The sequence below is a fragment of the Brugia malayi genome (genome assembly GCF_000002995.4).
Source record: "Brugia malayi strain FR3 genome assembly, contig: Bm_v4_ChrX_scaffold_001, whole genome shotgun sequence".
NCBI lineage: Eukaryota > Metazoa > Nematoda > Chromadorea > Rhabditida > Onchocercidae > Brugia > Brugia malayi.
In genome coordinates, this window is record NW_025062479.1 from 21,093,373 (window position 1) to 21,208,766 (window position 115,394).

Consider the following 115,394-nt stretch of genomic DNA (forward strand, 5'->3'; position numbering starts at 1 on the left):
CTTTTTAGAATGAGATCCAAGAAGGTACTGATAATTGCACTGATTCTTCAGGCTAAAACGATTAGAAGTCTGGACTTACTATAGAAATTTTCTTAAGAAAAATTTTCCAAAGATGCTTGAAATTAGTGTGAAATTTTCATACATGTTTTTTTTTTTTCAATCTTAGAGAGTGATTTCAGCAAAACTTTAAATTATCTTTAGTTCCACTCGTCATTTTCAATCCACATAGATCAAGGGTAATTTTAAATAGTTCTGGTTTAATTCGTCATTTTAATCTAAATTCATAAAACTTCAAAAAATTTTTTTCGACAGTGAATATTTATAAACTTTTCAAGAAAAAATATTTTTGTTTTTTTTTTTTTTGTTTTAAAATATGAAATACTTTTTAGCAATAGATGCATATATAATAACAATATGTACAACCAGTCAATTCAGAAAAAAAAAATTGACGCAATTCGATCTCATTCAGTTCGACTAAAATTACATCAACTTGAAGAAAAAAAAAAAAGATATCTTTCATTTATTTTTCGTTACATACAGTTTTATTTGCTAGCATTTCTTTTTTTTTTTTTTTTTTTTTTAATAGAGATGATATATTCAAAGAATAATTTTCATACTTCAATGTTAGCTATTTCCTAAAATTTTTCTCATAAAAAAGAATATTTGAATATTTATTTTTATTTTTTCAGTTCCTTTCCCAGAATTCCTTCAGGTTAATTTATTATTGAATCATAGTAGCATATAATAAGATTGCAAATTACCTTGTACATTTTGTTGACTATATTAAATTGCCGTTAGCTTAGTCAGGTGATGATATCTAGGTATGACATTAAATGAGCTTTGAATAGGAATGTTGTCATTATAACATTCTTGACATCAACTCATCGTACAAATATTCACTTATTGCAAATTTAGCTTTTATTAAATTAATTTACATCTAAGAAAATGCTGAAAAAAACAAAATAAATTAGTGTAAATTATGCCTGCTTTGGACGAACTTTGTAATTATAATAAGTTAGTACATAATTTTCACGTACGTATCACAATGCTTTACACGTCAATTTCAATATTTCATAGCAATGTTACTTCTCAATGAATACTTTGCTCAAAGTGTTAACTTTCTAATGCAAAAATTTTTTTTTGTTCTTGAATAGTAGATAAAAATGATTTATAGAGTTATAAAAATTTCATTTAATGATTACTTTTTTTCTTTCATCCATTTTTTTTTTTTCTTTCTTTAAAAAGGAATTATTCGCTGATTGAAACGATAATTTTAAAGTGTAATTTTTTTTTTGCTTCTAAACAGTGCATTGTTTTACGCATTACTGCCATTATTTGTTATTATTTGATGTAAATTAAAAATTTCCGTTGTAAATTATCAAATTGATAGATTTTTATAATAAATTTATGGGTTTATTAAGTAAATTAATAATCCTTTTTTTTTTCTTTTAAATCAAATGATTTTATCTTTTCTTTCTACTTTTAACCAATAATTCTTTAATCAATATTTTTTTACTCTTCCCCTATCTTTAACTTCAAAATAATATTTGTACTGCAAACAAACAATAGTAATTACTTTAATTTAATTAGAAATCTTTTTTTTTTGTTTCTAACAAAGCATCGAACAAATAAGTTCAAAGTGTAATATTCCGCTTACGAATCAACCCTGATAACTTTTGCTTTTGTATGTCTTTTAATTTTTTTCTTTGTTTTTTTTTTTTTTTTTTTTTTTGCTTTCTTTCTTGCTTTTTATGATCTACAGTAGATTTGATTAATAAGTGATATCAGTTGATTGTTATCACCTCTTTGTTCAATCATGTTATCACTTCTACATCAATCATTTTTCGCATTTTTTTTTTGTTACCATTTTCTTTACTTCGCTTATAAATTTGATTTGATACATTATGTATTGAACTGAATTTAGAGAATTCATTATGGGAAATATTTTATAAAATTTCAACTTTTCTTTTCCTTCTGCATGCATCATTCATATTCTGGCCATTGAAATGTGCTTATATGATTATATTTACATTAGATATTTTTATGAATTGCGGTATTTCAGATTATCATATGTAAATGTAAGTTATATTTAACAAATATTTTGTACATTTTATAAATATTTGCGCTTCATTTCATTATATTATAATTTATTTTTTAAAAAAAAGACAGCAAGGCATATATTGTAAAAAAGGAAAAAAATAAAAATATGAAATAAACGAACTAGTCTAAGATTATTTAGCCCAAATATGCTTAAAATTTAATTTCTGCTTCTTTTCTGAATTTAAGAGCAAAAAAAAAAAAGTAATAGCATGAATTTTGAAGATTTAAAAATGGAAGTCTATGTTTGATAAATGCAAAGAAACTAGTTGGAGAGTAAAATGACGAATCTCGATAAAATTTAGAATCGATAAATAGATGGCTAGTTATAAGTTTACTTATGTGTCACTTATAATATCGAAAAAAGATTGAAGAGGATCGATTAACAAAAGATTGTTTTGATAACAATCTTCTCGGAGACATCTTTGTGGTCTTCAATGATAGATTTTGAAATGAAAGAAGAGTTACTGATGTGTTATGATCCATAATTGTTGATTACTACGTTTTACTTAACACAAACAATATTAAAAGAAAAAATATTTAAAGAAAAAAACAAGCTAAGTGTTTGCTTCGCGTTGCTATGGATTATGTTTTTCAACCAATTCCTCATTTTCTCCACCTCATCAATTCCTTAATTTCTTAACTATTTGTTTATTTGATCCCTAAAAAAAAAAAAAAAAAAAAAAAAAAAAAAAAATTAGTGGTAATTGTCAAGATTGTCCAATTATTATCATGATTAATGTCATTTTTTATTCTAATACCTCTTTGTAATTGAAAAGACATTTAGAATTAATTTCAGCTTACTTTATAGTACCATTTAATAAGTTTTACTATTGAGTTATTAATGCTATTAAATATTTTCTCTTACAAACTTTTGAAAAACTTTCCAAATTAAAGGGGAAAAAAACAGAAAAAAGAAAATTTATCAATGTATGAATCAAAAACAAAATGTTATTTTGCATCTATTAGTCGCCATAGTATAATTATATATATAAATATGGAAAATAATTTATGAGCGATATTCAAAAAAATGAGGTCTTTTTTTAAATCCATTAATTTCAAAAATAATACTTATTTGAAACTTCTCGAATAATGCAAAAGAGAATAAAAGGCGCCTTTAATTCCTTCTCGAAAATTTCCGATCTTTTGCTTGAAAAAAAAAAAAAAAAACAGGAAGATTTTTTTAATTTTTTCATGAACTTAACTAATAGTAACAAAGCAAATTGTACGATTCAAATTGAAAATTATTGAATTTGGATAAAAAAATCCGAGTTTTTTTTTTGGTCAGTGGTCAGTGAAATGTGTTTTTTCATGTCATTAACAGGAAAAAGTTATCGAGGAGAAGAAAAAGTTGCAAAATGACAGAATTGGTGTAGATTACTACAACTTAAAAATATCATATATACTCTAACTTTTACGTCAATGAAGTCATTGTCTCATTGTCGAATGGTAGATAAATAAAGTGTTATGATGCAATTCAATAAACAAAGCTTAGCAAATGATTTTTTATTAACGCAAATTCTTTATATTAAAAGCTTTTGTTCACTGACTGAAATATAAAATATTTTCCATTTATTTCTAACATTTTCTATGCATTATGAAAATTGTTAGCGTATTGCAGCTTTACGTTTTACTTAAAATTATGGCTCATTTCATTCTTTCAAATTAATCCTAAGTGACATTTACCTTCAGTTGTGAAGCACAAATTTGTAAAAGCAAATCATTTTGCTATGCTTATATAATAAAAATATGTTTTAGGAAACAAAAAAAAATTTCATGGAGTATTTGCAAATGATGTGCTACTTTTGCGCTCATTTGTCACTAATTAATTAAATTTGATTCCTATCAGCGGAATGCAAATATAATGCCGCATTTATTAGCATAATGTCAACGATCGATTTTAATTTAAAACGTTATGCTCGTCTTTTTCACTTTGACATTTGCGCCACAGTGTATGTTCCATGACACTGATGACCTTTTTAGTTTGTATTTACAAGAAATGAATAAGTTATCATGCAAAAAATCCTTTGAGACATACTTCAAAATGCTATTTTTAAATGCTGTATTATGTTAGTCATTGTGTTAGCCACTGATTTTTTTGGTGATATCAGTTGATATAATTTTAGAATTTAAGCAGTTAGATTATCGTATAGTACCACATCTTGATTTGAAATCATTCTTGTTAAATATATTAACAAAACTTTTTCTAATCTTTGATCGGTGAACCGTATAATCTTTGGTCTTTCTGATCATTTCAAATTTTTTAAAATTTAATTAATTAAATGTTGCGATTAGCAACTTCTTATTCACACGACTATAAAACATCGAAAATTGCTCAACTGATTATCAATATATCCCATATCATAGAATTATACTCATACGAATATCACTTCACTTTGTGCTTTCTTAAAATTTATTTTTAAATTAGTAATATCAGTTGACATAATTTTAGGATTTGAAGAATTATTTTGATCTGAAGTTGGTTACATGTCTATCTCAAATTACATTCCAGAAGAACAAATGTAATTTGTAGAGAATATGCAATTAATTTTCTATCAAGATTAAATTCAGGTCAGCACGCCATTCTTATATTTTGCATTTTATAAATTTATAAGATATCATAAGATTATGTGTTCAGTAGAGAGATTAAAATATCGCATGTTGAATTTGTTTTATTTCGATAAAATGTTTGCAAAACATGGAGATGTGAAGAGGTGAGGAAGAGAAAACTTGGTAATTTAAATAAATTGTGATAAGCCTATTTCTGTTCATCATTTCGGCCAATAATCTTGTTAAAGTTTTTTTCCCTCTTATCTACTCTTTTCCTTTTAGATCCCTTAAACTCTTCGCTTCTTTGAATATAACAAAATTTTGATAAATAGTGAAGTTGCTTATTGCTACTAATAATGCTTCTTCTTTCTTCTCTCTTCTCTTTTCTTATTTACATTTTTGCGTCTAATTTTCATCTTTTTTCAATAATCTATCAAAAATCTTGAGAAAGTAGATAGTGAAAACAAGAGAGAAAGGAAGAGAGAAAAACATATAAAGGAGAGAGAGAGAGAGAGTAGATTGAATTAGTAAGAATCTTAAATTTACTCACATTTGGTTCTAATGGTTGACATGAAAGATTATTCAGTTTTAGTTCAGTGAAAAAGAATGGTAAAAACGAAATATTTTTCAGTTTCGCTTTTTGTTTAGAAAGTGAAATTGTCCTAAAAGGAAAAAAAAAGTCAAAGTTTATTGTTGTTAAAATGAATGGTTTATAATTTGTAAATGTTTAATGAAATAAATAGTCAGGTAGAAGAATTAAAACGAGAAATATTAATTCATGCTTACGTTGATTTTTGAAATGCGCAGTAGTTATTGCTTGAATTAAGTTAAAATTATGGCGCAATTGACGGAGTTACTATTTTATTTATGCTATTCTCAGATCGTTCCCCATTTACATTCTTGGATGCATTAGCACCAAGTGCACTAGCCTCTGAAGAAGGATTTTGTCCTTTTTTTTTTTTTTTTTTTTTGCTATAAAAGGATGAATAAGTTATATTTCTTTCTAAAAACCCAAAATACAAAAAAAAAAGTCTTTTTCATAATTTTGAATTTCAATTTTATCTATTGATTATTTTATATATGATTATGATGCTTAATTCTTTTTACCTGTTTAATTAATCGTATATCAATTTACTGACAAACATGCAAATTAATGGAGTAATTAAACAACCGCATAATCGTTAGTTGTATTCTGTCCCGAATTTCGAAGCATCTTCCATTTTTTAATCTCTTGATTAGCACTATTTTATTATTGTAGTTTAGAAGGTTTAAATAAGATTTTTTTGCATATTTCTTAAACTTCAATTTTGATAAAGTTGTCTCCCTCTCTTTTAGTAATTCTTTTTTAAATTAAATTTCTTATATGCCCAATATAAGCGAACTCAAGTAGCGTGAAAAGAATTGAGTTGTTCTATCAATTTAAAGGTATAAACTTAATTTTCTTCTCAAAATATGACCGTTAAATTCTTGACTATTAAATTATGCTAATTAACTAATATATATAATACATGAACTAGATTTAGTAAATATTGTTTTGTAAAAGTATTAACAATTAATTTAACATTTTCAGAAATTCACAACATGAATATGAAACTTCTAAGATTGATGATAAAGAAAGCTCCATTCTTGAATGGAGAAGAAAGAGAGAGAGAGAGACAAAGAAAGGGAATGAATGAATGAATGATGATATGATATGATATGATATCATATATGTTTGTTTAATATAGGTCATCGATTGTACATTTATCGATTTGTTTTATTAGTTCTGATGAATTTTCTCACAACAATAATTTATCGTAAATTAGTTAGGAAAATTGTTAATTTTAGCTTGTTATCAAATTAACTTGTTGATTATTATCATATCAGGTACTACTTATGGTTAATTTGTTGCATCGGAATTTTGAAATGGAAGAAAAAAAAGGGATTGTGATGAAGTGCTAGTATAAGTTAATAATCAGTGCTATTTATTATCATTTTAAATATATCGTTGTCCATCACTGATTTTTTTTCTAATTTATATAAGTTTCGAAACTATCGCATTCTTATTTATGGGCATAGAAACGGTATCAATCATTCAATTAGCATTCAGTTTTGATCCAATTTTGCACTTTGAATAACTAATATGGTTTTTTAATTTCTCATCAGAATACATAGTTTTTTTTTTTTTTTTTTTTTTTTTTCCATTTATCTCTAATTTTTAATTAATATCTAAATTACTTATGTGAATATAACCGGTTGCAATCACGCCACTATTTAATAATAATCAACAAATGCTTAATTATATTAGTAATATTTTTTCGTACAGCTTTAAATTTCTTATTGAAATTCAATTCCAGATGGTATCTTTAAAGCAAGAATTCGAGTTTTACGATTATTTTGGACCGGTAGCTGTAATATCACTATTCGCTATCACTATACTGCTAATTTCATTCTTCATCCTCAATTTCTTCTTTATTTCCAAACACGATGAACCAACCGTCTTCGAACGAGTAAGTTAATCATATGTCAATGAGTAAGCTAATCAGATTTCAATTAAATCAATGATAAGGAACACATAGCATCGGCTTATTATGCCTTTTGGGGCTGATTTTGATTTGATCCTATGCATTTTATGAGTTATTAAGAGTATCATATAAATTAGTAATTAAAAAAAAAAAATTATTTTATATTCTAGTTGAAATTTAGTCATAAAAAAAAACGACTGAAAATTATTGCAATTTATTTTTATATTAGTAATATATGTAAATTGAAGTATCTTTCATCATTCATGATTTGACTAATTTAATTTTAATGCCTATTTGTAGTATTTCCTCTCTCGGTTTTATATTTTAGATTGCCTCAAAACACAATCTAAGGCTTGGACCGCACAGTGTAAAAACCGTAATAAGTCGTAAGCAACGATATATGAAGGATAATAATAGCGGTGATCCGGATGGATCAGTTCATGAGTCTCGAAAGGTTGTATTCACAAAAGAACCGGAACCGGAAGTGCACATCAATTCTGCTTAATGCTCTAAATAACTATTAATAACTTGAGCGTATTATCAATACTTACTTACGGTTAATCAGTTATGGTATTGTTTGCATGTTTAAACAGACGTCTACTAATCTTTGTAGTATGAAGTACTTATCTTTCTGCAGATTTAATTTTTTGTTATCACTGATAACTTTTAAAAAATAAGAGAAAAAACTTCAAATCCTTTAATGTAAGAGTTGTCACAATTTTAAGATTTTATTCTAAATCTTAATTTTATTTCTTAGTTTAATTTTCCCAAATGATCAATTTGGATTTTTGTTTTCTCTAAAACATTGCCATCATTCCGTCAAGAACGAAGTTATCGAATTCCTCTAAATTTTACTTTTAAAAATATTTCTGTATTCCTGAGAAAACAATTTTAAACTGTTTTAATTTTTTAAAAAAAATTGTAAATTGTTAAAATTAGAAAAATTAAAAGGATGTATAGCAAAATTATTGTTTACTTTTTTAAAATATATTTTATTTGAAGTTCTTTTTCTTTTATTTTTTGGTGAAATGTTGGAATTTGTTCATAACTTTCTTCTTATGTTTTCGTTACAAAAATAATACTTCCAGTTTTAGTTTTTACTACTTTTTTTCTTTTTTTTTTTTGTTTGAAACTTTTATAAATTTTTATTTGTAGATGGTATATTTTTCTGTTTACAAGACGATATCAACGTACAGATTTAATTAGAAGTTTTTAAGTATGAATAGTGCGAAATTTCTAAAGCATTTTTTTTTACGTAACAAAGAGGATTAATCTATTATCGCAATTATCTGCATTGCATGCATGGACATGCGCAACATACGATTGCAAAAAAATCTTGCAGACATTTTGCAGTCTGAGTAAGCCTTTCCTAGTTACACACTATTACACATTTTTCACATTCCGTACTGTCTCACTATTTTACCATATTTATACTTTACTTTTAATATCCATCCTTAAATCTAATTATATATTGTGTCATCTCAATAACAATTTTAAAATATTATTGGCCAAAGTTGATAATTTTGATAATTAAACTTTTTTTTGCAAACATTCATAGTTACGCGCAGCACATCCAATAATTGCGGTTCATATTCTTCATATCTTCCAGTTTCATGTTTACATTTTCCACACCTCATTCATTATTATTATTATTATTATTATTGTTATTGTCATTATTATGATTACCATTATCCATAATTATTAGCTATTATTACTTTCCAACATACAATTGATGCAAACTCCTATAAATTATGAATGTTTTCAAAAACTTTCAAAGATTCGCAAAAACGAAAATTTTAATACCACTATTCATATTGGAATTTAAAGATGGATGTAATTGTATTAAAAATTATTTACTGTTACTACTATTACCATTAATATATCACTATTACAACTATTAGTGTTATTCATAGTAAGTGGGAAAATTCATTAATTATATTATTTAAAGATTAAACTATACTTTTTAAAGAATTTTAGAAAAGAATTTCATCGAGCTTCTATTTCAAAGATTTTATTCCTTGTATAATTGTCATTTTGTAGACTATAATACATAATACATATTAGTGATGCTCATGTAGGTATTAGTTAACTTATCTTTTTTTTTCAATATTGACACGCTGTTTTGAACTTTGCTTTTTGAAGTAAATAAAAATTCATTTACATTATTATCGATCATTTGATTTTTATAGCAATTCTTTAAAATAACTCAACAACTTATCACGAGTTCACTTTGTGACAAGCGATAATGTCTAGCAAATATTTATTCTTTACAATATTTTATGTATTTTTTCTTTTTTTTTTTACAATTTCAGATTTACCTTTCCTTCTTTCCTTTCCACTAAAACAAATCTAAATTTGTAGTGTTCTGCATGATAGAATTAGCTGAACATATAATTTCATACAAGGCAAATTATTTTAGGTATTTCCTTTAATAAAATAATTATATTTAATCATATAGAGTAGCTCCATTTAATCATAGGTAGTATTACGATACCGCAAAACTAAATTTGATTAAACACAACATTCTATAGATTAAATTTATCGCTAGGCTTGACAAAAAAAGATAAAATAATTTAGCTGATAAAATAATGAAATTTCATTGCTGTTTACTTGGCTCTGAAAAATCAATCATTGTCCTCATTCATAAACAAATATCAAAAATTATGTACAACAAAGGCAAATAAATTCTAATTTGGCCTATAAAATCATTTGGTGAAAATAGCGAAATTATTTACCAAAAATAAAAAATTCGGAATATCCCTGAAAATGGAAAAAATCTGAAAAAATTGTCGTAAGAAATTAGATATTCTTTTTTTTTTTTTTTTTTTCACGTATTTGATGATAAAAATGATTAATGTTAACGTAGTAGCATAGTTAAACTGAAAATTCTACTAACAATTAATAATTATATAATCAATTAACGTTCATCCTTAGTAATAATTTATCTGCATTTCTCCCAGTTCTTATCAATCTTTGCAACCTCTTCACCCAACAACACTATTTCCTTTCAGTTCATCTTTTCATTCGTTCAGTCTTGATTTAAACAATCAAACTGTACATCACAGCGATCACGTTACATGCATAAAATAAAGAGATAGTTAACTATAAGAAATATGTAAAAATCAATATAGACTTTTAATATTTTCCTAAATTATTTGAAACTTTTTTAAGATATATTCGTTTATCAATTTATCATTTTTAAAATGATTTTGACCAATAAATGTATATTAAAAATATATCGCACTTACACTCCAACATATATCATTATCAATAATTTACCAACGGATAATCAATTCTTTAATGTTGCGAATATAATGACTGGAAATGAAATAGCAAATGGAGAAATTTCCTTGTGATAATAAATTGATTGATTTCATTCCATGATACCGCGGGAATAAAATTCTTCCATCTGAAGCATTATCTCATTTTATGATGAAACCTTCAGTTGTAATGAAATTTTGTAATCGGGATGGAACTCAGCTCAATGACGTACGTTACGCTACATTTTCTTACAGTTAACTATCTCTTTATTTGGTGCATGTAGCGTGATTGTGGTGGCGTACAGTTTGATTGTTTAAATCAATATTCAACGAGTAGGATGAAAAAAGGAAATAGTGTTGTTGGCGAAGAGACAGCAAAGATTGATAAGAATTGGAAGAAAAGCGGAGATAGCTTGGGGAGGGGATAGTGTTGTGGCGAAGAGACAACAAACATTGATAATAATTGAAAAAGACGCAAAGGCAGCTGGACAGGGAATATTGTTTTGCGCAATTTCTGATATTTTGAGCTATGATAATGGTAGTGGTAATGGTGGTGGTTGATGTTGTCATTCGAGAATGTCATCAGATCAACTGAGCCATGAATCAATCATTTGTAACATTCATATTTTTTCCATTTGAGAACCAGTTTCTTCTCTTGTTTTTTCATGTTATGTATTTTCCTTATTTTGTGACATTTTGCTGGAACTCACAGGTTGCTGAAAAATAGTTTTTAGAAGTTATGTAATATCTAAAATCGCTAATTTCTGTTGTTAAATTGAAAATGATTATTTATTACCATAATTTTAAATCTAGCTATTTGCCATCATTAACTTTTTCTTCATGGAACTTTTTCATTCATCTATCAGTAGTTTTGTTTCTCATTTCATAATTCTTCAGGATTAGTATGAAATTTAGCGTACTACTGCATTGAAATTTAGGAAATAAGCATAGTTTTGAGTCAAAAAGTGAAATTTCTAATATTTTATAGTTTATAAGAAACTTCTCGATTAAAATGTTCCGGTCATCAATGACATTAATGGATGTTCGATTATGCCAGAAATGTTGCAAGCGATCTCTTTCATCAAAACAGTTAATATATGAAAAATATGGGCATCCACCAGATGTAAGGATTCTTTTGCGTTATATTTCTTTGTTTTTCAATTATTTAAGTTTAAACTAATGAAATTATTTGTCCCTTCAAACACTGAATTTGATTATGTTATTATATTACTGAGAAATTTGTAGTACCATTACACACGTCATGTTTGATTCACAATGAATATGAGCTTAGCAGAGAGATTATTTCTGAAAAAAGTATTTGGTTATTTTAAATGAAATTCATGAAAGCAAAACTTATGTCATTATAGAAGAGAATTTTTACTTCCAAAAATGAAATCATGAGTTTGTTTTTGCAGGTATTGAACTTAGTAACGAAAGAAATAGGGAAAGTTGGTGCTGATGAGGTACGAGTACGTTGGATGGGTGCACCGATCAATCCAGCGGATATAAATCAACTGCAAGGAGTTTATCCACGAAAGCCACCATTACCTGCTGTTGGTGGAATGGAAGGTTTTGGTGAAGTTGAAGAGGTGATTTCATTATCCTTCTTCTTGGATTTTAAATTTGTAACAAGATGCATTTTTTCTGATTTTTGTTCACACTAGATTGGAAGTGGGGTGACGACTTTGCGTGTCGGCGATTGGGTTCTACCAGGTATTTCGAGTGCTGGTAGTTGGAGGACACTCGGAAATCACTACGAAAAGGATGTTTTTAAAATTGCTAAAGATTTGCCGTTTGATTCAGCGGCTACACTTCAGGTTGTTTTTTTTTTTCCCTTGTGATATTTGTGAGATATTTTGGATTTTAATTCAATTGATGTGTCGTATTTTTTCTTTTTCGGTTTATTATTAATGATTTTTATAGATTCTTCTTGTGGATGAGCATCTATGGTAGATATTAATACGTCTTCAGATGTTATACTTGAATTCAGTAGTTGTCGATTTAAAAAAAGGTTATAATTGATTTTTAGGTTAATCCGCCGACAGCCTACAGAATGCTGAAGGACTTTGTTAATTTAAAAGCCGGTGATTTGGTTGTACAAAATGGTGCAAATTCGAGTGTCGGTCGTTGTGTTATAGAGGTGAAATTCTTATTCTAACAGTTTGGTTTATGTATCGAAGACGGTATCTTATGATTTATATTTGCAAGAAAAAATATTTGCTGATAAACCTTGTGTTCTTTTTATGCTTTTATGAGTCCTTTTTATTTGTATTGAATCTAGTTGTGCAAATTATGGAATATCCGAACTGTAAATATTGTACGTAATCGTGAAAATCTTGATGTACTTGTCCGAGAATTGAAAGAAATTGGTGCCGATGAAGTGTTCACGGAAGAGGAAATGAAAAAAGAATCGATGAATAAAGTGAGTATTATTTCATCCTATTTTAGTCACTGGAATTCCTACAAGAATTTAGAATCATATTTACAATAAAATGTTTTAAGTTATAAAAGTGTAAAAGGTTTTTTTGTAGAATAAATATTTCTCTGTTATATTTAGCTAGAATTAAAAAATTATTTCTCTAAAAGCTAATTCCACTTCCAACTCAGTGAGGTTTAATTGCATCCAGCATTTTAATTAGCTTATATGCCGCTTGTGATGAATACGGATTTGAGATACTGCCAAACTTAATATTAGTTTTTAAAAAATTTTTTGGTATAATTACAAATTATCAAATTTTTTCTAATTATCAGCAGCTAAGCTTTAAATCCTTTTTAGATTTACTAAAGTACTCAGTGCTATGACAGATTCCTCGTACTTTCTTGCTCCTATAACTCAGCTGCACTTTCATGAACTAGATATAGGACTTCGCAGGTCTTATTTTGTTCATCCACACTTCTAGTTCCTAAACAATCCGCCTTATCGAAATTTTGTTAGGAAGTTTTATGGCTTCTAAATTTGATTTAGTTATAATTTAATTTAATCTATATTTGTTATATTTTCATATTTGTTAGCTTTCAGGCTAAAAACGCTCAGTTGGCGCTGAATTGTGTCGGTGGTCGTAGTGCGATGTTGTTATCAACTTGCCTTTCCAATAAGGGAGTAATGATTACTTATGGTGGAATGAGCAAGAAACCAGTTGAGGCATGAGATTTTCTACAGTTTCCATTAATTTAATTAATGATTAAAATAAAATTGTTGATAATTTCTTGTTTCTTCTGCGAAAAATTAATATTGATTTTAGGTCCCAACTGGATCATTAATATTTAAAGATATCAAATTGGTGGGTTTTTGGATTTCTCAGTGGTACACAACTCAAGGCAACAAAAAGGTTCGTTTTTTTTTTTCATATCCTAATTTCCATATTTATTTTTTCCTTTACATATTTTCAATTCTACGAATCTTTTTTCCTTATATCATTGCCTAGACTTATACTGTCGGAATTATCATTAGTTTAAAAATGCTAATTCATTTCTCACTATGCATTACTTCATCTGCAAATTCCGTAATAGGACTTTGACTTTTTATAACCTCTATTTGATACAAATGCATTTGGTAAGAGAATATCACTTTTTGTTTTTTAAAACTTAATTGAAATGTTTTTTTTTTTTTTTTTTAACTTTTATTTTGCTGATCAGATGCATAATGTTGGAGCTTATTAGAAAATGCATTTGGAATTCATTCAGAAAGTTAACTTTGTTCGAATGAAATTTGAATGGAACTGTGGATTTGATTTTCATTTATTCATCAACTAAATAAAAATTGAAATGCATGTATTACTGATTAGAACCTCGAATTACTGATAGACATTACTAATATTATAACTCCTTTTGTTGTTCACTTGTAAGGATATCCTTCAAGATTCAAGGGGTAAACTTATGGTCTTAGTGTTTTAGCAAAAAATTTGCAATGATATTCTGCAAAGCTATATGCATTTCTATCATAAATTACATAAAATTTAGAAATTTCTATTTTCTCAATATTACTGGTAATTTTCTGTAATTCTGAGATTAAATCTTACATTGAATCAAGCTTGCTGAGTGATTATTTTCTAATTTGTGTTTCACTGATTTTCAGGATCGTGAAGCAATGTTTGAAGAACTACAGGATTTAATAAAGCATGGAAAACTCCATCCACCGAAAATCAATAAATTAAAGCTTGAAGAGTGGAAAACAGCGATCACTAATGCGATGAATTCATCGGGAACAAAACAGCTTCTTATTATGCAATAGGTTGTTACCTCACCAATCTTTCGTTGTTTACGCTACAAGTTCTTTTTCCTCTTAATTTTTTTTTTTTGACTCTGTTCATGCCTTACATTTTTTTGAATTCAAATATTTTTATATATCATTTAATAGTATGTGCATCGATAGATTCGTCTCTGATATTTCTATCACTGTCCTCTTTTGCAATTATCATATCAGCTTACATGAGGTGAATGTTAGATCACATCGATCGAAATTACAACATTCTCACTTTAGAATCTATCATTCTTAAATACATATCAGGAAATAAACATTGATGATGAATAATAAAAGGAGGAAAAGATGGGAACAAATATGTTCAGAATAAGTTTAGTCCAGTATTTGGCAGTAAGTCTTAAATTGACTGGTTGTGATTTGCTGATAAATAGAAACTTAGAATAGCTTGAAATAGCTGAGAAAAATATACTATAAATCTTTTGAAAATTTTCGTTGATTTGTTCAGGAAATCGTTATGAATGAAATTTAAAGAATTCTGAAATATTTCTGGATTTTATTTGTTCGAGAAATTGAAAATTAGTTTTAAAACAGAAAAAAAAAAAAAAAAAAACACAAATATGTACAGCGTCCGTAATTTTTATAATTCCATTCTTATACCAGACAACAAAGTTATGCTTTGAATGATTTTATAAATAAAAATTTCATAGCACTTTAATTGTACCACACACTGCACGATTTTGCTTCGTTAATACGGAAATTTCAGGATAGCTGCGAAGTGTTTATTTACATCTACTTGTTTAGTTGGGATTTCAAAATATGTTTTGAAATTTTTGTAAAATTTCGAAAGTTTCTTATCTGATAAGGGCATTTCCAATGTTGGAAAGACACTTATAGTTAAAATAATTGAATTATTTTTGATTTTATGACAACGATAAGCTTGAAGGAAAATATTATTCAAAAAAAAAAAGGACTACTAAGCAGCAACGGAACTTTGATAAATACTAACTTGATCATAAATTAGAAGCTGTTATTTAAGGCTTCATTGGCATTCTTTCCTCCGAATATTTCTAAAAGATTTTTAATAGCATTATCACCTCTATCAATCCAACTTTACAGGAAAGTCACTGTGAAACGAAAGAATTCTTCGTTTGTTGTAATTTAGACAAGAGATGAAGTGGAACTTAACCATTGCTGCTAATGATAAATGAAGAATACATTTGGTATGAAATGGTGAAAGCACATGAAGCAGGTAATGGAATGCATTGGTTTCTTATTGCAAGGGAAAGAAAAGAAAAAAAAAAAACAAATTAATCTTTGGCCTAAAATATGTAAAATTAAAGACAGAAAATATATCACAGATTTCTTTGCACGGATAAATTTTGGCGTTGAATTAATACTCTAATAAGATCCTGAAATATAGTAAATAATGAATTCAATCCTATTACAAATGAATGATAATATTTTACTAGAACTTGTTATCCATTTCAGTTGAAGAGAAACATTTGCTAACACTTTTAAACTTGCGCTTGCTTACAATATATATGAAGTTTGAATTTTTGCTTAAATTCAAATATAATCGTTAGAAATCACTAAATTAAATACTTCATTTTGACGACTAATAATTTGTCGATTAAAAAAGATCTAAATCTTTTCGAAATATATTCAAAACAATAATTGGCATATTTCAGTTGGTGTTGCTCGACTAATATTAATTCTTCTATCTACATGGAAATATATATGCATGTATGTATACAGTTATTATAGACCTGGTCAGGTAGATTGATATTTTGAAGAAATTACCTGGATAGTAGGTGCAGCAATAATAAAACTATCATTTTCAGCACAATGCAAGCTAAGAGATCGTAATGCTGGCATGCGTAATAATAACTTAGCAAAGCGTTGAGTTTGTGTTGGATGATGTTGTCGACAGTAATCCTCCAAACATACCATCACTTTGTCGCGTAATGATTCTATCACTGAGACATTTTGCAATCCACTAACACCTATTTAAAAAAGATTCAAATTTTGCTAACTTCATATAACACAAATTTTTTTTTTAACATTCATTATTTAGTAGTGTTTTGTTAATTTATGTCCGTTAAAATTCAAAAAAAAAAAAATTGAACTGTTTGATTACTTTTGTAATATTTTACTCTTGTTTTTCGCAATAACTTACTTGGATTATAAAGAATAGCGCAGCGTAATGCGGCAATTTCCATTCGATCCACATTTAAATCTTTCATGCGAATTGTAAGCTCATTGATGATTCGATCGAAAATGATCCGGCAGCCAAGAATCTCCGCATCATTTCGTTCCATTACACGTTCCGGCCACAGTAATAATTTATTTATTGTAGAACGATAAGCTATATCGGCAAGAATTAATTCATGCCATCCTGAAAAAATCATTAAATCAATGGCTAAATTTTAAAGTGTTAAAAATTTTGTTAGTAACATTAAGATCATTCTGGTAATTGCTGAACAGCATTGACCACATACATCAATGGTAGTAACTCTATTTGTCACACTTCCATTTCATTATTAATTGTGCAAAGCAGGAAATTTGATTCAAAAAATTGATTCATTTCATATAACAAAACAGAGGCATATATTAACATATATCCAGCAGGTGGTCATTTTCAAGAGATTAATATCTATTCATATCCTGCACAAAATGATAAGATTGTTTATATTAGCATTATGTTGTCAGATTTCACACTGTTTCTAAAATTTACTGTGAATGAGAAGAAGGATCAAAAAAAGCTTTTTATATGCAATCACTCATTGACATATCGAAATATACGTATCAGAGTATTGCTAATCTATTGAAATATATCATATGTGTCACTAACCTATCAATATTTATGTGTCACGATGTATGCCTTCTGAAAATTCGACAATAACTTATTTGAAAAAAAACAAACCAAATCTTATTAATCGAGCTTGATCTTCTACTAAAATTTCATTAAATGATGGTAGCATTAGAGCCCATTCAACCATTCGTATCATTTGCCATTCCAATGATTCACAACTATTAACATCACTTGATTCGATCTATAATTATAATACCTTTTGATAGATTGTTAATGATATCAGAAAATATTATCGCTGTTAAAAAGTTCTAGTTATACAGTAAATTAAAAATATAATTTAGTTAAATTAGATAACTAAAACTTTTTTCACACTTGTGATTTTCTTAAATCGTCTGAAAAGAAGAAAGGAAGAAGAAAAAAAAAAGGTTAAAAATCAAGATTTCAGTTTATTTTCTGTAATATGCCATCTCTTTGAAATAAGAATTTAAAAGATCCATTATTGTAAAACATTAATTGGTTGTCTATTTGTTGACCAAAACTAAATGCAAATGAAGACAGGCTATTATTACTATTATTGTGTCGCTCCAAAATGATGCTAAAATTTTGTCATATATAATGATGACTTAAGGCAAGGCAAGGTCAAATTCATTACTGTTTTCATTCAATTTTTTTTTTTTAAGAGACTACAATTATACTGATTTAATTTGTAACGAATTTTCTAAAAAATAGTCCTACTGTCTCAGAAACTGTATACTAACAAATGATGAAACAAACAACTGCGCTTTGACAGTTTTAATAAAGCACACAATTAATTTGCATCGTTAATTTATTTGAAAAAAGTTAAATTAGATAGTCGAATGCAAAAAAAAAAAAAAATTTTTTTTGTATTCAAATAACTTTTAATTAAATTTAGATTAGTTGAAAGAAATAGAAAGAAAAAGAAGGCAGGATCAAAAATCAAGAGTTCAGTCAACTTGCGCAATTGTTTAAGGCATTTATTTAAAAAGAAAGTATTGAAAAGGATTGAGCGCTACCAGACAATGATGGATCATCCGTATCTATTTTATCAGTAAAATATATAAATGATGAATTATTAGTGCTACAGTACTATTTATTTTGAGATTTGAATTTCAAAGAATTATTAAGTACTTAACTGAAATTAAATAACTAATTAAAAGTAAGATGAGAACATAATAAAAAATTATTAGATGAAACTTGTTTTTTCACTCAAATATTACTTGAATTTAAAAAAAAGAAATGGAAGAAGTAATGAAAATACCTTAATGTTACTGAAAAGTACTTCTGAAGCTTCTTCAGCTGCAGCAATCCTTTCAAGTTGAATCTCAAGACCGCCATAAGTACTCGTACTTTCCGCTTCCATTTGACTTGTGGTAATATGCCGTTGTCCACCACTGGTTAGTACTTTTGTTAGATCTGTTCTTGAACTTTGTCTTTCCTCTTGAACAGCTATAAACAAACATTTATTTGTTTATTTATTTATTTATTTATTCCACCCTTTGTATTCTAATCAATTTAAAATATGCATATAGCTGTTTCAGTAAATGAATCTAATAACTGATACATTGCTTCCATTTAAATTTACATTAATTAAGGACGCATTGTTTTTATTTGTTTTTATTCATTAAAATAAATTAATTCATTAACTATATTAAAATTTAATAAAATTTAAAAGTGTTACACAAAAAAAGAGAAAAGATGGCTAAAATTAATAACACTAACATTAAATAGTTGTAAATTATTATTTAATTCTATTTAGAAATAAAGAATTTAAAAATTAAATCTTCAATCTAAGTGCTAATAGTTAGGAATAGTAAAATGAACTTAAAGCTGTATTTTCTTATTTTTAAATTGGTCAACTTGCTCATTTCACTAAACCATATGATGGGAACGATGAATGAGTGAAACGATTAAATTGAATTAAATATTATCAATAAATATATATGCTAAATCTCAAATATTAAAATAATTTAATTTCACTATATCACTGATAATAAGTTAGACATTAAGTTAAGATGGATATTATAAATAATCTTTTCCACCTTGTAATATTTAATTCATCCTTCAAATTTTTCTTTTTTTAGAGTGAGGAAAATGAAATTTAAAATGGCCAATTGAAACAATGGAGATATATTTCTTTTCCTTTTAACCATAAACAATTATTGGATTTTAATCCAAAATGAAATGAAAAGATTGAATGACGAAGTATGCTATAGAAAATGACCTTCTCTTTTCATTCCCATACTTTGACATTTGCGGTAACGACAATATTGACATCGGTTCCTTTGTCGTTTATCGATGATACAGTTACGATTTTCTCGGCACAAATAGATAAGATCCTTACGTACTGTCCTCTTGAAAAATCCTTTACAACCTTCACAACTGCAATTTACAAAAGGATTTTGAAATTTGAACAAATTATAAAAGAAATGATAATTGTAAAAGAAGAAAAGAAATTTTTGTAAAAAAAAAGAAACTTTGTGCAAATATTGGTGAAAAATTTAATTTTACTTGTTAAATTTAATATACATCACTATCATGTCATTCCATTTTTAATGTCATAATACATTAATCAAATTGATATGTCATTGAAATAAATCAAATTTAGTTTCGAAATTGCAAAGGCCATTTTTGCAAATTTTTAAAAACTAAAGTAAAATTTTGATTTCAATTAATTACAGTGACTTTTAATAAAAAGTGATACTGTTGTAATTTAAAACAAAATGAGAAAAGTATTTTAATTTTTAAACTTAGAAGATCCTTTTTATAAAAATTTTAGATTGAGTAGATAGGTGCATCCACCTGTACACCCCATAGTGTTTCCCGGATGCTCGATCACCGCATATTGCGCAAATGTGCTTTGTGGTGATTCCTAGATTGATTGATGTCGATGATTTTTGTATGGCATACAGTGTCATATTTGGTGTTGTGCTAGAAAATATTTGAAATAAAATTTTATGTGAAATTGCTTCATTACAATTTCTATTTTAATCACAGAAAAACATACTAATGCCTTTCATCTTATAATAATTAATCGAAAACTCTTAGAGTAAATTAATTTTCAAATATTCAGAAAAATTCAAACTGTGTGGTAAAATAGAGATATTAGAAAAATTCAGAAAAAAAAAATTATAACTAAATTCAACTATTTGGATAGTTAAAATTAATTAGAACAAAAAATATTGCCAAAATATTAACGAAAAGATTTGTAAAAAAACAAAAATCATTTATAAAATATCTTTACCTGCTAACTTCATCATTTGAAACTGTAAACTCCTGTGAGCGATCGGTAGTTGGTCGCAAAAGTTGTGCAGTTGTTGGTAGCATTTGCTGTTCTGAACTAATTTGAACTTATGAATAAAATCTTAAAAATTTTCAACAAACAAGAAAAGCAATGATAAATTGATGTGGAATGAATAGTAAATCCTTTATTTAACACATAATTTTGCTATCTTTTTTAAAATGAGAAGTTGAAATTATTTATTTCATGCAGAAGGTCGTCACAAAGAGTGTGTTATTGACAGATGATAATGTAAAATGATAATAATGTTGCATCATAGTCACAAAGACTTGCGACAACATTTATTACTGCATACGATCGTTAATCATGTTTTATAAATATAAGCTATTAAAATTTCAAAGAGAAAAAAGTTGGATTAAATGAATAACAGTTAATGGACAACGGTCAGTATTTTAATTGTCAATAATTTCAATAAATGCAGTAATCTTTAATAAAATAGCAAACAAAAAAGATAAAAGATTAGTAAAAAGATCGCATAAAATGTCAACGAAAAAGATGAAAGAAAAAGTATTAATTGATATCTATTCATTACCTTTTCAAATTTTTACATCAAAGAAATAAGTTAAAAAGTTGAAAGTGGGTAAAAAAATCTAAAACAATTTGAAGTGAATCAAATTAGCAGCTTTGGTTTCAAATGAAAATTTCCATTCTTCATGCTACTTCATTTAAAATTAAAAATTTTTTGCTTTCAAAAATGTTATGACACCGATCAATAAAGAACCAAAAAATAAACAAAATAATACTACTACCATCATTTAAATTTTATCATGCGGGAAATATTTGACTAATTTTTACTAATATTTTATTAATTTGTATTCCCTTTTTTCTCTCATAATTAAAAAATTTATTTTTCCAAAAAATAAAAAATTTTTGAAAATTAGCAAAATAAACATTAAATTGTAGATGATTGATAAGATTGAGTTTTTTTTGCTTTTCACAAAAGGAAGGAAGTCATACGTCACGCTATTGAATTTTCAACATTCTATCGTTCCTCTTGCGTACATCAGAAAATTGTTAGAGGTCAATGATTCAAATTAAATATTTGAGAAGAATTCAATTTAAATTAAAAATCCAGTTTCGAAATTTAATAAAGAATTACTTTTTAATTGCAAAAAAAAAAGTTGCATTTAGTTTTAGAGTATTTTTGTAATTTATATAGACTTTCAAGTTATATTTTGATAAGATATCATTTTGTCAAAAGATTCCTCTTCCAATGAGAATACAACAATTGCGCTTTACTAAAAAGTACAATTGAAAATGTTTTGGGATAAGATTGAATGAATATTCTTTAGCGTAATGTATTATTTAGAAATCTTAGTGAAGGAAATTCTTGCTGTTTTTTTAAAAAAAAAATGCTTCATGCATTTACTTATTTTTTAAACTTATTGAAAAATTATTTTAATTTTGATCAATGGTTTAAGGAAGTCAGTTATTATTGAATTAAAAAAAGAAATCATGTGGAAATTTTTTGATTATTACTGATAATGTAATGAGTGATTTGAGTAAATTCAAAATAATTTGTATAATCGGTTTATATTCAAAACAATTTGTATATGATATGTCTTTGTGATATCATTAGGAAATGTGATCCAATAATTAATTCACTTTGTGATTAATCGGTGATTTAAAAGGAAAGAAAGCTTGCTGTGTTAATTTTGTGAAAATTTTGCTTCTGTTTTTATTTCAAATCAAATTTATCTCATATAATGGAAAAATGATTGGTGTTTTTAAATAATTAATGATTTTTTTCAAAGCTTTTCGATTCAATTAGAAAATAGATGATAAAAAAAAGTAAACAATAATAGAAGTGCATAATTTGGACATTAGTACTGTTTGATTATTAGTTATGCAAGTAATTATTTTGTGTTAAAATTGGAATTTCAGATGTTGATATTGTGAAATATTTAAATATTTACTATGAATAATTCATCCATAATAAAACTATTTATTGATCATAGCAATTCTAGCAAATATAATAAAAATTTGTGATATGAAAAACAAAAAACGATTCAGATGCAAACCTTGCTGAAACCATGTGGTACTGGTCGGATTTGAAAAATGGAAGTAATTGTTTAACACCTGATTGAATTGTTCCTCTGGTTGTTCCAAATTATCAATGCCATCAATACGACTTGTCGTTTCACGTTTTCGCTTATTTCGACTTCCATTTGGAGTTAAATCGATTGTTGTTGGTGTTGTTATTAATAGATTGGAATCAAACCAATCTGATGGGCATAGATCCATTTGCCCAACAAAAATAGATAAATTTACCCCCTATTAAATTGGTATTACCCTAGAAAAAAGAAAAATACAAAAAAAAAAGTGAATTTACTTCTGCGATATTTTTTCATTTGCTCAAATAATTTTCAAACAAATATTATAAACGATTTATTACAATCATATTAAGGATGATAAATGAAAAAAAAAAAAAAAGGTTAAATGACTTTTGATGAATAAACGTATACAATAAACGTATGCAACTTAACTTTTTCACGTCAATAAAACGTTAAAAAATGAGAAAAAAGATAGAAGAAAGAGATTAATATTGAGAAATGAAATATAATATTAATGTAGCACAAAAAAAAAAGGAAAAAAATATCATAACTGTTGCAAGATTATTTTTTTTCCTACCCATTTCTCCCTAATTTTCAACTCTAACTAAATTTTGAGATTGACTAAAAATAACATCAAATTTACAAAACTAAATTAATTATAAATTTAGCAATAAATATTAACATATCGGGTAAATAAGCATGATTTAAATTAGATGATATTTCTTAACTTAATCTCTTCTCATTAGATGAAAGCTTTTAATTTATAAATATTAAAATCCCAGTGATATATGATTATCCGATGCATTGATATCTATTTATTTAATATTATTACTTGTACTGATGTCTTTTCAGTGATAAGCTTGGAATAATTTAACAAAATTCTCAAAAAAGAGAGGAAGGTAAACAAATTAGAGCAGAAGAAGAATTAGCTGAGAAATTTTTTTCTCTTTTTTTTTGCATACCGAATTTTAATTATGTTTATCTGGTAGGATTAATAAACATTGGGACAATAACGGTAAAACAATAATGAGACAATAAAGCTTATTAAATGTAGCAATTATTTACTGTCTATTATTTGGCATAAATTAATGATTAATAATTAATAAAAATTGATATAAATGGGAAGAATGTAAAGTAATCGTGTATCATGTAGACGTTGTTTAAAGGCAAAGCCGAAAAGACGGAATGTGTTGGAGGAGGAAGAGTGAAGGAAAAGAGAGAAATGAAATGCGCTAAGGTCAAGCGGAATGGGAGACCTACCAGGTGACAACGACTGGTACGAAACAGCCAAAATGACGGGGACAGTCTGCACCAACACTACTTCAAATGAACCACTCTAATAATAAATGTTAATGTATGTGTATGTGTGTGTGTGTACGTGCACATATATATAATACATATATATATGGTGGTGCACTCTAGCTCAACTCTTTCTCGACAATACCTTACTATTATCAATACTGTCATCAATTTATATCAATAAACTAAGGTCACCAATGTCCTTGTGTCATTATTATTGTCATTGTTTACAAAGTCTAAACATTTGTTTACGTAAACAACATTCGGAAGCATACATATGTTAAAATTCATATATATGTACATAAACATATAAAAGGAAAAAAAAAGAAGCAAAAAGATGCGGAAAACAAGGTCATCATGATCATTATTACTACTGCATCATCATTAGTTACGCCGAATAAAATTGATTATTCCGTGATTTTTTTTTTTTTTTTTTATTTAAAGGATAAATCAATTTAAAAGTTTCATTTATTTGAAGTAATCATTTTAAAATTTCATTTATTTTACTTAATTTCATTAATCTTATTTGAATTAATGAATGGCATAAATGAGAGATCATTTGAACAAATGATTATGTGATTTCTTTAGAAATAATATATACAACATGAAATAAAGATAGTTCTAATAAAATTCATTGAATAAACTGTCATTTTAGACCTAGATTAAATATTTGTTAATTGATAGAATTAGAAGGACTCTACCTACATTTGCAATTGAAAAAAAATTCATTTAAAATGAGACAAATTCATCTAATCATAATAATAAGTAAGCATAGATACTAAATTCTCATACACGTACATACACATACACATAATACATACACACACACACACAGATGCACATATGCATACATGCACCACCAACATTCAGTAAACTGATCAGTTTATCAAGAGAGCTTTTTTTTTTTTTAATAGACTTGCAAATTTAAAAGTTTTGATTTTTTCTTTTCCTACAGATGTCTATGAATGTCATCACCATACATACCATAGCACAGTCATAGAAAATTTCTTAGAAAAATACAAATCCACCATCTTCTGTCGTAATCATTTAATCAAGATTAAACAATTTGTCACTTGTAATAACTTTTTGGTTTAATCTAATCAGTTGCAGTATATTGTACACTTCCCTGATATGAGACAGATGATAAGGAAATGCAACAGGATGAAAGAGATGACCTAATTTGTCCTTCCCAAAAATGGATCGTGGCAATGAAATCTGTTTATTCTGCTTGAATACATCGTCCGCTCCATACGATTTATCATTTTTCCCAGAAACAAAAAAAGACAAAAAAAATCAGCATTTAGAATCGAAGACATACATGTTCCAAAGAGCAAGATATGATATTTCGGATGATACAAAAATTATTGAATTCATTAAATTCACAGAAACCTATAATATATATTTCCGTGTCAAGTATTTATTTGAAGAAATAAATAAGTGGAAGGATCTTTTCAATAATTCCGGAATCAGTTATTTCAGTTTTGTCTGTAAAAAGTGTAGTTATTGCTGAGTAAATAGCATTCTTGCAAGCAATAATCATTTTCTAAAGTAATTCATCATTTTTATCATTGCTAGGTTGCTAGGTGTAATAGCAAAGCATTTAGTACCGACAAACAACTTCCGCTAGATTTGAGTCTTACCTGTCCTTATTACTTACAAAAGGAGCTACATTAAGAGAACAATAGAACAAATCAATTATGATTTAGCTATTGTTCGGACTAATCCATCCTTTTCATCAAAAAATGATATGAAAGAGCAAAAGAAATAAGTTTCGATTGATGAAAAACAACAATATTTCAAATGTTTTCAAAATTGTTCTACTTAGTAGCTACTCATTGAAAACTTAACTTTTTACCACACCTATTTCATTATTAATGTAAAGCATCATGAACAGCCTTAATTAAACTAATATATTATTAGGTCAAAAATCATTCACGAAAAAATAAAAGTGAAATTAAAAATATTGAATTTTCAAGATTCATATATTACATAATAATAGTAGTGATCTTAAGACGATGAAAAACTGTTAAAATTAGATAGATTTTCGTAAAACAATCTAGAGTTATTAGATAACATATATTATTAATAATTGAAATAAACGAAACTGCAGGATTAAAATAACTGTTATGGTGATTAAAAAACAAATTATTTTAACAGATAAGTTTAAATAACTATAAATCTGCAGTAAGAAAAAGAATGGAAACAATATTCATCACAAATAAAATTTCGATATTTTTCAAATTTAAAGTTCGAACAAGATCAAAACAATAACTTTCACTGAACATATATTCAAACTTTTTGGAATGTCATCTTATCTTTTTAATATACGACGACGCATTCATTAAGCAAAAGGATCATCCTCACCATACGATACTTGCATCCTTATTTCCGTTTTATGTTGTACCACAGTTGTTTCTTTTTTTGTTATTACTGCTGCCACCTCTTCGGAGCTCTTTTTTGCTGAAAAAAAAAAAAAAAAAAAAGAAAAAATTATTTACTGATTTGTCGATGTAACTTAATCTGCCAAAATATCTCCATCAGTCAGTAAAATATCTCTATCAATCAGTCCTATGTCATAAAAAAAAAAATACTGAGATTGAACAGACTGCAAGTTATAACAAGAGACACATAAGTCACATACATTATCAATCATTCTTGTCAGACATTAGGAAGATGATTCAATCTACTCCTTAACTTTATTATCAATATGCTAATGGAAAGCTCGCCATTCATTTGAAACATAAAGCATTATTTGAAGAAATACTTCGTAAATAAAACTAGATAATGAATTAAAAGTTCACAATTTAATAAAGATGTAAGCTATAAAATTGATGGTCAATATTTATCATTTTTCTTTCTGATTTAGATGGCAGGACAAAGTAGTACAAAGGGCCTTTGACCTTGTATAGAAGACCTTGCACAAGGAAAATATCCTGCCGAGCGGAATGTTTCCTGTATGATGAAATGACACCATCTGAACTTTGTCTCAAACTCAAACAATCGTCTGACCAATAGTTTTGATGAATGAACTGACCACTTGTAATGATATCACGACTTTACAAAGAAAAAAAAAATATTCAAATGGGTCATTTGCTTGGTTGTTGTAAGTAGAAATGAATGGACATTGTGCGGTGACATCGTAGATGCAAACAAAGTGGAACCAGTGACCAAAATAATAAAAGTATTTAAAAAAAGAAGAGATTCATTAGCCTTTTGATAATGGATGATTTAATCTGAATGTTAAGTATTGTTCATAATTCAACAACATTTCATTTTGTAACATATATTTTGAGATGAAAGTGTGAATTTTTGCATTCACAACCAAAAATAAGCTAACACATATGGTAAAAGTCTCTGTGTTACTTGAAGACAAAATCTCCAGAGTTTAAAAGAATGAAAACTCAAACTTCCAAATAACAACGATCAGAATCAAATAATGTATCAATTACTGATAAAAAAATTTACTAGCTTCACTCCATGCTACTTGAACTTTAGACATCGGTGGAGGAAGTGGCAGAAAACTGGGTGTCTTACCGTCAGATGATACAGGCCATGAGTCCGTTAGTGGTTTATTATCAGCATTAGGCCATTCACTAGGCCAACAAGATGATTTTCCTTCTTCATCATCAGGCCGCGCATTCTTTTTGTCAAAACCGCGACGTTGACGTCGAAATCCTGCGTTTCCATCTGCACCTCTTCCTCCATTTCTATAATCTCCTTGTGTACCTCTTCGAAATGGTTCATCTTCACCTAATCTTTCTACAGGAATATGCGAAGATTCGTCATTTCTGTCGCTAGATTGATGATAAGATGAAGGCCAGAAATCATCCTTAACATTATCCTTTTCTTGTGATTCACTTTCTTTATTATCATTAGCATTTTTACTATGTGCACTCGAATGATGATCACCGGATGTCCACAAATCATTCTTGTCTCCACTTTCATTTTTTGTTAGCCATGAGTTCTTTTGGCTAACATCTGAGTTAGCATTTGAACAATACTTGCCACCTCTTAACTCATTGTTCTGCCGTTTCGAGTGCCATAATGGATCCCCACGAATTTGGCTACCTCGTCGAGGCATTCTACCACCTCGTTCATCACATCGGAAACTACGACATCTATCGTTGTCGAAACCACCTCGTCTTTCACAACTCCTGTGCTCATAACCACCATGTCTTTTTACAACAGTCTCTTGATAATTACCATCAGATGTTTCTCGAGACTTTGTACTAGTACTATCACCTCTTCCATCATCACTAAATGGTTTATACCTGTCAAAATAATCATCTTTCACATTAACAAAATCATCCTTTTCGTTAACAGCTATTGTTGATTTATACGTATTAAAATTATCCTCTTGATTATTATTATCCTTTTCAACGTTTGATCCCTCATTCGTCCTTCCGCGTGATTGAGTTCCCGATGGCCAGAAATCATCTTTTGCATAAGATGCTTCCGCTGCTGACCCCTCATCACTTGACACTTTGTTCGGACCAGACAAGAAATCATCATTATTTTCAGTGGAACTTGCTGGTAATAACGAACTTTCGCCTTCATACGTATGTCCCCGACTACGACTTCGTCTGCTTTTCTCACCACGGTAACGAACACGTTCGTTACCTCGAAAGAAATTTCCTTGGCTCCGAGAACGATTGGAACGATCACTTCCACCTCTGTCATTATTATCGTTATTCCTGTCGAATGATTTACTACTCCGAAAGCGTCCAGAATCACTACATTGATTTTGACGGCGTGCAAATGAAACACGCAATGTTATTCCATTAACCATATTTCCATCCATCTGAAAAAAAAAAAACTTTCCGGATTTGGGTTGTATGTTATGATCAGCTGTTTTTTATTTTTATCGAACTACTTTAATTGGTATTGCGTTTATAAATGGATTTGAGTATATTTTTATAATGAATTTGACTTGATTTTTTGGAAAAAATGCTACTTTTCATATTTCAAGTATGAAAATACTGCTTTTCAGCCATTCTTATCCAAGTATCTTAGTTATTGTATCCCACGTTAAAATTACCGAATATATACTTACTTCTTTTATTGCAGTTTCCGCTTCCGCCGTTGTGGCATATGTAATAAATGCACTCCTGAAGATTTATGAATTTTGAAGACGAAAGAAAAGATTGTTTCACACTGTCTGCATAAATATTCAAAACAATAAACTGCCCCTCTTATTTTATTAAAAGATAATAAGTTACAGACGTACTTCTGACGTTCCTCCACAAAAACTCTATTAATCACACCGTATTTACTGAACACATTCCGTAAAGAATCTGCTATCAAGTCGTATCCACGAATGTATAAACAAGGACCCTAAAACTGAGGAAATAGTACAACTGTCTTTCTTTTTTTGAATTTCAAAACTCTTTTTTCTTTTTTTGGAAGTAACAAAACAAGTGGAAATCATCTAAGGTTGAAACATCAAAATTCGATTTTCCCTATTTCCAAAATTTTAAGTAGAAGCAACTTGAGCGAATTTTATAAAAACTCAAAAGTATTTACCCTGCACGGCTTGGGTTGCTCAAAACCAATAAAAGACGATGATCCACTGTTTGCGTCAAAGGAAAACGATTGCGTTGAATATGGTTTATAATTGTCAAAGCCATCATCGTTAGATGCAGGTTTGTAGATATCAAAAGACGAAGATTGTGAATTGGTATCGGAAACACCGTTGTCATGAACTCCTGCTGATTTGCAGTTGTAAGATGCGTTTGCTTCTTCTCCGGTCTTGTAAGTATCAAACTCATCTGATTCTGAAGAAATCGTCTGTGCAGCGGAATTCGGGCTTGGTTTACGTACATCAGAAGTGTCTGATGTAGCACTCTGGCAATTATCAGAATCATAAGGCGATTTATTAATGTCGGAAGATTCTCCGGTCTTTTTTGTCGTTCCAGAATCATCCGAGGGAAGTGATTTATATGTATCATCATCAGCATTCGGTGGTAACAACTCCGTGTTACTGATATTTACCTGTAAGAGAAATATATAACGATTAGAAATTAATGATTAAAAAAGAGAACATTGTTAGTGTAGAGATTTCGTTTTAATTTTAGAATGACAATCAAATCATAATTTGCATAATTTCAGAAAAAAAAAAAAAAAAAACTTCAAAACTAAAATGAAACGGAAAATTTTAAATATATTTGAAGTCTAGACTTAAGGATACAATAGTCCTCCCTTTTCTTAGTCCTCATGTATACATCTACAAATTCATAGAAAAGTGTGCAGTGCCTTCATATTTTTATAATAATTAAAAATAAGCCGAGTTATAGCTAAAGTGCAAAACTATTTCTTACACTGAAACACTGAGACATTATAACTGAAATTCCCAACATACTGTATATTTCCAGCAAAAGTCAGTAAGTTTTGGAATGAATAAAGATTCTTTGAAATCTTGCAAACTTGATAAACATCCAAGTAAAACAAAATCATGCAATAAAAGCAAAAGATATGCAATGTCCTAATACAACCCACCATATCACTGTCGGATTTTGTTTTGCCACTATCCTATCACAAATCCGACCGTACCATCAATATAAAAAAACTTTTGAATCAAAATCTCAAAAATATTGATCATATGTATGATCATTATGAAAAAAAAAATTTGACATCCGATTAAAGGGAAATAGAAAAATAATTGCAGATTTTTTCTCTATTTTGTGACCACTGTAGACGACAACAGTTAAACTGAATTCAGTAATAAAGGATAAAGAAAGAATATGCACCAAATCCAGAACAAGTAACATTCCAATAATTTCAAACTAATCATCACCAAAATCTTACTCGACGTCTGCCAATTAAACTTGGTCGTTTGAATGAATCTTTCTTTTCATCAGCTTTCTTAAAACTGACAGCACCAATTAAAACCTTCCGTTTCACTTCTTCGGTAGCCTCCTGCGCCTGCTGTAGATCTAAAACAAAGAAAAATGTAATAATTTCAATACAAAATACAGCTTCTAAATTATAACGCATGACTTCAGTTCCTGAGCAGCCTTTAGTTACATTACTGATTAGCATGGAAAAAATATCAAAACTACTAATCAAAATGAAATTTTTTTTACAGAATTCGAGATAAAAGAATTTCACACGTCTTTTGGTTGTTTTTCGCTCGGTCTTGAGGTTGTCACCAACTGTTCCGCTAACATTTACTTTGTTTGTTGCAGCTATCGCTTTTCGCTGCAAATTTTTACTTCACTAACTGAAGTATTTTTTCACTGACAATAATACTAAGTTAAGCAGCAATATATAAATGTATTTTCATATATCAATATCCTGACAAAATATTCCAACTCTTTCAAGAACCACTAAACTCATAATTATTTCTGAGCATCAACTACAGAATTTGAAAAAGGTTACATTAATTCCATCAATAAATTCTGCAAGTTTATTTGGCACTCTACCCATCAACATCTCTTGCTCTTTCTTATATCAAACTAGGTGAGTGGAAACCTACAATAGCCCGCAATTTCTCGTATGCTTCTTTCAGACGTTTTTCATCGCTAGTTAATGTACTTGGAAACTGCACACCTGTATCTCGTATGCTCCTCATCTGAAATTAAAGCAATTATCTTAAACCTATTTTTTCCCCCGTATTGCAACTGCCTTCTTCATCACTTTTCTATATCACGAAATTCAATCAAAATTTTCGACTTCCATAATGCATACGAATCTATTAAAAAGTAGTCTACAAGTGAATACTTTCCTTGATTTCAAAGAACTATAACACAGTATTTGAGCAGAATCATCACACCAAATGCAGACAAAAATTAGAAAAACTACAATGATTTATTAAATAAACATGTTTCAACAATTCATTTCCAATTTAGATGAAATAAGAGAACCAAGAGGAATCATAAATAAATCCCTGCAATGATTTAAAAGGACCAAAAACCACTTCAACAAGTTATAACTAGACATTGGAGAGATAACAAAAAGCAACACTAGAACCATTACTTGTTAAACTTCTCATTTTATTAACTTTTTTGAGAGGTGTGTTTAAATTTAAAACTCCCTTTATTTGAGACAAGTAACTCATTACCAAATAGCTCTCCATCTTAATTTTATAATTTTAAACCCGAAAAACCCTATTTTCAAGCATGAAATGTACTTCAATCAACCGAATTCAATTACAATCAAAAAAAAAAAAAAAGGATAAAAATTCTTCGAGGATTTATACCATCATGTAATTTTTGCATTGTTAATTCTTAAATTTTTAAAATCATCAAAAGCTGGCGATATCACAAAACAACAACGGTAGTGGCAATTAAGAACTTTGAGTCATAAACCGTTAATTTATTAATGACACTGTTATCATCAATAAATATGTAAGGTTTACTTTTTAGATAAGAGAGAAGCAGGTCTATCTCCCTAGTCAAAAAGAATTCCTGGAAAAAGCTACAGCAGAAATTATCAAATTTTTTGTTAAATTTTTTTTTAGACCAAAAACTTCACGCTAATGATCGAAGTGGTAGATAGACTGAAGAAAATTTAGTAGCGTCATTATTATGAGGTATATCATGCTCAATGGTCAGATAATCAGACAAAAATGAAGGAGCACATTTTTAAAGATGTAAGGAAAGTATAAAGAAAGGAAGCAATAAAGGAATGCTCTTATAGAAAAAAAGAAATACAAATGTAATGCGACCTGTTTTAATGTTAACAATAGAAGTTTCAACAATTCATTTCCAGTGATTTAAAATTTCCCATAAAAAAACACGATGAAAAAGTATGCAAATGTAAAATACATATATATTAACATATCATCACATCATCGGAGCACCCAAACCTGTGCGCACATATTCATAAACATAATAACTTATGGCAACTGCTGGCACAGCTTTCACTAAATTAGCAGTAAGTCCCCGATAAAATCCATACAGCCCATCATTTTTCCAAATGTATTGCATTTGTCCATTCATAGTATCTGGTTGAGTCAAATTATCTGATATCGCTGAAATATGCATTATAAAACAGAAATGTCACGGTGTGACATAGGAATGTTAGAATTGCATTACATCATTTCTATTACTCTACGTATAAAAAAAATTTGACAAGACCATACCACTTCAAAATTAGGTAAAATTAACTAAATATAGAGCCTAATTCTATCAATGAAATAAAGCATACCTAGAGCTTGCAATCGCGTCCTCACGAGAGCAAACGGATAACTTGCTAACATACCACAAATAGAACTGCACGCACCACATACTGGAAGAGCGACGATATCACGAACTGGATGAGCATTGTAATTGTTCACATAATAACTTTTAAGTGTTTCATAAATAGCCAGATCAATACCCGCATAAGGAATGATGCCGATAAGATTGGGAACAATTCCCTAAAAATAGACATCGACTAAACCTGTAAGATTTATCTAGTGAATTTAAGAACAATTGTAAACCAATATTTTACCCTATAAAAACAAAGAAAGCCTTCATTTCTATACATTTTGACGGCAAGATCGACTAAACCGCTTTCCAATTGATTACTGCGCCGCAGCGCTAAGCGTGTTTTTAATACCTGAAAGTCGGAAATCAACGAAATTTTGAATTTATAGAAGAGACCTCGAAACTAAACTAGTGCAAATGATATGCAATTTGGGTGTTGAAAAGACTAAAACGAATAGAAGAAACAAAGAAAAACAAAAAAAAACGTACTTCCAAAGGATAGACAATTGTTTGAGACACTAAACCTGCAGCAGAACCCGCAGCAAGCCGTTCTGATATTTGAAGCTTGTGACCTTCGTCTCTATGTTTAATAATCAGTCGCTTAACCTGAAATATGATGTTATGCAGGATAATAATTGGTCGTGGTGCTTACTAAAGTATTCGATATGAGAGGACACGTACAACGTCATAAGAAAGAAATTTGATAGCTGATTCGGGTGCAATTTTCGCGACATTAACACCATTTCCTCGCCAGAAAGATTTCAGTCCACCTTCTTCATATAAAAGTTTCGCAGCCTTTGGAAACCGTAATCGGTTGAGTAGAGTCGCATGAACCTAAACCAAGCAATATTTTAAGGAATAATAATGGGCATAAAGATATAAAATTTTATTTTAATACAACATAACAATAAAAAAAAAAACGCAAAAAACTCACTTGAAGATAAATTTTTACTCGATCTAACGGTGCCGTACACGTTCGACTCACACATCCTGCAATTCCACCAGCCACCAAATGTTTCCACCAAAATCCTGAAGCGATTTCTTGCTGCGAAAAATCTTCTGGAATCTGGCTATCTTCACCGATATCAATTACCTATGATACAGCTGAGATAAATCAGCAGAAGATAATAAATTATTGTCGTTAAAACTTATTTTTCCTGAATTTTTGAAAAATATGGAGTATTCGAATGTAAAAATTCGCAGCAAAATTTAACCAAATCATGCTTCCAAAATTTCGCAACTTCTTCTGGTTTGGATCGAGGATAGAACAACATAAAATCTTTGAATTCTGAGAAATTCACAGAAGCTGAGTTTGTGCGTGCCATCCTGAATGAGAACACATTGAACTTTGTTCTCTGATTCCAAGATGCATCTTCACTTGTTTCTTTTTTTTTTTTTAAAGGTAAATACAAAGCGCCGGAATATACATGGCAACAGATTTGTTTCAGCCGGCTAACTAATTTCAAAACAATGCTTCCCTATATTCAGCTACGTCTTCCTAAGAAAATACAAAAGAATTTCTTTATAAATAATTTCGGAATTGACTCAAACATTCCATTTGCCTTCATTTTATAACTTCAAAAATGGACGATAATTTCTACTGCTACAAAAAAGAACAGACAATTTACCAATCAACAATTCCTTGTGCTTTTGCTTCGGTTATTGGGAGACCGAGATTTTCGCAATATTTCTTGATCTCCTGCACACCGACATAGCCTGAAAAAAAGAGAAAGCTTTTTTTCTGACGAATGCCCAGAAAATGAAATTATATCTGCAATAAGTCCGATAAAAATTCAGCAGAAGTCCTGGAAAAGCGAAATAACAGGAATCAATTATTTCGATTTTCTAAACCATAAAAAAATCCTTACAAAACTAGAAAGTAACAAAGAGAGGAAAAACTAACCCGTGTTATTCTTATCTAAATCTCGGAATATGATTTCCAATTTCTTCTCATGTTCAACAGCATACTGTACAAACTCCGCAAACGTTATTATATCGTCATTTAAATGGTCAATTTGAGCAAACAATTCCTGGAAATTTATTAAAGAATTTTGAAAGAACAATTTGAAAACTGTAAAACACAACTGAGCAAAAAGTCCGGTAAATTAAAAACAACTGACAAAAATATACGTCTTAAATTTGATTCACACAATTAATTGACCAATGAATTCAAGTGCCAAAAATCTTACAGGTATAACACCACTCGGTATATAAGGAGCCCTCTGCTTGAGAGCATTTCTCAAATCTTGCATATCGATGGATCCATCCTCATTCATATCTAGTCGTTTATACAACTCTCGTAATCGTTCTTCTTTTTCCTCCGAAATGCCATGCGTATTCAAATGCAACACAAACAACTGATCCTATAATGGTATTGTCCAGGTAAAAGCATATTCACAGTCGATCATGAAAGAAACAACTGTATTTTATGATGGAAATTTTACGATGAAAAGTTATCCAACTGAAGTTAAAAAGTGCCGTTTAAATTCTTTGCAACAGAAAAGAACAAAAGTCATTGGAAAACCTCAAACTATATCAAATTCGAAATAAAACTGGTAAAGTTTTATGATAACCTCGTTCAGATGTGACGCTGAAGTTTCTACTGTAACGCCACATGATGGTGCGACAACTTCCGATATGCGCGACAAACTTTCTAAATGATAATTTCAGCTTGTTTTTTTTTTTCCAAACATTTCACGGAGGTCATTTTATTAAACCTAGATTTAAATTTTCTAATTCAACTTTAAATAAATTTCCGAAAAACGAAAATTTGATACTTCATAAATAAAGTAACTCATCGTACCAAATCTGACTCTATATTACCTCCGTAAACTCAGATATACCACTTGAAAGTTACGCACACTTTGTTAATCCTAACACTGTTTTATTTTACTTCCACCATTCTTAATGCATCACATCATGTATATGAAGTAAAGAAATCCTGCACTTACAGTTCGCAAAAGAAAACATAAAAACAAAAAATAAGTTACGCGAAAATTGTAACATAAATGACTCTCTAGTTTAATAAAAATTTTAACAAAAAAAAAAAAAAAAAAAAACTTTGCAGTTTGGTGACATGTTGCACAGAGTCCACACTCATCGTGAACTTCCACTGCTTCAAAATTTATAATATTCGAAGCGTCTTCAACTCTGACCAGTACTTTTCTCTCGATGTCAACTTATCCAGTCTCATTAAAATGAAATTAAATTAAAATTCACTAGTCACTGAATATGACCATACCAATATTCATCTGAAATTCAGTGATTAAAAAAAAAAAAAAGACGAAAAGTAAATATTGCTGAGGAAACTGAACAACAGCAGACTAAATGCTAGAGATTTTTGTCCATCACTATGCCAATATCCCATCTGAAATTCAGTGATTAAAAAAGAGAAAAAAATACTTTTTTCTAAACTATCGTTTCACCTCATTACATAAGTATTTGTATCTTCTAACAAACCACTTAAATAGTCTAACTTCTTCTGTATGGAAATCAGAACTGCTCGTTATAAATCATAAAGTGAACAAAAATGCCTATAATAGAAATTAGAAAAGACTTTACCAAAAAAAAGAACTTTCCCAAAGTTATGGTTAATTATAGTTACAGCACAAGAATCGGTTAAGAAAGATAAACTGCATAACCGATGAAATCCTCTGCCACGGTCAATTAACGCAGGTAAAAAGAGACATTCTCCCATAACTGCCCCTTCATACGGAGTTCTCTCTTCGAATGTAATGAGATGACAGACAGCTATACGAATTGCAGAGAGTATTGATTATGAAAGATCCAGGAAAAGATGTGTAGCGTTCGTTAACGTTGTGGATGAGCTGAGTGCGTGAAAGAGAGAGAGGCGAAGGTAGGGGTGACGTCCGTGTGGTACAGCGACGTGTGGAGCGTGGGGATCATCTTGCACGCTTTTATCATATTTTTATGCGTGGAAACGTTGTATTTTTTTACCGCTTAAAAATAACTTGAAATGAAGCAGAAAACTATGTCATTTAATTAGACTGAAATGCTGCATGCGTTCCGGTAAAAGTACGACGTAAAAATTAGATACGTGTTTGGTAATATAACCAAATTGTATTTGATATGATGTATCTGGATGTACTTTTGTTAAGATATACACAAGTTTGCTTAAATTTCATAAGTTGAAAATTATCGATTTCAGTTCAGAGTGCTCTTTGTGAAGTCAAAAATGGCGCAAGTATCAGCTGCAACAGTGAGGAAGAGTGGCCGAAATATAGCAACAAAAGCGCTGATTGTGCAGGAATATAAACGACGGTTAAAGGATAACATCAAATCGTTGAATGATAACTTTATTAATATTATTTCTGTCGCAAAGGTTATCATATTCTTCCTTCTTGATCATTTTTTTCAATATTAATTGCTTTTTATCTTCTGGAATTACTTGTATTGGTAAAGAACACATTTTTCGCCTCAAGTCAGTAATTACTCCATTCTAAGTTTAATTCATTAACAGTGAAGTCACGAAATTGATTAAATACAACGACTGAATGACTTATTCATGAAATCATAGTCATTCAGTCACTGTTACATCAGGAGATTGCCTTATGCCCAAGTTTTCCACTAAATCTTTTGTTTGGTAAGATTAACTTGCAGATTAATATTGATGATGCAGCTCACAAAAATCCAGTAGGTCGAATGAGTGATTATTATACAATGAGGAACGAAACTGCTGCACGGGCTGCTCTGATGGTTGGTGAGAATTTTTGAGAGACAGATATAATCGAGACAGATATTTTTAATATGCTTATTTAAAGGCTTTATTTATTTACATTGTAAAAACTTGCTTACTATGGTAGGCAAAGGAAACTTTTTCAAGATTAAAAATTAAAAATGACAGAGAATTTAATGTTGTTCATTCTTTGGGAAGCAAAAGCAGATTACGAAAGCATTTTTCTTATTTTACTAAATTATCATGGGATTCGCCTTATATCTGATCATAGTACCACAAATTACATGAAATTTTCCGGTAACTAAGTGTTTTCAATAAATTATTAACAACAAACTATCAGGCAATCATTTCAACATATAATTGTTAGAAGTACCAATATTTTTTTTAATCTAAGGCTAATTTTCAGATACGAGCTGCAGATGAGTTGTTGAAGTTAACTCACGACCTTAAGGAATTCCTAATTTTGCATGATTTCAATTTTTTGAGTTATGCTATCCAGAAGTATGCTTTCTCATAGCTTTAAGATCCGATAACAGTCTGGTTTGACTTAGGAAACAAAAAATCACTTGTTTAAGATTTAAGAAAAAAATTCTTGATATGCATTTCTTTTATTATTGGTAACTTTTCGTTGACTGCCATACCCATGGTTGCAGTGGGGACATGAAAAACTTTCTCTTATTCCAAAAAAATACATTGCGCATTTTGCTGAATTATAAGGGTTGCCTGATTAAGTAAATTATTCTGTAAACGTAGGGAATACTACTAATATTGTGGGATGTTTTTTCATTCTCTATGTTAAGGATGTTTTAATTTGTCCTTTTGATAGAATACGTGAGTTTTCAAAAGAAAAAAAAAAGACATGCTTTTTCCCAAATTGAAAGTTGATTAAAATATTTTTTAACTTAACTTTTTCTTCAAGGTTCGCAGTTACAACTTGTTTTCAACATAAACTTCCATTTTCAGTGCAGAAGATCGAGCTGAAAAAAAAATGGACGACTGTATATTGCGGTATGACGCAATGCGTTTGGATATATCATCCATGGTGACAGATATAGATAGGGAGTTGATGGATCATTTTTCAATTAGGCATTAAAATTCATTTCTATTATGTCGATATATATTTGTATATATGCATACATTAATAAATTATTGATCTCATACTCTTGATTTGCCAACATAAAAGAGTTGTTTCCTTTATACGTGTTTATGTACAAATATGTATGCATATACATTTGTACTTGTTTCTGTTCCAACTGAATGATCGGAAAGCTTTGCTGTCTGACTGCATAAGGTTGTGGCCTTCCATTTGAAATTTGTGTAAGGAGTCAAAATTAACTCCTTCCGGGATTACGACATGATGTTACTATTGTAAGGGATGTAAAGTTCGTCGTTTAATATTGAATGCTGTTGGGATTTAAATGCAGATAGTTCAGTTCAGTTAACGTTAAATAATTCATGCAAATAGACGAGATACGGGATAGTTCTATGTGGAAAGTTGCAATTGTTTTGACCACATTGTCGATATCATTGTTAAGAGGTCAGGAATAATTGTGATAAAGTCACATTTTCTCAAAGAGCAAGCTTCTTTTTTTTTTTTTTTTTTTCCTTTTTTATGCTGGAGCTAGCTAGTTTCACCGGTTGGAATGTGTTTTCTCTGCTTTCAGCATCACTGGATGATTAATATATGTTATGGTTGAGCCTTATAAAGATCCATGGAAAGAATACAAATCAGCATTGGATTCATTAAAGAAGAAATTTCTGAAGAAACCAAATAATCACCAAGTTTTGGCGGAGCTTGCAGATTTAGCACTACGTTTTGAGTTTGACTTTTTAATCTTTTATAGAATTATTAGAATATGTTAATTATTTGACTTCACACTTCATTGAATTCTTGCTTCGAGTTTGTGAATATAGAAAATGGAATCCTTTGCACTTTGTTGTAAAGTAAATAGATTTTTCCTCCTACTTATGGCAATCCGGTTGAACAATTCATTTCAATATTTCTTAATCAAGAAAATTTTATTGATGTGAAACAATGTTTCTATATTAAATAACTAAGAAAAAGTTAGAACAAAAGAAAGAGAAAAACAAGGAGAGGCGACGATTTTTGAAAAATGTATTAATGAAAGTGTTCTCACTTGAGCTATTAGAGAATTCTTATTTCGCTTTTGGAAATTATTTAGGGATGAAGAATGTGAACAGTATGCTGGTATGTGTCATATACAAATGGCAAAAATTAATGAGAAAATGGGTGACTGGAGTATGCAGTATAGCCATTACTTAAAAGCCGCCCGGTGCTTCAAAAATGCAGAAATGAGGAATTACGAAATGAACATATTTGGTAATCTTTTTATTGTCCACAAATTTTTAGAGTGTTGCTTTATTAGGAAGCTGTCTGTCGACTTATTATCTTATAACAAAAACCAAACTTGGTTGGTTTCCAGTGCAAAAGTGTGTGTTCTTTCAAGGAAATGAAGCTATTCACTCAAGAAGTTTAGGAAAAATTTTGTCCATTTATTCTTCAGTTGCTATCACTGTATAGACTGTTATAAAAAAGAAAATATTTGATCTCAGATGAAGGGAGCGCTACCTAACGAAGATAAATGCATGGTAAAGGATAATTATTTTATTTAATATGCTGATTCAATTTTAATGTTTTTATGCCCAAATAACTATGTTGATTGATTTGATTTAATTCAACAATATGACATTAACTTATTAGTCAGTTATAGCTTACATGATTGCAGCTTGTTCTGATCATTTGAATTATATGCAAGATTGTTATAATCGCGCAATTGAGTTAATTCTCAACCATCAGGGATTTTGGCTGGGTGGCTTACACTGCACCGAGCTTGGTTCTGCACTGTGCAGTATTGATGAATATCAGCTAGCGTTACCGTTTTTGTTACGAGGTTTTGTATACTTCATATTTGCAAATTATGAAAGTCTTATCTTACATTTGAAAATGTATGAGAAGTAGCTTGCTTTTTCAATATATTTATATCACGGTGAATGATAGAGCAACAAGGAAGGAGGCATTTCTGAAACTTTTCCTTTCAGTACATTTGATTGTTAGGTATAAAAAAATTCAGATTATTTTATCTATTAACAATATTATTACTTTATATTTGTTCATTTTTATTAACAATATTATTACCTTATATTTGCTTATTTTTAAGGAGCGGAATTATTGAAAGTGGAATTTCGTAGTCAGTTAGCAGCCTTAGAGAAATTAGCGGCCTGCCAGGTTGAATTGGAGATGTATGCAGACGCACTTGCAACTGTTGATGATCTGTGGGCACTTCATATGAAGAATACAGATAATCCAAAGTGAATTGCTGTTTTATACTTTTTTCATTCCAAACAAATCATTTTAAGGTCTGAACGTCCTGTAATATGTTTTTTGCTTTAAAGTCCTAGTAACGATTCTTTGATATAAATAAAAAATTTTTCGTTTTTTAGATTTGGTTATGGTGAAGAACTTTTAAAGGACTGTGAAATTGCGTCAGTACTTTTGCTGTTACGAAAAGTAAGCAATTTTCTAATTTATGTGAATAGCTTAGCTTATTCAATTTAGCATAATCAATGTAATTTATCTATGAGAACTTGATTTCGACTTAGTACCATTTATGACTTCAGTTTCAATTTCAGTGCTGCATAATTTGGGCCCAGACTAATGGGAAAATAATTTTTTAGACTAATGTAGATCGGCACGAGGCTTAAAAGAGATGCTATCTTGAAAAATGATACCCATATAGGTTGTGTGTTAGAATTAAATCGTAAAGAATGCTATAAAGAGGCCAAAAGTTCGACTGTGAGATATACTATGCCGAAAGCTAAGTTTTGAACATTTATTGGGTAATAAGATTTTGTATTGATTGCAAAGTTTGTGAGTATAATGTACTGATGCATTTTCCAAATCGAATTTGCAGAATGATGATATATCTGCGCGACATCGTCTTCTATTATCAATGTATGATGAGTCATCATTGTTACTTGATGAGAAAACAAAAAAAGAACGGAAAATACCATGGAAAAAACTGCCACCAAAAGATTCTTCATTATCAAAGGATTTGTATTTCTATTTTTACGAGTTTGTAATGGCGCTTCGGCATGGTGATGTTGAAATGGCTAAGAAAAGTTTCGATTTTCTCGAGAAACATTTTAACTTGATGAACAGTAAGCTAGCTATGAAGTTGCTGGATGATGTTATGGATAGAGGTGGATTGGATAAAAGAGGTTTTGCTGATAAATTTATTTCTTGTTAGAAATTTTATAGTAGTAATAGGTGCTCAGATGGCAAAATGATGGTAGATTTTGAGATAGTACACTAAATTTGATATTTTTATTTCAAATTTTGGAGAATCTATTCTGTTTTGCTTAAAAACGGGTGACTTTTTCAAGTTTTCTGCAGTCACGTTTTTTATTGGTATAATTATACATCCTCGGTCTTTTATCTATATATTCGTTCTTTTTTTGTGTTCTTTCGTATAATGTCATGCTGTTTTAAACAGGTTAAATTATATTCGAAATGTAATTTTGCCACAAAAATCACCAAAGATAGAGAAGAGAAGAATTAGTTAGTGAAGTAACATTATCTCGAATATTTCAAACATCGGGATATTCCCCCTTCCTCTTTGGGATTTATTTTTTTTTAATTAAACACTGAAGTAAAACTAAAAATAAGTGGGAAGCTTTCACTATTAAATTTTTGTCTAATGTTAAATATAAGGTGCTAGTCTATCCAGATCGGGGAAAAACATTGTCATTGTTCAGCTCATCAGTCAAAGTTTTGTGTATTTTTTATAACGTTTTGTAATAGTTTTGGCTATTGGGACTTTTCAGGGCAGAAAATGGTAAAAACTACCAAATAATTTACAAAAGTTTATTTAACATTCCGCTTAATATATTGTAAGAGAGTAAAGAAATGAACAGTGTAAATAAATTATTTTTAATCAGTAATATTGACAATCCATGGAATTTATCCGAAATATGGTTAATACTGTTACTCAGTATCTTACTCATTCAGAGTAAGTTCTGTTAAAGTATTCCAAAAACTTAAGTTGACCAGATGAAATGTGCTATATACTAGCACTACGAATGTACTAACAGGCAGTGAATGTTCGGAGACATTTCGGAGATGTACTTTAGTCACGCAATTGATAAATTAATGGTAAGTGCAGAACATTTTATATAGGAATAATGTTATGTAAACTAGCTTAGTCAAAAATTTCCGGTTCTGGATTTTAAAAGTTTTTCAAAATGTCTTGAAACTAAAAGATTAACATCAAACAATTCGAGACAGACTTGAGATTTGAATTGAGTTATGCTGTTAGTTACAATTCGATGAATAAAGACATATCGTTTAGAGCGGTAAACTCTAGTGCGGTATGTAATAAGTGCAACAATAATTATTTTTCCATTTGATATATTACGACGCTTTCATCGTAATAAATATCAATTATGTCAGAAATAAAGCAATTTTTCAAAATTTATTATTTAAATTATCAGTTTGGAATTTGCAAATAAAAAAAAAAAAAATAGCCTACCTACCTATTTACAGCGGAGTGTTGTATATGCTCGCATTCCACACTGCCATTACATGTGATGACAATGGTGACATGATGCTACCATGAGCGCACGACGATCGCGCACACTGATCTGAGCGATCCCATTGCTACATCGTCGTACATTTTCTTCTCTTTCTTTGTTATTAATTTGAGACATAGAATTTATTTATATTTTAGATTTTTATAAAATCTTATACCTTTTTTTTTCGTCATTTTTTATTAAATATTAGCAACATTATCATGAAATTTGTATTTAATTAAAAAATTAGGACTTATTCACGCAGAAGAAAATATGTAAGAAGTTTTAATTTGTTGCTAATTTATTGTCAGTCTAATGACATGTTAATATAAATATTTAAGGAACATTCAAAATTCCTCTATTTTTTGTAAATTTGTAGATCAGTGCAAGTCAAGAATTCCTGGACTTTTCACATTTTACTATCATTAAAATTCTCTCTGTTTCCTATTTCATGTCAGTTCTGCGATTACAGGCAAAATCTCTAATAAGTTATCCTTTAGAATATTGAATGAATTTTCAATTTTTTATATAACATACTATTTTCCACTGCAAAATAAACTTGTTTCTGCAAAATATGTATATATCATAATTTAAAGGGAGCGAATAGCAGATGTCGACGAATGATTTATCAACAAGATATGGAAAATTGGATGCATTTGAAATTGAAAAGAAAATTGGTAAAGGACAGTTTTCGGAAGTGTATAAGGCACGATGCAAGGAAGATGGTAGTTATGTTGCTTTGAAGAAAGTTCAGGTTATTATTTGCTAAAAATTTTATTGCAGTTAATCTAATGTTATTGTCTATTCATCAAATATGCTCATATAATTTGATGAAAATAGTTTATTTGGAGATGCTGAGTTTCATCCTACGTTTGATTACCGTGTGTTTTGCTTTTTCTAAGATAATGAAAAGTTTCGTTTATTTCTTTGGTGATAGTCAGTGCTGTAGAAAAAATTGAGGCTTTTTAAAGTAAGTAAGTTACAAGTCTTTCTTATTCATTTTTATTTTTTTCCAAAGAAAAAAGGATCCAGCATTGCCTGAATTTCCTTGTATTTATTGTTTATATTCCTGCCTAAGGTTTATGATATGGTAGATGCGAAGGCTCGACAGGATTGTATCAAGGAAATTGATCTTTTGAAGCAACTGAATCATGTTAACGTTATTCGATATTACGCTTCATTTATTGAAAACAATCAATTGAACATTGTTCTCGAACTAGCGGATGCAGGCGATCTAAGTCGCATGATACGGGTTAGTCTATAAAGTTTTCTCTTCTTTTTTTTTTTCTTTATGATCAAAACAAATTAGTATACCTAAATGTTTAGCACTGCACTGCCATGAAGATATGTGCTAAATACTTGTCGCTGTTATATTTTTTCATTAACAACATAATCTCTTAAATTAAGAGCAACTCTCCTAAATTTGTATTATATTTGCTATTTCTTATTCAGTACGAATCAAAACTTATCAGCTGTAAATTTTTTTTATAACTTTTCGAATTTTTTTGGCACACTTAATTTTTATAGCATTTCAAGAAAAGTAGACGCCTTATTCCCGAACGCATCATTTGGAAGTATTTTGTGCAATTAGTGCGTGCACTGGAGCACATGCATTCAAAACGAATCATGCATAGAGGTAGGTTTAACTTATACTTAATGGTAAACTAGTTATAAATTAATTGTAACAAAATAGTCTTCTATTTTTTACCCGTTTTCATTACATCTTTTCAATGCATCTCGTTATATCCAATGTTCTTCTGTACGCTCTTTGTTATCATACAAGACCAATATTTCTTATATTAATTTGATGTACTGTGTAGATATCAAACCAGCAAACGTATTTATTACTGCGGATGGTGCCGTCAAACTTGGTGATCTCGGACTTGGTAGATTTTTCAGCTCAAAAACTACAGCGGCACATTCTTTAGTTGGCACACCATACTATATGAGCCCCGAAAGAATACAAGAGAATGGGTATAATTTCAAATCAGATTTGTGGAGTATTGGTTGCTTACTGTATGAGGTAGGTTGTTGTATATCGCCATTTCTGCTAAAATTTGAATGCATGATTGTTTTCTTTTCTACTTATCCTTTCTTGAAGTTTGATCTAGATATCATTTCTTGAAGCTGGAATAGTTGAATAATAGCGAACTTAAGCAAAGATAACGATCAAATGTTGATCATAAAATGGAAATGTGAACTGAATGATCAAAACCTGACGAATGGATGAAGTAGTGAATAATTTAGAAATTGTCATATGTGATAGGCTGCTGATCATTTAGTTCATTATCTTACATTGAATGAATATTTTGTGTTCATGTTTCTCCATATTTAATGTTTTTTTTTTTTTTTTTTTTTTGCAGATGGCTGCATTACAGTCACCATTTTATGGTGATAAATTGAATTTATATTCACTGTGCAAAAAGATTGAAAATTGTGAATATCCGCCTTTACCAGCTGATATTTATTCGCAGCAGGTTTTATTCTGATTATTCTGAATATATTATGACAATTTATTTTTCGGAACATCTGTACTTATCGTTTGCAATTATCAAATAGCATAATAACCTTAATTTTATCGGTCTGTTACAAAAGCAAGATTTGTTTTCAGTTGCGTGACCTAATATCTCGATGCATTTGTTCGAATCCGAGTAAGCGTCCTGATGTTGCCGAAGTACTTAATATTTCAGAGCAGATGAATGCACACTTTCAAGTAAATATTGTTCATTATCTTATGATTTTCCTAACTTTTTATTTCCCATGTCTGGAAGTCCTATCTTTTTTTTTTCTTGACTTATGATACAACATTATCTTTGTTGCTGAGACTATAATGAATGTTTTATTTCCATATGTAATTTACTAATTTCAGTCAGAAGGAGCAAAAACCGTTATAAGATCACATCATCGGAATCGAGGTGATACTGATTCAAGTACAGGAACTGTCGTTACACTTACTTCTTAGTATATGCATTTGAAAAACAAATCATAATACAAATCAAGCTACATTGATGCTTCGTTATATGTATTGATTGCACGTTTTTTTTTTTTTTTTTTTTTTTTCGTGAACTATATATTCTTTCAACTACTTTGTTTAAAACTCTATGCTTAACATTCTTATTAAAGATATGGACGAGAAGTTTCCACTGTCATTCTTATATGCTATTAAGATATCTACGTAGTTGTTTACTAAAACATGATTATGTATAAACTTTAGGTTTTAACTAACCAGGAAAGCATTTCTGCTTGTAAAATGAATTATTTAATGCTTCAAATATATTCATTTATATTTGAAGTCTAACAGTATTAGTTTAAGATACTAACAGTATCTTAAATTCATATTCTTTATCTAATCTATTTCTGTATACTTATCTGTTATATTGAATGATACAACAATCCCAAAAAAAATTATTATTTTTCATATCGGTTTTGTCCGTTCAAACTTTCAGAAGAGGGAATTGCACATGCTCATTAAAATTTACTGTCCAATTTGCATCACTCATCTTGTACACGAATATGTATGAAGGAATAAGTCTTTGTTTATGTAGCTGTGAAATTTCATTTTTACTTTTATAAATTCATTTATCTTGTATTATTTTATCGACTTCAACAGTTAGCGGATTTGCTGGTTTTGGAAAGTAGAAATAAAAGATGGTGAATTCCACGTCATCGATGGATTCTTTTTATGTTTCATTGCACATTCGAAATTGAAACTTTTCGTTAATGCTTTAAATATTTGCATGGTGGAAGATATTTTTAAATTAAAACACCAAAAATTGCTATGTTTTACAGCTTAATGGATGTAGTCTCTGATTTAATATGATTATTCATATTTTTCTTTCTTTTGCTGTATTTGACCTGGTTTTTTGTCAGCATTGCAGTTGGGTTGATGCGATAACGATACGTAAAGCTGATATAAAGGTTTTACTTTGTAAACTTTAAATGTATAGCATAGCACTTTGTTTTTGATGTCATTTCTAGAGAGTTTTTTTCATTTCAAAAGAATATTTCAATTATTGGCTATGGTCTTGTTTAATCTATAGTATCTGATTTCATGGGAGTGGTAGCGGTCTCCATCGGCACATTAGGATGGATGTCAGCATTGGCAGTTCAAATCGGTTTATGGATTGTTTAATTGCCTATAAGTTTATGATTCCTGCAGGTGCATATGTCGATCATGATAGGTATTCAATTCATTTGTTTCATTAATAATATAAAAGAATTTTTCAAAACGATTCATGATTATATTAATGTCTCGTTGACTTTTCATGCTGATTTTTCACATTATCACATTTAATAATCTTTTGTTAACATATAGTATACTCTTCTCATGCTAACAGACGATTCTATTTTCTAAACTTTCTTAAAACCTTAAAGAGACATAAAGAGAAATAGCAAATTAGTTATCGTTATATCACGATAACTAATTTGCTATTTCTATACAATCGTTTTGAGTAAATTTATAGTAGTGGGAATAAGTTTGCCATATTTTAGTATTTTTGAAATATCGCCGAATACTGTAATGTTACAAACATTAAAGCATTTAATACCATATTTTTACTGATGCATAAAAAAGAACAAAACTCTTCCACTTCCATTTTCTGTAAGAATGTCCAGAAGTAGTATTGCAGTATGAAAGAATACCCAACTCATGCATGTGCAGAGGCATCATTTGACGTTGAAGCTCCAAGAGAAAAATCGGAAAATACGCCACTTTATATTTGTTCAAAACGAGGATTAAGAAAAAATTTTGTTCACAGAGAGCATTTTGAATTACCAATACATTTACGTTATCATGCTGCCACCGGAGAAGGTTTATATTATTATTATTATTTTTTTGAACCATTGAAACAGTTTGCTAACATTAAATATTATGTTTATTATATTCATACTTGATTTTATCTTTTACGTTGCCAGTTATCGAACTGTCCTATTTCATTCATGATGTTCTTCGAATAAGAAAGAAATATATTTGCTTATACTCTTAATAAACTTTAATTTCAGATGCTGTAGTTACAGTGCAAGCCCCACAGCTACTTCTGAGATGCATGGAAAATTCCACTTTTCTGACCAGTCACTGCAAAAAATATTCAGTTAAAGTATGAATCAGAGCTAGTTGTGTGATATATTAAAGTTTTTTAATTAAATTATTCTCATCATTGATGTGACTTATTGTCTCTTTTTTGACCATCACCTATAATGATTACCTATAAGTGATAAGTAAATGTTGACAATTACTTATCATTGTTAGCAGTAGGAAAATTATTTGAACCACTATTTATCTGCAAATTCAAATTGTAAACATTTCAAACAATTTGTTCTTTTTTTATTTCTTGCAGGCGCCTTGTGATTGTTTAAACGAATCATACTGCGAATGGTTGATGATACCGTTATTAGAGTATAACACAGTACAATTCAAAGTACCAACTGGAAATGCATCTTCATTAAAATTTGTTTTATTCATTACTATTTTCGTTGTTATTTGCTGTGCTATAACAATAGTTATTGCTACAATGAAAAATGTTGTCAAAGTAAAAGTCAAGTAATATATCCTTTTCAGATCTCATCTAATCGATACATTCCAAATAAAGAGCTGTTCTAGGCCTCTTTTTCTGAGCTTATAGTCCATTACCATGTGACAATTTATAATATCATTTATCATTAATTAATGCATTTTGAGATTATGAGTAGAATCTTTGAACTGTACATGTGTTCCCTTTATATTAGTATCTTCTCAAATTATTTTTGTTGCAAAACCAAAATAAACCATTGTTTATTAGCATGAGAGATTTTCCTTTCCAGAGGAAACGGCAATTTTTGATCAGATACAATTAGGCTCAGTAAAGTAGTGATCATTGCTAAATAATAGATTAAGCAATCGGAAAGCAATTTATCATATGATTTTTCATAAAAATAAGCAGATATACACACGAGATTAAATCTCAAAAAAAAAAAGAAAGACGAGACTTATTGTACATAGCTAGTTCAAAGATGCTGAAAAAGGAAATAAGTAAGTTGATAATTCACTCAAACCTTGAACGAATGTTTAGTAAACGAATGGATCGAAATGTCGGTCGGTAAATATATTGCATCAATTAATCATATAGTTTGCCGGATAATTATGTATTTCAAATAAACATCAGAAATAGAGGATTTTATCTTATATATATAAGATATGGCAGTGCAGTTGTATTACTATTATCGGACAATATTACTTATTTAATTGTTAAAATATTTCTTACGAGAATAAAATGGTGACAAGCTGTAGGTGTTACAAAAATTGTGATGCTATTTGGACAGATAACTTGCAATAAAATTCAGTGGGCTACTGTTAATGGTCGATTCACGAATGCATTCGTACCATCTGGAATTTGAATAATTTGTATTTTCATATTTAATTTATAATTTTATTCTTTTTTTTTTTCGACATAGAATTGCAAACTTTTATTTTTCTCCAAAAATAACAAATTGCACTCCTTAAAGAATGCCTTTCAAATTTAACATTTATACGTTTTTATTTGGAACATTATATAAAATTTCATAATCCAATTTAAAGTTTTATTTTAAGATTTTAGAATTGCTAGTTTAATATGTAGAAGGAATTTAATAGAAGATAAAAAGTGAAGAATTTTATTATCATATAACTCCAATAGCTAAAAGAAAGTTAGAATCGAAGTAATGACATATCTGAACTATGAAATAAGCAATTAAATTCTGATAGAAACAAAAATTCGTTAATAAACTTACTTTGAAAAAGCATACAAACTATCTGCTCGAAAAAAATAACAATGTGTATTATACGACAGTTTGAAAACATTATCATAATCAATTTTATCATTAAGCTGTGGTAACGATATGTGATAATTGATAATTGGCAATACCGCTACAGCTTCTTTCTCCTGAAATTCATTCTATTAATAAGTAATTTTAAGGTCAACTATTTAATGATTTATTTCGCTCCACTGATTGATTGATTGATTAGATTATCTGATCTAATTTGAAAGTTTGTTTCATGCTAAGTTTACATCACTGTTAAACATATTTTTCTTATAAATAATATTTTAAATTGCCATATTCAATTATCGTAAATTTGTCACTTAGTATACTGTTGCATTGATATTATTACCTGATGTGATCGAAAGAATGTAAGTGCAAAATTTGCATGCACAACCCAAAATTTTTGCCATCCTGCAGAATTACGGAATTTACGTAATAAATATCCAGACATTTGATTAGCTGGAGCCTAAAAAAAGGGGTAGTTAAATAAGGTGATTTAAAGAATAAGATAAATTAAAAGTTAACTTCCTCAAACTTGAAAAAATGGAGAATAATAATGTTAAATCAATTTCTAGAAATTAAAATGTAATCCTTTTAAAATAAAATTTTTGAAAGATCAGTTAGAATAATATATTAATTAACCGTAATAATTGCATTAATTCCTAAAGTAGCATGACGATGCCAACATACATCCAATGTACTATATGGCATATTTGTAATTATTTTTGTGCCTATAAAATTAAACAAACTGTAACAATTGTACTTTTCTTTTAAAATAAAAAGATGATTTAAAGTATTAAATTTTATAGAAAAAAAATTTCATACTTTTATTAGAATTTGAATATTCGAAAAAATTTTTCAACTTCCTAAATTTACAGCTATTACTTAATAACATAACATATAATTTATTTTTTTATGATATAATTTTAAATTGTGATATAATTTAAAAAGGTTTTACAGTAAGTATTAAACTGTAAAAATGAAAAAAGATCAAATATTAAATTATAAAAATGAAAAATAACAACAAACCAAACGCATTAGTTGGTTCATACTTTTCCCACATATTATGACTGTGCGTAAATTTATCATTTAAACTTCCTTCCGTTATTACTGCAATTAACAAATAAGTAAATACGTAAGAAAGTAGAAATTTTATGCATTATGCTGAAAGTGAAATATGTGTTTCTTTTTGAACAATAAAATAAATAAATAAGAAAAACTGAAATCAAATTTAATAATAATAATTTAAAACAAATTTGAGAAATGATGCAAATGACTGTAGCAATTTTTCGATATTCCTATCATTGTAAAGTTTGGTTTATATGAATTGGATGATTCTTTTTGAAAATTAGTAATCATCCAATCGTTTTAATTTAATCCATTTACTAATGGAATTTCATTGTTGATAATTTTTAAATTACGAAAATACTGAATTATTTTACTTTTTACTTTTTGTACCCAAAAAAATTGAGTAAAAATTAAAAGTAACCAAAAGTTTCAGTTTGAGGTAATTCTTCAATATTGGAATGTTTAGCATTTCGAATAGCTTTCGTTAGTTCTTCAAGCCAAAGATCTCTCATTCTTGTACAATCACTAGATAACAAGAATGTACGATTAACCGCTTTTATGGTAAGACAAATAGTTGAATCAGTGACAACATGCAATGCATCACCTTCTTCTACCTATAAATATGCTAATAAAAAAAAAAAAAGTAACAAAACTAAATTTTAATCATGCGTAGGAGCCAAATATGACTTAAAAAAAAAAAAAAAAAAAACGTTTACCGTCATTGCACGTAACGGTAGAAAAGCATTACGTATAAAACCATCCGTTTGTGATCGGTAAGCAAATAATAATGCATCATTAAAAAGTATAATAGCATGAGGTATAAAACCACGTTTCGTCCATTTACATAACCAACCTTGGCGTATGAAACGCTGAAAATGAAATTTTAACTTTACATGGCGAAGTATACTTGCAAAAACAAATCAAACAAAAATTAAAAAAAAAAAGAACTTAATCGTAGACAAATATTTAACTTTTAACTGTGTTTTGGAAATTCTGTTAAAAGTGCCATAAATTGCAGTGTTTTCAATTACAAATGATATTAATGACGTGAAAATATAAATCTTTAGACCATTGTCAGATTTAATTAATTAATGTTTGTTTCAGTTTTGTAATTTAATCAAAAAAAAAAATGGTTGTTTTACTTCAGTTAGAATACTACAATAAATTATTTGCAATGATTCAATTAATTAATATAAAATTTAAGCATATCAATTCATGAAAGTAAAATGTGTGAAATGGACGAAATTAATTAAAATACAATGTATATGAAAATAATTGAATGAAAAAATGCAAAAGATATAATTTATATGTGAGATTTATGATGATTACTCGATTTGGATCGGTTAATCCATCAACAATATTTAAATCATTTCCAAGTTCAACGAATTTTGTAAAATGGACCAATCCTTCCAGCGTTAATTTTTTCTCAGTGTTAAATGATGCAACCTAAATAAATGTTTGTTGAAAAAAAAAAAAAGAATATTAAAGAAACACTGAAATCATATTCGAATGGCTAATCATTTTAGAAAGTTCATCTAAAAAATTATGTCAAAAGTTTACTCTAATAAATAATTAAATTTAATTTAATTTCATTATGAACCTTTTCCACAGCAACTCGACAACTACTCAGCTGTGATGCTATCTTATCTTCATCACTCTCTTCCAGAAGTGCAGCAATCATTCTTCCAAGCAACTAAATTGTACCATTAAATTATATGCAAAATTTCCTCAAAATTTAAAATGAATGATTAAACCTCTTAACTTTTATTTTGTATTATTATATAATTATAAGTTTACATTATTTTCTTTTTAAGCATAATAAATTTTAGTTAAAAAAAAAACTTACATTTTGCCATACAACCATACGATGCACTACTTTTAGCATTAAAAAATTAATGCTACAACTGTAAGAATTTCTCATTTGAAGTTTAATGAGAGAATCAGCAAAAGTGCTATTAATACGAGTTAATTCATCAATAGCTGCCAAATAAATTGGAGAACTTTGTACAAATTTTCTGTAAACAGGAAAAGATATGAAAACATAATTATTGATTAATTGATAATTTTATTTAATTTAAATTTGCCATTTTTGTTTAACATTCTATTCGAATATGTGTGCATGTTTGCAGTAGAAGACTAAATAATACGCCTAAAATTTAAGAAATTTACTATTTTATTTCAAATTGGTTATCAATTTATTGCAAACTGCAAAAAATTAATTGAAATTTATTTGATAGAACACTATTGATAATAAGTAAACAGAAGACGATGGTTAAATAAATAAAAGTAGGTAAAACAGTTAAAATGTTTGAAATGCTGGGATAAACAAAAAAAGAAAAATCACCCTATTATTTCAAAGAAACAATGATTTGTAATGATTCAACAATATACATAGTTTTATCAATTGAAAGTAGACGAAAGCATAAGGACAAAAGCGCTTGGTTGCATGGTGATATTAAAAATGCGTTTTTGGGATTGTTAAATTACTAACATATCTATTGAATAAATTTTAATATATTTTCTCAGTCAAAAATTAATATAGCTATGAAGGCAAGAAGAGAAATAATGTTGTTGAGAAGCTCAATGGAATTGTGATAAATGAAATGAAACTAACCGATAATATTGCAAAGCATTATGTACCGAACATAACAGGAGATCTCCGACTAAAGGTCGTTCCGGATTAGCATTTCTTAAGCAATCTGCCCTAAAATTCTATTATACACTAAACAAATTGCAAAATCACTTTAGCATGGATGAATTATTCATGTTAATTCTTTCAATTAAATTGTAAATTTCTAAAAAAACTTTAAATTCGAAGTTTTTTGTTAACATTTGAAGCATTGCCTAAAAAGAAGAAAAGAAAAAAGGATACGTATACCAATTCTTGATGACAACTTCCAACGTATCAAGATGATCATTGTGAAATCGTTGAAGAGAATTCAAATCAAGAAACAAATCTACTAGTGCTCTTCCGCATGATAATGCTCTTTCCGGTAATATTTCATAAAAATCCTTTAAACAGAAATTTTCGGTGCTAATTCATAGATGCCAAAAGCAAAAGCTAATGAATGATTCATTTAATAGTTCATAAGTGAGTATAAATGAGTTTTTAATGCTTATCAAGCAATGATAAATATTAGTAAATAAAAATATATAATAAGTTAGTACTTGGTTGCATCATTCTAATTTCAATTAATTAAATTCCACTACATGTAATTTAAAAGGTTAAACATTATTTTTATAATAGATTATATGTTCTCCAAGTATAAAGCAACAGATGTTACACTACCATCAAATCATCAAGTAAATTTATGAAAACTAAAAAATAAATGTAGTAAATAACCTCTGTAAGAATTTTTAGATCGAAGACAGTTGTCCTTTCTAGCATAACAATATCTTTAAGTACATCAAAACACTTCGGATTCATCTGCTAAAAATAAATTTCAAAAATTTGAAAAAATTTTCAATAAATTCTATTTTAGGAATTTACATAAACAATAAAGATTTATGACCGATCTAAAAAATTTTCTATGACTGATCCGAAGATCCGGAAAATTGACAAAGAAGCTACAAATATAATATTAAGTGTATTGATTAAAGCTATTTGGTCCTACTTTTGGCATAAAAATGTGCTCAAAATCTTGGCTCGAATATGACTCTAACATTGATTGCTGATCATTGATAACGTCTTCACTACTTACTGATCGATAAAATGGATAATTCTTCTCATCATTCTCTAAAAAATTTTAAACAAATTATATGATATGCAATATAGTATGATAATGATATGATATGATAATAATATAACATGATATGATATGATACGATTTTAGATGATATGGCATGAAATGATGCCTTATAGTGATATAATAATGAATGGATAAACGATTTATCAGAAGACCTATGACACTGTAAATAGTTATCTTGCATCTGCCAGTTTCGTTCATTCAACTCGATGAAGTTTTAAAATTCTTTTAAAGATGAATTATTTATTATTTTAAAACTGCAAAAAAAAAAATCGAATATCAATTTAAAATTTAAATGCAGCACTTGAATACTTATTTTTGTCTTTCTCTCATTTTTATTCTGTTTGATTTCAAAAAGATTACCTATATGTGATCGTTTTGAATCGCTGTCGGAGATTGTTATTGCACCACTATCACTTGATTCATTTAATAATGTTGCACTGATCAGCTTGGAATTCGGATTTAATATGGATCCAGTTATAAAATAAATTTGATTTTAATAGCTTATTTTAAGTATTTAAACAAAATCAATAGTATAATAAATAAAACAAAATTTTCATTATTGATGGTACCATTTGGTACCATTTTAAAAGATACCAAATTTTTATAATGATACCATATATTATTGTATTTTTTTTATTCTGATAGAAATGAAAATATTCAATTAAAAATGTGATAATAATAAAAGACAAATTTATTCATACTGTTTTTGCTCCATTGAGTTGATAATAAAATCATCAGCAGTGGTTGAATTGATACTTTGCTTGATAACTTTTGACAGACGAACTGGTGAACAATCCGATTCCGAATCATCGTCATCATTACGATCATTCGATACTGAAATAGTCCATTTTTAAATATCGCCAGAAATATTTATGGATGAGATAAACATTTGAAATGAAATTTCAGAAATTTGATTTTTGACAAAAAAAAGAAAAGAAAACACCCATCAGAATAAAACATTTAATAAAAGTAGCTAAAAATTAATAATTTCTAAATTCTGAAAGCAGAAAATAGTAACTGTATCTTGTTTCAAACTCTTGAACAAATTAAATTCAAATTTTATGCATTTTCTCGAGTTATTATTTGCAATATTTTTTTTTTTTTTTTAATATCACAAATCATTTCAAAAGCCTATTAAAACGCATTATTATATTACCACTGGTCTGCATCTATCCTTTCAATTAAAAGAAAAACAAATTTTGAAATTAATTGCTACAAAGAAACATTCGTCGACAAATTTTTTCTTTTGTTGTTCTAGAAAGAACGAACTTTCCACAACTCAAATATAGCTAATAAAATTAATCAAATTTCACTGCTCAATTTTAATTTCCATTCATCCAACATTGAAACTATTCATTTTTAATTAAGTATCCATGCAGATATTTCTGATGAAGGAAACATTTGACACAAAATTTCAAAATTTTGATTTTTAAGAACGAAAAAAAAACATGCATTAGTATAAAACATACAATGGAAAAATTATAAGTTAGTAATTTTCAAATTTTTTGAATGCAGAAAATGATAAACAGCACTTTGTTTCAGACTTGTAAATAAATGTTACATTTCATTCATAACATTTATATATTTCTCTTTCTTTTCTTTTGTCCTCTTTTATGAGTAACAAAACGAAAAATAAAAGTTCAAATCAAAGAGCAATCTAATTTTATTACTTTGGACTAAAAGTACTGTATAAAAGAAGGAAAAAAATAGCAATAAATAAATTAAAAAAAAAAAAAAAAGAATATAGCGGCGCTTTGTGAAATCAATAAAATTTATTTTAATGGGATAATTTGAAATAAAAATAAATGGATTAGATGGACCGTCCATTTTACAGTTTTTACTTGCTTTAAAATTGTCACTCAATACCAACATTTTGAGGTGAATGAATAAATAAATAAATAAAATTGACAGGAAAATTCTTGATTTGTCTTTGATTTTGTTGAAGAGGAAAAGGAGAATAGAAATATGCAAAAATGAAGTGAAATGAGAGTAGATTTACTGGACATATATTCTGCATGTATACTGAATGATCAGCTAATACACAGATGGATTTGAATCACATAAGGATGCATGCATGCATGCAAGGATGTCAATAAAACCTTACAAAGATTTAGAAACAAGTAATAGTGTAATTTTTATGAAAATTGGTACAGTTGTAAAATCTATTCTCAGAATTATATCATTAAATAATTGATATTTCAGGATCATAAATGCAAGTGTAACACTTAATACAATAGCATAGAGTATATTAAATCAGTTGTTCAATCAAAAAAATTCAAAAAAAACTTTGTAAAATTATTTTATCTTAATTTCCAACCATTTTCTTTTTTACAGCATAATGAATTTTAATTTTGAAAAAGTGCTAATGAAATAAAAGCATCATTAGAGCATTTTGTTTACGGTAAAAATTAAATTTTGCTTAAAATTCGGACACAAAAATGATTAAAATTATTTTAGTATAGTTAAAATAGTGACAATATGAATTAAATTGAGCAAATAAGACTAGAAATTAGCATAAAAATATATCATAAAGAAAGACCTGCATGAACTGAATGAAGAATACATTACCAAATAGCATTACATACAATAAAATCAATGCAAAAAATTGAAATTTCTCAAAAAGAAAAGCAGAAAATAAAATACAGCGCAAACACTAATTGAAATTTGAACTTTGAACTCAATAAGTGTTATATATTTTCTCGTTTTTTTTTTTTAGTTAAATAAGATGGATTGTAGTAGAATATTACTATTAAATTCATTTAATACATAACTTTGGTAAAAGAAAAAAATCAATAAGTATTTATAGTTTCACAATTTTAATTTTGACTTTATTTCACTAAAATCTATTGAATTCAACTTTATAATGATGATCGAATATGCAATCGATTTAATTGAATATTTGGAAAAAAGTCAAACGAACCTTCGTCCCAATTATATCACAAAAAATTAACATTTCATATTACGTCTTTCCTCCTCAAATAATGATTGCAGCAAAATTAGCAATTAATTCAAAATAAACTTTCAAATGAAATCATGAAATAAAAAGTAATCAAAATTTTTTGCACAAAAACTGCTTCATTAATCTTTTTTACTTCAACTTTAAAGATTTAAGAAAATTTTATTTTTTCACTTTTTACGAATTTCATTCTTTTGATATTATCTATTCCTTTTTATTTCAAATTGACAGCGCAAAATTTTAATGATTGAAGGAAAAAGTGAGCAAATTTATATGAAACACACCTATTCCAGGGAATTTCTTTTTGCTTTTTTTTTTTCTTTTTTTTTTGTTAGCTTTAAGAATATCATTAATATGGCCTCGAAGAGGAGATTAAAATTGTTTGTTTTTCTTTTTTGATCTCTTTCAATTATATTTTTACTCAAATCATTTTAAAATTTTTAAGTATTATAAATACAATAGAATGTTCTAACAATGGATGATATGAACAATTACATTGATAAGTTATGCAAATTTTTTAATCAGTTTAATAAGTAATAACATATATATTATTTATACATAGCAATGTAATTGGCAAAGTCTAATTATTAAAGGATACCATCGTCATCTACCGGTGAATATTTTGAATTCGTATCATTTCTTTCCTTTATTCCTCTATTACTCTTTTCTTTTCTTTCTTTTTTTTTTCTTTCAAATTATTTTCCATTCTTCTATACAACAATAAATAGCAGAAGCAATAGCATTTTTGAGCAGTTTTAATAAAAAAAAAATCGAATTAAAAATTAACTTAAAAGAATAAGATTAATTAAAAAAAAAATGAAACAAAATGATTATATACATACAGTTTACTTACAAATCGTCACATTCGTTCTAAATTTATTTTATTTCAAAAAAATAAATTAAAAAAATGTTAAATACGAAAACTTGTTAATTCCATGATCGGATTCATCCATCTGTACCATAATTCTTTCTTGTATTGAAGAAATTTACAAATTATTTAAGACGAAAGTTAATAGTTAACTTATGGATAGCATCAAACTTTTCATTTCAAATTTCAAAAAAATTTTAAACATAAAATATGTGCGTTAAATCGTACTTTGAAAACAAAAGCATACAGTAGCAGTGGTAGTAGTAGTAGTAGTAGTAACACAAAAGCAGTAGCACCAGCACGGAAAGTTAAACGAATTGTCTCCAACTATCATCAGTGATGTCAATCAAAATATAACAACAACAGCAACAACGATGACAACAACAACAACGATGACAACAACAACAACAACAACGATGACAACAACAACAACAATACCAATACCAATAATGATGAATAGCAAAGATATGTGTCTGTTCAAAATGGTGGAAAAGAAGCCAAGCGACAAGCTTTCAATCATTTCCATTGTCCAGAGAAAATGTCAATGAGAATCGATGACAATATTAGCAGCAGAGAAACAATAACAACAACAACAACGAAAGCAAAGACAACAACAATAGAGGTAGCAATAATAAAAGAAGCAAACAATAAACTACAAGCAATAATAATATTGATATTACTTTACAAATTAACTTACCAAATCTGTTTAATTTCCAGTGTTTTGCGTATTTATTGGACAATTATTTCAAATTTTATTTAATTTTAAGAGATTTCTCTTAGCAAAAACAATTTTTATCCTTTCTTTTTTTTTACAAAACAACGATAATAACAATAAAAATTCAGCAAAATATTTTTTTTTCTTGTACATATTAATGAAAAAATTCATTAAGTATTATCATCCAATCTTATAAGAAGCAACAATGAGCATTTATACGTTTTATGATTATAATTTTGGAATTTAAGTAAAAATTTGTCAATTTAAAAAGTTGTTCATATTCGTTTAATTCGTTTGGTTTCATTTAGAATTTTCTTCTTTTATTCAAAGTTTGAATTTTGAAATTCTTCATCAAATTAATTTTCAACTTTGTAAAATGATTTCCTTGGCAAGTTTATATGAAGTGAAATTTGCTCAATGTTGATTCTCTACCAATAAAAATGATTAATTATATGCATAGGAAAAGCTCGTTAATGAAAATAAAAGGAGAAGAAAAATGCCAGAAAAAAGCAGCGTAACTTTTAATTATATAATAAAAATTCATTTTGCTAAATATTTCATTTTATGAATTTTCCAAAGTAACAATAATTCACTCATTGATCAAATCATATTAGCAGCTAACTTCTTGTAGCTTAATACTTTTTTCTCGATTCAAGCAAAATTATGCTGCGCCACCAGTTCAATGCACAAACATTGGCTTATAAACAGAATTAATAAATAAGCAATCTAAAAATCAGTCCACAAGACACCGGTAGGCGTTCTAAGTGTTGATGATGTTGCTGATGAAATTTTATTATCCACAGTTTCATCTTTAGAAGCACAAGATGCTCGAGAAGAGGTTGATTCATCTGCGTAGGGTAATGTTTCTACACTTTCTTGCATGCATGCTTCGGTAATTGGTTCTGATGGCACTGACTGCTTCAAAACAATCGGTAATGATGGCGGAGGAGGAGGTGGCGGTGGTGGTGGTGGGAAATCATCAGTATTAGCTGAATCTGTGAATTCATTTCCGATGATAGTTGTTATCTCGTTACTTCCTGATTGTTCTTTTTTTTCCTTTTGAGTTTCTGAAGATCGTTCCATTTCTCTTTTAAAATCAGAATTAACATTTAGATTTGTATAGATTCGTTCATTTTCTTTCAAATCTTTCGTCATTCTTTCAACATTCTCCATCACACATTTTACCTCATCATCGTTATCATTTAAATTTGGCTGTGATATTGCACCAATTTGTTGTCTTTCAGTTTTCTCATTTGATGGAATATTAAAACGAACAGGTTGAGTTTGTCGACGTGGATCACCGCGACGACCACGTTTTGCAATTGCGGACTTCTCAACATTTCGTCTTCGTAGCAAATATTCCAACACATCTCCAGATTCGGGTGTAGAAGGTGATAAAGAATGATCTTGCGAAGAGAAATTACCTGGTGAAGGCAGTCGTTTTTTGGGTACCAAATCTAATGATTTTCTTCTCCTCAAGCTATCTGGACTACGTGAACCTGACAGTGACCTATGTTGACTACTGCTCTCAACAGTATTAGCTAAAACCTCTGAAACCGTACTTTTGGTACTAATATCTTTGAAAGTTGAAAATGAACCTTCAGCTTCAGTGGATATATTACGCATTGTAAGTACGTACGGAATATCGCTGTTAAAGAGATGACATTTCTGAATTTCTGGATAATCCTCACTTTGCACCGAAATCAACGTTGGACGATTCAGTTCACGTATGCCTGATGATGTCGTACAAGATGGAAAAGTTTCTTTTTGAAGATTTACTACCGGATGATTTGGTTTTATTTCCGGTACACGTGAAACTGAAGTCGATTCAATTAAACCAGCTTCTGAAGTGCAGACAAAATTTTTTGGCTTCGGAGGTACCACCGGTTTCGGTTTTCGTTCTCGATAACCTTCTGGAGTGATTACTAGATTATCCTTAGTTATAACTTTACCCGATAAAGGTCCAATTGCACCGTAAGTTTTGGGAGCTTGTTGTGGTTGAGCTATTGTCATATAGCTTTGACCGCTATCCGATGCATGGATGAAGCTAACATTACTATAAATGTTCTCACTGGTACTTAAATCATCCTCATCTGGAATTATTTTTGGCTTTTGCAAAATGGTACCTTTCGATGTATATACAATTTTCGAATGCTTTGGTTGCAATTCTTTGGTACGTGAAACAGATGGTTGAGGTTCATTGGTTATGTGCCAACAATCTGATTCAATTTTCGTGATAGGTGCACGAACTGGAATTTGTGGTGGAGTGCTACCATGCACCTTTGAAACTCTATTAATTTCTTTCCTACCACTTAGCTTTCTATGTTCATCCAAATTAACATTTGGCCCATCAATCTCGATAGGTATTAATTTTTGATGCAACGGATATTCCGCATATGAGGCTGGTGCGGATGATGAATGCTTTCTTTCAGCATAGAATCGTCGCTGTGAATCTGCATCATCAATCTCAACCTGATTACTTTTAGATGATTCCTGACGATAAACCTGTCCTGAAATATTTTGTTGATTACGTCCTGCTTCTATTTTTCTTCCACCACTACCTAATCGTCTTTCGCTATGCGGATCTTCATCATCGGTGGTATTCGGTGTTGAACGAGTATTTGAAACAACCTTCTTGACAATGACATTACCAACACGTTTTGCTGTAAAAGTGGTAGCATAAACAGGATTCACTGGAACAGCTTGAATATCGGAATGTGCTGATCGTAACTCATTATCGGATAATTTATAAGAGCCTTCACTGATATTATCATAATCACGAGGTGGTTGATGTAGTTCCAGAAAATTATCACCAGATGCTGATTTAGGTGGACATTCACATTTAAGTTCAAATTCACGACAAACAATTTGTACATCATCACCGAGCACATTTGGCAATGATACCGATGTGATAGCATCATTATCTGATGCATTAGCAATATTATTAGTCTTACTCGTCACTGCTACTGCTCCTGCTTTTACAGATTTAACAGTGGATTGTTTCAAAGGTTTAAATTCAGAATGTTGTTGCTGTCTGTAGCGTGAATTTGTGATACTACCACCAGCTAATGAGCATAAATCATTACTTTCCATATCACTCAAACACATTCGTTCACTGTTTACAGCCGCAGCACTACTATTACTTGGATAGTTTTGCGAATTTCGATGGCGATGATTACGAGTACCAATAGTGGTACTATAGTTTTTCAGAGTTATCTCACCGGGAAAGTAACTCATCGTACCTGTTGTCATTAGTTGCTGACCTGTACCACGGCTATGACTCTGGTTACTTACACATGAACCACGATTCATTGATCGTTCTCCATTCATGCAATATACTGGTGCATTTCTGGAAGGCAATGTTCCAGAACCAATCAAATTCACCGAACGTTCGCTAACTGTTGCATAAGCAGGATGAGTCATATCAAAGAAAGCTGGTCGTGAAAATCGACCATTTGATGAGGATGAAAGACCTGATTTAATTGGCCTAAAAGAAAAAAAAAAAAATGAGACCTCTCTTTAATCCTTCTTATTTGTTATTAATGAAAATTTTAAAAAAAAAAACACAGCAAACATTTTCTTCTCTTTTACATTTGACAAACCTTGTGAATGGTTCACGTCGTTTCCTATGTTCTCGAGTATAATCAATTAATTGCTTTTGAGTCCTACCTTGATACCTGTAAAAAAGAGTCTTATCTTATTGGCTGATTTGTGAATTTCAAAGTGCCCAATATTTGTAAAAATATTGAATGGAAAGAATAACTCAAATTTTTAATAACAACCATATATCATCTCTACGTAAAACGAACAAGCATAATCACGTATCTTTCACTTCATACGTTAATTTCACATATCCAATAACTTTAATAAAATAATGTGATTAGAGAAATTCAAAATGCATACCTAAAAGCGGAACCTTTACTGAAGAAACGACCTTCACGTGTTTTTTTCACTGGCAATACTTCGATACAACGGAAAAATGTATGATGCTCCACGCATTTCTTCCAGAAATTTTTGCACTCATTTCTAGTTTCAAATAAAAATTCAATCGTTTCTTTATAGTACTGCTGCAAAAATAAAATGAAGTCAAGTAAAATCTCGTAAAATAACTTTCTTGGATTGTATGAATTTCTATTCGAGTATAATCAGTGAAGTCATCATATTATCTTTATTAAATCTTTGCCTCTAACTCGTAACTACGATTATTTCCTACTTTCTAATGTTCTGTGTTCTGGAATATGCTGATGTTACGGAGTGTTAAAATATGAAATGAAATTTTAATAACTTACAGTAATCAAATGGATACATTATTGATCTAACTTAAAACTGCTTCTCACATTACGAAAGAATTAAATTAAAGCTCAGAACTTGACTATAGAATGTATTTCAGTTTTGAAGAGGTAATCAAGATTTTTTCCAACAATATTATCTTACATAATTTTCCGGATGCAACTTTATTAGCAGTTTACGACGTTTAAATGATAATTTCCGGATTTTAGCCCAAGAGAATGTCGAAACACATTGAAACTGATGAAACACCCGAATACCCATATGAGCAATTGTTAGGTTCACTTCAGTACCTTCCACATCCTGAAAACTTGATTGTCCCACGGTAACTGAATACACGAAATGCAAAATTATCAGTTATACACTGTTTTCGAATTAATTTTTCATATTTTATCACAAGTGTGATTGTGTACATGATAAAATATTATGAAAATTTGTTTACCAACAAATCTTATCATTTTCTTCATATTAAATTTCAATTAAAATTTTTATGAACAAAAAAAAAAAGTTCAAACATACCTTAGCAGCATGCAACTTCACGCCATAGTAGTCACAACGTCGTGCTGTTTCAAGAAGAGTCAAGTCACTTTCACCGGGACTCATGCCACTAAAATTTTCATAGCTTCAAAAAATCCATAATTATATGAATAATTTATGCTAAAAAAACAGTAACAATTTAAATCATACTTAAAAAATTAAAAAAATCGTTTAAATTTTCAGTCTTTTTTCTCTCCTAGAATTTTTATTTAACAAATTTTTATTTTAAAACATTTGAACATACATACATCAATTTCATATGATTCTCCATAACTTTTCTCTGGAATTCGGTATTTTGATTAGGTATAAAGCGCGCACTTGACAAATAACTATCGTCGGGATAGTCTTCGGCTGCGAAATCACCACAATCCGACTGGACAATATATGAAACCAAAAGCGCAGCTGTATTTTCATTACATAATAGTTCACCCATTGCAAGATCACGTTTAATTTGTAGGGCAAATAAATACCTGAAAGTAAGATGAAAATTATATCCAATTTTTCCTTGAAAAGTTTTTGTATGAACTAACATTACATGAATAAAAGGTTACATTTATAACTGTGAAAGTAAAAAAAAAAAAGTAGAAATTTAGGCGTTTATGAGCTTTTGTAGAATAAATAATAAACGGTAATCTGAAGCAACCAGTATATAATGTATAATGCAACAATACGAGAAGAAAGCAAAAATGAAAAAGGAAGATGAAGAGTTGAAATAGTAAAAAGTGTAAAAAGTGAAGAACGCATTATCATATCAGTTTATCAATAAACAAAAAAAAAAAATGGTTTTGGTGAAATGAACTTCAGTAATATATTCAATAAAACCTGAATGTAAAAAAAATAAATTGGCACTTTTTTAACACTGAAAAATTTTCATAAAAATCATCAATGAAATTAAAAAAAGAAACCTCGTATATTCTTCAACAAGATCAGCTGGATTTGGTGTGTAAAATTTGACGATAAAATAGAAACGAGCATCGCTATGAGTTGTTGTGATTTGTCGTAAGATAGGTTTATCTTTATCTAACCAACACTAAAAGTTCAATCACAAATACCATGGATAATTTAATAATAATAGATAGGAGAAGGAAAACGAAAAGAAATAGTTTAATTTAAAATCTCAACTTAGCTTAAGTAAACTTTGTTTTAAATTTAATTCAAATAACTCGAAGAAATGAAAGCAAATGAAATCAAACATACACGATTGCCATAGCAGTCGGTAAATTCAAGACCGAAATAATCACATTCGAGTAGATTCAAATGACGACATACTTCATCGAATAATGCCTGTCCAAGTGCTTTATGCTGCAGCATTAGTTTATTTCAGTGTATTTCGTTTCAAATTAATTTTATTTAGTATAATGCAGTTTAAATCTAAACGGAGACATTATCATTTTGCTGATTAAATGAAACTAACTAACCTTACTTTCGCTTTCATAACAAATTTCCGTAATTTATTTAATTTAATTTTTTTTCGGCAACATAATTTCATTCAGTTTAAATTTAAAAACCAATAAATAACGATGCTATCTTATGTTTACACAAGTTAATTTAAATGGGAAGCAGTATCCTTACCCCTAAATGAAATACACCAACAGAATCATCAAGCATTCGAACTTTGATACACATCAATTTTCCACGACGATGATCCATTCCAGGTGGCGGGGGAGCACCAACTCCTTTTGGTATCATTCCACTTCCCGGTCCACCCATATTTGATCTGCAACGTCTAGACTTAAACTGAATTCAAATTCAAATTTATTAAATTTATTTATCCCTAATTAAATATTTTCTTAGTTTAAACACACTACTCACCTGAAATACATTGTAATTGAATTTTATGAAAAAAACAGAAATTCAATAATATTTCAAAATGCAATTTAAAGAAAGACAGGATATGGAGAAAGTAAGTTAAGGGTGAACGAGAAAGCACTACTATTCAATTATATTCAGGTCACGAGGTCAAGATAAATTCTTGTCTGGTAATTTATTGTGAAAGAAAATAAATATCATCACGCGGTTACTTTAACTGAACTTCTTATTTGACTTCTTTTTTATTATCTGTTCCTGTTTTGGATGGTTATTTATTGTTTTTATTGTTTGATCCTGTGTTTAATACTTCATTTTATGATACTAAAAATGGTGATAATCCTTTATTGTATTTAATTTTTGATCATCCAAAGGTGTATGCAATTATTCTATTTGTTTTTGGTGAAAAAAAGTTATAATTTTTTAGTCTTACCTTTCAGTATATTTATTTGTTTAAATTTATTTTTACTTATAACTTTAATGTGTCTTGATTAATGAAAGTTTTACATCATTGCCAATTGAAGCGCATCTTTTACATCTGGCGCAAAAAAAAAAAAAAAAAAAAAAAAACGAATAATATAGAAAGATGGAATATCAAAAGCGCACGTAAAGAAAATGGCATAAAAATGCTCAAAATTCGTATCAAATATTTTGGTTATTAGCTTTAGAAAGTCAAGTATAATAAATTAACAATTCATTTGTTTCCCTTCTTCATGGATTTCAAATTTCAAAGTCAAATTTCTATATGACAAAGGAAACAGAAATTTTTGCTAGAAATATAAAGCTTTCGAAAAAAAAAAATGTCTAACTTCTTTTAAAAAATGTGACTTAATCAAATATTGCAATTTGCACTTTTGGGGATTTTAAGAAATCTCAAGGGGTGAAAAATCTTTTGCCGCATATTAATTAGAGAAATATAATCCAAACTTCGTCGTTTGTCATTGCACATCAGAGAATTCAAATTGACAAGTAAAAAATTAAATGTGAAAAAAATGATAGAATTTTCATAGAATAACAAAAATAATTTGAATACACATTTTTCGAAAGAAAAATAAAAATAAAGAAGAAAACAAAAAAATAATTCGAAGTTTTTGCTAGGATTAAGTAAGGACATTTAAGCTCAAATGACTTTTTTTAAATGCTATTCAAATAAAATATATTCTTGAATTTAAGAAAGATACTTTAATTAAGTGATATTCCAAGTGAAATTCAGTATTTGTTTCTCTATCAGTGTTTGATGTTATCAGTATCATATTTATTTTGATAAGTAGAAAGTAGCTTTTTTTTTTTTTTTTTTTAATAATCACTCACTATGCAGCTAAACCTTTCCATCACTTTTTTTTTTTTTAAATATGACACGCTTCTGCGTCAATTTTCACTTTTTTTTTTAAATGAGAACAATATATTCACATTTTAAAAGATAAAATTTCCTACTTTCAACAATTTCAAAATTTACAAAATTAATGGCTTAAAAAAATTAAACTTATTTAAAGCCTTATTGTAATAAAGTTCTCTAGCAAGAAATATAATAAGATCAAGATTTAATCTGAATCTTTGACCTCAATTTGGTGCAATAATCCAAAAACTTTCAGTTAGATTGTTAGAAAGAGATACTATTAAAGTAAAAACAAAAAACACTAACAGTAAATAAATAAGAAAGTAAAAGTCTACCAAAGTGGAACAATAAATAAGAATGTAGTCTTTGATATTAACAAAGTGACACACAGAGAGAGAGAGAGAGAGAGAGAGAGCAAGAGAACGGATATTTTCCAGATCTTTTAAATGATAACTAAACTTAGAATGAAAATTTTAAAAAGAAAAAAAAAAACAGGACGATAAGATACAAGCGATTTTCCTATCAATGCTAATCAAATCGAAAATATTCTAGATAAGAAAATTGGAAAGATGAACTAACAGCTGCTAACATCAGGTTTGCCCACTCTCGAATATCATCTTATCATCAACATCCACACTATCGAGTTTGTCAGTGATATGGAACCAGCCGAAATAACATCGAGCTGAGAATGAATGTACCTCTTCAATTTACGAAATGCTTTCAAAATTATTATCACACAGCCAATTCCTCTACCATTTTCTCTCTCTCTCTCTCCCTCCTTTCCTCTCTCTCTCTCTCTCATTTACTTTTCACCATTCTTTTACTTATATTTCTTGCTCAATTTCATTTCTTGAACTTCTTACATCAAATTGAAAACTCAAGCTAGTCTCCCTGGTGGGATCACTTTACAGCAGTAAACAATTGACACCACTGCTAGCATCATTATTTAGTTTTAAAGTGCCCGATAAAACAATATAGGCTATTTATTATTTAACCGCGCCTCAAAATTTAATGATATCAATAACCACAAAAAACAAACAAACAAATTATATAAATGACTAATTTTTATCCATTTTATTTTAAATTTATATTTGATTCTTCTTCAGAGAGACAGAAAAAAAAAAAAAAAAAAAGTGATTGAAAGTACAACAATGCACGAAGATGAAAAGCGGAAAAAAACTGTACCGTATTTGACGAGGCGCAACTCGTCGTAAACTCATATTGTGGTTGTAACATCTGTTCCAGTCTTTTTCATTCCTGCAAAAAATATGTATATATTACTACTTTTGTGGATAATCAAAGAATGAGCGAAACCGGTTATGTTGTTAACATCATTTGATAACAAATTATTATTTATTTCTAACTCCTTATCATCACTACTATTTTATTATCAATACCTTTCATTCTGTAAAAAATTTATCACTCTATTAAACTTTCGTACCTGTATAATATGTGGAATTTAACAGAACAGAAGTAGTGTTAATAAAATGATAATAAGTAAGTAAAGAGTAAAAACAAGTAGTGATAAGGAAATGTAATTATATAACTTCTTTCTTTCCTTTTTTTTAAAGTATGAAGCTTAAGCAGAAAGATTCGAAAAAAAAAAAAAATCTCAGCGCGAATAGCTATAACAAGAAACTTGAAGTACCATAAATAATCCTTTTTATTCTTCTCTTTCCTTCCTGTCCCTTTCTTTTTTTACTATCTCTCTCTTTTACTCTCTTGTTATTCAATACTCCCATTTGATAATCTTATTGACTTTCAAATTAAGAGAAAGTGAACAAAGGGAGAGAGAGAGACTTTATCAAACGATGATAACAATGATAACATATTATCTTAAGATAGAAGTTTTAAAAATCTCATAAAAAATTATCGGTGATAAAAAAGATTACTTTATATTATTATTATTCAGTCTATCATTTATCAAAAATTAATTTATTATCGGGATAAATTCTAACGGATATGTCCAAATACCTCATTAATCTTGTTGAAGGGTAAATAGATGCTCGTATGGTTGTGTGATAACAACAGTTATAATAATGATAATCAGTAACAATCCATTCTACTTATTAAAACGATAAAAGATTTTAATGAAAAAAAAAAAAAAAAAAATTGGAAACTATGATTAAAACATAGATAGAGTAAAAACTAAAACTAAAATATAAAGTTTATCATATCAGACTAATAAGGTATTTTTGTTATATTAGCAATATTATATGGGAAGAAGTTATTTCAGCATATGCGATCATAAATTTAATTCATAATTGATGTTTGCAAGTGATTTTTTAAATTTTGAAAAAAAATGCTACAGTAGAGCTAAACTGAGTGGAAATTTTAACTACAGCTATTTATGGCGCTGTTGTGATGATTGATGCGCAAATTGGTTAATTTTCAATTTAATGGTTGCAAAATAAATTTCATTCGCACTGATGAAGATTGCTTTCCAGTGCATATTCGGCAAATATCATAAATAAGCTTTAATTTCTGATCCGAAGATGAAAAAAAAAGTTCATCACAACTCAATAAGACAATTACCCGCTGAGTGGGAGATATTTAGTGGTAAATAAGGATGATAAGGAGGAAGTAAGAAACACTTAGAAAGTACTACAAAAGTAAGTAAAGAGAAGTGGAGAAGAAGAAAAGAAGAAAAATGAAGAAAGGAGAAGGGAAAGAAAGATTTGTTGTCAGGTAATTTACAGGTGAGCGATCTGTCACCGATTGATGATGACCTTGGACATAAGGTATGAGTAGTTTAATGTCAGTTAATAGCATTTCTTCCCGTTTTTTTTTTTTTTTCTTTTTTGTTCTTATCATGCAACAGTTTTAATTAGATTTTCTTTTTTTAATTTATTTTGGCGACTTTTTTTTCAGAGTAAAATAACCATTTCCATTAATTTGTTTTTTTCTGATGAAACACTTTTGAGTTGATCACTTCTTTTTAATGATTTTCTGTTGAAATAAATAGCTTTTTTTTTTTTTCTTCAATGTTCAAATTAGAAGGGAAAAAAGATAAGCAAGCATACATGACGAAGATAAAATGTGTAGCAAAATTTCATTGCTTAAAAAAATTCCAATAATCTAACTAATTACTCTCTGTGGTCATTTCGAAGTAATTCATAAAATTGTAAATTTAAGTAAAATTTAAGTCCAAAACTTAAATTTACCTAACATTGCATTCATTCCATTAATTAGTCATTTAAATTTATTTAACGCTGCATTCATTTATTCATACATTCATTCAATCGGTCATCTGAAGTTTGAACTTCAAACGAATGCACACAGAAATCGATTAATTTATAGATATCAAATATCTCATTTTGTTTTCCATAGTCAAATATTTCAATAATTAAAAATGTTTAAATTTAAAATATCTGGGCAGGTTTTTTTTTCTCTTAAAAACAATTAGTCAAATTGAAAAATGTACAGCTGTGTGGAACAAATGATTTCTTATCCAATAAGTTGGTAAATTATATGTCGCTAAGCTGGTAGGAAATGTAAAATTTTTATTGTTTCAAAATTTCTTTTTAATGATGGTGCATAAATTTTAGAAGGAAAAGAACTAAGAAACTATTTTAAGAATGAAAGTTAAGTTCAAAAATCAAATTAACATTGAATTTTTCTATTTGGATGAAATGAAAAATTCAATTAAATTAGCAATTGTAAATGAGTGGAAGAAAATAGGAGAACGAAAGAAAAACGTAAAAGAATGGAAGAAATTTCAGGAGTGAAGATAATTACAAAGAAAAACAAACAGATATTTCAAATGATGAGATATGAGAAATTCTAAAATGATGATTGAAATGCTTCAGTTTTTCAAGAAAGACTTGGATAATATTTAATTACTTAGGAATCGATCATTTAAATTTAGTAAAAAGTAGAAGCAGCAAGTTATTGATGATCATTTTCTTTTTTTTTTGCATTTGTTTATAGTCAAAGCATTTCTTTATGGCCAAAAAATAAAACCCAATATTTGCAGCACTTTTTTTTTTTCTTCATTTTGGAGATCAAATGATACCGAAAAGATTAGTAGTTGAAAAATGAGAAATTTTAATACTTATCAGATTTAAATTTAGAGGGGAATAAATGCAAATCGGGATGAGGTTTGGAATACTATCGCTTCAAATTTATGGTATTAAATTTCTTTTTGACTGAAGACATAATTTCATGCTTTAAAAGTAATAGTTCAATTCGGTGTAATAGGGAAACGGAAGGAAGAAAAGGGGACAAAATGATCGAGTTGCTGTAATTACATTTGAATTCTTAGATATTACTTAAATATTTTTACATGTTGTGATTGATGTTGAAATATAGCACAAGTATTTCCCTAATTTGTAATCAAAACCATTTAAATTGATAACTTACTTAAACTTACTTAATATTTATTTGCAGTTAAAATCGCTTCGTTTTGTCATAGTTAACATAAATCAACAATGATCAATGCAATTCATTCATGCTAGCAAAGATATAAGATCGACACAACAAATGTTTACATAACGAAAATAAAGCTTAACAAATAAAAAGTAAAAAAAAAAAAACTATCGATTAATTGAATAAATTCTTAAATCTCACTGGAAATTACTAGATAAGATTATCCTATGTTCAAGAACTTCAGTTCCTCTAAATTTAGTTCGTTTAAAGTATCGTTGAGGGTAAAAAAGAAAAAGTGAAGAGATTATTATTCAAAATTGAATTAATTCCGATATACATAATCTAGTTAAAAGCATTTTCCCGAAAGTAATTAATCAATAAGACTAATTAAAGTTGATAAATTTCAGACATAAGATTCAAACAGTTTTAACAACATCTTCATGCTAACGTATCATTTCGGGATCACATAGCACATTTATCAAATAAGCGGTACTGTCTCTAACAATTATTAAATAATTCTCAGTACATAAATATTTTCTTTTTTTTTTTCATCGATTACATTGTAGATCTTGTGAAAGAATGAAATTTAAAGATAAATAATTGAAAATTTATGTAGTTATCATTTTGCTAATTTCAATTTATGATCTTTAGAAGATGGCGCTCATTATAGTTACATTCGGAAATTTATTCGTTCAATAATTGCGCAGAAATTTTTCCAACAAGAATTCCCAAGATCTAAGCTAGAAAAGTAAATTGAATTTAGCTGAAGGAAGGGAAAGTTGATGCTTGACCAATGTAGGGAATATGTCTTGCAATGAACATGTCAGAAAAAAATTTCAAAATAAATTAACATTTTAAAGAAAAAAAAAAAATGACAGACCAAAAATTTTGAAAGACAACTAGTAAAAATTACATTTAAAGAAAATTCTGTAATCTATTTTAGCATATGAAAAATCTTAAAACTTATTCTTATTTCAAATTTATTCAATCAATGAATGGGAAAAATAAATGGTATTTGTTATGAAAAGACGTAAATTTGTAAGCATTTGTAAGCATCATGAAAACCATTTCAGTTTATTTCAATATAATTAGCATGCAGCAGGACAATCCCAAGTGGTGCAATTAGCGCATGTTGAAGAAAATGCTAAGTAACATGATCAACTCTATAGATTTTATTTTAATAAAAACTTTTAAGAAAAATTTATCGAATATAAAAAGGCATATTTGAATGATTTGAGAGAAAATTCCCTCTAGAAATATTCAAAAGAAAAGAAAAAAAGAGCTAAAAAACGGATACCACAAGAAAAGAATTAAAGTGAAAAAAAAAATGCAAAAAAACTTCATTATTAAAAATTTAAAATAAGATTAAAAAGTTAAAAAATGCTGGTATGGAAAATATAAAATGTCATATAAAAATAAAAATCGATCAGTCTCGAAATTAATAACAGACTGTCACTAATAAAGCCACTGCTGTAGTCAACTGAAACAATTAGTCCTAAAATTTTAATTAAGATCGAGAAGTATTTTAGACAGATATAACTGCATGCGATATTATTAGCACATGTCACATCAATTAGTTGTAACCATCAGTTCTTTGGGGAATTTCATGAAACACTCATAAAACTTTGGATGATTTCAGCTAAAATATAAAATCAATAACAATTACTGATGTATGATCATTTGTCGAAAATTTGTGATTCAAAAGTAAATTCTATTTGGCCACGATTACTTGATCTTATCAATAATTTAAACTGTTCAGGCATTCAAGATTTGCATTATATTTTAAGTTGACATTTTAGTACCCTGCAAATGGAATTCTGCAAATGTCTTTTGTGCTACTTTTAGAAAAAATTTTCAATTAATATTTTTTGATAAGTTAAATTTGCGACATTTGATATCTGTGAGATGTTTGCCGCATCTATCTTGCAAGATATGCATGACAATCACATCGTTATAGCAAATTAATGCATACATGCGCTAAATTATACTGATGCGCTTTTCCGCATGTTTAGTTTTCAGTAGCAAACTTTAGTATAAACAAAAACAAAGTAATAAACAACAAAACACATTTATCTAAACACATACGGATCATTAAACTGATGCAATCAGGAAAAGTAAGCGTTCAATGGCTTAGAAAAATAACTTTAAGACATAAGAATATGCACACTTCACTAATTTACGCTTGTCTGGCCTAGGCTATATGTCATGGAATACTAGAATATTTAACAAGTTAAAGCCAACTAAATCTCTGTATCAGTGAAAAAACTCTTCCGGAACACTCTTTTACTTCTAGTGGTCTAAGACTATAAATTCCATTTCACCACTTACTTTATTGAAATTATTGTCAATTTCGTTTTTTTTTTTTTTTTTTTAAAAAAAAAAAAAAAAGAAACCTTAGCAATGAAGAAAAAAACTTTATAACATTAAGCATACATTTTTTCAAAGCTATTGGATGATAAGAATTGCATGAAGTCGAGAAAAGATCAGACCAAAGATCGAGACTTATTGGTAAGATGGGATTTCCTTTACATGGCAAAAGCATATTTGCGCTGATCGATGCATAATGCCGCACATGTCCACACAAATCATTTGCGTAATTACATAGCAATTAGATATTTGTACAGATGTATCTATTTATAACCAATCAATTTTCACAACAGCTAATCTCTAAGGTGGCAGTAATCAGCAGCAATTTTTAGCGATGTTGCATGCATTGCATGCTCATAGAACAGTAATAGGAGAGCTACAGTATACTAAGTTAATTAGCATATAGCGATTGACCAGCAGCAGCTTGAAATGAAATTTGGATGGGCATCAATAATTGACAAAGGGGATAATTTCAGCACTTCATCCTCATTATCATCGTCTTCTCAACAAGGTTAGCCATGTGTGTCCCTTTTAACTTTCAATGTGCTTTCAAACAAGCATTGCTCACCCAGTTTTGGCCTGATTGACGACATCCTTTTATTGTTTAAATAAACAAATTTCAAAAGACACAAATTTCGCAATATTTTCCACTCTGAACAAAGCAACTGGATGATGTAAACATTAATAGCTAAATTATGCAAACCTTGGATTAATTTTAAGAATTTCATTTACTTTTATCAATATTTCAGACCTGAAATTCTTTCCAGGTCTATGAGCTTAGGTAGATCTGATTTCATCGTTCAATTAAAGAAACCAATAGGACTATCATTTTAAATTTAAAAATAAAGATCACTTTTTTTCTTGCTGTTCAACCAAATTCGCAATAAACATTATTTAATGATGAAATTTCGAAATAACGAAAGCGAAGGACTCATGCAGCAATAATTTAAATCCATTACAAATTCATTTAACCCGTGATTATTATTATTATTATTATCATTATTATTATTATTGTTATTAATTGTTAATTACGAAAAAAGTAATGAATTTTATGACTTTTAACTAATAATTATAAACTTCTGGATGATAATAATTTTAAACATAAAAGCCTCTGTGGTGAAAATTCAGTAATGAAAATATAATATTCATTACCTAACTGCAGCTAAGCTACTTAACGATCTTTGAGCTAACAAATTAATTTTTCATAATATTCTTCATCATTTCTTTCTTATACCATATATATACTCTTAAAAGCTAAAAGATTTGTAGCATTTTCTCAGCTCAGTAAGCCCTAAAGAAAAAAGAACGTATGGTTCTTCTTCTTCTTCTTCGTCGTCCTGCTAATTTAATTATATTTGTTAGCTTTTGTCACCAATGTTAGCATAAGCTAAGAAGAGAAATTAACACATCAATTCACAATAAATTTTAGTCTGTTGAAAAGCAAGAGGACAGAAGCGAGCTCGAATAAGAAACTGAAGATTACAAGGGAAATTAGCATAAAATTGAGTAATTTCAAGCAAACTAGAAAATCTGTCATCTGTCGTCCACTTCTGAAGAGGTTAAGAGTGAATGGGTGGGGAGAGAGAGAGAGTGAGCTGGGAGTGAAATAAAAATGAAATTTTATGCAATCCTTCAATTACTTTGGCTATTGGTTTCTATGAATGGGAATATGAGCAGATAGCATTGAGGAAGCGGAACTAGTAGATGGCGGTAATAGTTCGTCTGCTTGCTTAAGGCGAGAAGTGAAAGGTTATTATATGAGAATATAGGAAATTTGAGAGTAAATGAGCGAAGAGAGTAATATTATCATGCTTAAGGGTAACTAACTACCCTTATGATTTTAGCCTAGGCTGATAAAGGCTTTTACTACGCACCACCGCCACCACTACCGCCACCACCACATACACACTCACTTCTTACATACAATTGAAATGGACGGGCAAAGAGTTGTCATTCATTTGGCCGATCAATAGAGGCTAAGATGTGGCAAAGAATTGAACGCCGGTAGCAGCAATATAAACCTTGAAATCGGTTTAGGATGAAAATAACGGAAAATGAAAAGAGGCGAAGGAGGAGGAAAAGGACAGGAAAAAGGATGTGTGAATAGGTTGGAATAATGAATTGTACTTCTGAATATAAATCCAATACCGGATGCCTTCAATGGGATGAAATTTAAGACATTTATGATTTCTTCGGATTAAAATTTGAAAGCTTCAAACAACAAAACGTATCCCAAAATAGCTAAATGTTTATTACATGAAAGGAGGAGAGATTTCAATTTCATAAAAATTCAATATGGTTAGAATAAATTCAAAAATAACAGTTGCGAAAACAATAAGTAAAGAATCTCTCGATAATCAGAATCGTTGAACAACAGCTGGCACTACAATCTGTAAAGAGTAAGAAGAGAAGATAAAGAGTAAAGAGAGAGAGAGGGAGAAATTCTTATGATTTTTTGCAATTATTTTTAATCTTTCTTTAATTTTAGAAAGAAAAAATTTTCATTAAACAAATTTTACTCATTCATTTTTACTTTTAAATTTGGTATGACATTATGGGAAAGATAATGAAATTTGTTATTTATGGCAATAAAAATTTATTCCATCTTACTATTAAATTGATTGAAATACGATTATAAAATGTAAAGTAAAGTAGTCAATTGAACTAAGTCTAAATATCTTCTATGCTAGAGCCAAATAGTACCAAACAATAGTTTGATAGTAAATGCGGCATTGGTAAATACAAATTATTGCTAATTATAATGGCGGACCTATTATATAAATATTAGGGAACAGTAGATGATAAATATTAGGAAGCACATCAAATCGTATCGCGACCGATTTGTTTCCGTAAATAAATAAAAGCCGCCGCTTAACAGTGCATTCGTCATAATATTTGTTATTTTCATTTCAACGATATTCTCCTGGTCTTCTCGTTCTAGCTAACTAATTGATACTTATAGCATTCGAATTCATCTACCAACTACCAATTGATCTGATCTAATAAGAGCTTTAGATTAAACATTAATATTAATCTTTAGTTCTTTCATTTTCGATTAATACTAATTTCAGACAACATTTTTGATTGTTCTGATTTATTCTTACCCTTTTATTTTTTTTATTTTTTGCTCAATGCATTTATTTTTAGCTAAAAGTTTAATAAGTTTTAGTGTAAATTAGTAATATATAAAATCTATTACAGCAAAAAAAAAAAAAAAATGGTGAAAATGCAAGCTTATTGCTTTGTTTGATGATTCAATGATTTGTCGATGGGAAATTAGTTCTATTTCAATATAAATGCACCTGTTGAATGAAAAATAAAATTTGAAAGAATGTGAGAATGACTTTTATTTCCATGCCACCAAATGAATCATGTTTTAATTGGTAAAAATGTTTAATTTTTTTTTTTTGCTTATTGTTATTTCTGTTAATTGATAAATTTCTTTTGCTTTTTCACTTATATTATAATAATTTTTCTTGAAAATTCCATATTAATGGGCAACAATCATTTCTACTTCTAACCTACTTTCTATAAATAATAAAAGCAAATCTGATGAAAAATTAGGTAAATTTTAATTTAAAATTTCTTAGCAGAAAAACTAGTCATATATTTGAATGTATAAATGTTACATAGTGCAAATAACAATGCACAACTTATTTTCTTTGAATGATTATCACAAACTAATAGAATTTTCGTATGAAATAGAATTCTCGAAATGTTGAAAAGGGTAATTAATTTCCTGATGATAAATTAATTTCACATTCTTTTATCTTTTCACGATAATCAATCCATCATTGTCATTGTTGCCACTGTCACTATTGTTACCACGACAAAACGATCAAATTTTGAGTTATGCTGCTGTTGTAAGCATTAATATCAGTAAACAAATTTTTAAAAAAATGTAGAATCTAATCATTTTTTGAGAATTTTATAAAGTTTTAATTTTGAAATGATAAAAAATGTATTGCAAATGGTAATGAGCAGATGGATGAGACAGATGTACAATTAGCAATCCCAATGTGCTTATCAACTAAACTCATGTCATATCTTCTTGAAAGTACTCAATATATGCTTTTAAGATATAAGTGCTATTGTACTTTTTTTTTGGCGCAAATGGATCACAGTAGAGTTTCATCTTTAGATCGATCCATGAAATATTCTGAAAGCTTCGGTGATTGTTTTGTATGCTTCTGCTTTTCTTATCATCTTATCAGTCAGGCATTGCTGATTTATCATCTTTTTCTTTCGCTCATTCAAAAAATTTTCCAACTTTTTATCGTTGCAATTATTTGTAGCTATTTTAATTTTATGCAATTTTCCTGGAAAATACTGAATCGTATCATCTCATTTTCACTCTGTAGCGTCTTTTCAATTGTTTCTAATTAAGTTATTTGTATTTGAACTTAAATTTTCAAGGAAGCCAACAAAATATTATCTTCAACGGTGAGTCTAAAAAAAAAATAAATTTTTTGGATGCTTTTGGCTTTTAATTTTGGAAGTTACTGATCTTTCGATTCATATAAATGTATTAGATAACAAATAAATAAGTCGGTTACATTGGTGGTTTTAATTTATGATTCCATAGAAACGCTGAATTGAATGATTTCTGCCGAAAGAAAAATTATTTAGTGCAATCAGTCAGTTTCTGAACTTAACTTTCTTATCACCTAAACCTTATCAGTGTGATGTTAATAACCGCTCCCATATATTATCTATTTCTATTATTAGCTAATATATTAGCTGCACATTTCTATGAACCGAACCGGTCCCTTGCCCTCCTTATCATTATCACTTAATATTTCATCATCTACAAACAACAATTCATCGTGCTGTACAATTTTGCGCATATTTCACTATTTTCAATTCTAAATGCATAATGAAATGGTACTGAAAAGTTTTGCTTGTTTCAGTCTTTCTTTATCTTTTTAAAAACCTTTAGCTTGTTGTTGTTGTTGTTTTTTTTTTCATAAATAAAAAAAAAAAGTTTAATTAAGCAATTAAAAAAATTGTCATGAAAAAATTTAGAATCAAATTAAGTTATAAATAAATAAAATATTGACAATAAGTCTTTTGGTTAAAAAAAATTAAAACAATATTAAAATTCACATCCTATCGATGATAATTTTAAGCTGATAAATTAGCGCAGCATATGAAATCTTTCATATTCATTACAAAATCATCTTTTTTCAGCGAATATTCTTTCAATTTTTATAAGAATTTGAAAAATATTCGAATTTTACATGGAAATTCATGCTATTCATAAAAATTGATTATAAGCACTTTGTAACAAATCTTATACCGATTTACTTAAATTGAAACTGATAATTTAAGTTCATTCATTTTAATAATGTTATTTTAGTGGTAATTATCTACTGATATATGTTTTCTAAACTGTCACATTCTCTGGTATTGGAGACAAAACCAAAAAAGTAAATGGCAAAGCACAATTCTTTCAGAATAAAATACGCAAAGATAAGAGTAAACCTTATCAGTCACAGGCATTTATCAATCCGTTAACTGTTGAAACCTTCCTGAATAACATTTCCGGAAGTTAATTTGTTTATCAGATTGTATCATCTTTCTTTTGCACAAGAAAGCAGTAAATTGAAGGAAAATAAAAGATCCTAAATTACGGCAAAATTTTTTGTCGGTTAGATAACTATCCAACAACATTTATTTTGCACAGCTGTGTTACCTAAACTATATTACTCAAATCTATCTTATCATAAAAACTTATTTAGTATGACTAAAATCGAATGCATTACTTGCACATGTTAGTGCAAAGTTCTGACTTTCCTACTTTTACTCCTTTGATTTTACACCCTATCAATTTAAGTTTTCTAAATTGCTATCCAAAACAATCAGTGCACAACAGTAAAATACAATAATTTTGTTTTGAAGAAAATGCATGAATATTTTGAAATTTACAAATTGAATTATTTCATGTATTTAAGATATTTGAATGAGTAGTAATTGAAATGCTATTCGTTTGATAAATTTAAACATTTCTGGGTCATTTCAAAATGTTTCAATATATGTTGTTTATTTCATTAATCAAACGTTGCAAATTTGCCGGAAGGTATGTTGCTATCGATTTGGTAGTAAGTCAAGTTGCAGATAATTAATGACAGTGTTTCGATGAAGAACGAAAAACAATCACTTCTTGAGCTTTCACAGTTTGTTTTTCTGTTAATTTAATAAATTTGAAGTTTGTTACTAAAGCTTAAAAAAACCATTAAAGCTTAGATGATTTTAATGAATTTTTTTTTTTTTTTTTTTTCACAGACTATCGAAAAACTGAATAGATTACACTTGAATAATTCTTAAAGTTGACTTTTTTCCGTCATGAAATGCATTTTAAATTTTGCTTAATTAGTGATTGTGATAAAAAAGACAAGCTACATTGGTTTTCCAATCTTTCTTAATCAGTAGTTAATTCTCATTTACTTTTCTTCCTAGGTAATATTAAATAAACAACCATTTGAATTGATATCGATAACAAACAAACATCTTGATGTCGAAGAATACCTTTTAATGTCAAACACTACACTGATATTGAACAATAATCGAAATCAAACAAAACGATACTTTCTGAAACTATTTCACTGGATTGTAATCCAAGCTCAATTTTAGCTTAATTGCAAGTAATGAGTTGCACGATGATGGCTTTGTAACAAATGTAGAAGGAACAGGAAATGGCGATCATCAGAGAAGAAGAAAAAATAACAGTAGGAAAAATTTTTCAAAAACTCAAATATTTTGGTAAGTTAAAAGAAGTTTTATAATATCTCTTAGAGCTTTTCTGATAAGCTTCGGAAAGTTTAGAAGAATATGACGAAATTATCTTATCTCTGTCTTCCATCTTCTGAGATAATGACTTGAGATCAACGAAGTTTAAGATTGTTTAGGTCAAGAGGTCATTACAAATATTATAAGCAACAAGAATTTTAGCTTCCTAAGAACAATGAATCATTCCTAAATACTGGTAATAAAAATTGCAAATTTGATTCCATGACAACTCGACTCTTTAGACTTTACTAAAATATTTTAGTGGAAAAATTGGAAAAATTCCTCTTATTGTAATCCAAAATTTACGAAAATTCAGAATGATTTTAAAAAAATTTTTTGTTTTTACCAATAATGTATAGCCATGGAAAGTATCATCCAATTGGAATGAAAAATGGCTCCATGTCTATCTATTAATCATAATATTCTGACATGAAATAGGTATTTAATTGTGTCAAAAAGCGCTGAAATAAGGTAACATTGCTAACTGCGCTCGAAGAACTTCCAGTCAATTTTAATTTACAGTTACTGAACAAAAATTTACGAGTTGTTTTACATTATATGCAATATTTCAAGCTTATTTCATACAATTATAATTGAAATTTGAAGAAGTTCTCTCTTCGATTTCATATTTAAGCTAACAATTCTCATTCTGATATGCTCGTAGATAACAATCATTGCTTTGTTTTGGAACATTTCTCTCTTCAATTTTGTGTTTTATTGATTTATAGCTTTGCTTTCAGTTTTAAAATGGAAAGAACTGTATTTTGATCAAAACTGATAGCATTTGCACTTCGATAATATTTTCAATGATTTGTTTTTTTTTTTTTTTGCCACAGCATTTTGAAGCAGCTCTAGGAAAAAATATATCGATGTAGCGCTCAACAGCGATCATAAATAAAATCAGCGATATTAAAAATAAAATAACTGCAATAATGAAAAACGATAACAACGATAATAATAACAAAATATATATATATGATCCTTACAAAGTATGAGCGAATAATCGTTAAAGAATCAATAAACTGTTGTTTGGTCTAATATCGGCCACTAAATGATTTATAAGAATAATCATTATCATTGTCTTTTCATTTTTTTTTTTTATTATCCTTGTGTCATTTTATAATGATAGTGATCATGCTAATCACATCTGTTAGATTAATATTGATTCCTTTTAAATAATACTTCTTATGGCAATGTTGATTCCACCAAAGTCGTATCTTTTGCGATAATACTGATCGCTCTTCAAAATTACATAATATTGTTTGCTTGATTATATTTTTTATTATATTTTATTAACAGTAGGCAACGAATGATTTGTGATAGTTCTGAAAAGTCTTTCGAATTTTTTAGCAAAATAATTTCAGCAGCTGTTCTTTATTAAAAAATAATATACCGCAATTATTAATATTTATATATAAACAGAAAATTGAAAAAAAAAAAATTTGATCCAAATTAAATAACCAATTTTTATGTAATACAGTTCAGGCACTATAGGATAACTAATCTTTTCTGAATATCACCTTACTTATAAAATATTGATAAAAAACTACTTCACAATGATAACATACTCGTTGGAACGTAATTTCTTGCCTTTAGAAGCATGCCAAAAACTTTTTTCAAATAAACAGAAATTTGCTTTATTGTGATCTCGAAGAATGGATCTTGTACGTTGGGTCTCTTTCTTCGGTATATGAGGAGGTATCATATAATATGCAAATTTCAAAGATGCTTGAGATTTCCTTCGATTAGAAATGAATTTTTGTAAAAGTGGTGTTCCATTCAGTTAGCGCATTCTCCACAATTATCATGCATAATTTGTTACAATAAGAATTAATAAGAAATGTGTTATAATAAGAAATATCTCAACTGCGTCACTTACGTGTCATTTATGTGTCTTCGGAAGTGCGTCATTTACGTGTTTAGATGAAAACGATACTACCAAAAAACAGAAAACGATATGCAATGCATATAGAAAGGGCGAACTGACGATGCATTCGACATTATACTAAGCAGTCAGTCCTTCTGTTCTATTTCAAACTGTTTGTTCTTGAATTTTTTAGAAAACTATTTCATTTCTTCTTGAAATTTCTTTCTTGCAGATAGTTTTCTTAATTTTCATTGAATTATCATTTTAGAAACTATCAATTATCACTGTCTTTCACATGTTGAATTGACTTTTAGAAATATCTGATAAGGTGCAATCAGTGTCTTGTTTTTTATCATATATGTTATCACCAGTAGTACTTATTAGGTACTTCTTTCACTATTCTTAAATATTTCTTTCCGTCTAAAAGGCGTTTCTTTCTTTCTTTCTTCACCGCTTCTATTTGTCATTTAATTTGTATTAACTTTTTACAAATTTTTAAGTAAAGATGATGTTTCTTACTTTTATCTGCTAAATGGTTCTTGTCTAAAATTGAAGAGTTGCTCTGTATTTGAGAGCAAAGATCAATTTTTGTATTTCATTTACTCTTTATATTAAATACATCGATCATTCATCGTTATCACAAATTCCTCTTCCAATTATCTAATAATACTGTGCACTATTTATCATTCATTAAAATCAAACTGATTCGAAAACAAAGGTTTATTAATTTTGTTATGCACCAAAAATGGCTTTCTAATTGAACCAGCAAGAACTTCATCTTTTAAAAATATAACTCTTGACAGCTACATCAAGTTTGAGTTTTAAGATCTCCGTTTATGATATTAATCTGGTAAACAACTTGATGATATTAAAGTTTTTTACCGGTTTTTGTTACTTTTAAACTAATTTATAGTAATGTTATTCATTTGGATGAAAATTAAATTATTTTTGTCACTTTAAATCAAGCACTTCATTTTAATTTCTATGTCTTTTCCTTTGTCTATTATTTTCGTAAAAGCAATGTTTCTCTAAAACACATCGTCATAGTAAAATTCTTCCAGAAATGATCACATGTATATTGGGCGTAGCTATTTGGGATGAAAGAAATAGAAATTTAATGAAATAAATTAAGATGTAACAGTCAATAGGTTAAATTCATATCTCATAGATGTGCAAAAAAAACTTACAAAACATCAAAAAAAAAAGTTGTTTTTGTGAAGCTTATTACCCTCTCAAAAGAGGGTATCTTGATCTTCAATTATCCCACTTTTAATTATTTCCGTACGTGACTAACATTTCTATATTCTCTTTCTTTTTTTAAAATTTCACAGATTCATGCTAATTACCAATCTTCCCACTTTAAATTAATTTGTGAAATCATTAGAAATGAATAATTGATAAAATGTTTGCTCCAAAATTTGTATGAAGTAATATCGCCTTTTTAGCATACTTATTTTGTGTGGGTAGTAAATATCCAATCTGCAATTTGCTTCTTACTGTGGGTAATTTACTTCTTATTGTATTCACTACCGTAAACCTTCGTACTGTATTCACTACCATAAACTTCCTTACTTTATATCATAAAAAAATTAAAGGATACGATAAACATGCGAATTTTATTTGCTATGCTATTTCCATGGCATATTATTTGCTATGGGTGTTAAAATATAATCGTACAGTCTCTTCTCTTTTGCTGTATTATTCTATCATATAAACATTTTGCTGTCAACTTATCTTTGAGCACTGGATTTACTACTGAAATGAATATTCGAACATTTGCCAACCTGAATTAGTAAGATATAACTTTAAAGTTCTCTGATAATTATATTAAATTTATGTATGATTTTCATGATACAAAGATATCAGGAGTTAGCATTTTAATGATATAATAATTTAATGGTGAGATATATTGATTATATCTGTAGTGAAGCGAAAACTTCAGGAAATATTTTCTTATGCAATAATAAATATAATTTTGCATTTGGAAAAAGAATCGCTGATACATAATATATGTGAAAGTAAGTATCTTTTTTTGTTTTTTAGATCGTTAAGAATTTTAAATCTCTTTTTAAAGTTTATCAATAATTTTTTATAAACCTTGGGAGGTAGTTGTTGTTTTGTGGAATATAAATAATGGTTAAAACTTACATTTGCCTTTCGTAAAATCACTTTTTTATATGAATAGTTTTTATGAGAAAAATTAAAATTTTCTTTTTTTTACATGAAACTCCACATTTCTATTATAAGTGCTTTGAAAGATATGATGGCTTTAAATAAATTTAGCAAAAACTCATAAAATTTCACTAATTTTTCCATAATTTAATAGCAAAATAAGGATCATTCCCGTCTTTAATTCTACTAATGACTTCATAGTTCCTGTGACCTATAAATCAGCCATGATACATAATCATTTCTATGTAAAATTTTCATATTACCTATTTCGTTACCTACATGCTTCTTGAATCCTATGAAAATTCATGTCAATTTGTTATAGCATGGCTCAAAGTACATTTTGAACTATAAAGAAACAGCTTAAGACCTACATCATCAGATCATTGAAAATATTTGAAATACGACGGATGAAGAACTTTTTGTACTTTCCAACTGACATCATCGGGTGGTACCACAATAAGGGTTGAAATAATAAGGTAGTAGCAGCAACAGTAAATACGTTCTTGATATCGAAAGATATGCTGGTTATTGATGTCAAAACACACAAATGAATGAATCCTTCATTGGATATGGATCCTAGCCAACTGCCAAATGATATCAATGAAAAATTCTGCAGTATCGATGAAGAGCGACAAGTTGTAGCAATAACGGCAGATAGTTTCAGTAAAAGTGTAGTGCCGAAAGTTCCATCGGGAAGCTACGAAAATCTGCAATGGATTATTGAGAAAACGCAATTTGCACCTCACCGAGTTAGAAATGATCGGTATTTATTTCTTCTCATCGATGCTTTTGAATAAAATTAAAAAATTTCATTTGGTGTGATAAGATCATCGTTAAATAGATCAGCACATTTTATTACTAATTTCATTTCGCACCTGTTCATAAATAGATAATTAATGGTTTAGTCGTAGAAATTTGTATAATTTTCCATTCTTTGTAAAGAAACTTTTACCTAGAAAAAATAAGCCAAGAAGTGCTCACCTTTACTATTTTCATATCGACCAATTTGCTTAAAAACATTTTCCACAGATTATAAGCATTCTGATCTTAATCAGTACTACCAATTCTATCTACTTCATTGATTCTCTCTCTCTCTCTGTGTTGCACTATACTGTGATCAGTTTAGCGTTACTAATACATCACAGTAAAACATTTAAATCTCAAATGAGCAATCATTTAATTCAAAATAAATTAGAAAGATAATGAATAAATAAACAAATAGATTATTAAAAACTTACCGATGAAATCTATTCTAATTTTTGTTTCATCTTTATTGATTTGATCTCTACATCGATCATAGCTTGAAATCTTGAAGTGTGTCAAATATAAAGTAACAAAAAGAACGATAACTTTGAGAATATCGCTGATGTCGTCAGTGACATCAGAATGAAACTTTACAAAATGAATTATTGAGAATTCAAGAGATTTATAGGATGCAATTTCAAAAGAACTACAATTCATATTTACATTCATTAATGATAAAAAGGAAGTTTTTCAACTAGAAACGAAAATTATTTTTCATTTGTTTTCTCAATGCTTAGACATTTATGTATCGCACAAAAATTTCCACTCCAAAAAGGTTTTCATATAATTTATTTATTTTTTTTCTCTGCGCATGTTTTTCAAATTAGCAGCATAGGGGAAAGAGTAAAGAATAGTTATGAGCAATAACAAGTTTATAACAAGTATACCGGTTGTTTTTTCCTTTTCGGTCTTCGTTTCCGGACTATCAAACAGTTTCATGAATACCTACCAATTCTTTCATCGGTGTTTTATAGGAGCCGGCAAGCTATGGCTGTTAAATAATATTTCTCACTGTCAGCTTTTATTATAAAAAGTCTATTGTCATATTTATTTTATGAATATTGCAAAAAATCAGCGAAAAAAAAAAAAAAGAAAAAAGCAATCGGAATCAAATTTGCAATTTTCAATCGATTGTTGTTGACAGATATTTTATGTTGACAGAAATAAATACAAAAATTTCTTGACACTGACAGATTATGTGATGATGGCAGAACTTTGAGAATTTTAACTGATAATGTTTTAGGCCGGCTATAGCACCACCGTTTATGCCAATTGCTGGACAAATACCGATTGAATTTGGCAAATTGGCTATTCCGCATGTCGGTCGTTCTCCGTCTAAATCTCACGGAGGTTATGGAAGTATGCGTGCGATGCTAAAAGATGAAAAATTACAAGAAAAATCAACTGATAGTGGGAATGAGAGGTTTAAATCCACTCAAAATTTTTAATTGAAAGACTTAAACCATTGCAAAAGCAATAAAGTGATGAGAATTTCAGAATAAAAGTCTTGAAAACATCTAATACCATGTTGATCATATCATGCTAAACTAGAACTGAAGTTTAAAACCAAAAACAAGGTAAATTGTGAAAGAAAAAAGTTATTTAAAGTGATTTTCTCAAAAAAATTCCTATAATTTCTTTTCCTTTTTTTCTTACATATATAAACACACATTTTTTTTTCAAAAACTTAAATTTCTATAAAATCATTTCTGCTCCTAATTGACATTAACTCTAAACGTACGTTTTAAGCATTTCAAATAATTAGTTCCAGCTTGGAAAAAGGAATAACTAAACGTAAAAGCTTTATCAATAGTAAAAACAGTAGTTATAAAACTACAGCCTTCAAATCATCATCACTTACCACTAAAGAATGGATGACAATTTGTATACTCTCAATTGCAAATCTTGGTAGTACCAGTGCATACAGCTGCATTGCACCATTTTATTCAAATGAGGTCGGTTCTATGCTGTCAAAAGATGATTTTTTTAATTAGGAAAAAAAAAAATAAATGCTCCTTTACATATCGTCAATCTGACTTTTATTTTTGTAGCAGATAAATCAACTAGGCCACTAAAAAAAAAAGTTGGAAAATCATTTCAGGCGAAAATTAAAGGCTTAAGAAGTTTCGAGATAGGTGTAGTATTTGGTGTCTTCGAGCTAATAATGTTTTTTATTGCACCTCTATTCGGCAAATACGTTCGTTTAATTTAAATTTTTAATTTAGGGTCAATGCAGGAAGATTTTACAGATGGGAAAAATCTTTTTAAAGAATTTTTCCAAATGAAAGTATTAATGGTAACTCAACTAATAAACTCTTTGTCTTTCTTTATTGTTTTTTTTTTTTTTTCACATGCTGGTGAAAAATATGAAAATTTTAGATGGTTTCAATCGGTTCAAAAAAGATGTTTGTTTCTGGAATCGGAGTTACTGGTATCACTGTTGTGCTCTTCGGGTACATTCATTTATTTTAAATATTGCTCTTTAAAAAAATGTAAAATAATGACTTAAATCATTAGGGCGTTTATTAGTTTGATGTCATTTCCAGATTCTTGAATTACATTGAATCGCCATCTTTATTTTTCTGGTCCTCGATCGGTCTTCGAATATTGGAAGCTATTGGTGACGCAGCTTTTGTCACTTCATCATTTGTAATCGGTGTTAAATGCTTCCCGGGACGTATTGCAATTGTTGTTGTACGAATTTCACTGTTTAGTTTAATTTGAAATTATAACCAAATAAAAAATATGACTTTTAACAATTCACCAAATCATATTTCTGCCAAAAGATGCTCCAATTAAAAATTATAAATCGATAGTAGAATGAAATAGTCGTAAATAAAAATCAAATATATGATTTATCAATACCTTATATGATATGACTGATATGTAAACACTCCTTCATGCGACCAGCGGAGCTTTCCGATTCTAAAATGATTGAATAGATCCAGCTTTCGTAGATATCCTTAAAAATTTCACTTTATTTTTGAGGGTGTGTTGGAAACATTCGTCGGTCTTGGCAGTACCGCAGGACCTTTACTTGGTGGTATACTGTATGAGATTGGTGGTTTCAAGTTGCCATTCATCGTACTTGGAATTATTTTACTCTTTCTTGGATTAGTAGCATACTTTTTGGTCGAAAATATGGATGGTATAATTTTTCTTTTTTTGCTATCATTCAACCAAAATTTATTAATAAAATCAAATTATCATTTTTGTTGATGATATTTATTAGTTAAATAAATTAAAATTGAATGAATGTATTCCATTAATAGAGTAAATAGAGCCATCATATTTCATAGATGACGTAGTAATGGACGGTAAAGGCATGTTAGGTATGTTGAAGATACCACTATTATGGATTATGATTCATGCAGTGGTTATGTGTGCAATATCGTTGTCTTTTCTCGATCCAACCTTAGCAGATCACTTAGCATCGGTATGTCTGTTTGGCCATTTCTTCAGCACTGTTGAAAGACAAATACAAATTCATTACTTTCCTTTGTAATATCTAAGTTCTTCTAATTGTCTGTCATATTTTTCCAATTAGATAATTTATCCGTTTTTTGCTGACCTCTCATAAAATTTAAAATGACCTCAAAAACGAATCCATCACAGATCAGTCTAATACATGTACGTCTTTGAGTAGAGCCGTATAAACTTGCAAAACTGATGCTTTACTTTCTTTTCAAATAGTCAAAGGATAGCCAAACTTATTTTACAGTTCAAACTTACGCCATCCATTATTGGCCTAATGTTCTTACTATCTGGTGGAATTTATACGATAACAGCACCTTTCTGGAGTATAATCATCGATAAATTTAACTGCAGCAAGGCAATTATAATGTTTGGCATTATAGCAGTAGTGATTAGTATGATAATCATTGGTCCATCACCTTTTCTGAATGCTGAGAAGTAAGTGTAGACTATAAATAATGTATTTTCTTGAAGTTCGAGAAATGGGCAGAGCAAACAGTCAATTAGACCACAATTCCATTAGGTCTCTAATTTTAAGACTAATATAATGCATGAAATAACGATTTATTCAAATTATTGCTGCTATATTTATTTAGTAATTACTTTATTTACAAATAATAAATATCTTTCTACGTCATTTTGTCATTATTACAAGCTAACTCTGATATCTTTTATTGGATAATTCTGAGAACTGGGGAAAATGCTATGTATCATAAAATCTTTTTTTTTTTTTTTTTTTTTTTCAAGATTTCGCTTATTTCATATTAGCACAACTTCATGTCTTGCAGGAACTTAGGATGGATAGAAGTTGCATTAGGTATACTTGGTCTTGCTACTAGTGCTTTGTATATTCCGACTTTTCAAATATCGATTGATACACTATGGTAAATCATCATTTCAATCAAAAATTTGAATGGACTTTATCAATCTTAGTTTTGTCATCAAATTAATATATTATTAGTAAATGAGAGCAAAGTTCCTCAAATTTATTCTGATTGTCGAATTTTTCTGGATCAGTTGTAGCTCGAGTGTATTTAGATACACACATATTTCAGCTTTGAGAAAACTTTCGTTTTCCACTTTAAATTTCAAAAATGTTTTCAGTGTAAAAACTTCATTACAGCGAATACGGGTACGGTAAATCGTTGCAAACGTATGGCTGTATATCAGGTTTATTTCAGTCTGCCTATTCCTTCGGGTAGGTAAATTGTACCACATAATTTTGATGAAGGATAATGAAATGATGAAAATGTCCCTTCTGAACCAAACCACCTTTTCAGATCATTTTTTGGACCAACAGTTGGCGGTTTTTGTGTCCAGTGGATTGGTTTTCCGTGGACAACAACTATCATAGCTTTATTAAATATTATCTTTGTTAGTTTTTCTTTAAATTTCTACATAATGAAGATGACTTTTAGCAGGAATTGGTTATCAAAAACATAGAAGCGAAGTGTGCTACTTAGTGATATATATTTGACCTTTCGTAATTTCGAGAATTCAAATTTTACAATTCCAGATTATTGCAATTCTGTGCTTTTATGCAATATATGATTGGTTCGGGTTTTGCAGTCGACAGAAGTTCAATCACAATCACTAATTTCATCTTTCCGCTTGTTACGAATTTTATATAAGTGAATTAACTAAGAGTTGGAAATCACAGTCTTCAGAAAAAGGGACGAAATATTAGAGAGCAATAAATAGTACATTGGTCGTTCAAATTACTAACGAAATGAAACTAGTAACCATCATTTAGAAACATTAGAAAGTAAAAGGCAACAATAATAAGTGAGATCATTCTATATTTTCTTTTTTAGTCTTTACAATTTCACAAAAGTCATAATGATGTTAAGAAATTTTTTAAAAAAATGAAAAAACTAGCAAAGACAGCTGAATAAAATTTTTCAAAGTTCAAAATAATTTTCTGTGGCAATGATAGCAATTGTACAATAACTGTTATTGCCGGCGGTGTGTGTATATTACTAGTAGTAGCAATTCATGCTAATTTGTTCGACATCCTCTGAAATTTAACTTGATTGTATACAGTGACATTATTTTGGATACACATAAGTTATTTTAACAGATAAATTATTTTAATTAAATGACGCGCAGAAAATATACTGGACCTGCCCAAGATGAACCGGACTGAATTTATATTTTGAAATCAAATATTCAATTAAATTAAAGCAATAAAGAGGAAATGTGCATAAGTTTTGTACTCTTCCTAACAAAAACGCCTTTCCCGGTTGGAGCGTTTGCATATGCTTCAGTTGCATACACATCTATTCCGGTACGCGACACTGTTTTCTGTTGTCCGATACTAAGATCACAGCGAATCGTCTCCAAAGCTAATAATAAACTGAAAGGTAATAGTAATGCTAATACTAAATTGAATGCTTAGAAAACTTACTTTCAGTTACAGGAACATCTACTCTTCCATTCGAATTTTACACTTTGTGTGATGTATGGAAAAGAGTATTCAAATGACAGTTTTACGGACAAGAAAATGTAGATCTTGGTCATAAAGTTTCTCTGACTTTCTTAGTTGTGGTTTGAAATTGGAATAGAAAAATATATTATGAAGGAGTCCCTTATAACATTTTTTTTTTTTTTGCTAACAATCACGATATGGAAGTATTAATGTATATTGACAATATACTCATTTTCTCGTAAAATATCTACGAATATGAGGTAAAGACGAAGTGGAAAATGGAAAAACCGATGGAAAAAATAAGGATTTAAATGAACCGAATGAGCCAGTTGCTCATAAGAAATACTATTATATTTTAAAAAAATTCATATAGATTTGGTAAAAAAAGATAAAAAATTCATAAATTCATATAGATCATATAACATTGCAGACAACACAGATGAGCTCACCTATCTAATTTTTATACAAAGGATATTTTTGTATAAAGGATTTGAATAAAGGATATTCAGTTAAGACAACCTCTAGCCTTATTTTAATACAATTTTATTATTATAATAATTATTATATTATTATTATCAAATACAAATATATTATTATAATTTAGTTTTTTCCGACAAATTCTTAAATTTTCAATATGAAAAATATTTTATTCCGATATATAAAAATATTTCGGTTATTTCGATACATACAACTAATTATGTTTTCCGGCTTAGCTGATACAATCCGAAGACAAAGTATTGTAGGGAATAACTGGAATCTGGTTGCTCAAGATATGTAAGCCATAAAATACACTTTTTCCTTGATTTATTGTCCAAACCTGAAGACCCTGAAATTTTATCAACAAATCTACCATACGAACAACACAACTATTCAGAAGCTATTTTATTCCAGATATAATGGCTATATTTATTTGCCAATTTATTACTCTGCGTCAGAAAAGCCGGAAAATACAATTAGTTGCATATAGGAATGTTAATAAGGTAAGTAGACAAAGGACAAATATATATATAGCAGGTACTCAATCCACGTATAAACAAATAGCATTAATCAATCGTGAAATGACACACTGGAATTCAAGCAAGGATAAAAGTGGAACGCTGATTGCAAGACCGTATAACTACACTAAAGCGTTTGGTCAACAAAACAAGGATCACAAGAGGCCACCTGGTGACGGAATTATCGCCAGAAGAGGAACAATCATTGGAGGATTTAAAGGAGTTGATCAAAATAATGAGGATAGATTGGATCCGATAATTCAATTTGAGTTAATTGGTACAGTGCAGCAGTTCAACTATTCAACAACACATTAGAAGAAAGATGCAAAGCGGCTAGTGGTGATGTGGAAGTAGAAGCAACAGTAAAGGTAGTGAAATTATAATGTAGTGAGGATTCAGTTAGTTCTTGATATCTTTTGATATAGTAAATCTATATTTACTTCTTTCCTATTACTGTATAGCACGAAATTGTAATATACTACAAAGTCAATACAAAATGGAGTTGCGACAACAACAAGGACATACATAGTATTAATTTTTCCCCTAAAAATTTCTAAAGGAAAAATCTTTTCCTATAACGTTCATATTGTGAATGCAAACAAAGGAACAGCGATACTTTTCGTTGGGAGTCTGACATCTTTGTTTATCGTTTTACATTTGCGCCAGCGGAACCTGCTGTATTCATGTGGGCGCCATAAAAACGTACGGGACTGTACCCGCTCACTCTATAAAGTGTATGGTCCTAACCATTAGATTCATTTGTATAAATTTGTATGAAAGGTTGAGTCTGGTTGGAATGGCGAACGTAGTCTGTACTCTCCTCTTTTTGTTGTTGATATTGCCATTAAATTTGTATTATTGAAATTTCTGGATTCATTGTTATATTAACTATTTATCACAATTAATTACTCAAATTTAAGGAAGGGAAGAAAGATAAAAGAACAAAGGGGTAGAATTAACCCTCTCAGTTTTTATGTCGAGACGTGGGAAATGAAATATAAACCAATTATACAGCTCGACAATCAATGAATCAATCGAAGGAATTGTCGATTTTCCATTAATGTGTTCGCAAATTGAATTAAATTCTGATTTTTTATTATAGACCTCAAAGCCGTAGAATATTTAAAATTCACTTCCGGAAAGTATCGTTTAGTGCGGCAAATACAAATACAACAAAAAATAGTGTTAAATTGGTCAATACTGCACGATATATAACAGTCAGTGTAAGTCACATTGCTAAAGACTATTAACTGAACATTTTCATTTTTGCATGCTTGCATTTATGCACTACTAATCTATTCACACATTTTGTTCAAATTAGAAGAAAATTGAATTAAAGGAAGGCTGTAAGAAATGAACTTATAAATAACAATTGGTGATAATTTGAAGTACAGCACCATCCAAATAAAGTGCCAGAAATACAGAATGAAATGCTTTTTTTTTTTTTTCGTGAGGAGAATTTATATTTTCCGTGATTTGATAACGATGTGATAAGTTGACGTGAATTCTCTGCACTAACATGCGATTGGCGATAGAGTCATACCAAAAAGTAACAAAAGATTTTGATTACTTCTCTACAAGTGATTGATTCACTTCATTCACAATTTCAGTGATGCGATTGAGTCGGTAGAAATTAAAGATGTAAAGTAAAAGTTGTGCATCACTTACCGCCAGTTTCTGAAAAAATTAGCCAATGCCAATTTAGTCTTGATAGTCCTATGTTCCATTTAAATATTCGCATTCCACTTTTCCGCTTATATTCTAGCCACAGGAATGTCTTAAATAGATTAATCACATTCCACATGTAGTTGTGCATCACTTACCGCCGCCACTTTCTTGAAGAAAATTTAGATCAAAGATCAAAGAAACATTTACATAATTTACTTGTTAGATAACTTGTTGATGGATGTTTCTGTAAGTAATAAATCAAAATTGCCTTATTAATGCAAAATAAAACTGGGAATGTTGAAACAGAGATAGAATCGATGGCAGCATGAGAGCTTATTTTATTGTGTTTCCTTTTATTCGCCGTTGAACAGTAAATTACTGAGTTGAACAATTTAAGATCAATAATAATAATAAACATAATAATAAACGGGAAATTGCGGATGCCAATATTTCAATTAACAATTGAAGTATTATTGAAATTACAAAACAGTTTCTAAATTTCGTTATTACAGATTACTATTTCATCTTATATGTCGAAATATTGTAAAGATATCATTCAGCCATCCTTGAAAACCGGCAATTTACCTCTACAATATCGAAGCCGTATATTTAGAAATAGTGTCATAGATATCAGTTTTGCATCATGAAACATTCCCATGGAAATGCCACATAGCCACACGGATCAGTACGCTTTTCTGATATGCCACTAAACATCGTAGGCGCAAATATTCTATAAAATAATATATCGAAATATATGTATATATATGAATGATCAATATAGTTTTTTGAACTTTTCGTCGTGAAATAATTACAAAATGATTCTCAAAGTTAGTGAACTTGTGTCCGATACCTGAACCGTCTGAATTTCGCATTATTCGTTATTGTCATATATCATCAATCAGTACTCGATCAACTAAGCAATTTCTTTGCACGTCTTTTTTTTTTATTGCATTAACCAATTGCTTACGTACAATTTTTAGTTTAATGTAATATTAATTGATTTTCTCTTTTCTTTTTCGCCATTGTTTCGTTATTGTTTGCTTTTTTATTTATATTTTAATCGTACATAGTTTTTTAATCACGTGAACTTACTGTCATTGTCGTCCTCTAAATGACATGACCGCGTGAAGTTAGCTATTGCTATAATCCTCTTCTAAATTTCATGATCACATCATCGCTTTAGTTTTTAAACTGTTAATTGAAAATGAATTTATCCATATACCTTAATTGCTATTTTCACGAAATTTGGCCTGATGGGCGCACATGTGAAGGGACAAATGCGTTTTTCAATATTGTCCATTAACTAGCACTGTTTGTCATCTAATGTTATTTATTAGTTGAACATTAGTCATTACCTGATTATTATTCAGAACCTGAATATTATTTAGTTTTCGTAACAGCAGCAAAGTTATTTGGTAATGGATAAAAAACAGAACTGTGTGTTGGCATGGCGAACGTCAAATGGACAATGTTGAATGTTGAATCGAATAAATTTAACAGTGATATGACTACAGATCAAATTGTGAAATGGTTCGACTGTTGGACTCTCCTATGAGTTTGTAAAATGGTAAGCCTAAGTCGCCTATAAATTTGAGTTTGGAATTTGGAAAATGTCATTTGGAAAAGAACATGTTATTTTGGAGAGGATGACAAAAGCAAGTTCACGCAATCCACGTCATTTTACGTGATCCTGTCATTTGGAAGACAACAACATTTCATGTAATTTCAGTGGCCATGTTATTTGAAAGAGGACGACAACAGAAGGCTCACGTGATCACAGCATTTAGAAGGGGTTATTGAATTGCGGAGCCTTTAACTGAGCGGAGGGCACTTGGAAAAGAAGTGGGATTGTTCGGACCATTGGCTGTGGATGGAGGATTTATCAGTATGGCCATCTAAGTTTAAGGCTGTGAGCCTAATTTGTTGTTGATCTATACGTTACATCCAAAGCTTCGTAGAGCCGGTATCTGGTATGATTGGATCTTTTTTTTTTTGTTGGATTGTTCTAGCCATTTGTCTGGTCACCACTTGTCCTTGCTGTCCCGAAATTTATTACTTACGAGATGAAAAGTTGTTTTTCTTGTAGGATGGATTAGCGAGGTATGCTTGACAAGCAATTCTCTTCTTGGATAGCAGTTCCTGGTTCTGTGGATTGTTCTTGTCGAATCAATCTTTGGAATTCTTTGATAAGAACTCTAGGCATTCTGCAGAGGACTGCTGTTTCTGAGGAGTTGCCCAAGTGCTGGAGGAAAAAATTTATGGAGTGGTCTTTAAGTTTGGTTTGAAGACTATTAACCTGAAATTGTCTCTTACTGTAGTAATTTCAAGATTGTTGACTTTGAAACTTTTCTTTGAAGTCTTTTTTGAAATTGAGTTTGCATTATTACCCAGGCTGTGATATGGTTGACATTTTGCACTAGATATCACTCAAGTATGACGAACATCGTGAATGAATCTTCGGCGTAAAATGCAGTCGATGACCTGTGTAAGACGCAAGCAGAAAGTAATTTCCAACACCGTATTCCTTCCCAATCAGGCATTGAAGTCATCAGGGATTTAATCTTCTACAGGTACTTTTCAATGATTGATACAGATTTCAGCTTTTTCTGCTGGACTTCGTTGAAAAAGACTAATTAGTCATTTAGAATGCTGCTGAACGAGATCGCTGTCTACGGAGTTAATCTCGGATGAGCAAAGTCCTGAATCTGCCGTTTCGTCTATCAGCCGTCGCTACAGGACTTTGTGAAACCGGGTATATTCGTCAAGCATGTGCAAAAGAGTATTTAGATGCGTTGCAGTGTGCGCATTATTGGTCCCACTCTTTAGACCTGAAATTCATCTGCCAAGGTTAGAGTTGGGATGGTAGTAGTGAAATCCTCCGCGGTCTTGTTTAACATACTCTCCTAGTATAGTTTTGCAAAGCTGATCATGATCATCTATGAGGTCAAGTTGTCCTTCTAGTATGGTTGCCCTATGGCTAACGAGCCCATCCTACCTACGGACACACTTTGTCGCGAAATTCGAAAATAATTTCGCGAGCCTCCAAATATTTTACAAAATATACCAAATAAAATTGTATAATCCATAATATTACAATTTGTCTTAAATGAACACAAAAATGTAAAACTGTTTCAAATTGCAAACCGTAAGCAATCATTATTCCAACACTCATCTTCCCACTGTAGTTGAGCTTATCCTTTGTCTAGACATTTCCATATGATAACAAAGGGTATGTGCATTGTCTAATATGCTAAAAATTACTCCTTTGTTCCAAATCAAATGTGCTTGCAATGTCGAAATATTGTGTAAGGGTCTTCTAAAGCTGATAGTCATCCTTTGGGGAAGTACAATATTAAAACCTATCTCTTAGTATTTAAAGAGCAAAGACACATAACAGATCTATCATTCAACGCATTCGTCTACACCAACTACAATAACAAACAATGAAGGTTTTTGAGCATAAGAAAGTTATATTCAAAGACGGAACCCCAACTTCCACAATTACTCTCTGTCTAACCTTTCAATTGAACTATCTAGCTGACAAGCTTGTCAGAGGCATAAGCCACTACCAGTGTAGTTCATAAATATTAATTCCTTGAAAAGTTTTGACTTTTATTATAATTTTTTATCAGTAAGCAACGAATGATTTTTGATAGTTCTGAGAAGTCTTTCGAATTTTTTAGCAAAATAATTTCAGCAGCTGTTCTTTATTAAAAAATAATATACCGCAATTATTAATATTTATATATAAACAGAAAATTGAAAAAAAAAAATTTGATCCAAATTAAATAACCAATTTTTATGTAATACAGTTCAGGCACTATAGGATAACTAATCTTCTCTGAATATCACCTTACTTATAAAATATTGATAAAAAACTACTTCACAATGATAACATACTCGTTGGAACGTAATTTCTTGCCTTTAGAAGCATGCCAAAAACTTTTTTCAAATAAACAGAAATTTGCTTTATTGTGATCTCGAAGAATGGATCTTGTACGTTGGGTCTCTTTCTTCGGTATATGAGGAGGTATCATATAATATGCAAATTTCAAAGATGCTTGAGATTTCCTTCGATTAGAAATGAATTTTTGTAAAAGTGGTGTTCCATTCAGTTAGCGCATTCTCCACAATTATCATGCATAATTTGTTACAATAAGAATTAATAAGAAATGTGTTATAATAAGAAATATCTCAACTGCGTCACTTACGTGTCATTTATGTGTCTTCGGAAGTGCGTCATTTACGTGTTTAGATGAAAACGATACTACCAAAAAACAGAAAACGATATGCAATGCATATAGAAAGGGCGAACTGACGATGCATTCGACATTATACTAAGCAGTCAGTCCTTCTGTTCTATTTCAAACTGTTTGTTCTTGAATTTTTTAGAAAACTATTTCATTTCTTCTTCAAATTTCTTTCTTGCAGATAGTTTTCTTAATTTTCATTGAATTATCATTTTAGAAACTATCAATTATCACTGTCTTTCACATGTTGAATTGACTTTTAGAAATATCTGATAAGGTGCAATCAGTGTCTTGTTTTTTATCATATATGTTATCACCAGTAGTACTTATTAGGTACTTCTTTCACTATTCTTAAATATTTCTTTCCGTCTAAAAGGCGTTTCTTTCTTTCTTTCTTCACCACTTCTATTTGTCATTTAATTTGTATTAACTTTTTACAAATTTTTAAGTAAAGATGATGTTTCTTACTTTTATCTGCTAAATGGTTCTTGTCTAAAATTGAAGAGTTGCTCTGTATTTGAGAGCAAAGATCAGTTTTTGTATTTCATATACTCTTTATATTAAATACATCGATCATTCATCGTTATCACAAATTCCTCTTCCAATTATCTAATAATACTGTGCACTATTTATCATTCATTAAAATCAAACTGATTCGAAAACAAAGGTTTATTAACTTTGTTATGCACCATAAATGGCTTTTTATTCGAACCAGCAAGAATTTAAACCCTTCAATTTTATTTTTTTACGATCATCCCCTTAACATTTTTGACTAACATCGCCTCTTTTTTATCTTATTTTGTGGGAAAGGTAAATGTACAGCCTGTAACATGTAGGTAATTTTCTCCTAATTTATTTCTTACTCCAATATATAAAAATGAAACTTTGGATATGAAAAATCGATAAATCATAATGCAAATCATCACTTGCTGTTTTATTTTCATCAGAAACTGTTTATTACATACTTATTTTACATATAATCATCTTACAGCCCTTCTCTTCTGCCGTATCATTTAATATATTTAGCATTTTGTCGCAGCAATAAACTGAAATACGTTCCTAACGTTGAAATATTTCTGGTATATGCACAAATGAATGAATCCTTCATTGGATATGGATCCTAGCCAACTGCCAAATGATATCAATGAAAAATTCTGCAGTATCGATGAAGAGCGACAAGTTGTAGCAATAACGGCAGATAGTTTCAGTAAAAGTGTAGTGCCGAAAGTTCCATCGGGAAGCTACGAAAATCTGCAATGGATTATTGAGAAAACGCAATTTGCACCTCACCGAGTTAGAAATGATCGGTATTTATTTCTTCTCATCGATGCTTTTGAATAAAATTAAAAAATTTCATTTGGTGTGATAAGATCATCGTTAAATAGATCAGCACATTTTATTACTAATTTCATTTCGCACCTGTTCATAAATAGATAATTAATGGTTTAGTCGTAGAAATTTGTATAATTTTCCATTCTTTGTAAAGAAACTTTTACCTAGAAAAAATAAGCCAAGAAGTGCTCACCTTTACTATTTTCATATCGACCAATTTGCTTAAAAACATTTTCCACAGATTATAAGCATTCTGATCTTAATCAGTACTACCAATTCTATCTACTTCATTGATTCTCTCTCTCTCTCTCTCTGTGTTGCACTATACTGTGATCAGTTTAGCGTTACTAATACATCACAGTAAAACATTTAAATCTCAAATGAGCAATCATTTAATTCAAAATAAATTAGAAAGATAATGAATAAATAAACAAATAGATTATTAAAAACTTACCGATATTCTAATTTTTGTTTCATCTTTATTGATTTGATCTCTACATCGATCATAGCTTGAAATCTTGAAGTGTGTCAAATATAAAGTAACAAAAAGAACGATAACTTTGAGAATATCGCTGATGTCGTCAGTGACATCAGAATGAAACTTTACAAAATGAATTATTGAGAATTCAAGAGATTCATAGGATGCAATTTCAAAAGAACTACAATTCATATTTACATTCATTAATGATAAAAAGGAAGTTTTTCAATTAGAAACGAAAATTATTTTTCATTTGTTTTCTCAATGCTTAGACATTTATGATTTGCAAAAAAATTTTCACTCCAGAAAGGTTTTCATAAAATATAATTTTTTCTTATGCACCGTTTTTGAAAACAGCAACATAGGGAAAGAGTAAAGGAATAGTTATGGGCAATAACAAGTTTATAACAAGTATACCGGTCGTTTTTTCTTTTGCACTCTTCGTTTCTGGACTATTTCACACCTCCATAAACACCTGCCGTCCGTTCTCATCGATACTCATAATCCTTATAGAGGATGCACACCTATCATTAACACAATATTTTTCACTGTCAACTATGAAACGTATATTGTTATTTCTTCAATTATTGCTACAAATCATCAGGAAAAACCTCAGTTGATTATTAGATTTGCGATTATTAAAATATTTTGTATTGTCGTGGAAGCAAAAATTTGTCGTGGAAGATTTGATAATTTAATTTATTTTGGGAGAGGTTGCTGATCGCAGAGAGATTCGTTGGATGTAGATGTAAATATGTGGGGTAACAGAGAAATTATTAACAATAACTTGATAGAGAACAACTGAAATTGAACTCTTCTGGTTCTTGGTAAAAAACACACAATGCACCTTCAACAAGGGTGACCTCCTTATGTAGCAAGCAATATGCGTAGATAAAGTATATGATTTACAATATGAGGTTGACCTGCCGAAAGAGTAATCGGTCTAACAAAGAGTTGTTGACCTGGTTTACAAGTAAATCTATTTACTAACTGACTTATAAATTCAAGGATACAATTAGTAGCAACAATGAGGTCAATTAAATGAGGATCTGATATCGTGTAAACAATATATAAAAGATTTACAGGTTAAACATAAGGTTGGAAACAAAGAGTCCAAAGTACAAACATTATTTGCAAAGAATTTCATAGAACATATCTCTTACTCATATTCACAACTTTCATGTAATATTTTAGAGTTTCGCGATATTAAAATCCGCGACACATGCTAATAAAATAAATTCAAAAACATTCGAAAACTGATAAATTATATGATAGTAGTAGTACTTCAAGGAAATACTGGATATAAATTCAAATCATAATGTTTCAGGACAACTACAGCACCACCATTTATGCCAGCTGAACAAATACCAAGTGAATTCGGTAAATTAACTATCCCACACGTTACTCGTGCTTCATTCAAATCTCACGGAAATTATGGAAGTATCCATGTGATGCTACAAGATGAGAAACTACAAGAAAAATCACTTGATAGTGAAAATGAGAGGTTTAAATCCATTCGGATTTTTCATTTCGGAGCTTATATCGGAGAAAAAGACTAGTAAACTAAGTTAAATTTCCAAGGCAGAGGTTATTTAAATATAATACTATACTAATCATCGAATTAAATGTAAGCTTAAAACCAAACTGAAAATAGAATATGAAACAGAAATATATCTTCTATCGTTTAAAGTGATTTTTAAAGCCAAAATATTAAAAGCATGGATTTCAGCAAATTTATTTTCAAATATATTTGGCTTCTAACTAAAAAAAAGAACTGGGAATATTTAAATTCAATTTAAAATCAACACTTCAAATTATCATTTTCAGTTTGGATGAAGGAATTACTAAAAAAAACTATAGCAATAGTAATGATAATAGTTATCTACCAAATAGCCAAATTGCTACATCTACCAAACTACTGTCACTTACCGCTAAAGAATGGGTGACAATTTGTGAACTGTCAATTGCAAATCTCGCTGGTACCAGTGCATACAGCTGCATTGCACCATTTTATTCAAATGAGGTCGGTTCTATGCTGTCAAAAGATGATTTTTTTAATTAGGAAAAAAAAAAATAAATGCTCCTTTACATATCGTCAATCTGACTTTTATTTTTGTAGCAGATAAATCAACTAGGCCACTAAAAAAAAAAGTTGGAAAATCATTTCAGGCGAAAATTAAAGGCTTAAGAAGTTTCGAGATAGGTGTAGTATTTGGTGTCTTCGAGCTAATAATGTTTTTTATTGCACCTCTATTCGGCAAATACGTTCGTTTAATTTAAATTTTTAATTTAGGGTCAATGCAGGAAGATTTTACAGATGGGAAAAATCTTTTTAAAGAATTTTTCCAAATGAAAGTATTAATGGTAACTCAACTAATAAACTCTTTGTCTTTCTTTATTGTTTTTTTTTTTTTTTTTTCACATGCTGGTGAAAAATATGAAAATTTTAGATGGTTTCAATCGGTTCAAAAAAGATGTTTGTTTCTGGAATCGGAGTTACTGGTATCACTGTTGTGCTCTTCGGGTACATTCATTTATTTTAAATATTGCTCTTTAAAAAAATGTAAAATAATGACTTAAATCATTAGGGCGTTTATTAGTTTGATGTCATTTCCAGATTCTTGAATTACATTGAATCGCCATCTTTATTTTTCTGGTCCTCGATCGGTCTTCGAATATTGGAAGCTATTGGTGACGCAGCTTTTGTCACTTCATCATTTGTAATCGGTGTTAAATGCTTCCCGGGACGTATTGCAATTGTTGTTGTACGAATTTCACTGTTTAGTTTAATTTGAAATTATAACCAAATAAAAAATATGACTTTTAACAATTCACCAAATCATATTTCTGCCAAAAGATGCTCCAATTAAAAATTATAAATCGATAGTAGAATGAAATAGTCGTAAATAAAAATCAAATATATGATTTATCAATACCTTATATGATATGACTGATATGTAAACACTCCTTCATGCGACCAGCGGAGCTTTCCGATTCTAAAATGATTGAATAGATCCAGCTTTCGTAGATATCCTTAAAAATTTCACTTTATTTTTGAGGGTGTGTTGGAAACATTCGTCGGTCTTGGCAGTACCGCAGGACCTTTACTTGGTGGTATACTGTATGAGATTGGTGGTTTCAAGTTGCCATTCATCGTACTTGGAATTATTTTACTCTTTCTTGGATTAGTAGCATACTTTTTGGTCGAAAATATGGATGGTATAATTTTTCTTTTTTTGCTATCATTCAACCAAAATTTATTAATAAAATCAAATTATCATTTTTGTTGATGATATTTATTAGTTAAATAAATTAAAATTGAATGAATGTATTCCATTAATAGAGTAAATAGAGCCATCATATTTCATAGATGACGTAGTAATGGACGGTAAAGGCATGTTAGGTATGTTGAAGATACCACTATTATGGATTATGATTCATGCAGTGGTTATGTGTGCAATATCGTTGTCTTTTCTCGATCCAACCTTAGCAGATCACTTAGCATCGGTATGTCTGTTTGGCCATTTCTTCAGCACTGTTGAAAGACAAATACAAATTCATTACTTTCCTTTGTAATATCTAAGTTCTTCTAATTGTCTGTCATATTTTTCCAATTAGATAATTTATCCGTTTTTTGCTGACCTCTCATAAAATTTAAAATGACCTCAAAAACGAATCCATCACAGATCAGTCTAATACATGTACGTCTTTGAGTAGAGCCGTATAAACTTGCAAAACTGATGCTTTACTTTCTTTTCAAATAGTCAAAGGATAGCCAAACTTATTTTACAGTTCAAACTTACGCCATCCATTATTGGCCTAATGTTCTTACTATCTGGTGGAATTTATACGATAACAGCACCTTTCTGGAGTATAATCATCGATAAATTTAACTGCAGCAAGGCAATTATAATGTTTGGCATTATAGCAGTAGTGATTAGTATGATAATCATTGGTCCATCACCTTTTCTGAATGCTGAGAAGTAAGTGTAGACTATAAATAATGTATTTTCTTGAAGTTCGAGAAATGGGCAGAGCAAACAGTCAATTAGACCACAATTCCATTAGGTCTCTAATTTTAAGACTAATATAATGCATGAAATAACGATTTATTCAAATTATTGCTGCTATATTTATTTAGTAATTACTTTATTTACAAATAATAAATATCTTTCTACGTCATTTTGTCATTATTACAAGCTAACTCTGATATCTTTTATTGGATAATTCTGAGAACTGGGGAAAATGCTATGTATCATAAAATCTTTTTTTTTTTTTTTTTTTTTTTCAAGATTTCGCTTATTTCATATTAGCACAACTTCATGTCTTGCAGGAACTTAGGATGGATAGAAGTTGCATTAGGTATACTTGGTCTTGCTACTAGTGCTTTGTATATTCCGACTTTTCAAATATCGATTGATACACTATGGTAAATCATCATTTCAATCAAAAATTTGAATGGACTTTATCAATCTTAGTTTTGTCATCAAATTAATATATTATTAGTAAATGAGAGCAAAGTTCCTCAAATTTATTCTGATTGTCGAATTTTTCTGGATCAGTTGTAGCTCGAGTGTATTTAGATACACACATATTTCAGCTTTGAGAAAACTTTCGTTTTCCACTTTAAATTTCAAAAATGTTTTCAGTGTAAAAACTTCATTACAGCGAATACGGGTACGGTAAATCGTTGCAAACGTATGGCTGTATATCAGGTTTATTTCAGTCTGCCTATTCCTTCGGGTAGGTAAATTGTACCACATAATTTTGATGAAGGATAATGAAATGATGAAAATGTCCCTTCTGAACCAAACCACCTTTTCAGATCATTTTTTGGACCAACAGTTGGCGGTTTTTGTGTCCAGTGGATTGGTTTTCCGTGGACAACAACTATCATAGCTTTATTAAATATTATCTTTGTTAGTTTTTCTTTAAATTTCTACATAATGAAGATGACTTTTAGCAGGAATTGGTTATCAAAAACATAGAAGCGAAGTGTGCTACTTAGTGATATATATTTGACCTTTCGTAATTTCGAGAATTCAAATTTTACAATTCCAGATTATTGCAATTCTGTGCTTTTATGCAATATATGATTGGTTCGGGTTTTGCAGTCGACAGAAGTTCAATCACAATCACTAATTTCATCTTTCCGCTTGTTACGAATTTTATATAAGTGAATTAACTAAGAGTTGGAAATCACAGTCTTCAGAAAAAGGGACGAAATATTAGAGAGCAATAAATAGTAAATTGGTCGTTCAAATTACTAACGAAATGAAACTAGTAACCATCATTTAGAAACATTAGAAAGTAAAAGGCAACAATAATAAGTGAGATCATTCTATATTTTCTTTTTTAGTCTTTACAATTTCACAAAAGTCATAATGATTTTAAGAAATTTTTTAAAAAAATGAAAAAACTAGCAAAAACTATGTTTGTTACGTGTTCTAAGCATTTATTGTGGTCAATAAAATGCGCTTAGTATTTCCGGAACACTATGTTTTATCAAATGTTTACATTTTTTAGAGGTCAGATAATAGGAACTAGTACTGTTGAAGTGATTTAGTAAAAAAAAATGCTACTGGAACGGTGTACAGTAAAGTGCTGTTGTAAAAAAATTGCATAAGAAATAACAGTTTTAGCTGAGATGTTATGTTTGATATTGTGAACTTTACTAAAATGAGAATTAATTAAATAAAACACAGTTAAGAATATTGACAAAACGTTGCGCTGCTATCTTAAAGTCACATAAATTTAGCCATGCGAACAAATGTGAAGTATATTTTGTATATACATGTAAACCTGAAAAATATCGGTGTTTTGGGAATCGACGGAGAATAGGAAAGTCAGTCTATTTTATTTTTTGATTAATATTATTTAATTGCCTAAGCATTAGCAAACACCGAAACGTGTAGAAACAAATGTACGTTTTTAAGTAGGAATGTAAAACGAAAAATAAACTTCTAAGTAGGAATAAAAAGCGAAATAGAAGAAATTTAATTTATAACATAATCACAAAGAAACTTGCATACAATATTGAAGAAAAATGCTCAACTACGGATTTATTAATGTTAAAATCAAATAAGAAAAAATTTCTCAAAGTAATAATGGGAGCATTTGAGGATGTACGGAAAATGATGGATTAATTATGAACTGATAAAGTGATATAATCTAGTATTCAAATTTTCCTTCCTTTTTTTTTTAAATTCAAATAAAGTGGAAGAATATTTGTTTAAACAAAATCTTATCTTGAATCTACTAGATATGATCATTGCTAGTGCTAATTGCAATTTTATGTTTTACAATTTGATTTACCAGCTTAAGCTGAGGCAAAGAGACAATTGTAATAATAGCAGTATAATCCGAGAGTGAAAGCAAATTCATCCATTTCCGTGTCATGTTTCAAACGAAAGAGAAACAAATTGCATATGGAAACCAATGTGGCAAATTTGTTATCCACTTCTTACTGATTTTGTTAAGCAGCTGCCATAGGTGGACATTGCCTTCTTTTGGAACTGAACATCACATATGTGTTAGATAATTGAAGTGATCTTTGATAAGTGACGAGGAAATCGAATGATTATGCCAGCTGCTGTTGAATTATGACTCAAAAATAACTCTTCAACTAAATATTTAAAATTGAAATGCTAATACAAATGCCTGAGTGAAGGATTTTCATAATTTGGAATTTTCTCGTTTTTTTTTTTTTTTTTTTTCCTTTTTGTAATTAAGGAAAAAAAGAGATACCAGAAAATTTACAAATACTATTTCCACTAAATTTTCTACATCTGATTATTTTCTTTTTTTTTCTTTTTTTTTTTTTTTTTTTTTTTGCATAAATTGGAATAAGAGAAAAAAAAACGCAATAACCGATCGATCAACTTAATAGTAATCGAATTTAGTACTAATCGAAAAATTTTTTTTGTTAATGAGAAGTTTCGTTGTCATAGGATTTTGAAAACTTTTGGATTTATAAAAATGCTAAAATTGAAAGTAACACGCAAATATTTGATAAAAGAAGTATTTTGAACTTCTGAAAACTTCCATAGGTGACAGAAATGTTATTGATCTATTTTTGCTTTTAATCTTCAGAAATCTAGGAATGATGCTAATAAAATCAGATAAACCATTTTAACTTAATTTTCCCAATAAACCATAGTTAACACTTTTTCTTTCTTCTTTTTTTTCAGTTATCATATGTACTATTTTCATGAAATTGAGGATAATGTACAGAAGATATTTGTAAGTACAAATAGAAACTAACATTTAAAATTAACTGGGAAAATCCTTCATCTCATTTAATTCACAGTTTTTTTTTTTTTTTTTTCTGTCAAGAAAATTGATACTAATAAGATTCATTGAAAGTTTAACTGTTTTGAATAAAAGTGAAATATGATTACATTATGTTCTGCCCTTCATTTAGAACAGTTTAAGCTTCAGCGGATCTTATCAGTACCCATTATCACTACGACATTTTCACTGTCTTAACATTCTCTACATATATCTTTCACTCTTGTCGATTTTATGCTTCTCCAGCAGAACAGATAACAGGTGCAGCAATTAAGAATAATTAAATCCCATCATCAACAGTATCGATTACAACATTTTAGTGAATTAATTCTTCATTTGATATTTCACTATATTCTATTGTATTTTTTTATGTGTGCTGCAAAACTTTTTATTGCAATAGTTTGCCACAGATAATTAAGATAATTAGAAAGCTATCCTAGAAATTATTATTAAATAGCCGAATAAAATGAATACAGGCTGGATGTATTTTGAAATTAAATAAAAGTTTAAAATTAAAATGAAATCTTCAGGCTCATTCTAAACATTAAAACAAGTGGCTTTTAGGTATAACATTTATATAAAAGCAGTTTTTCTTAATTACTTCTGTAAAGCTGAGGGATAGCTATTACTTCGTCACTGCTGGTCGAATTCAAGAATTATTACAGATTCTCTTATTAACTCCAATGGTACTGTTGCTCTCGAATTTGTTATGTTGTTTATCAACAATGTCATAATTATGAGTATGATGAAAAGAAGAAGAACTAGGTGTTCGAAATGTCATTTGTTCATAAATGACATTTTGTTTGTTTCTTTCTTTCTTTTTTATCAGTCTTCTTCAAATTTTCACAACAGATCATTGATACTACAAAGTAACGTATAAAAAGAAAAAATGTTCGTTTTATTCTCAAGTGCTTGAAAATTTGAGCAAAATAATATTGCAATGTTCACTTTTAGCTTCTTTTTCATTGTTGAATTTTAACAGAATGGCTAAGATTGTTGTCCTCCTCATTACGCTTAGTGAGATGGAACAGTTGCAATACAAGATTTTCGAGCAGATGCTTACAAGGAGGTGTAAGTAGTTAGCAGTTCAGAAGAAGAAGAAGAGGAAGAGGAAGAGGAAAAAGTTTGTAGGAATATTTGCAGCATTTAATTGACCCGATCGTTCATTCTTATCTTCTCTCTCTCTCTCTCTTTCTCTTTCTCTTTCTCTCTCATTTCCTTTCTACATAACTTAAAACTTTCTCCCACAAATGAGCTATCACAAAAAGATAGTCGTTTCCACTTCCATCATTTTATCCATCATCAATCCCTTGCCAATAATCGATTATCCACATCACATCAGTTCCTAATTTCCTGTCCTTTCAAGTGTTTATTCTCTTTAAATATTATCAGTGATAATGTTACTATCATATTTTAAACTAGCATTTAGCAATCAACAGATACTGTTTGAATTTATTAACTGAAAATTACTGATTATTTGATTTTAGTCAAAGTTTAAATTCAAAAACAGTATTAAATGAAAAAGCAAATATGGAAGAACAATATTTTCAGTTTATGTTGATTATTGCGCCTTATTTAACAGTCTTCAATATGTTATCACATTTAATTGTTTTCTGAAGTATTCATTGGGTCCTTTTAACAGCATTTTTTGAAAAAGATTGAAAATTTTCATAAATTTCTGACAGTTATTTAGAAGGGACAGAAATAATAATTAATTTAACTGAAGAAAGATTGCATAAAATGAAATTTATCACAAATCATTCTCAAAATATCTAGTCCTGAATGACTGAAGATATGAGTTTTACTGAATTTATATTTTTCTCTCATTTGATACAATTTTATTTATGCAAAAATATTCTATAATTGAGTAAATCATAAATAACATTCTATTGTTCAAACATTTAGCATCTGATCATACTTAAAACTGTTTAACGATATTTTATGCAGGTTACTGATTTTAATTATGAGAAATTTTGATTATCTTATTTTAATTTCTTACGCTTTAAGAGCGGCTTTTTTTTACAATAAAGATATTGGGCAAAGAGTTAGATTAGCTCTACCAAACACAACTTAAATCCTTTCCACTTTTTTTTTTTTGCAAACCTTTAAGATAATTTTTAAAAAATCAACACAATTCAATTTATTTTCTAATTTCCTTTTTCTCTTTTCTTTTGTAATTATTTTTTCTTTCAATGCTTAAAAAACAAATTATATTTACAAGAGAAATTATTCCTCTCACCTTTTCATTCCAGGTGAGAAATGATTGACAATTTCATAACTATCATTTAATTACCTTTCAATCTTCAAATTCATCTTCATTCTTCCAGGAGGGAAGCAAAGAAGCTTTAATTATCATAGTGAATTAAAAATCTGTTAATAGTCAGAAAAGCAAACTGAGTGATAAAATATTATGTGCTGCAAATTCAATTGGCAAAAATTGTTTGAGATTTCATGAAATGGAATTTACTGAATTTTAGAAATTTTTTGGTGGAAAAAATTCCTTTAAATTTTGTTTTCTTTTTTAAAATAAGATTATGAAAAAAAAAAAAAAACATAGCTTCAAAGCCTTTCTTTTTTCATTTTTTATAATCTTCTTTGAATTTTCCAGAAGTAAAGAGAGATTACAGGATCAGTATCAGTAAACTCATGTAAACAACTGCAGCAAGGCGCTAATTTTTAACGTGCACAACTGAGCACAACTTTTAAACAAAATTTAAAGAGTGCAAAAAAATTTTCTCCATCTAAAAATTTCCAGTACTACTTGTTTTTTCTTTCTCTTTTCTTCTCTCTCTCTCTCTCTCTTATCTCACAGTTATTTAGATACTAAGAATTTACTTTTTACTTACATAAAAATGCTAAATATAAATATATCATTGCTAAAAGCAAAACTAGAATAAATGATTTATCATTTTAGAAATTTTTAAGAAATTAAAAAAACTCGAAAAAATTAGGTTTTTTTTTTTTTTTTTTAATCAATCCGTAATAACAAGTATTTCATCTTGGCCTTATTGAAACAAATAAAATTACTCAAATCTGATATTAATTAATTAGTGAGATATTTCGCTAATTTTGCTACGGAGGTTGATGAAAGTGCAAAATGTTTAAATTAATAATACTTAAGCGTTAAAAGTCTCCTTTTTTTTTTGTTTTTTTCTTGTTTTTTTTTTTTTATTTTTGTTTTTTGTTTTTATTTTTTGTATAAGTATTTACTTTGAGTGAATGCAGAGAATAGTATCATGTAAAATATACTAAGCATATGGATGTATCTTAGGAAAGGTAGCATCTGTTGCTATTCTGTCAAACACATGTGCCTCTTGAGCTCCTCTTCAATACTTCATTCATTCATTCAACAATGTTGGATACAGTCTGATCGTTTAGGATCACCTTTTTGTGTGCTTTTAAGAAATTTGAAACTAGAAAGGTCATTATCTTCTACAACTGTTTATTAAATTTTTAATACAGTTTCTGTTTTTTCACACAATATTTAATGCATTTATGAGGTCAATGAATATTCTAATTCAAAAGATTTAATTAATTGTTTAATAATTTTGTTGTTGAATGTAGAGAATTTTGCTAAAGTAAGCATATGATCTTAAAAAACTTTGAAGCATAAGTTCATTTAAAGTAAGAATTTGTTCCATTCAAAAAAAATACTTTTAAATGATTTAAGTTTTCATTGAAGGTTCTTTACATCTATCATTATTTCATCTATCATTAATAAATGATTATGAGTTTATCGTAAAGCAATTAATGTTATTTTTAATTTAACTCTAAAAATAAATCTAAAAATACGATTTATTGCCAACTAATGTATTTTAAGACCCGAACAGTTTGAAATCATAACATAAAATATAATAGTCTAAAAAGTTATCACTGTAGTTTGATGAGAAATTAATTTCTAATTTAAAGTAAGCTTTTTTTAATTAAATAATTAAATCATTTACGAAGATCAGAAAACATAGATTTCATTGAGAATCTCTGTGAGTACTTTACTGCGGGGCAATTAATCTTAAAGAAAAGTTTACCGAAATGGCGCTTCTTGCTTGATTGTTTGTTGCTTACTAAGAGGATGGATGAAGTTAGCACAGATTAGATGAAGTGATTATCGTGGGTGTGAGGTTATCTTAATTATTTGATTGTTTATTCTGACCCAATTAGCAATGGTGAACCGCCAAATTTTATTTGTTTATTGTAATGCACTGAAATTTATTAATGAAATTGGCGCTATTTTAAATTGCATCGATTTAATTTTATTGAAAAAATTTGAATTGAATTTGAAAGTGTTTTCTTTCCGTAAAAAATATATATAAATTACAAAAAAATTTAATCACCATTTTGATTTTTAACTGTTTATTGATTATTTCAAAAAATTTTACTTGAATTTTGTTTATCAGACAATCATTTTTTATAATTTTTCATAGTTCCCAATTACCCAAATCTATATTTAATTTTTTTTTTTTTCATTAAATTTTACAATTCAATATTGGAAAGTATTTAAATGGAAGCAAAAGTTGCATGAAAAATTCCATTTGTTTTCTTCCTTATTTTGAAAACGGCAGAGAAAAAAAAAGTTTTATTATTAGAAGCAAATCTTTACTTTTCTGCATATGATGGCATTGATATTTCAATTCTGAAAAGTGAACAAATATTCGAAATTCATATTGCATAGGTCAGAGTTTAAAGTTAATAAATTTGATTAATTATTAAGGCACTATTTCATTAATTCTAATGAAAAAATGAAAAATATGATAATGCTATGCTCCGGAAAATGCTTTTAATGAGATCATTCTTCAATGATAGTTTTGGCTTATTTCTCAACCATTATTAGCCTAAAGTATTAATATATTAAATGGGTCCTAGTCTGTCATCTAATCAGAATTGAAGATGTGCATCACAAATTAACAAATCAATGCTTTCTCCATCATTTCCTATCATTATTAGTAATATTGATCAATTATTGATCAATTGTCATTGCTTTCATTGCAAAAATTCTAATTAGTGAAGAATTTTATTGTTATTAAAGGTGCATTGAATATGCAAATATATTAGAAAAGTAAAAGAAAAGATAAAATTTTCTTTTTTTATTGACTAACAAATAGAAAAGCAATCGATGCATTCAATAATAAATTAAATTTAGATTATCAGCAATTTTTTTTGAAATTTCACATTATGCTTAAAAGGAGCAAAAATTTTCGGACCGACATCTGTTTATTGCTATTTTCTGAATTAAACATTGGATACATTTGAAATTTGTTTTTGATTTTTGTATTTTCGAACTTATGAATTCTATTGTAGTCAAATTGCTCCTTTAATCGACATTTTGAACGCATTTCAATAAAATTAATTATATAGTGGATCGGATTCAGTATATGAAGGAACTTCATTTAGTATGAGGTGGGATTCGCTTCTGCTAACAAATTAGAATAAAAATAATATTGCTCATTGGATATATTAAATTTCACTTTTATCTTTTTTTTTTTTGATTGTTTTATTTCAAATCATACAAAATTATTTTTGAATGCTCTTTTTTGTTCTATGAATTTCATAAATAATCGCGGTTTTTTGATAATTTAAGTCTACAAAACTACTAGCAAATCATCTAAAATTATATATAATTGATGATGTGATTGGTCAGATGATCTATGTATAATCTAGTATTTAAGTATTCAACTATATTTTACTTACTGATTTCGTTTTATTCCTAAGAAGTTTGAAAGTATCAATTTTAATCACTTTATCTTTTTACGAACTTTTCGCATAATTTCACAAGGTTTCTCCTAAAAGAATAAAGAAACTTTATGTTGTACAAAACGAACTTTTTTTTTTTTGTTGCAATTTTTCTATAATACATTCAAGAAAATTTTTATTTTACTTAGATATTTAATCATTCTGTAATTTAAAAGTGATTTGATCACTTTTACTCGATACAGTTCAAACTAATTCCCAACAAGTTTTGATTCTGTTTTCAACAGAACTGATGCAATTACTGAATTAGATCAGTAAAATAAAAGAGGAGATAATCATGAAAAGTAATAATGATTTGATCAAAAATCAGTCTCACATTAAATTAGCAATTTTTTTTTGTTACATTTCTAACTTTAAACGTAAAGTTATAAATTGTAACAAAAGCTAATAATAATTAGTTTTATTGTTATAATTTTTCTTAAATGGTTGAAAATTTTTCCTTGAGCTAATATAGATTTTGATAATCAATAATTTGTTCCATTTTTTCATTTTTTGAGAAGTTTTAAAAATTTTACTATTTTAAGTGAAATACGAATGCAATAATTGAAATTTATGAAATTAATATAAGTTGGTTATGATTTAAAATAAAACAAATGATATTTCTATCTCACTTAAATTGTCATAGTATTCATTTATTCCTTTTTGCTGTTTAAATTTTTACAATTTGACGGAATTTATATTCTCTCTGAAACTATCAATGTGATGGAAAAATGATTCGCTAGTAGTTGTACAATGTGTTTCAAATCATTTTTGAATGGAAAATTTCTTTTTTCACGATTATTTTTCTTATTACGAAACATTTTAATGTAAATTTTGATTGAAATAAATTTTGTTAAAGAACGATAGTTTCAATATTATGCAGCAAATGCTTTGGTGCACAATTTAAACAACAAAACTTTCATTCTCAGCTTTCTTTTTTTTGTTAGCAATTACTTTGATCTGTTATAAATTTACAGTAACGCTACCATGGAAAAGAAAATAAATGCTTACTTATGATTAAGCAAATTCAAACTCTTTTAACAAACATTTAAAATCTTTTCAATTTCATTTTATGATGAATCACTACATAATTTCAAGAGTTAATTTCTCTCATAATTATTTCTAAATATGTAATGTTTAATAAATTATTATTTATAATAAAGAATAAATGATTACAAAATCTTTTTTTTTTTTGTGCTATCAGTAGAAGAAGCAATCAATGAACAGATAAGCATTACTTTTAGGGATAAATAATCGTTAAGAATGAAACTGGAAAAATTTTCTTTTTTTGTGTTTTATAATACACTAATGGAATAATATTATTGAAAAGAAATTTTTAAAAGTGATTTTCATATTTTACGTTTTTTTTTTTTTAAAAAAAAAAAAAACTAACAAATCATAACGAAGAGAAAATCTACGAGAGAGAGAGAGAGAGAGAGAGAGAGAGAGGGATCGAGAGAAAAGGATTGTTCATATAAATTGTTTATTTCTTTGGATTATCGGATAGTTATGTTGCAGAGCTTTTAAAATTACGCATTATTTTACGTTTTATGTTTATTGGTTCATTTATGCCATTTTTTATTCAAATAAAACACTTAGATCTTATTTTATTTTCTCTCTTCTTTTTAATAAAATATCTTCTTTTGAAGAACAAATTTTTTATTAATTTTTATTTTTTTCATAATTTTTTCCAGTCTTAAAGTTTATTTGAAATTATAATAAA

General features: G+C 28.8%; 13 protein-coding genes across 16 annotated transcripts; 8 read left to right on the plus strand and 5 right to left on the minus strand.

Moving 5' to 3' along the window:
• Positions 1-6,983: 6,983 nt before the first annotated feature.
• Bm9418 (Uncharacterized protein) lies at positions 6,984-7,656 on the plus strand (the record flags this gene model as incomplete). Its single annotated transcript, XM_001902250.2, has 2 exons — positions 6,984-7,136; positions 7,480-7,656. 2 exons carry the CDS (start codon positions 6,984-6,986, stop codon positions 7,654-7,656), a joined length of 330 nt encoding a protein of 109 aa, XP_001902285.2.
• Positions 7,657-11,423: 3,767 nt separating this feature from the next.
• Positions 11,424-14,642, plus strand: Bm13654 (oxidoreductase, zinc-binding dehydrogenase family protein; the record flags this gene model as incomplete). Its single annotated transcript, XM_001897779.2, has 8 exons — positions 11,424-11,534; positions 11,827-12,000; positions 12,076-12,228; positions 12,441-12,551; positions 12,693-12,833; positions 13,431-13,547; positions 13,654-13,740; positions 14,487-14,642. The coding sequence occupies 8 exons, from the start codon at positions 11,424-11,426 to the stop codon at positions 14,640-14,642; spliced, it is 1,050 nt and encodes a 349-aa protein (XP_001897814.2).
• A 1,322-nt stretch (positions 14,643-15,964) lies between these two features.
• On the minus strand, positions 15,965-22,987 carry Bma-rxr-1 (nuclear receptor RXR, putative; the record flags this gene model as incomplete). Its single annotated transcript, XM_043075616.1, has 9 exons — positions 15,965-16,021; positions 16,413-16,615; positions 16,789-17,007; positions 17,536-17,665; positions 18,704-18,891; positions 19,667-19,824; positions 20,245-20,373; positions 20,687-20,777; positions 22,765-22,987. The coding sequence occupies 9 exons, from the start codon at positions 22,985-22,987 to the stop codon at positions 15,965-15,967; spliced, it is 1,398 nt and encodes a 465-aa protein (XP_042931550.1).
• A 3,450-nt stretch (positions 22,988-26,437) lies between these two features.
• Positions 26,438-31,666, minus strand: Bm9417 (immunodominant antigen homologue, putative; the record flags this gene model as incomplete). 2 transcript variants are annotated; one of them, XM_043075617.1, is made up of 8 exons in its annotated part: positions 26,438-26,556; positions 27,631-28,897; positions 29,150-29,204; positions 29,324-29,430; positions 29,620-30,087; positions 30,901-31,028; positions 31,206-31,293; positions 31,571-31,666. In XM_043075617.1, 8 exons carry the CDS (start codon positions 31,664-31,666, stop codon positions 26,438-26,440), a joined length of 2,328 nt encoding a protein of 775 aa, XP_042931551.1. The 2 variants fall into 2 exon arrangements, with proteins under 2 accessions (XP_042931551.1, XP_042931552.1); XM_043075618.1 differs by having other exon boundaries at positions 27,562-28,897.
• Positions 31,667-32,879: 1,213 nt separating this feature from the next.
• Positions 32,880-36,384, minus strand: Bm4401 (the record flags this gene model as incomplete). Of its 2 annotated transcripts, XM_043075619.1 has the most annotated exons (12): positions 32,880-33,067; positions 33,244-33,454; positions 33,529-33,636; positions 33,774-33,890; positions 33,966-34,118; positions 34,219-34,377; positions 34,499-34,610; positions 34,913-35,000; positions 35,188-35,314; positions 35,474-35,647; positions 35,858-35,937; positions 36,345-36,384. In XM_043075619.1, 12 exons carry the CDS (start codon positions 36,382-36,384, stop codon positions 32,880-32,882), a joined length of 1,557 nt encoding a protein of 518 aa, XP_042931553.1. The 2 variants fall into 2 exon arrangements, with proteins under 2 accessions (XP_042931553.1, XP_042931554.1); XM_043075620.1 differs by lacking the exon at positions 33,529-33,636.
• Positions 36,385-37,479: 1,095 nt separating this feature from the next.
• On the plus strand, positions 37,480-39,073 carry Bma-mdt-22 (Surfeit locus protein 5 containing protein; the record flags this gene model as incomplete). Its single annotated transcript, XM_001897784.2, has 4 exons — positions 37,480-37,626; positions 37,905-38,000; positions 38,387-38,481; positions 38,944-39,073. The coding sequence occupies 4 exons, from the start codon at positions 37,480-37,482 to the stop codon at positions 39,071-39,073; spliced, it is 468 nt and encodes a 155-aa protein (XP_001897819.1).
• Positions 39,074-39,669: 596 nt separating this feature from the next.
• Positions 39,670-42,248, plus strand: Bm11018 (Uncharacterized protein; the record flags this gene model as incomplete). Its single annotated transcript, XM_001897785.1, has 6 exons — positions 39,670-39,800; positions 40,164-40,321; positions 40,713-40,892; positions 41,160-41,310; positions 41,443-41,509; positions 41,913-42,248. 6 exons carry the CDS (start codon positions 39,670-39,672, stop codon positions 42,246-42,248), a joined length of 1,023 nt encoding a protein of 340 aa, XP_001897820.1.
• Positions 42,249-44,179: 1,931 nt separating this feature from the next.
• Positions 44,180-46,531, plus strand: Bma-nekl-3 (Serine/threonine-protein kinase Nek7, putative; the record flags this gene model as incomplete). The annotated part of the gene is made up of 7 exons (XM_001897786.1): positions 44,180-44,323; positions 44,648-44,821; positions 45,097-45,205; positions 45,390-45,592; positions 45,933-46,046; positions 46,181-46,282; positions 46,439-46,531. The coding sequence occupies 7 exons, from the start codon at positions 44,180-44,182 to the stop codon at positions 46,529-46,531; spliced, it is 939 nt and encodes a 312-aa protein (XP_001897821.1).
• Positions 46,532-47,688: 1,157 nt separating this feature from the next.
• Bm4227 (Uncharacterized protein) lies at positions 47,689-49,112 on the plus strand (the record flags this gene model as incomplete). Its single annotated transcript, XM_043075621.1, has 4 exons — positions 47,689-47,750; positions 48,198-48,379; positions 48,571-48,665; positions 48,906-49,112. The coding sequence occupies 4 exons, from the start codon at positions 47,689-47,691 to the stop codon at positions 49,110-49,112; spliced, it is 546 nt and encodes a 181-aa protein (XP_042931555.1).
• A 742-nt stretch (positions 49,113-49,854) lies between these two features.
• Bm4260 (Uncharacterized protein) lies at positions 49,855-56,329 on the minus strand (the record flags this gene model as incomplete). Its single annotated transcript, XM_043075622.1, has 16 exons — positions 49,855-49,930; positions 50,314-50,465; positions 50,693-50,809; positions 50,986-51,074; positions 51,833-52,025; positions 52,128-52,280; positions 52,741-52,857; positions 53,012-53,104; positions 53,258-53,426; positions 54,026-54,115; positions 54,290-54,423; positions 54,755-54,841; positions 55,026-55,147; positions 55,521-55,597; positions 55,862-55,994; positions 56,317-56,329. 16 exons carry the CDS (start codon positions 56,327-56,329, stop codon positions 49,855-49,857), a joined length of 1,815 nt encoding a protein of 604 aa, XP_042931556.1.
• Positions 56,330-60,425: 4,096 nt separating this feature from the next.
• Positions 60,426-68,885, minus strand: Bma-frm-3 (the record flags this gene model as incomplete). Of its 2 annotated transcripts, XM_043075623.1 has the most annotated exons (10): positions 60,426-63,186; positions 63,302-63,376; positions 63,603-63,766; positions 64,134-64,289; positions 64,506-64,593; positions 64,772-64,993; positions 65,429-65,553; positions 65,721-65,825; positions 66,096-66,240; positions 68,851-68,885. In XM_043075623.1, 10 exons carry the CDS (start codon positions 68,883-68,885, stop codon positions 60,426-60,428), a joined length of 3,876 nt encoding a protein of 1,291 aa, XP_042931557.1. The 2 variants fall into 2 exon arrangements, with proteins under 2 accessions (XP_042931557.1, XP_042931558.1); XM_043075624.1 differs by lacking the exon at positions 68,851-68,885 and having other exon boundaries at positions 66,096-66,233.
• Positions 68,886-85,779: 16,894 nt separating this feature from the next.
• Bma-vpat-1.1 (Major Facilitator Superfamily protein) lies at positions 85,780-90,860 on the plus strand (the record flags this gene model as incomplete). Its single annotated transcript, XM_043075625.1, has 12 exons — positions 85,780-85,991; positions 87,276-87,455; positions 87,804-87,987; positions 88,134-88,229; positions 88,412-88,485; positions 88,579-88,726; positions 89,021-89,180; positions 89,332-89,468; positions 89,754-89,944; positions 90,295-90,390; positions 90,630-90,676; positions 90,787-90,860. The coding sequence occupies 12 exons, from the start codon at positions 85,780-85,782 to the stop codon at positions 90,858-90,860; spliced, it is 1,599 nt and encodes a 532-aa protein (XP_042931559.1).
• A 9,082-nt stretch (positions 90,861-99,942) lies between these two features.
• Bma-vpat-1.2 (uncharacterized protein) lies at positions 99,943-105,799 on the plus strand (the record flags this gene model as incomplete). The annotated part of the gene is made up of 13 exons (XM_001897791.2): positions 99,943-100,154; positions 101,985-102,161; positions 102,485-102,680; positions 102,827-102,922; positions 103,108-103,181; positions 103,275-103,422; positions 103,717-103,876; positions 104,028-104,164; positions 104,450-104,640; positions 104,991-105,086; positions 105,326-105,400; positions 105,483-105,576; positions 105,719-105,799. 13 exons carry the CDS (start codon positions 99,943-99,945, stop codon positions 105,797-105,799), a joined length of 1,737 nt encoding a protein of 578 aa, XP_001897826.2.
• Between the last annotated feature and the right edge of the window lie 9,595 nt (positions 105,800-115,394).